Source organism: Canis lupus, chromosome 3 (genome assembly GCF_011100685.1).
Source record: "Canis lupus familiaris isolate Mischka breed German Shepherd chromosome 3, alternate assembly UU_Cfam_GSD_1.0, whole genome shotgun sequence".
Taxonomy (NCBI): Eukaryota; Metazoa; Chordata; class Mammalia; order Carnivora; family Canidae; genus Canis; species Canis lupus.
Window position 1 is genome coordinate 82,645,338 of NC_049224.1, and position 121,076 is coordinate 82,766,413.

The 121,076-nt window shown below is 35.5% G+C and overlaps 2 long non-coding RNA genes and 1 pseudogene across 6 annotated transcripts; 2 read left to right on the plus strand and 1 right to left on the minus strand.

Annotated features, from left to right (window-relative positions):
- Positions 1–14,705: 14,705 nt before the first annotated feature.
- Positions 14,706–15,902, plus strand: LOC119871308 (annotated as a pseudogene).
- A 13,661-nt stretch (positions 15,903–29,563) lies between these two features.
- Positions 29,564–109,177, plus strand: LOC102153629. 5 transcript variants are annotated; one of them, XR_005357325.1, is made up of 13 exons: positions 29,564–29,662; positions 32,618–32,779; positions 34,639–34,716; positions 35,434–35,486; positions 38,648–38,731; positions 39,284–39,532; positions 39,771–39,904; positions 47,595–47,789; positions 56,290–56,464; positions 77,479–77,538; positions 90,971–91,112; positions 96,513–96,596; positions 109,042–109,177. It is a non-coding gene; the product is annotated as an uncharacterized LOC102153629 (long non-coding RNA). The 5 variants fall into 5 exon arrangements; XR_005357329.1 differs by having other exon boundaries at positions 96,513–96,582; XR_005357327.1 differs by lacking the exon at positions 56,290–56,464.
- On the minus strand, positions 32,580–35,869 carry LOC111095302. The gene is made up of 2 exons (XR_005357331.1): positions 35,741–35,869; positions 32,580–32,905 (listed from the first exon to the last, which is right to left on the minus strand). It is a non-coding gene; the product is annotated as an uncharacterized LOC111095302 (long non-coding RNA).
- Positions 109,178–121,076: the final 11,899 nt, after the last annotated feature.

The window sequence follows — 121,076 nt, forward strand, 5'->3', positions numbered from 1 at the left end:
CAGGATCAATAAACAGAAGGCATAATGATACTCAAACTTTATATCTGAGAACTTTATGGATGTTTCAGTTAAAGCTATGCTGGGTTGTTGCTGTAAAGACATAAACCCTACCCTTGCAGAGGCTTAACAAAATAGAATTTCATATCCGTTCATATAAAATCCAAACAGGTAGGAAGGGAGCTGGCTTTCTTCTTTGCAGTCATTCAGGGATCTAAAATTCTTCTATTGCATGGCTACTCCAGGCGTTTAGATTTCTCCCCATTCAGCTGGCTGCTGGGAAAGGCACATCTTTTTATCCACTTTGATCTGGAGGTGATACATGCTGAGTCTTTATCAGTTCCCAGGGCCCCGCATAGTTGCAAAGGGGATGCCTCAAATGTAGCTTCTGGCTAAGGTGCTGCTTTGAAGGAACAACTCTACACTATAAAAAGGGTGCATGCCTCCCAGGTGGTGAGCTATTGGTCTCTTCCATAACAATGCCTAAATTAGTCAGAGGGATTTCTAGATGCTTCAGGGTCCATGCATATGTAAAGGATCATCCAGGAAAGAGAGTTCCTCAATCTTCTTAAGGGAATTGATGCGCAAAATGTTCTGCAATTGGGAACGTGAAGGAATTTCTAAGGAATTCAATACATCATTGAAGGAAAGTGTTCACATTAAAAGTTTTTTCCTACCCAAGGAAGCATTTAGGTCAGTGCTTGTGTAACTATTCTTTTCCTGTTCCCTAAACTCCTTTTCTGTTAAATTTCCCTCACCCTCCATCCCAGCCCCCACATGGTTGGAGTTAGAAGAAACTAGAAACAAAATGTAAAAGAGAAAGAAAAAAAGAAAAGAGAAAGAAAAGTGGAGAGAGAAAAGGAACCTACTCCATCCCTTTCTCACCACAGACCTAGAACCTTCTCAGGATAAATTGAGTAGCTTGCAATATACTTTAGGAACTTATTTTATTGCCAGTATATGCTGCACAAGGCAGTAGTTTCTTACCCACAGGGCTTTTGGTTATTTGATAGTAGAAAATTAATTAATTAATTAATTAATTAATTAACAAACAAGACTAACTTTAATTTCAATCAGTAGCATGGGAAAACCCTGCCCCAGAGAGTACATTTAAGGGATAGTGAAAAAAATACCAATTTATGATGATATCCCGTGAATTGGGCTTGTTCAATCAGAGGATGGGATAAATAACAGGTGTAATATTGACCGTATGAGACGAAACATTTTGCAGGTATATAAAATTAAGAGTTCTAGTTGACCAGTTGTTTTGTAAGGTAAGTATTGATTTTCTTACCCTTGATATTTATTAATGGTATGTAACTATTTTGAATACATTTTTCTTACTTTGTACAAAGTTAGCATTGTTTGATCATTGGTGGGCTATGATCTTGGAGAGTTTCCAGGATCACTCTAAAGTAATATTTCAGAGAAGAAATAGGACATATTAGAAAAAAACTAGCTGTGATCTGAAGCCTTTCATAACACCTTTCTTCTTCTTTGTCAGGTAGAATTGATCAATCTTTCTTCCCTTTAACTCTAACTTGCACATCTGTTTCTGCTCTTGGAATTGAGTGTTTTGAAGGCAGTGGTCTTCAAATTCCCTTTGTCTTCAACGATGCCTGATATGTTGAAGGTCTGAAAAATAGACCCAGTGGTTTGAAAAAAGAAGACAAAAAGTTTGGGTTTTATTATAAATCCTTGAAATTATCTCTTTTTCTTTCCTTTAATGAATTAATTTTTCTCCTAAAAGTAGAACACCGAAAAAAATCAGTTAATTGAGGCTTTCAGATTTCAAGATCCTTTTAATCAAAGTTTTAATGAATATAGATATAGAATATAGATGAAAACTTTGACAAGATAACTCTCTTGATATCATAATGAAGGTTGATATGTTAAAAAAAATCCCTATGGTAGATACCAGATGGGAGATCTATCACAAAATTGTTCCCTATGTAATTCAGAATTCTGTGCTTCTTTCTCTCATACACGGCGATTCCAGAGGGATAAGAACATCACTACAGAGTTGAACGATCCTGAGGAAAGAATCTGTACAGTAAGGAGTGATATTTCCAATGGGGCACAGGGCTCGAAAAAGCTCACTTGAAGCTTGGTAGTGATTTTGCCTTGTGCTCACAAGAACTTTCTTGGTATACTTAGACTTCTCTCTCAACCCTTAAAGTCTGTGTTGTCATTGCCTTCAAAATCAAGTTCTGAAAGACATTTCCAACATGAGAAAGTAGGCTCTTTTAATGAATGATGTTGTTATTAACTCATTACCTGTGTCTTTTCGTTAGGTTTTGCATTAAATGAAAATTACTTAAGATTTCTGATACTTTAGAAAGAAGTCAGTATGAAAGACACTCCGCGCTTAACATCTGTTGCCTTTGCCAACCTAATTGATTATCTTAAGGAAGCAGTTTGTACAGGAGTGACAAAGTATGATTTGAAAGTAGAAGTGTATTATCAAGGTGTTAAATTAACTATGAAGCAATCTTAGCGCTTCTAAATGTTCAGAGTCCTTCTGTTACATGTGAAAAGAAAGTGAATGCAATATGCTTAATATTTTTTCTGCATTCTTCCTTTGTCTTTGGAGGTCACCATTTTTTTTTTCCCTGTTTGCTGATTTCCTCCCTATTAGGTAGCACATCAGAATGTAGAATTTCTGCCTTGTAGAATTTCTTTGATACTGGACATTTATGACATGCTGGACTTGTAGGGCTTGAGGCTGTTTCCAGCACATTCTCTAATTATGTTTAAATAGAAACTTACTGTTATAAAATAGCAAATCTGGATTTTTAGAGCAGAACAGTTAAAACAGCAGTGATGCAAATCGAAGAAGAGTGAGATTAAATTTCACCCAATTCAGCCAAGTATAACTCTGTAACAGAAAAGCAATGAATTCTTCCATAATTTCCAGGGGGCATATTTCAGGGTTTCCTTATTTTTGGCCTCCCTTAAATACTTCTTTCCTTTAACATGTGTGCAATTCATCATTGGCCAGTACCCTTTCAAATAGACAACCTCAGCAGTTTAAATGCAAGACTTATTGAGCTTTGTTGTTCTTGTTCAGTGATGTAAGACGCAAAATTTGACATTTGCCATCCTTCTCTTTACAACCAATAGCAAAAACCGGGTTTGTCTGTGACTCCTTATTCTATTGTGGTTTTTTTTTTTTTTTTTTTTTTTTTTCCAGGATCTAAATATGTGGTAAAAATGACCGTAGGAAAATTCTTATCGGGAAACAACATGAGAGAGAGAGAGAGAGAGAGAGTAAGGAGAAAGGAACTTTAGTTTGAATTCTTTCTCTAACTTATGACATGCATTTAGACAAGGCCCTTAAACTTGTTTGAGCCTGAGTTTTACTATTCAGAAAATGAGAACTTTGATTGACTCGTTTGCCCTCCACCCAGATTGACCAATTGTTTTATCGGTGGTAGTAGTAGTAGTAGTAGTAGTAGTAGTAGTAGTAGTACAACCACCATTGGGCTTAATTTATTTTATTGAAGTATAACTTTATACAGTAAAAGTATCCAAATCTTCAGTGTACAGCTCCATGAATTTTTAATATGCATGGACCCCTGTAACTACCACTCAGATCAAAGTATAGATTGTGCCAATCCCAGTGGGTTCCCTAGTTTTCCCACTGAGTCCATATTCCTTACCATTCTCTTAACATCTGACACCACAGCTTAGTTCTACATGCTTTTGAACTTTATGTAAATGGAATCAGTCAGTATGTCCTTTAGTGTGTGTAGGGCTTCTTTTGTTCAACAATATATCTGTGAAAATCATCCAATCTCTGATGAGTGGCAATACTTTGTTCTTGTATACTGCGGTGTTATATCCCATTGTGTGCATACACCATCTGAGTTGTTTTCAGATTTTCCCCATCATAAGATGCTAGTAATATTTTTTAGTATATTTTGGTGAAATAAGAATTTTTTTTTTAAGATTTTATTTATTCATCCATGAGAGACACAGAGAGAGACAGAGGCAGAGAGACAAAGGCAGAGGAAGAAGCAGGCTCCATGCAGGGAGCCCAACATGGGACTCCATCCCGGGTCTCCAGGATCATGCCCTGGGCTGAAGGTGGTGCTAAACCACTGAGCCACCGGGGCTGCCCAGAAATAATTTTTAATAGGATGGACATATATAACTAGAAACAGAAATACTGAATCATAGGATAATCGTATGTTCAACTTTAGCAAATATTTGTTTGTACTGGTACCATTACCAACCTTAGATTTTTATTTAAATTATTGTTTTAAAACCTTACCAAATTTGTGGTTGTATTTTAGTATACCAGTGTGTTTTTAAAAATTATTTAAGCGTTTTTATTTAAACATATATTTAATATCTATGAAATAATAGGTTTGAGGTGGTAATTATATTGTCTTCTAATTTATATTAAGATAAATATAAAATTATTACAATGTAAAACATCTATCTGTATAGAAGTTTATTTTTTTAAAATATTCTATTTATTTATTCATGAGAGACACAGACTGAGAGAGAGAGAGAGAGAGAGAGAGGCAGAGATATAGGCAAGAGGGAGAAGCAGGCTCCATGCAGGGAGCCTGATGTGGGACTTGATCCCGGGACTCCAGGATCACACCCTGGACCAAAGGCAGGTGCCAAACCACTGAACCACCCAGGGATCCCCTGTATAGAGGTTTAAATAGTCTCATGTCAACCACATTTGTTCTAGATCACCTGTTCCTAGGTCACTTCTCTGAGAACTTTTAATTTTACAAGAGATTTCTCCTATTTAGTCAACAGTTCCATTAAAATCAAAGACAAATTTATAATTTTTATAATTGCAATTTTACAGCTAAAGGTTTTTTTTTTTTTTTTTTTTTTTTTTTTTTAAGAATATGTTTCTAGGGATGCCTGGGTAGCTCAGTTGTTAAGTGTCTTCCTTAGGTTCAGGTCACAATCCCAGGGTCCTAAGATCAAGCCCCATATCCAGTAGGGAGCCCTCTGCTGTTCCGCTCACTTGTTGTCTCTGGTTCTCTTTGTCTCTGTCAAATAAATAAATAACATCTTTGAGAAAAAAATAAAGAAAACACTTTTAAAACACATATGCCTAATACTATCATGATATGAGACAGCTAGGTTTTGGATACCTATAATTATAATGTAACAGTTGTGGCAGGTTTTTAGTCTAGTAATAGCTAAAGGCTTTGTCAATCATGTATGACCTCATGGCTACAGTGCAGGACAGGTGGTTACAGAACTGAGGTTCTTAATGCTCATGGAAAAGGTGGACCCTTGAAGGGTAGCTACTTCACATCCAGAAGCCAGGAGGCCACAATTAACCAGCAAGACCAGAGGCACAGGTAAGAGGTCTTGACCCTCAGGAGGTTGAGGAGATGTCATCCCTAGGGACAAATATTTGGGCAATCAATAAAGATAGTGCTTAACACCTATAACAGGAAGGAAGGAAGGAAGGAAGGAAGGAAGGAAGGAAGGAAGGAAGGAAGGAAGGAAGGAAGGAAGGAAGGAAGGAAGGAGGAAGGGAGGGGAGGGAGGGGGAGAGAAGGAGGAAAGGAAGAGGAGAGGGAAGGGGGAAAGAGGGGGAATGAGGAGGGAGGGAAGGAAGGAAGGGAGGGAAGGAAGTGGGGGGAGAGGATGGGAGCAAAGGAAATGGGAAGGTATAAGACGTAGCGCTGTGTGATGCATGTCCTAGCACTGACAAGCCAGCATGGCATGTGTTAGGCCTTCATTGGTTCTGAAGAAATCACATTTCACTTCTCTGTCAACCTTGCCAAAACATTTTCAGAACCACACGGCTTTCAAAGATCTTCTTTTCTTCCTTTATCCCTCTTTCTTAAGAGGAAAAACAAAACAAAACAAAACAAAACTGGATCATAGTCTGAAGATTCTCCCATTTTCCACAGAAACTCTCCTCATTGGCCTTCACAGGCTGTTCCCTTAATAAATCTCTGGTGTATCTAACGTCCTTTTGGAATCAGCTTCTTGGAGGACACAGACTAATTAATGTGTGTTTTCAAGCACATCCTCAGCTATTACATATAATTTTGTGGAAAACTTTATATTCATCATTACATACGAGTTTATTAGCTTTAATTTTTTGGATGTTTTTGTTTTAGACATACAATATTTTAAAAGCCAAAGAGTAGATCCTAAACCAGCCAAGATACTATGGAGAGAAGAGGGCAGAGGGGATATAAAAAAGATGCATTAATTCTTTTTTAACTATTTTAGGCTATATTATTGGGAGAATATTACAATTTTAATAAGGTAATTTTTTTAAAGCTTTGTTTAGTAGTGCAGCATTCTTGAGGGCAAACAATTTGCTTCTTTTAAATGATAGATCAAAGTGGATGTAAAATGAATTATCTTGAAACATATCTACAGACTTTTATTTAGTTTTTTTTTTTTTTTTTTTCCTTGTCATTCACTTACCTTTGTCTGGTTCCTGAGATGCTATGTAACTTTCCATTTTGTTCTCACTTTGACTCAGATTCAATATTTTCAAGGCAGCTAGTTTGGTTTTGAGGGTTAGCCTTTTGTCACAAATAAAAAAAAAAAAAAAACAAAAAAAACAAGACTGCTTATTTATAGTTTCAAGCTCCAAACCCTTTTCTCATTGATTCGGGTAATTTTGTCATCAGTGCAGTCTTTTGTGTCATAATTCAGAGTATATAATAGGTATTTGTGGGATCTGCTATTTAATGATAGGTAAATGATAGATTAGAGAGATACATAGATAGATAATACATGAATGTATAGAACCTCCTCTGAAAATACCCAAAATTCAGAGAACATCACAAAGAGGTTTGTAATAAGCTCAAAGTGTCAAATGCTTTTTCTTCAGTTCAGATTCAGTGTTATTTTGGTTACAGATGACCATACCATGCCTAGGTTCAGCTACTTTTTAGTCTTCACCTCATGATATTTCTACTCTTCCTATAATGCAGATAAAAAGACTTTAAATCCACTTCAAATAAAGGTGGATATCTACTCTCTCTTTTGTCCCAGGACTCTATAGAAAATTCTCTTGGTTTTTGGCCAGTGTAGAGACAGCTTACAACCTCTTCGTACTTCTTGCACCCCTTTCCAAGAAAGGAAGAGAGATTGAGAAAAATGAACATGTGTAGCCTAGCCCAGGGGGCATTTATCTTCAGAACAAAGGTTTCCCTTGCTGGTTCAGATGGTAAACATACCACAGTACAGTCTGTCCTTGAAAGGGAGGCCTTCCAAAGTCTAGCTGGGCTGGTCACGGCGCATGTTTGTGTATCTAATTGAACAAGTGCTTTCTAGAGAATCGTTCTGTCACAGTGTTGAGCCGTGTCACCAAGTGAGGAGTTTCAGAAACAAAGATGAAATTTTAAACTCTGATTTCTGCAACTATCTCTGCAGTGTTTCCAGAGTGGAGAAAGAGACAGACAGAAGAACTATGTATTGATAATTTTAAGCCCCCCTCTAAAAGCCTGATAGTTCAGCAGCTGAGCCATGATAATGAGGCAACAAGAATGGGAACAAATCAAAAACAGTAAGGCTGGTAAAGGTAAAAGACACAAGGACCCTGGATGACAGATGAAACAGTGAGTAGCTGAAACAAGGACAGTAATTTCCTCACTTCAATTTTCCTATTTTATGACAATAGTAAATACTTTCTTTCCTATTAGTTAGGTTTTCTATTATTTTTTTTTCATTTTCTATTACTTTAAGTGGAAAGCAATAGATGTGTGTTTGGACTTTCAAGACAAGTTTGCATTCATTCATTCACTCTTCCATTCATTCAACAATTTTACATATTTTACATTACTTTATTCTACTCTATATAATTTACTTTGGAATATACTTATTGATTTTGTGTCTCTTTTTACTTAAATGGAATGTTATTTTTCACTGTGTCTCAGTGCTTATAACATTGTCTAGTATAAAGTAGGTGCTTGATAAATCATTAGTGAGTGAATAGATAATATATTATGAAGTAAATTATCTGTGGGGCACCTGGGTAGCTCAGTTGGTTAAGGTCTGCCTTCCATTCAGGTCACCCAGGGTCCTGGGATTGAGCCCCATGTTGGGCTCCCTGCTCAGTGGGGAGTCTGCTTCTCTCTTTGCCCCTTCCCCAGTCATGCTCTGTCTGTTTGTCTGTCTGCCTCTCTCTCTTAAATTAATAAATAAAATTAAAAAATCCTAAAAAAAAAAAGTAAATTATCTGCTATCAACGAGGTGTACAGGGAAATCATGAGGAAGATATAGGAAAACTCATAAATATAATCCAGAGTTATAGGTATGATGATTTTAGTTGTGGATGAAAAATATGAATCTGGTACAATAAAAGGAACAGAGTTTCCTCTCCATGATTCACTGATTAGAAAATACTCTTACGTCATCATCATGGGTATCAGACTTCTCTATTTTAATGACCTTCTAAAAGATAATTGAAATACAGCAGATAATTAATAACAATTGGTCAGTTGGGGAAGATGTATATGCTTGCGAAGCCATCACAGCATCACATCAGGAAAGCAAACATTTCTATCACCCCAAAAAAGTTCTTTTTTTATTATTTTATTTTATTTATTTATTCATGAGAGACACAGAAAGAGGCAGAGACACAGGCAGAGAGAGAAACAGGCTCCCTATGTGATGCCCAATGTGGGACTCGATCCCAGGACTCTGGGATCATGCCTAGAGCCGAAGGCAGACATTCAACCACTAGCTCACCCAGGATTCCCCTCAGGAAAATTCTTAATGCTTTTCTTGAATCCCTTCCATTCCTCCATCTGTGTCTGCATATAATAACTAAATTGCTTTTGGTCATTCTAAATGAGTTTGCCTTTTCTCTAAATTTATATAATGGTTTATATAGCATGTTTTCTTTTTTTCTTGACTTCTTTTCATCAGCAAAATAATTTTAAGACTCTTCTATGTTGATGTGTATCAACAGTTATTTGCTAAATAGTATCCCATTGTAAGAATATATTATAATTTGTGGACAATTGGATTATTTATACCTTTGATCTATGGCCAATGAAGTGGCTATAAATTTTTTTGTATAGCCTTTGTTTTGATACATGCTTTTGTTTCTCTTGGCTAAATATCTGTAAGTCAATTGCCCCAGTCATATGATAGGATGTATTCAAGTTTTGAGAAACTGCCAAAGGTTTTCCAATGTGATTTTACACTTTCATCTTCCCTTTAGCAGGGAACACTTGCAATGTTCCAGATTTTTAACTTTTGAGGCATTTCAATAGATACATAGCAGTATCTCACTGTGGTTTGACTTTGCATGTCCTTGATGACCAATGCTTTCAAATCATCTTTTCATGTTCTTGTTGGCTATTTATATTTGTCTTTTATGAAGATTCTGATAAAATATTTTGTTTGTGGGTAGCGCTGGTGGCACAGCTGTTAGGTGCCACCTGCAGCTGGGGTGTGATCCTGGAGACCCAGGGTCAACTCCTCTGTCGGGATCCCTGCAGGGAGCCTGCTTCTCCCTCTGCCTGTGTCTCTGCCTCTCTCTCTGTGTCTCTATGAATGAATAAATAAAATCTTTAAAAAATATATTTTGCTTGTTTTTACTACATGGTATGTCTTCTCATTGAATTATGAGAGCTATTTATATATTTTGTATGTAAGTTCGTGTATATACGTGTCATGAAAATTTCTGCCATATTCTGCTTATCATCTTTATTTTCTTAGTGACGTGTTTTGAAGGGCAAAAGATTTTAATTTTGGTGGCAATCAATTTGCCTTTTTTTCTTGTATGATTTTTATTTTTTCACTCAAAGAAATATTTGCCTACCTTAAGGTTACAAAGATTCTTTTGTTGTAGAATTTAATGCCTTAGATATTAGGTTTTATATTTAGGTCTGTGATACATTTTGAGTTAATTATTTTGCATAGTATGATGTAATAATTGATGTTATGTTTTCTTTTTTTTCATATATATGCCATCCAATCTAGTTATAATAATAAAATAGATCTTCTTTTCCTCCTGTTAATTGTCTTTAAATCATCGTCAGAAATTTCTTTTCTGATCCGGTAATCTATACTATTTCTATGCTTTTGCCAATGCCTGTCTTAATTGTGGTCGCTTTATAGTATGTCATGATATCAAGTACTATAAGTCCAACAACATTATTCTTTTTAAATTTACCTTGGCAAATCTAAGTGTTTTCTAAATTTTTGAATCATCTTATCAATTTCCACACACACAAAAAAAAACCCTTGATGTAATTTTGATTGGTATGAATAGAATTTGTAGTAGATCAGTTTGGAAGAATTGTTATCCTAACAGTAAGTCTTCTGCCCAATGAACTTGATATACATTGCCATTTATCTATTCTTTAATTTCTTTTAAAAATATTTATAATTTTCAGAAAAATGACCTTGGATTTGTTTTTTGTGGAATTTTTTCTTAGGTATTTTATATTTTTGATATTACCAAAATAAAATTTTTGAAAATATCATTTACCAATTGTTTCATGTGTGTATATTAAAAGGTAATTGATCATTTTTTATTAACCTTGTATATTTGGGTCTTGTTAAATTCAATATTGAGTTCAATATTAAATTCAACCATTATGCCTTGTTTTCCATTTCAGAAAAACAATTCATATTCAATTTATATAAATTTAACAAATTCAGAAAAATCATTGATGTGTGCATTGGAAAGTACATACAAGAATTATTTATAGTGAACTGTTTTTAATGAGAAAAATATTTAAATGGCTCAAATATAATCAACCAGATAATAGATACATATAATGCATATTTATCAATTAAATTGAACTGAATTTAACCATATGAATCAAGTAGACGAATTCACAAAAGGAAGGATGAATGGGGAAAAAGGCAAGTCACAGAAGACTACCTTAGCATGATATCATTTACATAAAGATCAAAAGTATGTGAAACTGAACAAGCAAAATTTTAGGGGCTAGGTATAAAATGGCAAAACCTTTTTTTTTTTTTTTTTTAATCAAAGGAATGATAAACATAGAATTAAGGGCAGTGGTACACCTGAGAGGTACAAAGCAATATTTGATGAGGAAAATATACAAGGATTTTTTTTTAAGATTTTTTTTAAAGTAATCTCTACATCTGACAAGGGGCTCCAATGCACAACTCCAAGATCAAGAGTTGCATGCTCTACTGACTGAGCCAACCAGGTGCCCCTACATAGAAATTTTAATTATCAATAGTGTTTTATCTAGTAAGTTTGAGAGTGGGTACATGTGTAGTTTTTTTTTTTTTTTAATGTTACTATTTGTGATTAACAGTTTATCTAAAAAAAAAAAAAATAGTTGTTAACCATTTGGTGAGTAGTCAAAGGTAACTTCCATATCTGATACCCAAAGGGTGTCTTTGATAGTATTTATACATCATGAAAACCAATTAATTCATGATCAGGATGCCTGCGTGGCTCAGGGGTTGAGCGTTTGCCTTCAGCTTAGGGCGTGATCCCAGTTCAGGATCTAGTGCTCCCAACCCTTCCCCCCACCTCCCTCTTACATAGGGTTCACAGTGGACAGCCTGCTTCCCTCTCTTTCTGTGTCTCTCATGAATAAATAAAATCTTTTAAAAAATGTTCATGTTCAAATAACTTCTGAGAATATAGTACTATTAACTTAGTTATAATTGGGTGATAAAACAAATAATGACTGAAAGTATAAAAGAGGTACCTTTTTTCAAAGTGAATGGATGAGTTCTGGGCTTCATATTATGATTTACATGCTTGTGAATAAATCTTTGAAGTTGAACAATAGCAAAATACAAAGTCACATTAATCTGTACATGTTATGAAAATCGAATGTAGCAACTTTAATCCTCTAACATAGAGTCATTATAAAATGTATTTTAAATGCAAAGTTTCTCACATCTTACAGGTGTGGATCTCCTGTGTACTACTTTTGGCAGCTATGATACTGAAGTTTAATGGTGCAAACAAATTATTTGATTTTGAGTTTGAAAAAAAATCAGTTATTTTAGAGTCTATATTTTCAATGGAATAAAATTAACAACTGCCTTAAAATGGAAGAGATAGAAAACAAAGATTGAGTTAACTTAGTTGATTACTGGCAAGGTACTGAGTCTTTTGGGTACTATACCTGGTCAGATTGCCATCCCCACAGGCCCAGGCCTACTAGCAGTCCAACATGTCCTAGATATCCAATCCCTAGTTCTCTCCATTCCTGTGTGGTTCCTATACTTGTCTAGAAGATTCTCCACATTCACAAAACTTGACCTGTGTGTCTCTTATGAGGCCTCATGTCTAAGCCAATAGACGCTTTAACATGAGGAATGAAGACCTCCAAATGAAAAGCATAAATTTTCAAGAATATGTTCCTCAAGATGATTTGGTGAAATAGTGATTGCCAACTTCCAATAAGAAAGATAGAGTGTCCAGGTATATTGATTTGAGTACCAGATTATTTAAAATTGTTGTTATGTAACTGTTTTCTCCTCTAAGAGATTAATTTACAACTACTGAATTTGGATGAAAAGTTATATTTACTCAAAGCAAACAAAAATATAAATTCCATATGATATCAGAGGGAACGGAAATATATAATCAGCTAGTCCCACATCCATTCTCATCCCACATAGGAGAAAGCTGATTCTATGTGTTTAGTGATGTACCAAAGGTTCAAAACAAATTGAGAACCTAGCTATGGGCATTATGCCTCTTACATAAACCCTTTTAATTTACAATATAAAAAGAAAGAAATTATGGAAGAAAAAGATAGCTAGAAATACAGAAATACCTCTTACCACCTTTTGCCTTATGCTTTTCTTCCCTTTAAACATAGTTTCTAAAATTGTTACACCTTGCCATTTCTATTCACATAAAAATCAGTTATCCCATCCAATATAGTCTTTTATAATAACTTTGTGAAAAAAAAATCCATACCCATACAATTATTTCTAATGTCCTAGGGAATTTTATTTTTAAAACTTATTTTAAATGATAAAAAAGGAAAAGCACTTATATTTCTGCCGTATATAGTAGATTAGAAAATAGGTTTGTACTTTGGAGAATTAAAAATATAAGTACACATACAGAGACAATAATTCAAAATTGGCTATTGTTTCAGTAAAGATTTGACAGCTCATTTTCTTAGTATTTTCGTTTGTAATGAACCTTACCGAAGGGACAATGGTGGGGGGAAAGCATCTCAGAAATGGTATTTGCCTTTCCACAATTATCTCTTTGAAAAGTAACATTGTGCCTTAAGCGAAGGATTTGACAAATTAAAATTTTTGACTCTACTTTCATAGAACAATGTAGAGCTTTGACAGGTTCTCAAATTGCAATTACTATAACAATTATTTGATTTAACAATAATCATGGTTTTTTTTATATAAAAAGGACAAAAATTTGCCTCAACAGTGTTTGGGATAAAGAAAAATGCATGAAATGTTTTAAGCATTTATTGCTTAAATCCTCCAATAGTCTCATCAATAAGGAGTTTATCACTTTGTCAGTATAGACTATTTAAAGTTTTCACTGTGTCCTGGGAATTCTATTTAAAAAGCTGCATAGTGGGGATACCTGGGTGACTCAGCGGTTTAGCGCCTGCCTTTGGCCCAGGGCGCGATCCTGGAGACCCGGGATGGAGTCCCACATCGGGCTCCCGGCATGAAGCCTGCTTCTCCCTCCTCCTGTGTCTCTGCACCCCCCCCCCCGTCTCTCTCTCTCTATGTGTATCATAAATAAATAAATAAATCTTAAAAAATAAAATAAAAAAGCTGCATATTGAAATCCATATTATATCTATTTGTTTTAGTACCATAGTAACATATAATATTATTTGTCATATTATCTGATATATTTTCTTATATAAATAATTTATGTGATTCCTTGTCATCTGCAGCTTTCCCAAATTTATTGAAGGAATTCTTCATTTCAATTTTATCCTCTTCCATACTCTTCTGAATCTGAACTTACAATACTTGACATTATTGTTCTACATATTTACTATACTTACTTATTTAATTCCTGCTTTCCCACCTAAAAAGCTTATTGCTTTACTGTCATTTTGTGTCCTGGGTTAATATTTTCATTCTGATATCAGGTAGGGTTTTAAATATCCATTGAGTTACAAATTAACAGAAGTTAACTCTCAACTCTATTTTCTGATTTCTATAGGTCAAATATGATATTACTGTACTATTTTTTTTCCTGTAAAATATATGTCTTAGACTGGGTTAGTTGCCACTGTCTATCAAAATCTGAGCTAGGGACGCCTGGGTGGTTCAGTGGTTGAGCATCTGGTTTGGCTCAGGGTGTGATCCCAGGATCTGGGATTGAGTCCCACATTGGGCTCCCTGCAGAGAGCCTGCTTCCCCCTCTGCCTGTATCTCTGCCTCTCTCTGTGTGTCTCTCATGAATAAATAAAATCTTTTAAAAAAATCTGAGTGAAGGGTTTATTTGGTAGGTGTCCTAGAAACAGAATTTGGAGATGGGGAGTAGTAAAACAGGAATGAGGAAAGGCCAATACTGTGGTGTAATCTCCAGTTGGTTAAACAGAGACTACTGAGGCTCAATCTTACTGGACCTTTTTAGGATCTGTCTAGAACATGCCTTAGAATGCTTTACAGAGGAATGGAAGAGGAGAGGATTTGCATTCAAGGATTGCTATAAAGAATGTCTCAGACTTCTAAGACAAACATGACTGAATGCTGGACAGGTTAGGACAGAAGTCCAGGGAATGAGGGGAAAGATGTTTGGAGTACTGAGTCAAGGTACTGTCAGTTACAACTGTGAGGAGCTGCTTGCTGAACAAGAGATGATGTCAAGTGTGAGCTGAGATGATGTGACATGGGACACAAGGGATATCTGAGTCCAGAGGTATAAATAATTCATATTGCTATGTAATAAATATAACTAAATGTATAATCAAAACAATGCCACACTAAAACAGACATAAAAAGTCTATGAAGGAGGGAGAGGAGAAGACAGATGGCTCAATTTCCTAAAAGAGCAGCTGGAAATATTTGTCTGTTCGTATGGTTTCTAGGTTGCTCATTTCCTGGTCTTTAAACTTTGTGTACTTTAATTCGCCTATGCTCTTAAATCTCCATTGCTTTTTGGCCGGTAGGGATTAAAGGCCCGATTTTCTGATGCAGAATTCCTTCCCGGCAGATGCTGGAGCAGGTGCATGAGAGAAAGATAAAGAAATCTTAAAATATCAGAAATATTAGTAGGGCAGAAAAAAAGAACATTATAGACAAAAGTAGGGGTACGTAGAATAGATTTTCTTTTTCTCAGGTTTTATAAATTACATTTCACATCGAAGCAAAAATTATGACACTGATGTGGTTCTAGGTGCTCTTTGGGCTCCAAGGAGAGGACATGGGGGTGAAATAGGTGGCAGGGGATGTGGTGTTTCGGAGGATCCAGTGAGATTTGAGAAACATTTTGATCTTGAAAGTGTAAATGCACATTTTAACAGGAGGAAATTGACACTTTCCTAATAAACTTAAATTGAGAGTAGATAAGCTTGAGAAGCAGGAGACACTTGTAAATGATGAGGATAAAGGAGATTCAGAAGTTGATACCCAAAACAGTGAAGGAAATACTGAAGATGAAAGGGATCCACTTGGACCTAACTGCTATTTTGACAAAACCAAATCCTTTTTTGATACTATTTCTTATGATGATAAGAGTAAACAGAGACCAATTGGTGCTGAAGAAAGAAGATTAAATGCCAAAACATTTAGAATCACGCTTCGTCCAAACCATGCTTGTGTGGGGCATAGAGGCAGAGGAGGTCTGGATTTCTGGGGTGTTACCTTCACCACCCCTCCAGGATTTCTAGTTGGGTTCAGAGGAGTTCCTGGGGGAGGGGAGAGAATTTGCAGATTTTGATACAGGAAAGACAACAACGTTGCTGCATAGTCTACTAACAAGTCCTTGAAAATAGGTGAATTTCTAGCTCTTCATGGTCCTGAGAATTGGTTTCAGTCTTGAGAAGAATAAAGAAGTGGATCCCCTGTATATGTGTCACCAGCACTGGGTTTTTGTTTATTGCTTTTTCTGCTTAATTACAAAGATATAATGCAGTTATTTTTTGGGGAGGGAGTAGTTAGGCTCATATTAAAAAATGGGCATATATATTCCAAATATATTTGGAATAGCAGGTTAAGTAATTTCTTACGTATAGTTAAACTACAGCAGTATTTCAGTGGGACTTAGAAATATCTTTTCTTCACTGAAACAATTTTTCTTATCACTAAATTGTATTTGACAATTATTGTAAGTTGCCTGCAGATAGGATCATGATACTGTGTTTTGAGCCATAGAAGGTTGTGTGTGTATCTCTCTCTCTCTCTTGCTTTCTTTCTTTTTGGAAATCCTGAAATCTTCCTGTTGAAATAACTTATTTTGTCAATTAATTACAATGCTGGATAATAGAGAATTTTGTCAGTCAACTATGTACACACAGTAAAGTACTGTTTCTTGGGCAAAGGCAATTTTTATATAGTTGGAAAATTCCATTATATTCATTGACAAAGAAACATTAAGAACTTTGGATAACTGTATAAAAAGTGACTAATTCTTTAAAGAATAAACATTTTAAAGTCAGCAAACATACTGTGTCCTTGCAGAACTTGATGTCTGAAGAGCAGAGCTATGGGTGGTGGGTCTTTATTCATGGTTTACCAGACTTAAGATTTTTAAAATTTTTATTTTCTTTTTTAATGTTTGCAATGCAAATGAAGATTTGATATGTACTTCCATTACCTGAAAAGGATAAATTACTCATACTTATTGTAAGAACTTCATTTTATAGCAAGTGGGATAGCACAGGATTGGTCCAAGTAATAAATATTTTCAGTATATGAAATAAGTAATCATAGATAAGAATGTACTTGGCTGTATTTTCACATAAGTGCTCTCCCCTTTTTTAAAGACAATAAAACTGGGCATAAATTAAACTGTTAAAAAAATCCACAGATAAATCAAAGTAGAATTCTAATAATAAATTTTCAAATAACTCACAAGAATGTAGGCAAAACAAAAAAGAGGAACAAACAAAAAAACAAATTGAAAAAAAAATAAATTCTAGACTTTAGCTATGTATTATTTTTGTATTGTTGCTATTCCAAATTACCACAAGTAAGTGGCTTAAAACAAGACAATTTTTTTTTTTTTTTATCCTATAAGTCTGCTGGTTAGAGATCCAAAGTCATTCTCACTGGGTTAAAGTCAAGGTGTCAGCTTGGCTGGCTCCTTCCAGAAGCTCCAAAAGAGAATCTATTCCCTTGTCTTTCCAGCTTTTAAATACTTCCTGCATTTCTTGGCTTCTGGCCCCATCCTTGCCATGGCATCATCACATCTCCTTCTTACCCTGACCATCCTAACTCCATGTGTTAAAGATCCTTTTGACTTTACCGAGTAATGCAGGGTAAGTTTGTCACCTCAATATCCTTAACTTAATCATACTGCATAATTCTCCTTGCTACTTAAGTTAGTATATCCATAGGTTCTAGTCATTGGAGTGTGGATATCTTTGGATGGGCATTTTTTTTCTACTATAAACCTTAACATATCAATAATCACATTAATAGAAATCTTCAGAATAATTCAGTTAATAGAGAATGCCAGAGTCAATTAAAAAATAAATAAATAAAAGCAAGCATGGCCTAACTGAATGTAACTCATTTCAAGTAGAACAACATAGGTAGTTTGGAAATGAAAGTTGAAAAAATAGGTTTTAAACAAAAATTAAAGGAAACAGGAGTGGTTACATATGATAGAGTAGATTTCGGAGTAAAGGCAATCACCAGAGACATTTTGCAATAGCAGAGGATGTAAAGCCAAAACTGATGGAACTGAAGGAGAAACAGGAAAACTCACAGCTAAATTTGGAAAACTTGACATCCCTCTATAATAATTGATAGAATAACTAGCCAAAATCAGCTATGATATAGGGGAATATAAGAGTACCAACAATTTCTGTGATATAATCAAGAACACTCTGCCTAACAACAACAGAATATAAATTATCTTCAACTGCCCCTAGGTAATGTAGCAAAATAAACCTAATATTGTGCCATAAAACAAACCTGAAAAAAAAAATAAAGGATTTGTATCAGACAGCGTGTTCAACCACAGTGATATCAAACTGGAAAGCAATAGTGGGAAAAGAAGGAAAAATATCCAAATACTTGGAAACAAAACCACACGCTACTAAATAATCTGCATGGTAAAGAAGAAATCTTAAAGGGAAATTAAAAAATGCACACTAATACTAAAGAAAATAAACATACATCATATCATAATACAGCTAAGTGAGTGCCAAGAGAGAAGTTTATAGCATTAAAGCATGCATTAAAAATAAGGCAAAATCTCAGGCCAATAGTCTAAACTCTTACTTCAGGAACTAGAAAAAGAGAAAAATAAACTCAAACCAAACAGAATAAAGAAAATAATAAAGAACAGAAATTACTAAAATTGAAAACATAACAAAACAAAACAAAAAAACAATTCAGAAAGCTATTAACTACATTCTCATGTATATTAAACAAATAAGTTGAGAAACTCTTAGACTGTTTAGAGAATAAGTTCATAATTTGAATACCTTCTCCAAAACAAACAAACAAACAAATCCATCCAGGCATAGCTAATTTCACTGGAGTTTTCTATAATAAAGTCCTACATACTCTTTCCCAATCTCTTCCAGAAAACTGAAGTGGATAGAACATTTAATTAATTTTTTAAAGATTTTATTTATTTATTCCTGAGAGATACAGAGAGAGAGAGAGAGAGGCAGAGGGAGAAGCAGGCTCCATGCAGGGAGCCCCGACATGGGATTCCATCCTCCGTCTCCAGGATCAGGCCCTTGGCTGAAGGTAGCGCTAAACCGCTGAGCCACCTGGGCTGCCCCATTTAATTAATTTTATGAGGCTAGTATTACCCTAATAATGAAATGAGATAAGGGTAATACAAACTCAAATAAAAAAAAAAAAAAGGAAACTATAGGCTAATATCTCTCATATACATAGACACAAAACTTTAAAAATCTTAGCAAGTGAAATTCAACAACATACAAAAGGAATTATACAAATGATAAAGTGAAGTTCATTTCTAGTATGTTAGAGGGTGTTGAGATTTGTTCAATATTTGAAAATCAGTCATTGTAATTCATCAAATTAACAGGCAAAAAGGAAAAATTGTATGATTCTATCAATGTGGAAAAAGCATTTGAAACATTTAATATCCATTGATAATTAGAACTCTCAGAAAAATTGAGATAAAGAGGAAATTTCTCAAATTGATAAAGATTATGCATAAAAGAATCCACAACTAACATTATCCTCAACCATGAATGCTTTCTCCCTAAGATCCGAAATAGGGGAAGGATATCTGTCTGTCTTATCACTACTATTTTGCACAGCAATAAATGTTCTATTCAGATTAATAAGGCAAGGAAAAAAAGGAAAGACATACGTATCATTAAAGAAGAAATAAGACAGTCATTTGCAGATGGCATAATTATCTAGGTAGGCTTACCCTAAGAATCTGTAGAAACCCTGTAGAAGTAATAAGTGGGTTCTGGAGGTTTGACACAAGATCAACATACAAAAGTCAGTTGTATTTCAAGATACTAGCAATATGCATCTAGACCTTAAAATTAAAACTGCAATATCATATACAATTGCTGCACAAGATGGAACACTTAGTGGAAATCCAACAAAATATATTAGGACTTTTATGCTAAAAACTACAGAACAGGGCACCCCGGGTGGCTCAGCAGTTTAGCGCCGCCTTCAGCCCAGGGCCTGATCCTGAAGACCTGGGATCAGCTCCCATGTCAGGCTCCCTGCACGGAGCCTGCTTCTCCCTTTCCCTGTATCTCTGCCTTTCTCTCTGTCTGTGTGTCTCATGAGTAAATAAATACAATCTTTAAAAAAATAAAAAAATAAAAATAAAAACTACAAAACACTAACAAAAGAAATAAAAGACATAAGCAAATGGGTACATATGCCAAGCGTTAGAGATTTTGTCCATCAGTTCCCTATGGAAAATATCCCATAAGTTATTTAACTTCCATAATTAATTATTTTAGTTTATAATTCTGTTTATTTCTTATTGTTCACCAATTTCATTATATAAAATACATTTTAATTTTTAAAAATTAAGAATACAAAATATACATTCTCTCTTTTCTTTTTAGGTCATCAGTAAATGTACATTCTTGTTTCAAATAGTAGAAATGATAGAAAAGTATATGTAGCCAACTTGATTTTTCCCATTTCATTCTTTCTCACAATCCAGTATCCCTCCTGAAATGTAACAAGTCTTAAAATACAGTGTTTATCTTTCTGTTTTTTTTGTTTGTTTGTTTTGTTTGTTTGTTTGTTTTATATTACATAAACCCTCAGGTTGTCGGTTTTGAAAACAAATGCTATCTTTCATTGCCAAGATGACATTCAGAATTGTTAACAATATACTATAGTATAGCATGGAGATCCAATAAAAGGGCAGATCATAAACAACACTTATGGGCTAAATGTAGGTTCCATTATATTATCATTTTGAACATTTTCAAATACTGTGGATATCAGATCTTCTTTGTGTATTGCATATTCCTCCATTTTTATGTTAGCCCTAAAAATTCCCTCTAACCTCTTGTGATTAAAACGCAATTTCCAGGGCGCCTCTGTGGCTCAGTAGGTAGAGCAGTTGCTCTCTGTTTAGGCTCAGGTGGTGGTTGAGCTCTGCAGGGAATCTGCTTGAGAATTTCTCTCCCTCTGCCTCTCTCCCTGCTCTCTCCCTCTCAAATAAATAAATAATTAAAATAAATTTAAAATAATAAAACATAACTCCCCCCAAATTTATATTCGTCACAACTGGATTGACTAATTTGTATGTTTGTGGTGCCATGTGCACCATTGTCGTGCCATGTTTGGTTCAGCTAATCAACTTTTCATCACAGGCACCATCCACAACAAAGGGAGAGCTCTGATTTTATTTTATTTTTTTTCTTTCCCTATTGATATGGCTTTCTCAGCAGGTCCCATTTAATTCCAATACTATTTTCCCATTGCTTCTGAGATGCTTCAGTTCTTCAATAAATTAGATTCTCCTAAAATCTTCTGGAAAAAAAAGAACAAAGGAAAGGCTACTTAGGACCAGACTAGACTTCATAGTCCTAACCTCTCTTAAATGTCCTCTCAAGTTGACCAGAAGCCTAGCGTGACTTTCAGTAAAAGGGTTTATCCTGTGATTAAGTTGGCAGTGATCAAAATATCGGATCTATTTTGCAGAGGCAATCCTCAGACCCATTAAAATAGCCTTCAGGGCCTGGATTAAACTAGTCCTATAACGCGTTCTATTTAAATAAATAGCTTGCTTAATCAAATAATAGCTCCCCTAAAGAGCTCACTCATTGAATGAACCTTTTCCTCTTAGGATTCTTTTCAATACACCCAGATGTAATTTCTTTGCAAACTGCCTCTGGCAATATTTTTTTTTGTCTTAATGTACAGATTTGATTTTTTTTTTTTTTTATATATTCAGTCTTCATAGTCTTCAGTGATTCCTAACTGAAGGGGTTTTCATTGAGAAATATTTTACACTATGGGAATCAATTGTCCTCTCTCCCTGACCTAATCTATCTGAGCCATCATTGAACTAAAATAGAATCATGGCATACCCGGGTCCAGTCCACAGCCAACAGTTGATCACATATCTCCCTTTCCTTAAATTATTTTTGATTGACTATTAACTATTTCAGGCTAGGGGATACTCTACTAAGCATCCTAGCAGAGCAAACCTACCAAATAGTGCTATTAGCCACTACACTGCTACTTGCCTAAAAAGCCGGTTAAGTCAAACCTCCCTAGAGGTTTGATCCCAAGACCCCAGGATCATGACCTGAGCTGAAGGAAGATGCTTTATGGATTAAGCCACTCAGGAGCCCCTGTCATTCTCTTTTCAAGAACTTATTCATGAATTTAGCTTACATTTGCCACAATATTTGATAAATTATTAATGAGTGTTCTATTTGTTTACCATTATTGCTACTATCATTGGAAATAATAATTTAAGTGCATTTCTTATATTTTTTTGATAATATGTTCTAGGAATTATACTAGGAACATTGCGTATACTATTATATTTAATTCCTTAAGTCTCATTAAAATAGAAGCTATAACCTAAAGAGGTTAAATATTTTATCTAAAATTACATACTTTATGAGTAGCAAAGCAGAATTCCCCACCCAGTCCTGTCATCCTCCACTAATCCTTTTAATGACTCTATGACATTATATTTTAGTACCTACAGTAAAGGGTATTGTCATTTAACCCATTTGCCTCCTTCAACTACCAATTCTCTTTATCCTTTTTTTTTTCATATTAGATATACGAAGCAATGTATTTAACATATGAATCTTATCATGTCGTTTCTTTTTTTATCTCCTAAAGTCCATCCATAGTTCCTAAATTTTCCAGGATAAAGTTCAGTCTCCAAATTGATGCTGTGTCTCTTTGTGAAATGTTCTCGATTTACCATCTGCATGTGCCAAATTAAACTATTTGCAGTTTCTTCCCAAAAAATCATGATTCCTCAAGCTGGCTGACATTTGTATTTGTTCCCTCCGTCTGGGTTTCTTTTCTATCTCTTATTCCCTACTCATCTTTCAAGACTAAGCCTGTCTATCATCCACTCACAGAAGTTTTCTTAGATTCATCCAAGCTGAGTGAGATGTCCCATAATTGGTTGCTCTCAGAACACTTTGTGCCAATTTCATTCTATATTATATTTTGTATATTATAGATTATGGCATAAACTCTGTTGTATTCTAAGACTTGGTGTATTTGTGTTTTATATAACAGGATATGATCTGCTTCAAGGCAGAATTGTGTCTTATCCTTTTAGGACAATGTCTAAGAATTAGTGTTTACAAAACAATCAGTTGATTAGAATTGGATTAAATAAAATGTCTACTGGAAAAATACACCACCAAATCAGAATTGTCAATCACATACTGATGCCACACAAAAGAGTGCTGAGGGACTTGCTCTCTGTGATTTCTCTGTAAGACTGGAGCCACGCTGATGCTATGATGTGTGGAGGAAGGTTCTGCCTCCATTGATGGCTAGGAGTTTGATGTTCCTAACTCAGGATTGTCAAGGGGAAATGAAAAAAAAAAAAGTGATATTAAGCTGCAAAATTTTCAGACACAATGAGCCATGACACTGACACATCAAGAAGACCAGAGGCATAAAAAAAAACCCTTATAATATCTGATTTTGTCATATAGAACTCAGAAACTACTGAGTAAATTGAACAGTATCAGAAAAGATACAGACTTAAATACTTTGTGATGTATTCTCTAAATCTATTGTTTTTCAGTCTGAAACCATTCACTCTGTATACATCAGGAATGTAACCCTAAAACCAGTTACAATTGTCACATGTTTTGCATATAGTTAAATTAGCTTTCTTATCAAGCAAAATCATCTGGAGGTTGTAATCACTGAAGTTCCCACTTCAATTTCTATCCTTTCAGCTGAAGTAGAATGCACCTGTCAGTTGATATGGGTGTTGGACGTAATTGCGTACAAGTCTACTATAGCAGAAGAATGTCAGATTTTCCCCTAATAATTCTCGTTATTCTGTTCTGGAGCCTGTCCAAGTCTCTTAGGATAATTTTGAGGGGAGTCCAAAAGTGGACATCACATTTCTTTTTAATAGGAAGATGATTTCTCTGACTGAGGTTTACTCTCCCTTCTGTCACTAGGACTTTAATCTGTTTGCAAGGGATGGTGAAGGAGATATTTATAACCTCCCACTTTCTGAGTTTCTACATTCAGCGTTTCCATTATAGAGCAGATAGCAAGCATACTGTACTCTATGCAACTGCCGTGAAGCCCTGTTTAACTCACCATATTAGTTTGCATTAATTAATGCAGGAGTAAGAAGGATTGGAAAGTTGGCAGCCAGCATTTCTGAAGCTTGAAATTCCTTAGTCAGTAAATGCATATCTCAAGTTGGTATATTAGGTTATCAAAGAAGGTTTAAAAACCTAGGGACTGAGAGTTAGCAGAATCCATACCTTGCAAGATTTATACTTGCATGCTAATGTATTCATAGAGGGATTTTGTTCACAAGTTGCTATAGATAATGTTCTCTAGACAGGCTATTATTATTATTATTTTCTTGAAACCATGGTAGATGATTTGTTTAGTTTTGACGTAAGTTGGATTATTTGGATTCCACGATCCTACATTTCATATGCAGTACTGCATCTTCTTAAAACAAACTCAGTAAAGACAGATTTAATACGGATTTGCACCTAGCAGTCTGTCAGCATTCTTGAATATTTTATTATCGGAACTAACAATAATAATGTTCCAAGTCCCAAGTTTATGCCAGCAGCCGAGCTGAAATCACATTTAAGAATGATCCATTCCTTTTTAGGTCAACATTTAAATGAGAAGAAAGAGAAAAAAAAAAAAAAAAAAAAACCAAAGCATGGTTCTTCAGACCATGAAATTTGCCAGCCAGTGATTATACAACCTTTCATCTCTTATGGCTTGACAGGCACATGCCTGTTCTAATAGGTTTTAGGAAAATGTTTATGAGACATTGAGGTTTTGAACATGAATAGTTTTAAAAAATTCACAACCAGTGCCTCTAGAAAGAGTAACTTCCTACTGAAATTAAATATTGCAGTCTACAGCAGTGGTTAGGAATAGAATGCACTACGGTGAATTCAGGAGAACAAATATAATTATTTTATTTTAATTTCATTGTACTGCATGCATACATAGTTTGATCATTGTAACCAAATTCAAACCAAAGACAGAGACTCTTGTCTTACAAACTCTTGAGAGACTCATTCTTCAGTTATAATTATCAGTCTCAATCTTCAATAAAACACTGTTGGCACTGGATGGGGATTACAGGAAGGCACAATATTTCGGCCTTTGAGAAAACTGAGAAGACACAAATAAGATAGCAATACCATGGAAATGATAGAATGTAGAAAAGTAACATTTTCTAACTGCCACATCTCTTTTCCTGTCTCTTTGGCTGCACACTGATTAGTCATGTCTTCAAATAATTTTACAATATTGTTTTGTTTTTCATATTTAGAATGTAAAGACCATGTAGATTTTTCTTTTCAGAATTGATCAAAATTTGTTTTTGTTTGACATAAAAAGGAGTGGTGAAGTTCTTACTGGCTTTGTAACTCTACTCTTAAGAGAGAGGTACACTTTTAAAGATTATTTATTTGAGGGGTGGGGAGGGAGAATAAGCAAGAAGGAGAGGCAGAGGCAGAGAGAGAGAGAAGCAGACTTCCCTGCTGAGCAGGGAGACCGATATGGGGCTCAATCCCAAGACCGAAAGATCATGACCTAAGCCAAAGGCAGCTGCTTAACCAACTGAGCCATCCACGCACCCCCAGACTTACACTTTAAAAAATGTTAGCCAATTGGGAAAACCTGTATCAAAAAGATAACTTTTGTACTGGGGATTTGTGTGGCTCAGTCAGTTAAGCAACTGACTTTTTTTTTGTTTTTTTTTTTTTTTTTTTAAGCAACTGACTCTTAATCAGGTCTTGATCTCAGGGTCGTGAGAGAACTTCTGTACCAATTGGACACCTTTGGAACTGAATTTTTCACTTGTTATTTCACATGCATGATGATTAGAATAATTTTCTGGAGTTTCTGCCTCTGGACATTTCCGACCTGTCTCCTCTATCAGCCATGAGATTTTGGATGCTATCACAATTACACTTCAGCTTTTGAATCCTGATATAGGGTGAATTGGACAGATCAAGATATAAATATTCTTAAGAGCCATACCTATACTGGAATGGCTGACTATTCATACATGGATCACATAAATGTATCCCATTAAATTTAAATTAAATGTATCTCTAATTCAATATCTCTTTACCTGAATCAAGGAAAAAAGTCCTAAGGCCACTCTGACAACAGATAATAAGGTCAACTTGAAGTAGAAGAAGACTGTATTCTTAACTTCTTAACTGACTTCAGTGAAAATACTATATCTTGAAGAGTTTGTAAGTAAACACAACCAACTCATTACTAGAGTCTTTTGACGGTATTGGAAGGGGTTTATTTAAGTGAGAGCCCTGAAATATATGTTTCATTAATTTCACAGCAAACCTATTTCTCATGCTATGTTTTATTCAGTAATTATACTGTAGGGTTAAAAGAAAAACAGAGAAATACATTTATTGTTTATAGAGACCTAACATTAAAACCAAAATGAAATAAGCCCTTTAGGCAAGCTAATATATTATGGAATTCTTTGACAATTTCCATCCATCACTATGAATTTAAAACCAGAATGCTTTGAAAAGGGGCACCTAGATGGTTCAGTCGGTTAAGCATCTAACCCCTCCCCCACTCATGATCTCATTTCCTTTTGATCTTTCTTATAGTCTAATTCAGAGATTGACAAACTTTCTGTAAAGTCCAAATAATAAGTATTTCAGGTTTTGCAGGCCAGGTGGTCTCCGCTGTAACTACTTAAGTCATAGATGAAATGGCTCTGATCCAATAAAACTTTATTAAAACAAACAGAGGACTGACAGGATTTGGCTCATGGGCTGTAGTTGCTGATCCCTGCTGTAGTCCATTGAATCTGAAATTTTAAACATGACTTTTAAGAAGAGCGGATAATACCTATAGGTTATGTGTTATGTGTTATGCAATTTAAGTGTTTTTCATGGGAAATTTTTTACTATTATGTTATCAGGCCAGGCAGCAATTTCCGATTCTAATGTTAGCATACATTACAACTCCAAGTCTATGGATTATTTAGAATCCTTTGAAGATAGTTAAGTTCTCCAAAAATATTTTGTAGAATTGAAGTGACCCTAAGAAGATATGAAGTGGTATAAAAATCACCAAGATACCTAATGATTATATTCATAAAGCAAAGGTTTGAGAATAAGCCAAAAGTAGAACCACTTACCTAAGCAATCCTCCTTTCTCTAAAGATAGTGCAAATTGCATGTACTCAAATTTCTTTCTCACATAAGAAAATGCCATGCAGAAAAAGTTTTGTTTGCGTCTTGTTTTTTGAACTAACAGGCCTCAGGATAAAGAGGCTTTGGTATTTAGTTAATGCTTTGCATAACTTCAATTGCCTAAAGCATGTATCCCGTCTACAGCTTTGTTTCTCTGCTTTCTGTTTGTTTGTTTTATTTTGTTTGTTATTCAGTAATGGGATTAGAGTGAGGATATAGCTGTGCTATCTGATCAATTTAATAAACAGTGAAGTGAATAAACAAACTTTTTTTAAATAAAAAGTTTGTGATTTTTTTCCTATTGCTATAATAATTAAAGTATATGCAAGGTACACATTCCTCTACAGCCTGTAATTATTAAAGAGAAAAAAATGCTTAAAGTTTATAAAATCTTAAATCTTCTGGAAGACAAATAAAATGGAAATTTTAGAAAAAGAAATCTTACTTTACATAGCACAGGAAAAAATTCCCTATTGCTGATTTCTGTACCTAGAACCACCAGCATAGGATTAAAACAATTATAATAATAATTATGACACTATTCACTCTTCTTCTGTATGTATGCATGTAATCTCTACACCCAACATGGGGCTCAAGCTCACCACCCTGAGATGCAGTGTCACATTCTCTACCACTTGAATCAGCCAGGTGACTTGCTATTCACTCTGATATTACTATGATTTCAACATTGCAAATGCTTACTGGAAAACTGTCTCTCAAATGCTGAATAGCAGATAAAGACAAAACCCAACACCCCTTTAGCTGTATCAGTGATATTTTTACAGTTAAAGAACTCTACTGGGATCCCTGGGTGGCGCAGCGGTTTGGCGCCTGCCTTTGGCCCAGGGCGCGATCCTGGAGACCCTGGATCGAATCCCACGTCAGGCTCCCGGTGCATGGAGCCTGCTTCTCCCTCTGCCTGTGTCTCTGCCTCTCTCTCTCTCTCTGTGACTATCATAAATAAATAAAAATTAAAAAAATAAGATCTTTAAAAAAAAAAAAAAAGAACTCTACTAGTAATTGGATACACATGAAAATGCTGCATAGCTTATAGTTTTAGCTTGTGATTTTAAAACAAAGTGCCACTTCTTCGAGCATATTTTTGAAGATTTTTTTAAGAAGTAATACTGGGGTAAAAAAAAATTACTGTTGAGACTATTAACCTTCACATATGTGTTAGTCAAGACTGCAGACACTTAAGTGTCATGAGCTCCTTTTACCTTTGAGACAAACAGCTTAAAATATCTATATGGAGCAATTTACCTGGCAAATGAGGAATGCATGCCTTTTACAAACATAACAGAGTGCTAGACTCAAGGGGCAAGGTTATCAAAGTGCTGTTTCTCTTGAATTAAAATTCTGGATTAATTCAACAGGCTAGGTACAATGTCTATATTTATAGAGACACTTATGGGTAACTTATGGTGTAACATCTTGCTGGGCAAATATATATAACTGCTTTATATTGTGTTTCTCATAATAAAAGTATAAAGGTAGGTAATGGTATCTAAAGGTAATTGAAATTGCAAAACCCCTAGTGAAAGACATTGGTGGCTGGTGTCTCGCTTGTGGATTAAAATTATGAAGGGATCTCTGGAAATCCCCTTCTCACACTTCCCACTATATTCCTTCCAAGTAGGCTTTATTACTGGTTTTAGTGTTTTCTTGTTGTTATCATTGTACTGCTAAAAATGTCAGTTCCCAAAGTGTAGAATTAAGTGGAGAGTGGCTTCCAGAAATGACATTTCAAAAGGGCTGATATATTAGTATTGAGTTTGGATTTTTTTTTCTTTTTTAAAGAAAAATATCTAAGCTACAATATTCCACAAAATATACTCGAAATCAACTCGACAATAAAAAATTAATAGGAAAATTCCCTCCTCCCTGCTAAAAAGAAGTTCTCCTTTCCCCAGTACTCAGATGTGTGGACTCTAAAGCCAGGACCATTCCATGTTCAGAAGACGAAAAAGAAGAATAAATCAATCTGAAGAGAAAGACCCCTGGTGCTTACATGCTATCTAACCACTGAAACTCAGAACCTAAAACATCACTCCACATTGCTATGTGTTACTAGTTTTTATTCTGAAACATTAAAGATATAATCCGGGATCCCTGGGTGGCTTAGTGGTTGAGTGTCTGCCTTTGGCTCAGGTCGTAATCCTGGGGCCCTGATATTGAGTCCTGCATTGGGCTCCCCGGACGGAGCCTGCTTCTCCCCCTGCCTATGTGTCTGCGTCTCTCTGTGTATCTCTCATGAATAGATAAAAATAAAATCTTTAAAAGAAGGATATAATTCACTTTAGAAAACACTTTCCATATAATATCCATATAATGTTACAGAAATTGGTAAAATGTGTACAGTTCTTCAGGCTCACCTGAAATTGTTAACCAGCAGGCCCCCAAACTCCCATTGTTCAACACTTTGGAACAGAATAGCGTTAGGCCACCGAGAATTCAGAGCAGAGAACATATAATTCCTCCTCCCCCAACAGAACAAGTGATAGAATGCCAACAACAATAAAACCCCTGGAACCATGGCGCCATCACAAATGAGCCATCACAGGTAGATTCTAACTCATGTGGGCAGGCATAGACATACAGCCAGTAACAGTAGCTACTGTGAAACATCAAAATTTTCCTCCACCACTTTTAACCAGGTATAGAAATCAAGGCAGCATAATTTCAGTAAACTTTATATTTTAATTTTTCATTAACTTATTTAATTACAGGTTCTCTGCCAGAGCCACTAAATAAATAATAATAAATGCCTTTATACTAAATGTGGTCTGGAAGATCAAAAGGAATCAGGACCACTAGTAAGTCAACGAGGTAATAAGTGGCAGCGCTAAAGGTGCTAATATAATGATAAACATTTAAGGTTAATATTTAAATTTAGCTTGTTGGTAAAACTGCTGAAAATCTTAAGCAGATGAAGCTTCTCTTATTTCGAGTAGTAAGAAAAATATGAGATAATAGGAGAAAGAGGCTAAAAGAAGTCTCTTGCAGCAACACTTTAACTTCAGAAGTTTATAGGCTTTGTAGTACATTTAAGATGAATAAATTTAAAGTGTGTAGGGAATAGGGGACAAGGATATATTGAAACAATACAAAGGAATACAAACAAAGATGCTATAAAGAATATTTATACAGGTTTTTGCACAGAATACATTGCAATGTAATGCCTCATAGATACATTTCCAAACGTAAAAGTCAAACTAACAACAGCAGAAACTACTAATGGAGAACATTAAGGAGCAGGTCACACTGAATTTCCATTAACTGCTGAAATTAATGTTTTCTTACCATTTATAAGACTGCAATGTTTTTGATCTGTCTTTATTGTATTAACCTCCAAAACACAAAGTAAAAAATAACAACAGCAAAAGGATGAGAACCTGAAGATGATTTTTTTTTAAATAATGGCATTTGTGTGTGTGTTCCCAAATGTAGTGACTTCAGTTCAGATTGTACTTATTACCATTATAAAGAATTATTATTTCAGTGATCCTACCATGCATGGAATGGAGTTCTAAGAAAGCACTACACTACTAAAGCTTTTTCTTATTTTCTCTATTCTTATCACACTCTTATGTGTTTAAAAAAGCTATCAATTCCTTAATAAATGGAATATACAAGTAGTAAGGACTCATTTCTAGCTTTGATTTTATTATAAATCTGTAGGTAATAAGCAAGGTTGACTAAAGTTTTATTTTCTCGCGTTTCACCTACTAGAGAAAGTGCTTAAATGAGGAAAAAAAAAATAGTGACAAGGCAACAAAATCAATAAAAGCAGAATGTTTGGAAATCATGAGTAGTCAAGATGACCATATTGGTCAATCCAGGATCATTTTTTTCTTTCTTTTTAAACACTCTCTTTAATGAAGCCAAAGCCATACTTTTGAATTTTTTTTTTGAACAAAACTTCTGTTAAAATGTCTTAATTCATTCCCAAATTGAGAATTGCACAGCACAGCTACTAATATTTCATTTCTAATTAAAATCCCAGTATATTATTTGTATAACCATGACCTAAATTTCAATATAGTCTTTAAATTTTTAATGAAGAACATACTTTTAGTGTCTGCCTCAGAATCATTTCTGATTTCATTTAAAGCAACTCAGAATGTTTTTGGAAACAACAACCACCATTTACAGAGTTTACTATGTGTAAAACTAAAATTCAAACCCACATAGTGTAGATTCAGAGTGGCGTTCGAATGGAATGACGAAGAGTAAGGAGTTGGTTGTCTCCAACTCAGGATTCTGATATATTTGCAATGTGTGAAAACAAATATTGTACTTCAGTGGGTTTCAGAGGTAGCTATTTGTCTACGAGCACCAATGCATGTTCAATTATGTTTAGAAGGTGTATACTGAGCAGTAGCCAGGGAATATAATGAGTAATTATAAGGAATAAAGAGGAGATTGTTGATTGCATTTCAGGACTCCGTGGGTACCTTAGTCTGATCATGCTGCTATAAAGATACTATAAACTAGGGGAACTTATAAACAGCAAATATTTATTTCTCACAGTTTCAGAGACTGGAAACTCTAAGGGCAAGGTTCTGGCAAATTTGCTTTCTGATAAGAGTCCATTCTGTCGTTCACAGACAGTGCCTTCCCCTTGTGTCCTCCTCACATGGTGGAAGGGCAAAGGGGTACTCTGGGGACTCTTTGATAAGGACATTAATCTTGTTTGTGAGGGCTCTGCCCTAATGAACTAATCACCTCTCAAAGGCCACACCTCCTAATACCACATTGGGCATAAGATTTCAATACCTGAATTTTAGAGGGACACAAATATTCAGTCCATAGCCATGGGCAGACTGAAATAGATCAACTCGGAGATAGAGGATGAGGGTTGAGTCTGTAGAGAGATATACAAACTATATAGTTATGAGATCAGAGATACTACTTGAAGAAAGCTTTCTATGGCAGTGATTGAGTTAAATAGAAATGTGAGAAATTATGTATTGTTTTTTTTGTTTGTTTGTTTGTTTGTTTGTTGTTGCTGTTGTTGTTTTTTACCAATGTCTTGGCAGTATTAAGCATTAAAGCCTAGAGCCTAGAACATGAAACCCTCCAGTGTTACTTAAGAACAATTTGGCAGAAGGCCTGCATCTGGCTTTACAGGGCAATTTGGCTATGTTTAGAGAAAAAAAAAAAAAAGATAACTAGATCCAGTAAACATTGTAAACAATAGCTGAGGAAACTAAATAAGCATGATAAATAGTAGATTCATTACCCAATGTGTCTAAACTTGCATTCATTCTTTACAAAATAATGTAGAGAGCCTGTAAACAACACTCTTTCTCCATCTAATTATTTTTAAATGCTATGGATTTTGGAGTCAACATATGCTACATTTGGCTGCCCTGCTTTTCCTCATTATTGTATTGACTCTGAACGTTTCCAGTCTTGAGTGGAGTGCACAGCAAGAGAAGGTGTATAGGTTGAGCCACTTTCCAAAAATCATTAACTCTTCTAGTAAGAGCTTATAGGTTATTAGTTTCCATGAAGCTCCAAGTATCCATTACAGTTTATGCCATACAGAACCTACAATAAGCCTCAGAATTAGAGTGGACCTCGCCATGGTTTTATTCTCCTTTTAGGAAATAGCTCTTGATTAACAAGTGAGCCCTGATAGAAATAGAACATCTGACCATGGGAGCCAAGCTGCCATTGATGGTTGATATGTCTTTCGCTGACCCATCAATTGACCAACCAACAAGATTCCATCTTCAAGGAAGAATACGAAGACTGGGTCTGAGCAGGTACTGGATTCATATGCATATTTCATGATCAGAGAACTTATACTGTCATCTGGCTTACACTGCCACAGTGTTAATGTTCCTTCAATGTACCTTCATGACTTCATGGAGAGTGTCTTTTCATAATTTCTATAAAGGATAGGAAAACAGTACAAGTTGTGGTTAGTAAATGGCCTCACAGGACACCTGGGTGACTGAGGTAAGAGCCTGGCTTTGGCTTAGGTCATGATCCTAGAGTCCTGGCATTGAGTCCCACATTGGGATCCCTGCTCAGTGAGGAGTCTGCTTCTCCTTCTGCCTCTGCCCCTCCCCCTGCTTGTTCTCTCTCTCTCTCTCTCTCTCTCTCTCTCAAATATATAGATAAAATCTTTAAAAATTAAATAAATAAATAAATAAATAAATAAATAAATAAATAAATAAATAACATCACATTGCAGCACAGACACTAGTCCCCTGTGTGGCTAGTGCATTGCATTAGTGTTCAGAGATATCCTAAAAAGAAATTAGAAATTCAAAACTTCTCATGGGTTGGACATCAAGAAGTTCATCTTGTTTTTTTGTTTGTTTGTTTTTGTTTTTTACTTTGCCAGGAAGAAAATTAGCATATTAGAATCTAAAGCAATTCATAGACCATTTGCAAAAATGATCAAGGACTTGTAAGAGTAAGACTGCATAATTGGTAATAAGAAGTTTGGGAAAGGATTTTTAAAGATCTTTCAGAAAGGGCCCAGAGTGTGAAAACACATATAGTTTGTAAATATGAGCTCTAACCACCACAGAAACTTACATAGAAAAGCAGCCGGTTAAACTTCCCTGAGAATGTGAGTCAGTAAACCTAATATTCTCCAATGAAATTAATAGCAAAAAAGACCATTATAGGAGGTGGGAGTATCTATAGCTTCAATGATAGTTCTCTCTGTAGCGAGGCTACCCTGACTCCTGTTTGCTAAAGTACAAAATTGATGCAAGTGTCCGCCTTCAGCAACACACTTCACTCCCCAGTATGATCCCGAGGCTGTATAAGAGAAATGAGAACAATCCTTACTGAATAGGGTATAGTGCCTGCCACACGTATAAATATTACCCTTTGTGATCCTCGCAACTAAAGGTGCATATGCATTATACCAGACCTCTTCTGAGATGGAAGAGAAGTAATTTATCCTTTGTGGAATAAATGCTTAATGTTCATTTTACTTGACATTTCTTTACAAATATCACCATCCATGGACCCAGAAAACAAAACAAAACAAAACTTGTATTATTTTTGTAATTTTTAAAATATTTTGTTTATTTATTTGAGAAAGAGAGAGCACAAGCTGAGGGAGGTGTAATGGGGGAACGAGAGGGACATCCATGTTGAGCATGGAGTCCAATGCAGGACTCAATCCCAGGACCCTGAGACCATGACCTGAGTCAAAAGCAGATATTTAACCGACTGAGCCATCCATGGCCCCCTAACCCTGCATTGTTAAGGTGACATATAGACTATGCTGTAAATCAGAGATGTGTGTATTAATGAACCTACTTGGTGCTTCTTGATACCTCCACACTGAGTGAGAGGAGCTGATGGATGACCTAAGCACACATTTAGGCAGGATCTCAAAAGTCACATATTCCTTGAGAATACAGATTTTGAAAATGAAGTCCATTAAAGAATCTCTCATCCAGTTGCAATGATGGCTGGAGGAAAAAGCAATGTGGAATGGATAGCAGAGTAGGAACATTACAATGCAGACCTTGGCTAATTGACTAGTTATAAAATGAAGGTAGCCTCCAACCAATTTCCTTTTTTTCTTCCTTTTTTCTCCAACATTAACTGTGAAAATTGTTGGTGGTATTAACCTTTAAGATTTTGATCATAGATTGCCATATAGAGGAAAAGTTTCGGACTTGGATGCAGTTGTTGATGGAAACATTTTGTGCTCCTCTTTGGGAAGAAGGTAAGTCCAGGACCCATTACCCCAGAGTTAGTTAGATAACAGCATATTTGGGGAATATAAGAGTAAGAATTATGTATATGAGTATTTATAGTTCAAAATAATGAAGTGCAGAATTTATTTGTATTTTTTTTTTTGTGAGAGCCTCAACTACCTTTTTACTTGTAACAATTCCCAACTACAAAAATTTGGAGAAACAGAAAGCTCTGCCTTCTACTCTAAAAGCTAAATGGGGCCAGAACTCGGTCTCCTGAGCTACTGTAAACTGGTATGCTGGACTGTGGCCATGTCTCAATTAACCAGAGGATGCTATGTTAACTTTGGATCTTGTATGAATGACATAAAGTCTTAGGACATTTCAGAGATGAGGTCCAGCAAGGTGTCAGTGTCCCTGGAATAATGGACTACCTAAGTGACACACACCCATCACAGAATCCCCTTCAGACTGTTCCTGTGGTTGTAAAGATGGGTGCTTGGCCTTACTTGGTTTCTTTCCATATTCTGACCCTGGTTCCCCAGGTTTCCTTTGCTGATTCTTTGAGTTACTTTCCATCACTACATTAAGTTTACTTGCTAATCCACCAAAGTCAGTCTTGTTTGTTACTAATCCTTCTAAATAAAGATATGGTATGTAATATAATCAGTGAAGAGTCTGGCGTCCGGCAGCGTATCATTTATGCTATAAATGATAGCTCTTGTTTCATTTTTTTTATTTCATAGTGTCAGGGTGGATTGCCGGGAATACAGCCCCACTGATCCCATATTCAGCTAAGGTAACACTACCTATTCTAACAATAACAGAAAACATACAATATACAGATAATGGGTGATAGAGATATTTTATTTTTTTAACTCAGATATAACCCAAAATGGGTGCTTTTGATCTATTATTTTTCTTTCTAATTGGTGCTTGAGGGACACCAAATTCTTCTCTCTCATGGTTCTGCCAATTTCTACAGATAGATTAAAGGGTGCTGAGCTTGTCTACATAAGCTGATGGAATAAGAAAGAGCATAGAGAGTCTTACATGGGAATTTTCCATGGGACAGACCAGCAAGTAATACTTGTCACTTTAGTTCACATTCCATTTGCCATACCTCTGTGACATGATCACATCATCATGCAAAGAATCTGGAAAGTACCATCTATCTGTTTCCTAAAAGGAATAAAAATAAATTTGACATATATATAATCTAACTCATTAAATTGTCACAACAAAAAGTAGACTTTTTTAAACTTTTTCCATGGTATAATTTAGATCTCTATAATTTCATTTGTCTAAATTTAAAGCTTTGCATTGGGACTGGAGTATATCTACAGATGGTTCTGCCTGAAAATGGATGATTGTTACATCAGAATATATGGTATCTGTTCCAGTTTCATCAAAGCTATTACTTTGATAACATCAAGCATATTTAAAAACAAGACCATAGATGAATCAGCATTATTGCTGAACTAAATCTTTTTACCAGTAGTCACATGGCCAAAAGCTCAAATGATATATTTCTTCCTGAGCTTTACAGAAAACAATGATTTGGACCGGAAATACATAAACTGTCAGAATGCTTGCCTGGATGCACATCTTCTATGCTTGACATCTTTTTTTTCTTTTAACATTTTATTTCCTTATTTGACAGAGAGAAAGCAAGCAAGCATGGGACAGGGGGTGGAGGGGGAGGGGCAGAGGGAGAGGGAGAAAAAAATCTTAAGCAGACTGCATGCTGAGTGCAGAGCCCATCGCAAGGCTTGATCCCACTATTCTGAGGTCATGACCTGAGCCAATCCAAGAGTTGAATGCTCAAACAACTGTGCCATCCAGATGCCTCTTCTATGTTTGATATTTTCAATATTTGAGTTATTCTATAGTAGAAGTCACTCAATGCATACCCCTTAATAATTTTATTTTATTTTATTTATTTTTTTTTAAGATTTTAGATTTTTTTGAATTTTTTTATTTATTTATGATAGTCACGGAGAGAGAGAGAGAGAGGCAGAGACATAGGCAGAGGGAGAAGCAGGCTCCATGCACCTGGAGCCCGACGTGGGACTCGACCCCGGGTCTCCAGGATCGCGCCCTGGGCCAAAGGCAGGCACTAAACCGCTGCGCCACCCAGAGATCCCCCCTTAATAATTTTAAATTTAGTTTGAGCACTAAAGAATCATTATGGAATACTTCATGTTTCCTTTATATGGCAAATTGAGGATTTCCCTGATGTTTGAAGATATGATATTTCATGAAGTAAATGTATAGGTACAAAGATATATACACTTCTTTGTAATCTCCCACCAAGATTGCATAATCATGATGTCATTTGCTTAGGAAAGCCACTTCTCTTCTGAAATTATTTAACAGGGTGCTCAAGTCAATTCCTTTATTATATAAGAAATAAAATTATTTTTGACCTTTTCTGGATGGTTGTAACTTTGATTTTCTTGCTGTTTCTACAAGGAAAGATGAGTACACTTTTTTTTTTTATCCACAAGTGAAAAATATAGTAAAATGAATAAGAAGCCAAAAATATAATTATTTTTCATAAAATATATTGCTCATTTTGTGAAAGGAAAGAAAGTCTACAGAGGTGCAGCCCAGTGAGGACATCTTAAATGAATTTTTATTCAGAAACAAGGGCTGTTGAAAGAACACATTTTCTCAATGGCAATTGAAACTTACATGGCATAAGTGTAAACTGTCTTTCTCTGAAAGGAGTATCTGATAAAGGAATAAGTCTTATTATCCATGAAGCAGAAAGTATAACCCATTCCCAAAGTCTTCAATTTTAAATAATAGATTTTCACAGACTTCTTCAAACAATAGCTCACAAAGTAATGGACTCCTCTTAAATAAAGATATTATAAAAATCATTTTGTGAGAGGAGAACATTTTTTGAGGAGTAAAGTTTTCTACTCGATTTCTTTCTATTCCTAGTTTACTTTGCAAACTCTGAGATCTTATAAGTTAAAAGAAATTCATTTGCAAATATCACAGGTCTTTGCAGCCAGACTTTAAAAAAAAATATGAATGATATGATTTTCTTTCTCATTCAGTCAGAATGGTTATGTACTTTCTTTTTCCATATAATTAATAGAGAAAATTATAGATATCATTTTATTTACTATATTCAAATGACTTTCACACTTGTACAACTATCTGTATGTGGGTGGATGTGTATGTGTGTATGGCTATCTATAGTCTTTAGAGGAAAAACTAATCAGAAACAGAAAAGAGAAACTAGGGTGATAGTTTCCATCAATCCACATTTTTTTAAAGATTTTATTTATTTATTTATTTATTTATTTATTTATTTATTTATTTATTTATGAGAGAGAGAGAGAGAGAGAGAGAGGCAGAGACACAGGAGGAGGGAGAAGCAGGCTCCATGCCGGGAGACCGATGTGGGACTCGATCCCGGGACTCCAGGATCGCGCCCTGGGCCAAAGGCAGGTGCTAAACCGCTGAGCCACCCAAGGATCCCCCAATCCACATTTTTTATTCCATTTTTCTTCTTATGAAAGAGCTGAATTATTTTTCTTTTGGAGCCAAAATTCCCACCTCAATGAATAGAGTTTCCTGGTTAATTTGAACACCTTTATGTGGTAAGACTCTCATCTTCTTCTTCTTTTTTCTTTTTTTTTATTTGTTTTAGAGAAAGACAATACCCCAGAAATAGATTTGACGACCTTTTTCCTAACATGAGTCTACGTTTGACATACACACACACGCACACACATGAGCACACACACATGCACACATACCACACACATACCACATCCATAGATTATGATCTCAGATGTAGAAGGGGTTGACATTTCTATGACTGTGATCTACAGAAAGGGCTGGTCCCCTCATCTATAAAGCATCTTGTTACTCCCTTGCTTTGCTTCTGAGTTTGGATAAAAAAAAATAAAGATTATATCTTTATATCTGCAACTGTAGAGTGGAACAAAGGAAGTTACCTCAGCATTTTAGTGATTACACTGTGGGTCCTGGTGCTCCATAATAGCTACAATTCTTTCTAAGGTAAGTACAGAACTTGCAAATATAACTACTCAAATAGATACTGTAAACCCCAGAAGTAGAGAATGAATTTTCACTGCTCTTTATTTGAGGGCTGAGCAAACTGCTTGAACAATGTCAGCTTTGGAAGGGTCAATATAAAAGCAAGAGGCATTGTTTAAGACTATCTTTAAAGAATGAACCTTGCAGTTACAAAAACAAACAAAAACAAAATCAAAAACAAAACAAAACTCATTCCATGAAGGGCCACTTTGCATCTGGCACACTTTCTGTGGCCTTCATCCAATTAGATATTGACAGAAATTTTGAATGAGAAATGATGTCTAGGACTTCATTAGTCAGTAACAAAGGAGCTTTTGCAAAATGCCAATATGTCATTAACACCTTAACAAAAATTAGTTTATTGGATTTATCACGTTACCCACTAATTTCCACTTTCAAAACTCCCAAGAGGTCAATAATTAGGTAGTTTGTGCTTCTTAGAAAATGTAATGCTCCAGGTTAACAGGCTCCTGATAGGGACACTTGATCATTTTTACTCTTATGTCTGCACAGGCAGCTCCAAAATATAGCCTTCAAGGATTATCCACGACATACAGCACTGTGGTCAATATCCACAGCCCCTGAGAAACGAGTCCCAGGAGACTAAGCAAAGACAAATGGCCAGTGTGGTTCCTGCGCTCTAGGGCATGCCAAACATAACTTCAAGAATTGTTCCATATAAAATCTTTAAGCTCTTTGTGCAAAACCATGCTTGTGATGCCTCAAGTGATGAACTTCCCCACTTCCAGCTTCTTCCAGCAGGTAGAGGACCTGACAGGGTGTTCGATCATATTTCCCCTTATTTTTTTGCCCATCCTCATTCCAGTCTCTTTTTCTTCAATATATCAGTGACAGAATGGAGGAAGTTAGTTAGCACCATTGTTATCAAGATAGCTGTGTGAATTCACACTGAGCAGAGCATGTTCTGTAGACTTTTATGTATTAGCAGGAGGCCTTCTTTGGTTTTATGTATGCAATTAAAAATCCTTGTGATCTTCAGATCTGTTCCATCTAGTTCATCATTCAGGACCCATTTATGGAATGAAAAGAAAAAAAAAAAATCAACCAGAGGAGGCAATGGTGAAGGCATCACAAAGAAGTACTCCGCATGTTTGTGTACAAGCCTTTAGATAGGTTTGTATTTTCTTGGTTTGATACCTAGGATTGAAATGACTGAGTCATTGAGTAGATGTATGATCAAATAAACTGTCCAACTTGGGAATTATGTTTGAACATTTTCATATTTCATTAAGCAATATTTTATTGCACACTATCATTGTTGTTTTGGGTATTATGCCTTGTGGTTGTGCCATTGTTTATTAAAATATTCCCCAAGGACTGGGTATAAAAATTATTGCCATATTTTAACCTATTAAAATATATCAGTAAAGATTTTTTATTCATAAGCCTTTGTCTCTGATTACTTTTTTAAAAAAATTAAATTTAATTAAAAAAATTTTTAGGTAGCCTTTACACCTGATATGGGGCCCAAATTCACAACCCTGAGATCGAGAGTCCCATGCTGTACCCACTAAGCCAGCCAGGTGTCCCCACTATAATTACTTCTTAAAATATACTCTCATAAGTAGAAGTATTAAAATTATTATATCAATACTGTTATATCTTTATTTTTTAATATTTTATTTATTTATTCATGAGAGACACAGAGAGAGGCAGAGACACAGAGAGAGAGAGAGAGAAGCAGGCTCTGTGCAGGGAGCCCGATGTGGGACTCAATCTTGGGACTCCAGGATCATGCCCTGGGCTGAAGGCAGATGCTCAACTGTTGAGCCACCCAGGCGTCCCCACAGTTATATCTTTAGAGACTATCTAAAGAGCACTTCTAGGTATACAATAAAATAGAGAGGAAAGTACAGAGATTTCCCATATATACTCACTGTCCCACACATGTGAAACCTCCCTCATCATCAACATCAACCATCAGAATGGCATATGTTTTACAAAGTATGATCCTATATTGACACGTCATAATCACTCAAAGTCCATAGTTTAACATAGTATAACTTAGGAGTTATATTTTTAAGCCTCCTCCTATATAGTATCAAATGTATTTTTTGAAAGGTTGCAAAATTATATACTTCCAAAGAATGACAGAAAATATCTGAGTTAAACTTTTATTACAGCCCCAATTTTTTCCTACATTTTATAGGGTTTCAGAATGAAAAGGAACCATAGTTTTCTTCTAGCCCAATATTTTACCTGGTCCTTGAGTATTCTCTGTGACATCCCTAAATAGTGCTTTTCTGGGCCCTCCTTGGAGGAAAGAAAAGTGTATACATTTTGTCTATTGTTGGGCTGCATTACTGAAAAATATTTTCAACTGATAAGCACTGATCTGCTTCATTTTAACATCTGCCATGTTTTAATAAGTTTCAGATATGCAGAAACCAAGTTGAGCTACAGTTCTGGGCTAAATCTATGCACTTCATGCAGCGTAGAAATGAAGACATGGGAGTTGGCTCTTCCTCCAAAAATGTTCAGCTCTGACTGTCCTTCACTATTTCCCTGATTGCATATGTGTTTCTCTGAGTAGCAAGAATGGGTTCCTAATTCTTAGTGCATATAAAGTAGCTAGCTCAACGTTTGGCACATTTCAAACACTGAATGAATATTGGATGCTACTTTTATTTTAATCCCTCAATGATTTGTATGTGTAGAATATGTATTTATAATTTCTGCTTCTAATTTTGAAAAAAAATAGATGAGATAAGCTTAGTTGCTAATTGTTCTGTCCCCGTTTTTCCGATCCTTTTAACTGGTAATTTTCTATGAGGCAAGGGAGAAAAATCCCATTCCTGATGTGATGGCTAATTTTACATGTCAACTTGACAGAGCCAAGGGGTGCCCAGAAATTTGGTCAAAAGTTATTCTGGGTAATTTTGTGAGGGTGTTTTGGATGATACGAACATTTAAATTGGTAGACTGAGTAAAGCAGATTGCCCTCCCTAATGTGGATAGGCCTTATCTAGTCAGTTGAAAACCTAAATAAAAATTTAAAAAGCTGACTCTTCCTTCAGTGAGATAATTCATCCTGCATGGCTGCCTTTGAATAGGGCCATTGGTTTTTTCTTGGCTTTGGACTCACATGAACTAAAATATCATCAGCACCTCTTGGGTCTCTAGACTTTCAGTCTTGGATTGGAATGATACCATCAGCTCTCCTGGGTCACCAGGGTGGTAACTCACCCTGCAGATCTCAGGAATTGCCAGACTCCATAATCATGTGAGTCAATTCCTTATAATGATTCTATTAATCTTGTCTCTGGAGATCTCTGATTAATATGCCTTAATATGCCTAGTTTATAAAATTCAGCAGAATGAATTAAGCACTGTATTTGGAAATGTGGAAAACAGCGACTTTGAACAATGAGCCAGCTTGCTTAGGATTAGTCAAGTCCAAAACCTAAAGATTAAGTTCTTTGTTTTTTAATCAACAACCAAATTTGGAGGAAGGCTATAACATATTCGCACAAGCATACACACACACACACACACACACACACACACACACACCCATACTCAAACTAAAAGCAATTTATCTGAGAAAATAATGTGGATACACCTGAGAAGAAAGCCCTAGGCTCTTTTCTCAACCCTAGAAGTCATTCTGTTCTCCTTCTGTCTATTTTGACTGAGAGCTTTAATGCTAGTTGTAAGTCAGGCTAAGTGTAACTAGCAAAAAAAGGTCTTTAGAACTGATATGAAATCCATGGTTTGAAGAGTAATAAAAATTACTAGCTAGTGAGAAAAGAACTCATTTCTCTGCAATTACTCGCCTGAAGAAACCAACTGGAAATCTGAAGGATAAAATAGAGCTTCACTCAACCTTGGTGTCACCCCCTCTCCCACTCCCTCCAAGGGAAAGCTTATCTAACTTTACAGAAGGAAAATTGACAATCTCTCCAGGTTGACCTTTATCTTTAGACAAGTTTCTTTGTAGTGGTGGGGTATTCCTCCAAGGTCTCAAGAGGTTGTTTTCAAGGAGATATTAGTTTATTTTGGAGAGCACAGAGCTTTACTTTCTAACATTTGTGCTGGATTAAATGTATTCAAATGCATTATCTCCTTTGCAATATGTTTTGAAATGCTTTGCAGCCACCTTGCATTCATCTGTTCTGAAGTAGAAATTAAGTACACACTTCTCTGTGCATTCAGAATATCTGTATATATCCTTCTTATAAGTTCTTTGTATTATTATATTTCAAAGAATATATCTGAGTGGCTTCGCTGAGATATGTTAAAAATGATTATTCAGTTATGTTATTTAAGTAGATGGTATTTTATTGAAACTTTATATTGGAGTTTTAAATGAATTTCATAGTACTTTAAAATACCTTCCCACATTTGAGATAATCCTTGTTCAAGACAGAAAGCAGGGAAGAAAAAATACCTTATTGTGATGTTCCATTTCTTGCAAATAAACAGGGCCTTTGCTGTGTGCAGTTCCCAGGAAGTTCTTGGAACTGTTTATTCATCAATAATTCAATAAACATCTATTAAATGGCTTCTATGTACAAAGCATCTATCACTATTTTACTATGCTTCTCCCTTAGAATACAGGGCCTATTTAGGTGACTTGGTATTATATATTTTATGTCAGTTGTGTTGGTCAGAAATCATTGAATTTTGGAGCTTTACTTATTCCAACAGCTTAAACCCCCTAATTTTCAGGAACTCTTTTTAAAATAAATGATTCCTTCATGTCATTTTACGACTGAGGAAAAAAATAAAAGTGGTTTTCTATTATATTCAAGTAAAGGCCATGTTCCTTACTATAACTAAAATTTACTTCAGAATCCTATCATTTCAGTCTCATGTCATTTTCCTTCCCAAATATATGTATATACAAACTATATATGTGTATATATATATATATGAACTATATAGTACACACATTCACATACGTATACATATACATACACATTATACATATACATGTATATATAGTAGCAAGTCAGACTGTATATATATATGCACACACTACACACATGCATATATATACACACACACACACAAGGTGTGTATATACATGTATGAATGTTAATGTGTGGATAGATAGATAGATAATCCACCCCTGTTCTTTAGCTTTATCTTGTTTGTATAACTACTCATCAGTTGGACATTACTTCTCTGGAAAGACCATATTTCCTTTCTTGGAAAATAGAATTAGTCACTTAATCCATTATTCTCCTGTATCAAATCCTTATTAGAGGGCACGTTGCATCATTTTGTACATTTGTATGTATTGTTTAATGGTGTATTATTTTGTGTTGCTCATCAAGTTCTTAGATACAGACATTCTGCCTGGGGCTATTTGTAGACAGATCAGAGCCTGGTATGCAGTTACCTTTCCATACGTACCTGAATGATTGAAAAAAAATGATGAAATGAATAGACAAACTAAGACCTTGAAAAATTAAGTGATTTACTCAAAGTCGGTAGCAAAATCAGAACTAGCAAAATTCAAGTTTTTGTCTTTTTTTGTTTTGTTTGAAGAAAGAGAAAGAGTGAGGGAGGGAGTGGGATGAAGGAAGGAGAGGGGGAGAGAGCATCTCAAGCAGACTCCAGACCCAGCACAGAGCCAAATGTGTGGGCCTGATCTCGGGACCCTGAGATCATGACCTGAGCCAAAATCAAGAGTCAGATACTTAACCAACTGAGCCACTCAGGTGCTGCAGGATTTAAGTTTTTATATTCCTTGTACAGGGTTCATATTTTTATTTCCTCCTTTGTTGGTAACGATGGGTGACATTTTCTAGATTCATACAGAGTAGAAAACAATATAATAGCCATTACTTTAGGCCAGTAGCTTAAAAACAAAGATAAAGATAAGACAAATAATAAAAATGGCAACAATTTTTACTCCCAGCAGTAATTTGACTGAGAGCCACTTACCTGCTTTTGAGGCCATTCACATACACACTCTAGGTTCTCCCCTGTGGAGGAGAAGTTGGCTTTGCCTGGGAAGAGCTCCTGAGGGTGGCCCATTGCCTGTCTGAGAATGCAGTGCAACTTTATAGAAAATTGTGAATCGGGGTGGTGGGGGGGATACTTTCCTGGGGTTATGGTAGTAGTATGGGAAGGTATGGCACCAGTTACTTTGAAATAAAATACCCCACTAGACCTCCTGTGACCTGTTTTCGCTGTATAAGTGATTGTACGCCCATAGTTCCCAAGGCTCTAGTGCTAAGCTGAAGTTTGAGCAGTAAATCAGACCTGAAAAAAAGAGCAGGAAGGAGGCAGGCAGGGAGGAAGGCAGGAAGGCAGGGACACAGAGAAGAAAAAGAAAAGACAGAATGAAGGAGGGAGAGAGAAAGGAGGGAGGGAGAGAAGGAGGGAGGAAAAGACTATTCCCTTTCTTTTTCTGAGAGCATAATCCTATACCGTCTGGACAGACAGGGAAGAATTGGACAACAAATAATCAGAGCAGGGTGTCTGTCAATATTTCATCAATCTGACAAACTTATCTTGAGTAATTACTGGTCTGTGCTTAGGATTTGGGAATATACACCTTTGTTGAATGAAATAATCCTCATTGGAGAGGGAAGGGGTCAGAAGTCAGAAGGCCGTGAACAAAGGTATGAAAGTGTGCTACAGACTAGATACAGTCTGGGGCTAACAGTATCACTCAATACTTATTTAATTAATAAGGAATGATCAAGGCAAGACTGCCAAGGTGGTGGGGCGGCTGTGAAGGGTGGAGAGGCGTCAGGGGTCGGGGGCTTGGGTGGCTAGGACACTAGCGGTGCATCCACATTGTGCTCTGGTTCCAGGGGCGAAAAAAGGAAAGATCTAAATTTGAATTTTACTTTAAACTGCCGTAGCCTCAAAGTGAAGAAATAATGAGACAATTTTGTTCTGGTCTCTCTGGCATAATCTTTTCTCAGTCAACACAGTAGGTTTATTGAACAGATCAAATTATGTAATATTACCTAGTTTGGGGGTGCAGGGAGTCCAACATTAAATCCCTACATGCAAGAAATATATTAAACATTTTTTTGTCTTTGGGGTTTTCAAAACACATCTTCTGATATTATTATAATTGCAAATCTTGGGGATGATATTTGTTTGCAACTAGCAGAATTATTTTTTAATCAATAGATTTAAAAAAAAAAAAAAAAAAGCTTCTTAACAGTATTGAATACTTAGAGGCCAGACTTTAGTCTGAGCAATTTGCACCCGTTACTTAAACTTTGAAACAAGCTTAAAATGGATACCATTATTTTCAATTTGCAGATTTGAAAACTGAGACATGAGGACATGTTCTCAGGGTCACAAAGTGTGCCCTCAGCGTTTTCTAGACAGGCAGATGCCAGAAGCTGGGCTCACTACACACCATTATACTACAACATCTTTTATCTAATACGGTCATTGAAGACATTTCAAATGAGCTGTGCATATCTTTTGAGATTATCATTGTTGAGACTTTACACCTATATAAATAGCTTTTGAAAAATTAAGAATTCTTGAATTATGCTTTGCTCCCAACAGAAAACTTTAAACAAAGAAATCCAGAAATCTGGAATTATTAGATATTATTCCATTCAACTCCATGCCAACTATTATCTACGCAGTCAGTGATATGACATATTAGGGAGACTGGTGTAAAAACACAGTGACTTTAAATATCATTTACTAACCACACAAGCTAAAGCAAAATGCTATACCTTTTTGAGCCTTCAATATTCTAATAATTTATCCCGTAGGGTTATTCTGAAGTCCAAGTGGGATAACTTTTTTTTTTTTTTTCAAAACAGTGAAATGTGTTTATATTAATTTTGAAGGTGGCAAAATTCTTTGAGTTTATTTAACAAAACTGTTTAGTGATAACAATATATTCCTTAAGTCGTGGCCACGGTAAATGCAAAGTGAGGCAAAGAAAACTAAATTTCTCTGCGTAATAAAAGATGCATTTATAACATTTGCTTGTCACAAACGAGAGGTGAGGGAAATGGCCTGGCAAGGAAAGGAGCTGGATGAGGATGAGCATCATTAAGAACAGGGAAGGAGGGAGGAATGAATAACTATGTAGGATGAGCTTTTGTGGAGGGAAGAGCATTCCAGTTGTGAAAGCGGCAGGTTTATTTTAGGTCAAGATTGTCTAATACTCAACTTTATTTCTTTTTGTAATAAGCTATACAGAAAAGGCCTCTGGCACTCCTCGAATCTAGGCAAAGGTTTCTATACACACAGTCCCATCTTCCTCATATTTTGGAAACCCCCCACCAGGGAAAACAGGCACAGAGTGCAGGTAATATTCTCAGAAGGTGAGACCCAGAGTGAGATGGAACATTTCCTAGAAGCTGAATTCTGGTTCCGAATTTCCAAGCTGAAATGAATGTTCCTGTTCCCTTCCCCAGACAACTCGATGCTAAGTTTCCTCAGCCTACGTGGGACCCAGAGTAAAGGGACATGTGAAGTCTTTGGGATGTCCTGCCCTCAGCATCACATTTTATATGGGTTTTCTGTGGTCCCTACATAGAATGGATACCTAAGAGACACAGTCCATTTTTCTTCTTTTTCACCAGGATAAGGGAAGCAAACATTCAACTATGCATCTATCCTTTTCTCTTGTTTTTTTGTTTGTTTGTTTGTTTGTGTTTGTTGTTGTTGTTGACATTAAGTGCTAGCCAAAGCTGACAGAAAAAAAGATTTCTTGTTTTTTTTTTTAAAGATTTCTTTTTCTTGGTGAACACTAGATGTTTAATCCCAGGGTCAGGAAAGTGCCTAAGCTGTCATTTTTCTGTGTCCTGGAATTTCCAAAGTTGACCATCATCTCCTCCTCTCCACTTTAAATCTTTAGGCAAGAAACACTGCTGAAGAATAAGTCAGCTGCAGATCCCACTGCACAGTTCTTCAAAAATTGATCTTCACTCACTGAAGCAGTGTGCCTGAGTTCTCAGCCAGAGTTCAGTCATGGCTTCTGGATGCATAAGAAAGAGCTGGAACAAGGTCCTTGGTTTCGCCAGGATCATAGACCTACTGGGGTGGGGGGCAGGTAAGAGTAGAAACAACATATTCAGGATGGGGGGTTTTCTCTTGTTTTATGTTATACTACATGATTTTATCTGCTATATAATTTATATACTAGTACTACAAGGACAGATTCCCCACTATTATGTCATTTATTCATTCAAGAAATATTTGTTGAGTGATCTTCATAGTCCAGGTAGTGTCATAGAAGTTGGCAGTGTGACACACACACATACACGTGCACACACACGCACACATCTGCAGAATTCCTGCCTTCATGGAGGTTACATTGTAGTTGAAGGATAATAAATATAAAAGTAAGTGATGGTGATAAGGTTAGGTAGGTAGGTAGGTAGACAGGAAGATGAGTAGATAGATAATCTCAGGTGGTTTTTAGTTCATAAAGCAATTTATGCAAAATATATAGAGAGTGACAGAAATTAGGTCAGGATGAGAAACTCAGGAAGCTCTCCTAAGAAGGTAATGCTTCAGCTGAAAACTAAGACTTGTGCTGTTGGCTTTGGTATCTGTCAAAAGAGGGAGCAGGCTCTGGGACCCTGGGTGGCTCAGTCTGTTTAAACATCTGAATTTGGCTCAGGTCATGATATCAGGGTCCTGGGATGGAGCCCCTTGAGGCAACCTGGCCAGTGAAGATGCCCCCAACCATTGGCACTCAGCGGCGAGTCTGTCTCTCCCTCTGCTCCTCCCCCTGCTCCTGCTCTCTTTGTCTCTCTTAAATAAGTAAATCAATCATCAATCAATCAATCAATCAATCAAATCTTAAAAAAAAAAGGATCAGACTTTGCAGTGTCCATATTCCTCTTATTTCTTGATGTATGTGTAAACTTATGTGCATAATTTGTGCCTAAGCACATATGTATGTTTAGGATACATGTTTATGTATGTTATAGAAACACATATAGAAACACATACATCTATATCTGTGTGTGTAAAATTTAAAATTGTAAACTCTCCATAAGCCTCTAACTGTTAATAGATTCATAATCATTTCCAACGTGAAGACTAATGACTAATTCATGTTTGAGATGGATATAAAATGCAAGATGACATATTGCCTTTAATCTTAACAAACAGCATATTTCATCAATTAAAACAGTTAAATTATTATAAGTTAATCAATGCAAATTAACGTAATATGCATCAAAACTTATATTAACAACGAATTTAAAACCAGATGAAGTTGCAATGGTTGAACGCAAAATTCCAAGTGACTATTACATTGATGTGTCTTTGTTTGGAAACTGGTATTTATTTCATTAAAACTTCTTCAAATTGGGCTTGTTTTTATTTTCTAAAAATCATGGTATCTCTCCACTGATAAAATTAACATGTATGATCTTTGTAACAGAATTACAGAAATTAACCCATTAAACTAATTGCCTAAAATTACATTGAATACATTGTGCTTATAAGCTGTATGTATGTAACAACAGCAATAGGTCATCAAATGAGAAAGAATTCTCATATATAGCGTAGTTTGTATAGAAAAGAGTATAAAACAGATAAAGCATCTGAAAATGTGGACTCTGAGAGTCTCAAGAAAGAAAAACCTTTGAGATAACTAATGTCAGTCTGATATAAACCGTGGGAATATTCTGTGCATATAATTCATAGAAAGCATTACAGAATTTTTCATCTTCTGGGTGAAGATGATATTGAGGGAAGGATGGGTAAGTACTGATTTAGCTTTGGTCGAGATGTTTGTCTGCCTCGATATATTAGTACATGTGAGATTTACATCTTACTCTTTTAAAAAATGAGTGAGGAGAAACTTTTGAAACAAATCTACTCCAGAAATTTCATTAGCACATACAAAAAAATTGGTATCATCAATATAAAGATTGGATATTATCTAAAAGCTCATTTCCACCCAGAAATGGTTCTCCAGGGGAAACATTAACTTTTATATAAGAGGGACATTTATAAACTTCCAGAGACAATTGTTCAGGTAAAGTTAAATTAACTTCATTTCTTCAATCACAAAATCTATTAATTGTGGTTTCTCCAGTGAAATAGTAGCTATAATATCAAAATATATATTTATCATAATGAGCATAAAGGATTTTAGTCATTTAACTATATTGAAATATCTTTTATAAAATTTATTTGAAAGTCTATTACTTTCTTTATTTAAGAAAAAAGAAATGTTTAACCCAAAGACTGGTAAAGCTTATAACAAAGTCCTAATCTTATTTATTTTTTAAAAGATTTTATTTATTTATTCAGGAGAGACACAGAGAGAGAGGCAGAGACATAGGCAGAGAGAGAAGCAGGCTTCCCGGGGGGAGCCTAATATGGGGGCTCCATCCCAGGGCCCCAGGATCACGACCTGAGCCAAAGGCAGACCCTTAACCGCTGAGCCACCCAGGTGTCCCAAAGTCCTAGTCTTATACACGAGTAAACAGATGTAAATAATTCTGTTAATTGAATATGTCTTTGGATAATTTTTTTAATATAGACAAAGACACTTAAACACATACACACAATTTATTTCATTTTAAGTCATATAGTTTTATACAATCTAAAATGTTCCAAATGATTATTGAGGTTCTTTCTGTAGTTAAAATATTTAAATTTTCCCATCTACCCACCTTTTTTGACCTAAAATGCAAATATAAGGCTTTTGGTTCTGTAGTGTTAAAGTGTATTTTCAATAAGACATAATTTAATTCATAATATATAACTGTTCATTGGAGAGGAGTTAATACTTGGCTATTCCTTTGTAATTTCTTTCAATTTTTGATGTAGACCCATCCATTAGGCCTACGTAGCATCACAAAATACTACCTGCAAGATGCCAGGGAGTCAAGGCAAACTTTTGAATATAAGAACTTCTGGGGCTCCTGAGGGGTCAGTAGGTTTAGTATCTGCCTTCGGCTCAGGTCATGATGTTAAGGTCCTGGGATCAAGCCCCACCCACACTGGGCACCCTGGTCAGAGGGGAGTCTGCTTCTCCATCTGCCCCTCTCCCCACTTGTACTCTCTCACTCTCTGTCTCTCAAATAAATAAATAGAACCTAAAAAAATAAAAATAAAAAAAACTTCTGAAAATGTGTTGGAAAGAATTAAAAGATTCAAAACATGATCAAACAAGCGGAGCTCAGACACTAGAAACACTTAGAGCAGGCCAAACTCTAAAACAATATAGGTAGGAATCTCACAGTGGTTTACTACTCATATTCTGAGAAGTACCACCCAAAATACATTCTCTAATGTCAAATAATTAACACATACATATTCACAAAGTTTCTTTCGAGTATGTTAAAATTCCAATAGTAGAATAGTATAATCTCTGATGAAACTGTGAAAACTCTTTAAATTTATTTTTTTAATGCATTTGCCTTTGAAGAGGCTAATTAAATCAGTTAGAAATTAAAAATTGGAGCATTAAGGCACAAGAAAAATAATTTTTCTTAAACTCTACTGAAAAATATGTGTCTCTCATAAGCTTTGGAGAAATAATAATTAGCATCTCCCTTAGGGCTCATACAAAAGCTTCTTGGCTAGAAAAAAATGTATTTTGAAAATATGAGAATTTTTATTGGATTAAATTGATTTAGTATGAATGTCAATCTATACCTCTTACTTATTCTTACACTTAAAACATACATAACATTGAGGATAAAAATGTTAGTGAGTTTGTCTGTTTCCATCATTTGGGGAGAGGATTTTGTGTTGTATTTCATTAATCCAAATTTGTTTTAATTTGTTAAGCCTGTGATCTACAATATCTTCCTCCAGGTGTGTTTTAGTGTGTGGTGTCTTCTAGGTTTCTGGAGCCCCATTCCATGAATGTTAGGGAGGCATAATGTTCAAAATTATGCTCTGGTGATTCAAAAAAAATTAAGTTTCTAAAACTACCAATTTCATTCTATGAAAATTTAAAAGGTTATAAATTGATATTTCAGGTTTGTTTTTGTTTTTACACATAAATAGCTTTTCGTTCCAGCTTTGCAAGGAAAAATCCTATTGTACAGCTGGGGGGCCCTGGGTGGGTGAGGCATTCTCCAAAGGACAAAGGACAGGGAGGATTAGGACAAGAGGAGCACCAATTCTCCTTGAAAGGAGCTTGGGACTCCTCTGGCTCCCTCCTCCTGACTTCCAAGGAGCTATAAACTACTGGACCATGGAGCCCTTGTCCCCCTTCTCTTTCTCACCATCCATAAGAATCTCTTAAGCAAGGGGGCCCAGGTTCCAAAATAATTTAAAATAATAAGGTAGAAAGGCATCCAGAGCCTTGAGCTCCTTCAGCAATTCCAGGGAAGAGTGATCATCCTTGGTGGGGAATGACCTTCCTCCCATTCAGGCTGAAGGCTCAGTAACTGTATCTTTCCCGCTTGTTTTGTTTTGCTTTGTTTTGGGTTTTGTTTTTGTAAAACAAGAAACTGATAAAATGACCATGCAGTGCAAATCTGTGGGTACCCTGGAGGGGAGTTCCCAGTAGAGGAGGGAGAGGAACAGGGCTGTTCCAGCTCATACAAAGCCTCATACATTGTGAAATTGATCCAACTCTCTTTGGGCCTCTTCCAAGATCGGCATGAGCATATTGGGCAGGTTGCACATAGGGTATTGATTGTGGCTTTTGGTAACAGGGGGTCCCTCTTCCTGCTGCCTCAGAGCCTATAGCTGGGCATGTTTCCCAGCCTGTTCCCAATCCTTTATCCCTCACCTCCCCACCTTAGGCTGGAGAGGGAAACTACTGGATCTCTAGTACTCCAGAGGGGCTCTGAGATATTTCTGGCAACCACAGGTCTTTGGGATGGACATCTGTGTCCACCGCTGCTTCAGCTCTTCTTTATGCAAGCTGCTGGCCAGCTCGTCAAAGGTAGACTCAACTTCTTGTTGAAGGCCATTATATCTACATGGTCCTTGCCCAGAGCAGTCACTGTCAGGAATGAGATCTCATGGGAGATGCCCCTCTGTAGATGTGGGCTCAAGGGAAGCACCCCTAGAGTTTCCAGCAGGAGCCCTACAGTCTTGTGCACCTCATGGTGATCAACATGGCACAGTATCAACTCCAGCAACTTCAGACTAAGGGATGCAGGTACTGGGCCTGACCACACATCCTCCTGGGAGACCGGATTGTGGACCCTCTAGATCACATAGAGGGGTCTGGATATCCCACAGCAGCTGCATCTGCACAGACTCTGGATCAGGTGTCAGTCAAGGAGATGGGACCTGAGGGGGCAGGGGCCCTTTGCAGGGGTCCAGCACTAGGCATGTCAAAATACCAGGAAGGTGCAGGTGCAGGAAAAACCACAGAAGGTTCCAGAAGATGAGGGGTGGGTAGCAGGCAGCTCAGGTGACACCAGCAACTCACTGTTCTGGTTCTCTACCAGCAACTCCTGGTCCTTACATGGCACCAGGGACTCAAGCATATCCAGGCTCCCCTCCCCAACCTGCCAGGAGGTGCCCTGCATGTGCCCACTGCAGAGCTGGAAGTCACTATGGGTAAGAAAGAGCATGGGGGTCTGGGCCCCCAGGATCAGGAGCATCTTTGCTGACCCTGTCACTAGCAGGCAGGTTTGGAGTTAGGGGCTTTGGGTTAGGAATCAAGAGTCTGGACACTGACCCCGGAGCACAGAGGCGCAGGCACAGAAAGGGAGACAGACATTTCTTAGATCTTTAAAGAAGTATCTATATGGATACATTTAGATTTGAATCAGATTTGATTGTGTTTTGGAGAAAGCAAAATATTTGTTTTATTTGGAACTGGGCAAATTATGTAAACTTAAATTCACTGAAAAGAATAATAAAATGAGATATTAATGGCGCTATTAAGATCACTCTGGGCTAAAGGAGCCAGGAAACTTCTAATTATCCTTCAATCCAACCACATTTCTTTTCCTGACATTTCAGGGAGATGTCTGTGCAAAGAGGCACAAGAAATAAAGGAAATTGTGCTCTCTTAATGGGGTCACAGCTCTGGTTAACTAGACTGGACCAAAGTGAAAGCGGCTTTGCCTAAACTAAAGATTCTAACTCTAAAGAGTAATTAAAAGCGACACATGCAGTGCAGGGAAATTATTAACCAGAGAGCGAGGAGGAGGATGCATAGATGCATAATGCCATGCACCAACCTGGCCAGATAGTGCTTTCTCTTCCTCTCCATGTGGTCTTCTCAGGCTGGGGCCTTTGGGGCCTTCCAAAGAGGAAGGATGAGGAGGATGCATAGATGCATAATGCCATGCACCAACCTGGCCAGATAGTACTTTCTCTTCCTCTCCATGTGGTCTCCTCAGGCTGAGGCCTTTGGGGCCTTCCAAAGAGGAAGACAAAGATGGCTGATTTGACTTCAAGCATCAGGAACTTACTTCATCTTATTTCTCCAACTTTATGGCCAGGACAGAAGATGAGGTACAGAGCCTCACGCATTGTGAAGTTGTTAGGAATTGTCTAGATGACAACCACAACCAAAAAAAAATAGTTATAGAAAGCCATCTATTTAAGCTAGTGGTGGACAAGCAAGAGTCACAAAAGATGTAATGAAACCTTGTCTTCTGTCAAATCCAATGCGGCGGGCTTCTCATGCTGTTCACCACATAAATTTAAGCTTGAAATTAAGAAAACCTGAATAAAAGGGAAGGTCATCAATGATATTGTAATCGCGCCATAGGATGACGGATGAGAGCAGTGCTTGTGGTGAGCACAGTACGAAGGAGAGAGTTGTTAAATCACTCTGTTGTGCAGCTCAAAGGAATGTAGCATTGGGCATCAGCTGTGCTCAAATAAATAAAATTAGAAGGGAAAAGAAAAGAAATCTAAATAAACAGAATAGAATTTTTGTCTATCACTTGCTATGAGAGTGTTACACTGAATTAACTTTAAATCATCATTTGAATTGCATATATCCTACTTGAATTTTACTGATTCCCATATTTTGCTCTCGAGAATATCATCTTCAATAGTAGACAATCTTTGATGGCCCGATTATGTAGTTTATTCAGTTAAATTAACATTTACTGTGTGCAATGAAGAAAACAATGGTATTAATGCTGTTTTGGTGCAGTTTATAATGTGAGGAAATAATGACTCATGAACATATATAGATACCAATATATCTATATAACTGAAATTAAAGTAAAAATGAAAGAGTTGTCAAATTTGACATCTCTCTTTCTCTCTCTTTTTCTCTCTTTCTTTCTTTAATCTGACCTGCCTTCGCACAGTAGGACCTGGAATGCTAGAAGAGTAGTGGGAATGGGAGCGAGTCCCGGGCAGGTGTTCTTGCCCACAGCAATGAAAAAAAGATTGGTCCTGTCTTCCTGATTAAGGATACCTGGGACCTAAGAGACACTAAAATATAAAGGACACTTCCTACTTTTCTTATTGTTCTTTTCTTAGCAGGGTTTTTTAGTAAATCCAGGAAACTTTCTGCCATATATTTCACCTGGTCTTTTGCTCTTACGTGCAATATGTTGCCAGTAAAAATCCCTGATATTTGGTATAAATATCCTGAATATGACCCTTTTTGGCTTAGATCTACCATTCATGATTGCTCTTTCATCAGGAATTGATCCCTGTTGGTAAAACACGAACTAAGGTTTTCTGGAACTTTTAACTACTAGCCTTATTGAGAATAAACCTGTACAACTTGACTCCAGAGCCTACCATCCTCATAGAAGCCCTATTCTACAGGCTCCTTAATCTTCCTGGGAAAGTTACCCAGTGCTTAGATTTGGCTTCATGTCAATATGCAAGTGGTTTGCTCCCCACACAAGTGGACTCAATTCTAGTTTAAGTTCATCAGGACAGACCAAATCCTACCCAAATTTTCTGTCATCTGTTTTATTTATATCTAATCAATCAGAGTCAGGTTCTTAAGCCCTGAATATCTCATTTTTTTAAAAAAAACATGTTCCATATCCTGTTTCCATAAACAACTGAAAAGACAACTTTCTATTTAGTTCTTCAAATTGTTTTTTTCAAAGTTTGTAGACATTTCAGATAATTTTTTTTAATTTTTGTGTTTCTTCTAATTGTTTCCAATACTCTTTCCCTGAGCATATATGAATCATATTCATTACTTTATTTGGAATAAAGCACTAACAGATACTAAATGGTCATATTTTAACATTCCTATTCTAACCTCTTTTCCTAATGACTAATGACTGCACTCTCATGTCCTGTATCTGAGATGGGTATTGTCCACCAATATTTAGTAACTTCTTCTATAGTACAGATTTATGACTCAAATATAGCTTTCCAGCCACACAGTATATTTCTTAGCCCCTACTCCAACTTGGTTTAACCACGTGACTAGGTGCCAAATGAATGTACGTAGGTATCCCAGTTCTGGCTCAAGGCTTTGAAACATAAATTTACCCCCTCCATGCTTTCTTCTTATTTTTACCAGGTGTGTGCAAATATTAAAAAAAAAAAAAATAAGGGATGGTGGTACTCTTGCCCCAAAATGGAAGAATATTGGGTCACTGAATTATTATAGGGAAGAAAGACACGCTACAACCAAGAGTAACAGACTAGAATTTTTCTTTTTCTTTAAGGTTGTATTTATTTATTTGAAAGCAAAATCAAGAGAGCTCCTGTGCTGGAGCAGGGTGGAAGGGCAGAGAGAAGCAGACTCTCTGCTGAGCAGGGAGCAGGAGGCAGAGCTGATCCCTGGACCCTGAGATCAAGACCTGAACTGAAGGCAGACGCTTAACAGACTGAGCCACCCAGGTACCCCTAGAATTATTTTGTAAATGATAAATAAGATTATTTTTCAGATATTCTGTATTTTAGATAATTTTGTTATCACCACACACTTGCCTTGAAAAACAACCCAAACTCTTTTAACTCGAATCATTTTGATGGTTTTCCTTGGGAAATCTTTTGGAGACTTTCCTATAGAGGTTAGGTGTTCACATTGTGTCCCCCTGTCCATGTAACATCATGTGTCACATTCTTCATTATTTGATTCTTCCTTGTTTTATTTTAACTTCTGCAAGGAGGCTGTATTTGTATTTGCTCACAGAATAGGAGTAGTTAGTTTCTGCTTTATTTTTGGGAACATCCCCAGCACCTAAGCCTTGCAACTTGGAACATATGGAGTACTAAATAAATATGTACTCAAATGACATGATTGAACACAATGATCAGAAGGCCACATTGATTTAAGACTCAAAATCTCCAGCGACACCTTAGGAAGGCAACAGATACACTAATCTGTAAAATGCTTTCTCCTTTTTTATTTAATTTCCTTTAAAATAAAGTCTTATAATTTCATAAAAATATATCCATTTGCAAGCCTGTGTAAGCTGGTTTTAATTCAATGTTAGATTTTTAGAATTGGAATATAGTCAATAATATCCACAACACTATGTGAGAGTTAAAAGGAAAAAAAAAAGTAATAAATGACTGTGCTAACTTTTCTTATTTGCTGCAAAATGGTAGTCAATATTTGTGTCATGCTCATCAATATGCCTCACACACTTACTTAACATTGATATATGTTAAATATAAATCAATATTAAAAGTGTTAGTAGCTGTGCGTATCTGCATTCAGTATGATTAATTTCCAAAAGAAAAAAAAATTATCAGCAGCCAAAACACTTCAAAAATGTAGTTCAGAAATGCAAAGAAGCTTTAACTAGATTAACCAACCATGTGAAAATAGCATCTTTGAACTATAGATATTTTTGCTTAATATGACAGCTAACTAAGCTTTCTTTAAGTACAATTTTTTCTACAGAAACTGAAAAGCTTTTCCAATTCATTTATATATTGGACATTTTTATATATTCACAGAGAGATGATGCTTGCTTCCTTACCTCTTCAATTTTAGGTACTTGGACTCCTAAATAAAATGGATTTTATTCAGGTTAATCGCCTTTAGCCAGAATCTGAACTGTTTTTTTGTTGAGTTCTTTTGCTCTAAGGCTTAAACTACTTCTTAGATGTCCCCTTTCATAATTAAGATAAAATCCTCAATTAAAATCCTCTCTGAAAGAGTTCTGGCATATTGTTACAGTGCCAAGACTATGGAATGTAACCTAATTCGCTACTAGATCTCTAGACTTTATAGTGTAACTGAAATGTCCAGTAATTCACGTTCATCTGAGTACATTTACCAATTACAAGTTGAACATTTCTTTGAGGCTTAATAAGTGTGTCTTTTCTTTTAAGACTCTTCCTTCAGAGTTACTATTCACTTCCTAGTCTCCCTTGCCTATCAATTCTAAACGCATCACCAATTAACTATTAATTCTCTCGAGGTCTTTATTTTTGAATTATTCTTAAAAAGACAGAGACATTTGGCATATTTTGTGTCTGAGACTTATCTGAAATATCTAGTCAGTATTTGGAATGAATTATATCACTTATGATTGTTACTGTTTCATATAACCACTAAGTATGAATACAGAACTCTAAATATCACTCTTCTAATCAAATGCTTATTGATTTTTTCTCATGCTTCCACATATGTATCTGAATTTATCCTATTATCAATGAACACTTTCTTTTTATGGCAAGTTGTTTGTTGAGCTTTGAAAGCAGGGCATAGGGATCTATAGCTGTAATTCAGGGAGATCTAAACAAGTAAATCTTTGTAAATTGAATTATAGCATGGCCCTTACTATTATGTTTGTCGCTTAGTACTTCAGAACATCTAAAAGCTTTAGAAAAGTGCACAAAGTGTTGATACTATAAATACAATGATGAAAAAAATATAATGATGAAACCAGACAATACATAATTCTATGAGTAAGAGTAAATCAAAATGAAATAAAAGAAAATTTTCATTAGCAAAAAGTAATCTGAACTTGTAAAAGCTCAGGGAGTCCATTACCATACTTTTCTTTGCATATTTCCTTCATAATGGAAATAACAATGTTTAAATTTTATTCCTTTGGAACATCGTATTGTGTCTGCAATCACCATGCATGAAGTGATTAAAAGTGTTTTTGAACAAAAGGAAAAAGTATACAGGTCTGCATACGGTGTTAAAGTGTTATTCACTCTATATAATCATGTTTAGATTACATAGATCTAATCATGTTAATCATGTTTAGATGGTTTCTCACCATCTTATCTCTTCTTTCTTGCTTAACTCGTTTTGGTCTTTTCTAATATCTTGAGAATTAACATGGTGTTTTTCATTGTTTCACTTTTCCGGTACAGTGAATCTGTTTTGTTTTTTTTTTTTTTCTCTAAGGATCTTTTCAGTTCTGTGCATGAAGATAAAATAGATTCCATATAAATTGGTTTAATAAATAAACTGCATATCCAACAGTACTCTATGGAATATCGTATAATAAAATATGGTAAAGGAAGACCATTGTAACAGATCAGGTTTCCTGGGAAACAGACTTGGAAATGGAGTATGAAGGAGCTCTCTCTCTTCAGTGCCCCAAGCCACAGGGATCAATTGGCTTGTGATAGTCACAAAAGAGACTTTAACTGATCCACTGGGATACGTTAAAGAGGAAATGACCCTTCAGAGTTTTTCTAAATTGGCAAAAAAGACTTGTTTTTATACTCCAGAATCTATCTGCCTTTCCAGGAACCAGAGTTTGTCTTTCATAAGGCGATTGTCTTCGGTAGACGCAGTTTCCAAAGTGAGCAGTTAGCCAAGAACTGTCAGCCAACAGGGCTTCCCAGGAGCTGAGAAAATAAATCCTCTGGAACTGAAGGTGGTTTTGGGGTAGCATGGCATCCACAATGGGCAGTATGCATAAAATGTTCACCTTTTTTTAAAGATTTTATTGATTTATTTTAGATTGAGACAGAGATAGTGAGAGAGAGCACAAGTGGGGAGGATGTGGAGAAGCAGTCTCCTTGTGGAGCAGGGAGCTGGATGACGGACTCAATCCCAGGACTCTTAGATCATGACCTGAGCCAACAGCAGATGCCTACCTGACTGAGCCACCCAGGTGCTCCTAAAATGGTCATCTTGACATGAAATTAAATGTATTTCAACTTCATATATTATTAAAATCATAAAGTCAAAGTTTATGGTTACTCATCTTTAAAAATTCGAAGCAAACAGTATTATCACCTAACAGGGTTTATGTTTCACCCATTCTCCCATTTTTTTTTTCTGGACCCTACTGTCCTTTATTAGTAAACTGTCTTTCTCTTGCTCTCTCTCTCCCTCTTTCTGATAAATATCCACTTTCCTCATATTCTCTCTCTGAATTCATAATCTCTCCTCCTTCACACCCTCAAATATCTTTCCTTCAAGGTCTTGATATCAATTAGCAGCCTTGATGTAAATAATTCTGTAGAAGTAAGGTAGGTATGTAATATAATGCATATAGCTTCCACAACATTAAATGGAAAATAACTCTGCAAAACAGTTTCTGTAAAATGAATGTGTTCTACCTCATTTATGTCACCTGAACCCTTCGGTCTATCTTATCCTTTACAACCTGTGATTGAAAAGGCACCCCAGTAGTGATTATTTTCCTAATCTCACATGTATCTCATAACCTCTGATTTTACAGATATAAGGGATGAAAGAGCTTACATCACTTTTTCAAGGCTGCAAAACTAGTTACTGATCTTCCCATTGTATCTTGATTTTTTGTTCATGGGTGCATGGCTCTCACGGTGCCTAGAGCATAAGCAGTATTTGAGAGATATTTGTTGTTGAAAAGAGAAAGAGAAAATAAACAGCAGCAAAAAATGACTTTGAATAAGGCCAACAAAGCCAGCAGAGAAGGGGGCTTAAGATGGTAGAACACATATGCTATTATAAAATCACAAAGTACAAAAATTTATATTAAAGTTTGTTCAAGGGTTAGAGGGTAGTCCCCACTTACCTGCAGTTTGGGTTACTGTGGTCAGTCCTGGTCAGAAGCAGATGATCCTCTTTCTGCCATATTGGCGGAAGGTCGATGGTAGCCTAGTGCAACACCAAGACATGTAGGTCATTCACCTCGCTTCATCTCATCCCCTAGGCATGTTATCCTCTCACATCATCACAAAAGGAAGGGTGAGTACAGTCCAATAAGACATTTTTAGAGAGAGAGAGAGACCATATTCTCATGACTTTTATTACAGTATGGTGTTATAATTGACTGCTATTATTTATTGTTAACGGTTACTCTGTCTTATTTATAAATTAAGCTTTTAAACCTATGAATTAAATATACATAGGGTTGTATGTGCAGGAAAGAAGCATAGCATATACAGTGTTTGGTACCATTCTCATTTTTAGGCCGTCACTGGAGGTCTTAGAACGTATCCCACGTGAGTACGATATATTCAGATCATAAGTACCCTTAGCAGCAAACGAGAATTTGCAAGGAGCTTAACTGGGCTCCTGGTCATCACAATATTAAATTCCCATCGATTTTAGGACAAATAAAGTAAGTAAATTAGATAGGAACCGTAGGAACCGGGAAACATTTACTGATTTTATCTTTCCCTTTAGAGGTATTATTCTAAGACAGCAAGAAATAGAGCGTGTCTCTGGTCATGGAAACAGCCTAGGTAATTTTAATAATGACCCTGGTAATCTCACGACATCGTTTTGCCTTAGGACTATATCAGTTAAGTCTTTTAATACCTCTGAGGTTCAGTTTCCCCCAGCAGAAAAATGAAGGGCTTTCTCTATGGCCTCAGAGGCTTCCCTAAGTGCTAAATCTCTAGATTTAGATTTCTCTAAATCTAAGTTTATTTCTCATCTCTATGTGTGTCACTTCTGCTATGTGTGTCTTACTTCCTTTATACATGCTTTTAAGCTCCCTGGTTTATCATATAGTTTTTTTTTTTTCAAGCTTACAGATTTCTTTGGGCACATTTGCACATATGTGAAACACATTCATGAGTAAGACATCAGAATTATCTTTTCGAGAACATCTATATGTTTAGCTTCTGAAACATCACTGTACTTGATCATGAGATGCTAAGTCAAACCCTACAAATGATGTCATGTAACTCTCTCAATAATAATAATAATAACTCTCAATAATAATAACTCTCAATAATAACTCTCAATAATAATAACTCTCAATACTAATACTAATAATAATTATTAATTCTTAATAATAATAATAATAACAACAATCCTGAACTCTTCTAAATATCAAAACACTCTGGCTGTAAGGAATTCACATAAATATTATGCACCCAGATACATATTTTACAAAACAGATAAAGACTTTGCTGTTCTTGTGACATAGATATGGACTTTTAAGTAGAAAGGCTTTTACTGATTTTCAATTTGCCAGTATCAGACTTTCAAGGAGCAAGAAATGTTATTGCTCTATGGGCCAAATTATTACTTTTATAATCCCATCTCCCTGTTACTCTTTGTCTTTAATTCTTTGCTAGCTAATCAGAGATCCCCACTTATTATTCTTCCAATATTGTTAAAGCAAACATTTATCTTCCACTTGCCCAACATATTTTACATTTAATTCTTGATTTAAAAGTAAACGCTAGGATAAATACAGTTTGCAAAGCTTTTCTAATAGCTTAAGTCATGGGTTTCAGTCTTTGGATATTTTTCCCTTGTTGCTATGATCCTTCAGATTTTTTTCTACTGCTCGAGTCCATTGAGGTTCCTACTTTGAGCACCGATGTAAATTTCTGGAACCAGATCCTACAGAGTGCAAAAAGGCCATTTATTGTTACAGAGCAACAAAGCCTTTAAATAGTCCCTAGCCCTACATGCTTGCTACAAATTTTCATCTTCCAGAGTTCACATTTTGGCATAGTTGTGCTCAAAATATGAAGTGCTTCTGCATAAATCTACAATATATTTTTCAAAAATAGTTCTCCCAAAGTAGCCCATGGGGAGAAATACGGCAAGCAAACAAGACACTCACTGAAAAGGATGGTCTGAAACATAATTGGAAATTGTTTCACTGCAGAGAATTTCATAATTAATTCTCCAGATTACTGCTATGATTATTCAAGCTTTAACATGTTCTAGCAAAAGTCCTCCCAGTGTAAGTATGATATTTTAAAGTAAGTGTCTATTGTATTTTTAAACTCCAAAATTTTGTTACATTCTGAGGTATGAAACCAGGCAAATGATATTACCATTTATTGCATAGGTTCCTACTGCTTTCCAAACTTAAATACTTTCAAATCTCTCAACCTTTACAAGTCTGTCATCTCTTTCTCTCTTTTGTAGAAGGACTGAAGGTAAAGAAAAAGAATATAGAAACTTCTATAGACTTGAATATTGTCTTATTACAGATGGAGGTCTTTTCTCAGTTACAATGTTTGTCTTCCTCTTTTGGATTTGTAGATTAGAAAAGATATCCAAACTTTGAAGCCAGATTGACTTCGTTTTAAATCTCAAATCCTAGATGTGTAACTTCAGAAAAAGTGTCCTTTTCCTCATATATAGAACGGGGAATACTTGACCAATACACAAATCCATACTTGGGAGCACACTTGATTGTTGGCACATCTCAGGAAATATTGTTTTTCTCTTTCATTAAGTGGAAAAAGAAGCTCTAGCTGAGCTTTGTGATATAAGCTCTGAGATTTGTGAATTTTTTTTACCTCTGCCAAATAATTCAGACACAAGTTTTGAAATTCTTTAAGTAATAATAATAAGCAGCAGCATATATTGAAAACTTATGTTTTCCAAGCACTACAGAATCAGACAAGAATCGAAAGCCTTTTTTCTTAAGTATTCCAGACTATATTAAAGATGATTATATATGTATATTTAATATGTATTATAGGATATAATATATATCAGATATTTGTTATATGAGAGGTAAACTCTAATTAAAATAAACTTTATTGGGGCACCTGGGTAGTTCATTTGGTGAAGCAACTGACTCTTGATTTTGGCTTAGGTCATGATTTCAGGATCCTGAGATCAAGTCCTGCATCAGGCTCCGTGCTAAGCATGGACCCAGCTTAAGATTGTCTCTCCCTTTCTCTCTGCTTCTCCCTGCCCCCACTTGTGTACATTCTCTATAAATTAAAATAATTTTTTTAAATTAATTAAAATAAACTTTATTTTTCAGATTCATAGGCTAATATTAGGTTTATTAGTAATGAGAGGTATCTTATACCCCATGTATCATCTTCTTGATGATTAATGATTTTCCATCTTTGGTCACCTCAGAGTGTTCACAAAAGACCTGATGTGCAGACCATGTACCTATGACAGGTGGGGCAGAAGGTTATATAGACACTGATTTCCTCATTACTGCAATTTTATTTTTTTTAGTAAGTGGAGTAGTATTTTTTTTCCAAAGGAAAATATGTAAATTTTTGAGATATTTTCTATTTAATATCTTCCAGCTCAACCTAATCTCATCCCTGGACAACACAATTCATTTCCTTTAGTTGCTACTTTTACTGTTACAACTTATTTTCAAATGACATCTATGCTTCTATATTTTGATTCATCTATTTTAGATATTCTTATGTATTTATTTCATCACCTGTTTCCTACTAAGTATGACTTAGCTATCTTATCACTCTCTTCTTTTGTCATTTCTTCAAATATTGACATATCACAATTTGAATTTAATATGCATTCATTCTTACCATGCTGTGATTATGTAATTTTGGTCACTGCAAGTTCAAGTAATCTTTGATGATTATTTTTCCACTATATAACATTTTCTATGTCTATAGTGATAAAATTTGCCTTTTTAAAATTATTTACTTGAATTCAAAAGAACTATCCCTTATTTATTTTGGTAAACCAATTCAGATATCAGTCATCTATCAATAATTAATTTTCAGTTCTCAACTATATGAGATAATCTATCAATTTATTTATTCATTTATTCATGTTTGTTTTGTTTTCCTATGGATTCAATCCAAACTATTTGCGCTTTGGTCCTTACAGCAAGTTTTACACCCTGAACTTCTTTGCTTTCTAATATAGGAAATCTTGGTGCCTAGATACTATTTTTTTTATTTTTCTTGGTTTCCTAAGAATCTGTGTGTATTAGATAATTTGTAAGCCCTTCTGTATTTGAAAATGCTTTTCCCTCTGAATTTGTGTTTAAGAGTTTGGCTAGGGCGAGTACCTGGGTGGCTCAGTGGTTGAGTGTCTGCCTTGGGCTCAGGTCGTGATCCTGGGATCATAGGATTGAGTCCCTCATCGGGCTCCCCTCAGGGAGCCTGCTTCTCTCTCTGCCTATGTCTCTACCTCTACCTCTCTCTGTGCCTCTCATGAATAAATAAATAAAATATTTTTTTTTTAAAGAGTTTGGTTAGGTGTAGAATGCTAACATGTCTTTCTCTTCTTCCATCACTTCCTAGATTCACTGTTGCTATTGAGTGATCTAATTTCTGCTTTCCCATTTTTGCTATAGAATCCATTTATGCTTAACCATTTATGCTTGGTCTTCTATGTATCACTTGTCTTCTGAAATCTTGCAATCCAATAAATGGGCTTGGGCTTTGATTTTTTGTCAATTTGTCTAGCTCCATGAAGGAAGAAGGCATGTTAGTTAATTAGTATTAGACTGCATCAATTAGATGATAAATAGCTTGCTTGTGTTAATAGTTACAGCAAATCTCAGGATCAGAGTCATGAGCATTATTAACTTCTGTCAAGTGATACTGGCTTTCTCTTTGTGATGGTAGCATCGTTTCCTTTTTAGATGCCTTTATATAAGTCAGAAAAGAGGTCTGTCAAAAATATTCAGGATGTAAAAAAGGTATTGAGCACATATAACCGAAATGACAAGGTGCTATGCAGATTTAGCAAAATGCACAAAACGCGTATCATAACAAGGCAAAGTGAGAAGGCGGCGTTCCACTCTGTTGCATCTGTCCCTTTGTGCATAGGCCTAATATTTCCAGTGCTTAAGAGCCATAAGTTTCCCAAAATAACTTTTACTTTGTGTAACAAGTGCATCATGTTTCAGTCTCCGTATTCTTGTTTGAGTCCTTAGCTTCATACGGAGGCTGCAATAGGGCTCAGCCTCATTTTACAGCAATGACACCATGACTTTGAGGATATCCTCTGGTTAGTTCTGTTTGTTTCTATTACCAAGCTAAACGGCCCTAAAGAGAAGGCTTTTATTTGATATTATCTGACCAAATATTTATAAAATAGTGACCTAAGTTGTACTTTTATTGCTCTTAATATCATGTTCTCAGCGTACAGATTTTGATTGCAGTGATTTACTCAAGGCTTTTCTCATGGAAGGGAGAGATCATGATGACATGAGCAAGTGGCTAATGATTCATCATCTGCTCTCCGGCAGGGCTCTCCATTATTTCTCTTTATAGGAACATGGACCTGAGATTGATTTTATTTGAGCGTTGATCGCCCATCAGAGATTTTCCATGCCTGTATGCTTTCAAAAGGAAAATTGCAGTCATCTGTTTCTCAAACTCCCTGTTTTCTTGGTTCAACAAGTTGAATTAGTGATATACCACCAAATCCCACTTTCAGGACCAACAATCTACTTTTTCTATTGTACTTATATCAAGGTTTTAGGCTGTGAATTACAAGTCTTAAGATCTTTAACAACCTCATAGTTGTACCATACAAGATTCCATAATTTGAAATTTAGCTCCTAAGCTGCCATTCTATACCTCATAGAGGCTCCTGTAGATGTATCATAAAGAATGAAGGAGTCTCAGCTTCAATGGGGGAAAAATTGGAATGTGCATGAAAACATAATTGTGTGTCCCTACACATGTAGGAGACAAATCCTATGGAAATAGTGAGCATTGAAAGATAAACTTCCTGTAATAAATCTCAGTAATCCATACAATTTTAAAGAAGAACATTTCCAGAATTGTAATGGATAGTAGAAACTTTGAATTTTAAAAAGTTACAAAAATTGGTTTATTTGTTTTGCAATAGTTTTATTTATTTTTTAAAATATTTTATTTATTGATCCATGAGACACACAGAGAGAGGCAGAGACACAGGCAGAGGGAGAAGCGGGCTACCCCCGGGGATCCTAATGCAGGACTCGATCCCAGAATCTTGGAATCAAGCCCTGAGCCAAAGGCAGATGCTCAACCACTGAGTCATCCAGGCCTCCCTTTGCAACAGTTTTAAATAATAGTTTATAATTGGAATTTCTGGTTTAGATACACACTTTGATCATTACTAGAGGGTCACATTCTGGTCCCGTACAACTTAATATCCATCACTGTTTCCCCATAAGCCTGGGACCACATATGTTTCAAAAGGCTCAATGTAAACTTTGATCTTGGCTGTATTTTGTTTTAATAATCATTTTCACTTAGGAAAGAGTGAGAAAACACATATTCTTCCTAAATTGCCCTAAAATTAAATTATTTTAGGAAAATAATTTGTATCTGTTTCTCTTTATCAAATATATTTTGGCTTGCTTTTAAACACAGAACATTTAAGAGTGAGCTTATCATATTTATCATAATTGTTTTTATCTTTTTGAACTAATTTTGAATGTTCTTTGTTATACCTCTAAAAACAAAGTCTCCAATCAGTATCTTCCAGATATTGAATGCTTCCTCTGTTTCTCATTTTACTAATCTCTGAGTTTAAGAATAATAAGTTTTAACTGGAGATCAGAGGAAACAATTAACCTTGAGAAGAAGTATATAGCACTCTAGTTAATGGAAATATTTTTCACATTTTATTCACATGAATAAGATGACCTTAAAACACATCCTGGTTACCACTCTGCAATAATAAGAGTTCTGTTAAATGACTTTAGGCCACACACACAAAAAAATCAATTAAATGATCAAAACCTTGTTAGTGGAGAAGTTCCTAATACTAGATTATGCACATTGTCACACTGATGTATGTGGCTTGTGTAAGTTGAAAGACAATAATGATTTTTTTAATACAGTGTTTAATCCTCTGTGGGACACAGGATGGTGTTATTAGAGGAAATGAAATACATAGCATTAAACACTTAGTATTTTAAAGGCTGACAGTTTCTGAATAAAAAAAAATGTTGCTTTTTAAAAAAATTCCATGTTATTTTATTTCATCTATACATGCTCCTATTTTTTTCTGTTTGCTTATTTTATTTTGTTTTGGCTTTTTTTTTTCACTGTAATAATAATAGTATCAAATTTCAAGAAGTTTAGCACACACACAAATTGCTTATTAAAATATTATTTATTCTTGACCTGGGGATAGCACAGTCATTCATCATTATAAGGAATATCACCCCTAAATCCTCACCAGTCAAACTAGTTGTTCTCAAACTTTAGCATAAGAATCACATGGAGGATGGGGCACCCTGGGCAGCTTAGTGCAGAAGGTCTACCTTTGGCTCAGGTCATGATCCCAGGATCCTGGGATGGAGACCTGCATTGGACTCCTTGCTCATCAAAAAAGTCTGCTCCTCCTTCTCCCTCTGGCCCTGCTCATGTTCTCTCCCTCTCGCTCACTTTTTTTTCAAATAAATAAATAAGAATCTTTAAAAATGAAATTAAAAAAAAAAAGAATCATATAGAGGACTTGTTAAAACAAAAACTGCTGGGTCCACCCCCAGAGTTTGATTCAATAAATCTTGGCTATCTGTATTCATTTGAGTCCCCACATGATACTTACGTTACTAGTTGAGCCACACTTTGAAAAACAGTAACTTAACCATCTTCTTATTCTAACTACCTTTACCTCTGCCTAAAACCCCATCCATCTCCCCTTTATCTATCCTCCTAGCTAGTATCTACTCAATATCCAAAACTCAGCTGAGAAGTTACTTCTTATGGGAAAACTTCCCAAATGCCCCCAGCTTAGATTTGAGGCCTGTACCTGTCAGATACCAACTACACAGTAATCTGAAAATAAGAAGTTTAATATAAAGAATAGTACTTATAATAAGGGATTGGAGAGTAATGAGGGCTTGTCAGTAAGAGTTAAAGAGAACTCTAAACAACAGATACAAAGACCAGGCACTGCCCCAGGGTCTGTGATCTAGACCTCCCTACAGAGGAAATAAGCATGGTCACTGAATGATAGAGAAGTCCCTCTGGTGCTACACCTGTGGAACTTGCTGGAAATCTGCCTTCTTAGGTATCAGGAGAAGTAGTCCATGGGAAGGGTGTTCACCTCTGTGTGCCATAGAATCTGGGTGGTGCAGGAGGCACACATCCTGGGAGAGCCCGGTGCTGAAGAATAACCCCCGCCCCCCGCCCCTGCAAGACTGCACCCTGGGTGTACTAAAAGAATCTGCTAAAAGGAGCACAGTGAAATAAATAGGGGAAACCCTTTTATCTTGAGCATGTCTCTAACACCAACTCTTGACAAAGACTGATGTTATGCCATCTGGGAAAGGTTAAAAAAAAAAAATGTTTTAAAGGTCCAAGTGAATTTTCCCAGAAAAGTCAGTGAAGAATGGATCTGAGAGATCCAGATCCAATAAATTGGTAATTGTGATCCTCCTATTTGGAGGGATACACAGTGTACTACTCAAAAAATACACATTGAACTAAACTCCCATGGTGACTATGCCTACTTCATTGATACATTTGGTTTATTCAGTAGGCATTATTAAATATATAACAGCACTGGCCATATTACATTATTATTTTAATCCCCATACTCACGAAGTACCTGGAACATTTTAAGAGTTCAACAAATATTTATAGAATGCATGACTACAACATAACAAAAGTAAGTTGCCAAATGAAATATGTTGAAATGACTTCAGATGTTTATATTCTTTTTCAGAGAGAGGTAATAAATAAAAGTATAAATAGGTTAAAAACTTGCGTAGGTAGATGTCTGTTGGGACTTTTGTGCTGTAAAATTTAGTTACTGAAATTACTCTAAAAACCATTCTATAAAAATAAATAAATAAATAAAAAATAAAAACCATTCTATAAAAATACTAATTCAGGGGATCCCTGGGTGGCTCAGTGGTTTGGCTCCTGCCTTTGGCCCAGGGCGTGATCCTGAGTCCCTGGACCAAGTCCCACATCGAGCTCCCTGCATGTAGCTTGCTTCTCCCTCTCTTCTCTCTCTCTCTCTCTCTCATGAATAAATAAATAAAACCTTTAAAGAATACTAATTCATGAAAAAAAATCAATAAGTTGACATTTGAATCCTTCAACTGGAAAAAAAAAATCAGCTATTTATCCAAAACAAACAAACAAACAAACACCAAAACCCAACCCAGTGCTCTAAGATGAAATGAATATTGTACCATTTTGACAATTCTTAAATGTTACTGTTATGTCTTATACATGAAATACGACATGATTATGGTATTCCAAGGAATGAGAAGGACTTTGTAATTCAATATTCAGGGGGAAAAAAGTTGGCCTTAAAAAGAGGACAGCTGCTGTATTTTTTTATTGCAGACAAAATCAGAGAGTGAGAGAAAATCTTCTATATCATTAATAGAATAAAATAAGAAAAGATAGAGTAATAATATTTGCACTCTATAGGATTATGCATTTCATACATTTGCACATACATATCACTTTCTAGTTCCACATAGTGGCCCATATATTAACACTAAGAGGAATAGACAATCTTATTACCTAATCACTACCATTTTGCAGATGACACAACTGAGGAATTTAGAGATTAATCCCTTGCTCAGAGTCCCAGCACTAGTACGGCTTAGGGCTAGGCTTTAAACCTAGGCAGGCTGCTTTCATAGCCTTTTCTCTTAAAACACAACATCTCTATACCAGGCCATATGCTACATAGAAATGCTATGGCCCTGCTTAGGTAGGTAGTGTATCGTTTCCAAACAGGCTAAGTTTATTACTATTTTTTGGTGTTCTAGAGCATTTCAAATCCAGTGCAACCGTCCTTTCCTTCCTTCCTTCCCTGTACCCTTCTATAAACTCCATGCTTCTGCCGACCTTGGCATTTTCTCAGCACATTTTGTCCTTTCTTTTAAACAGATCATTACTGATACTCCATGTCCAATGCTTCCATCACAAATGTTTTTCCCCCCATTTTGGGGGCACCTGGGTAGTTCAGATGGTTAAGCGTCCAACTAATGATTGTTACTCAGGTCATGAGCTCAGGGATCGTGAGATTGAGCCTCATGTCTGGGTTTCTCTCAGCATGGGATGTGCTTGAAGGTTCTCTCCCTCTGCTCCTCCCTGCTCATACTTTCTCTCTCTCTCTCTCTCTCTCTCTCTCTCTCTGTCAAATAAATAAATCTTTAAAAAATTTTTTTTCTAGCTACCAAAAGCTTTCCCAAACTTCACACTGGCTCATTCTCACATCCAATTGCCTAATAGATGTGGAATAGCTGTGTCAGGGCCAACCCATATAATGGACTAAATTTAAACTCATGGTCTCTCCCTCCCTTTAGCCCAATGGCCCACAACCCCTTCTCCTTCTATTATATTCTTTCCTTATGCTACTCAGGGTCCCTCATCCGCTTCGTCATTAAAAGTACTGTATAGAATGTGAGAGAAGGATTAATCAAGAATTGAAGTAATTAGTCTGGTTCTTATATGCTAATCCCACTGTGACGACTGTTTTAATTTAGTCTCTTTTCTTTTCCCACCATGGTTTCTGCCACAGTCTTAACACTCTTAACCTGCTTCAGTCTTACAGTCCTCAATCCAGAGAGAAATTCCAATGGCATTAAAATATACAAAGGTTCCTTAATATTTCAGTGAAATTTATAATTCTTAATAACTCACACAAAACCCTGGGCATAATTTTAGTTTCATCTTACACTAATCCTTCTCAATATTCTTTGCTCTGAATTATGAAACCATTTGCAAGTCTGCAAAAGATGCTCTGCCCTTTCTCCTTGATGCCTGCGCATGAACTATTCAATTTACTTCAGTGTCCTCTTTCTCTCTTTTCTTCCTAACTCTTTCAAATTCACTCAGAGTCAGCTAATTTGGAAAGCTTGTCTTCAGTATTTGCAAAAATGAGATATAGGCCTATCCTTTCTATTCTATATCTCTTTAGATTTACATTCATTAATGTGCATCCAGTTTTTAAAATGCATTTAAAACTGATTCATTAAAAATGACATTTTTTTCAAATTAACTTTCATCTTCTTGACCTTACAAAGTAATCCATATTAAATTGTTGCATTTTGAAATTACAGAAACTGTAAGAAAAATATTTTATACCATCAATACAATGAAGCACAGCTGTTCTCATTCTGGTGACATAATTATTCAAAACTATTTTATTTGAAGTCTGTTAGAACGATCTCATGAGTGTATTATGCCCATATTGTTGAGTCTAGATTCTCTATTTTTTAAGATTAATTAATAACAATAAGAGAAATTTTTGTTGAGCATTTATCCACGTAACTGTAGGGAAAATACTATAGGAATAATCTTATTTAATTCCCACAATAATCCTATGAGGCTAGTACTATGTTTTCACACATTTTCTGAAGAAGAAGTTAATATCAGACAGACTAAATGACATAAGCAAGGTCACAGACCAGCAAGTGGGATGCCAGGAGTGAACTTTTTTTATTCCAGAGAAGAGGTGTCTTTTTAACATGAAGACCACAGAAGCTTTTGCTTCTTTCTCCCCAATAGGCTCTGCAAAATGCTGATTATCTGCTTTACTTGTTAGTCTTGGGAATATGTTTGGTTTGTGTGCTTAGCCCTGCAGCTTTTCCTGACCTGTATGCCCTGTCCTTTTCTTTTTTTCTCTCTTCTGTCTAGAATCTTCCCTTACACTGCAGTGATGAAAAACACGATATATTTAACTGCCTCTAGGGAAAAGAGATACTGTGGATTAGTCTTCAAAGGGAAAACACAAACAAATAAACAAAATAAAGTAAAAGCAATCACGCTTTGTGAAGTTATATGAAGTTATATGACAGTTCCTTGGCTGAAGAAATATCATTACTTCTAAATTATGAAATAACCAATTACTTCTAAACAGCACATTATTATACTCTATTTTTAATTTTTTTTTCTTACTCTACTAAGTTGTTGCCCTTTTGAGTCATTATTGTATTTTCAGAACTGACAAGATACTAAGTATATAGAATAGTCAAGAATTGCTTCCATTAATCAAGCAATAAATGAACAAATACGTGGGCCATATTTTGCAAGAAAGCACATCCCATAGCTCCTGGGGACCACTAGTCTTGCACTCTCAAACACAGACAGTACACAAGAGGAATCTCCTCTTGTGCAAAGTCTCCAAATTTCAATGCTCAGGATAAATGTTTCTTTTTCAACCATTACTATATAAAAGGAAATCCTTCCTGAAATGAAAGACTATAGTAACCAACTATTCCACATGTCAAGTTTTGTTCTTGAAAACAGTAGTCAAGAGCCTTGACCAAACATGTCTCCAATAATTGAGTCCACCTACTCACTAATTCAAAAGACATTACAGAGACTCAGGCTGCAAATCACACAATAATCTTTAACATGTAGACACACTTGGCTTATAGAAGTGTATGAGATATACTTCTCACCTGTTTTGGGTCTACCTAAATAGGTGACATTGATAGAAAAAAAAACTGTTAGTATTAGAGGTCCCTATTCATTTATCTAAAGCGAGGCTTCTCGATTTCAGCAATACTGATATCTTGGGCTGGGTAGTTTTTTGTTGGTAATTATTTGCTGTTGTTGTCCTGGGTGTTGTGGGATGGTTAGCAGCACGCCTGGCCTTTCTCTACTAAATGCCAGGAGCGACCCTTCTGTAGTTGTGACAAACAAAAATGTTTCTAGACATTGCCAATGTTCCTGGAGACATAAACCCTTAAACTTTAGGTCATCGAAATCACCCAAAGTACTTGCAAAAAAAACAGACTGCTAGGTCCCATTTTCAGAAGTTCCGAGTCAGCAGATTTGTGGTGGAGCCCAAATATTTGCATTTATAACAACTTCTCATTTGATCTTGATGATGCAACTGCTATTTAAAGGACCTCACTTTGAGGGCCACCACTCTAAAAAGCAATTCATTTTTGCAAGATAATTTTTTAACTCAAAGAAAGATTTGCTGATTTTCTGGCATGATTATTTATATGTGTTTGATTTGGTTTGGTCTTTACAAAATAGAAACGATTTTAAATCTCAATCATTGTAAGTCAGTCTTGAAAATTAAACCACTGAGAATCCCATGCTCCATTAGCTTATGATACCTTTTACATCTATAATAAGTGAAGTGAATGCATAGGGATGAAACTGAACTAACCCATACCCTTTTCTCAACTTAAGTCAAATAAAATTGTGATTCTGCTACAACCATTCAACAATTGTATCTTTAGCTCTTAATTTAAACTAAACATAACCAAAAATAAATAAATAAAAAATAAATAAACTAAACATAACCAAGTATGTGTCACGGTTACCAAGTGAGCATTGAGAAATAATGCAAAAGGGTATTCCTTAAACAAGCTATTCTGAGCATATATAAAGCCGTACTTATATTGTTTGAATAATTGAAATATAATGACTCTAGAGTATAAATTATTCTACAACACATGAAAAGTACAAGGGAAGCAAACATCTGAATAATTTAGGTTAATTGGAGGTATAGAGAATGTTTCTAACAGATTTCAGCTATCCATTTAAGTGCTCTGATTCACTTTTTCAATCTGTCTTTGTAATCTCAAATTAAAATTTAGAATAAAAAAAGTTAGAATAGAGTCACTATTACATTTGTAAGGGGAAAGAAATTTAAGGTAGTTTTATTTTATCTTTTGACTAGTTATATCTGGTGCTAAGTATTCATAAAGTTTGATATATCTTTACATTTGGTAGCCTAAAGGTGAGAAATGCATATATGTAACCAATTGTTTTATTTTTTTCTCATCCAAATAATATAATACCATATGTCAATATAGTATATATGCCAAAATTATATATAATTGTAATGATTTCATTTTTCCATTTTCCTTCTTTCTTAGAAATCTGATTCAATATGTTCCATGTATAAAAGTACAAACTAATGTTATATTATCTCAAACAGTAGTTTTACTGTATTTTACTAATATATATATAAAAAAAAAAGTTTCCATGATTCAAAGAGCTTCGCAAAGCCCTGTGTTAAATACAAGCAAATAGTTTTCCTGAAGGCATGGCCTATCTGAATTTTAATATATGACATTGTTTGTATATCTCTCATGATAATTTAGATTACAAAACATTTGACCAAAGTTCTCTTTTTTTAGGACTATCTTCTGGGACCAAAAGCCTTAGGATACTATTTGACAAAGAGAACTTTATAATTTTAAAACCGTGTCACATAATTACCTTCTAGTCTAAGTGAGAGCTACTGTCCCTCTTAGTAAATATAAGGACACTGAAGTTTGAAATTTCAACACATGCAAAGCCACTAAGTAGAAATTTCTGCTATCAGTGTTAGAATTCAAGCTGTTCCACACAGTTCTAGTCTTCCTATCATGCTCTTGATTGTTCAGCAAGCCTCCCATGCTGATGAGCACTCGGAGAGCATAACCCCTACACACCCATGGGGCAGTAATAAGTGCATGAAGATAGTCTGAGTAAGTAAGACAATTGTATACTTGGAAGATGCAAGTTCTAAACGGGTAGTAAGGAGGGCTAGTCGGGCCATATTACTTGATAGGAGTATATTTTTATTAAGAGCTAAAGGAAATGGACTCCATTTAACTTGATTAATAACAATTGAAAAATATATCTACTAACTACATGATAGGTAGGGCTGAGTCAGTTCCAGTACCTAAATCTAAAAAGATTTACTTTTGCCTTGAAGACAGTTTTTTTGTTTGTTTGTTTCTGTTTTTTCTTAAATACAGGGAACTAACCCATCTTCATTTCATACTGAGGAATATTAAATAGTATTATCTGCTTATTTGACATTGTCATTCTGAGGTGAAATATTTAATAATACAAAATCATTAGGAAGCATGGATGTCTTTCTAAATACACTGTGAGCACTTTGTGGGAATGTGCTGTCTTTCTCTTATTTATTATTTGTTGAATGAGTATTACATAACAACCCAAATTTAGGAATTTAATTATGGAAGATATAAAATGTGCTTGGTGAACTGAATTAAAATTTTTCCAGTCCCTCTGGAACCATGGGAGGCATCATTAATAAAGTGTTTTCTTTATCTTCATCCATTAAACTCATAATTATTAACAGCACCCACGATGTGTGACAGCAAATAAAGGCAAAGTCTTTCTCATAGAACTTGCTTTTTTGTGCATGTGTTAGTAAAACAATTGAACTAACAAACATTTGGAAAGGGTTGGCATAGTCAACAAACTGAATGGTTAATGTGATTAGAGCCCCCCCCAGAGATCAAAGGGTAGAGTGAGGCACAAAACACTCAAGCTACGCAAGATTGTCTGCAAGGATGTTGCTCTTTAATCTGAAGACTCTGGGGTGGCCACGGAAATATTTTAGCAAAGTGAATGTCATGAGGAGATTTGAATTTCGAAGACAACTCTTACTGCAATACAAGGGAGGAGTTGGAGGATGCTGGAATGTTTTCTGAGAGATCAGTTGGAGGTTGCTCTTTTAGAGTTGGTTGAGTGGTGACTGGGAGGATGGAAAAAAAACACTATCTGAGGAATAAAATTAACAGGACACGGTATGTGATAGAGTATGGGCACTGAGGAAGAAGAAAGGTGTCAAGGATGCTTTAGCTTTTTAGCCTATTGAATGTTTTTCTTGCCTATGACATTATTTCAGAAAGGCGCAATCATTTGTGTGTTTAATTAAAACCATGTTACAGTTTTCTGGTTTTTTAATGGCAAAAATCTAGGATTTTTGCAATGTGAAGGATACTCCAATTAGTGGAACTACATGATACGTAGGGCTGAGTCAGTTGCAGTAGTAGAAGGTCCTGGGGTTAAAATGCACCATGTTAAGTAATGTTATGCCAAGGACAAACCTACACACTATATTCAGGCATTTTTTGGTCCTTTTCGGCTATCCTGGCTTCCCTTTGGCAGTCATACTCTGCCCTGTAAGTGAAGAGGTATTTTCCGAACAATGAAGATGAGTTTATGGTAACCGGGGTTAAACTAATGGAGAGCATTGAATTGATCAGCAGGAAATTCGAGAAAGGTTAAAATAGCCTCCATTTTTATGTTGCTGTACAGTAGTGAGTAATGTTAATTGAATTCCCCTTGTGAGATTCTAAGAGATTTTTCCACAGGATCCTGTGCTGTATAAAAAGGAAACAATGGCTTGTGGTAAAGTTAATTCAAGCTGAGATACATTAACTGCACCACATTATCGGTTGCTAAGAGTGCTATTAACACACATCACCCACTGTGTATATTTGTGAATTAGGAGGTTTCCTTGTTAATGGAAATGAGACACTTTCCTTGAAAATATCAAGCACTGTGAATGTTGAGATTGTTTTTAAGAAGCACAAAAAGGGAAGAATACATGCATTCTGTACATGATGTGGCCCCTCTCCCTTTCGACCCAGCACCATTTTCACTCCTGCTTTGTTTCTCTTTGGACTGCTTGCTGTTGTTGTTTGTATATTTATTTTTCTGTTCTATGTGTGTGTGTGTGTGTGTGTGTGTGCGTGTGTGTGTGTGTGTGTGTGTCAGTGGTGGGGAATCATTTTGAATAGACTCGCACCATGAAAACACTTGCATTCAAGTGTACCCACCCATTCTGAATTTTCTAAAATAACAACTGCTTGTTACTAAACTTAAACAGAAAACATACTAGCTAAGGAATCCAGAAATTCAAGTTCGATCCTGGCTCTGGCTCTGCCCATATATGTGCCTGTGATAGTGGAAAAGGGCAAAGAAGCAGTATTTATGGAAAGCCTGTAAAATGCCAGGCAGAGGGCTGAGCTTTACTTATGTCCTTTCCTTTAAATTAATTCTCTTTTAGCCTTGGGACCAATATACTATTTTTCCCTTCTCTTTAGGGCTGAAGAATCTGTGACTCAGAAAAAGATAGTTCCTGGGGCCTTGGGTGGCTCAGTTGGGTAAGCATCAGCCTTGGGCTCAGGTCATGATCCCAGGGTCCTTGGGTGGAGCCAGGCATTGGGCTCCTGGCTCCATGGGGGGTGGGGAGTCTGCTTCTCCCTTTCCTCTGCCTGCCACTCCCCCTCCTTACGTTCTCTCTCTCTCTCCCTCTGTCAAATAAATAAAATCTAAAAAAAAAAAAAAAAAAAAAAGTCAGTTCCCTAATTAATCTATAAAATCAGTGTTATAGGCTGGGTGAATTCCATGGCCTCTCTAACATAGAATACTCGTATATTTACCCCTTCACTCGCTGCTCTCTACACACAAACACACAGACACCTGCACTCAAATAGCTGCTGTTTTTTTTTTTTTTTTAAACGAATCATTTCATATTTTTGGTCATTGTCTTATTGCAGTGACCTTACATGAAATAAATACTTCGGTATTTTTGTTTGTTTAATTAATCTCCTACTTATAAACTCAGGTTACGCATCAATGTTATCCTACCACATATTCCTTACACTTCACCAAACACCAAAAAGTAAAGCACTTAAAAGCAATAATTCAAAAGTATGTTACTGACATTTTCACACTACATTTGCTTTATTCCAAAAGTGGACCCAGGGTATGAATATAAATGCAATTCTTCACCAATTACATGGAAACAAATGACAGTACAATTACATGATTAAAAATGAATTTTATTTATGCTTTTCCATGCATGAAATCTACATACTTCCTGTCTGGTTTGTCAATAGGCTCAAAAATACTCTTACAGGGCAGCCCCAGTGGCTCAGCAGTTAAGCATCTGCCTTCAGCCCGGGGCCTGATCCTAGAGACCTGGGATCGAGTCCCACGTCGGGCTCCCTGCATGGAGCCTGCTTCTCCCTCTGCCTGTGTCTCTGCCTCTCTCTCCCTCTCTGTGAGTGTCTCTCATGAATAAATAAATAAAATCTTTTAAAAAACACTCTTACAAATGTATAATTACTTTCACCGGTGAATTTCTTATAAAATTTCAATTCTGTGTGGAAAAATTAGCTTCTAGTAGTCTAAGTTAGAAATGGAGAGGAAAAAAAAAAAGAAATGGAGAGGAAGCAACATGAAAGAAATTCAGAAGATGTGTTTTAAACTCTGTAAATGGTTATCTCTACTACATAGATTATGAAGCCAGTGATATGATGGGAATATAATTTAGTTTATTCATTGACTAAAAAAAAAATGATAGAGTGAATCCTGGTTCACAGATATACCACTGAGAATACTTTCCATTACTATTTACTATTACTTAAACATGTAGAATATATTAAAATATAAAAACCTTTCTGTTGTGTGCATAAACATTTTCCCTAAAGGAAATGCTTTTTGGTAGATAAAGAGAAATAAGCAAAAACTTATCTGGGAGATTTTGTCAGGGGGAAATAATCGTAATAATAGTTTTAAAATAAGAAGTGATCAAACCGAGGCTAAAGCCAGACTACATAGATTTCTGAGCATTCCATGGTATTTTATCCCAGTGGCCCACTTCCTGTGCCAAAGGAGAACCTGCTCACTAGAACCTGTTTTTTTTTTTTTTTTTTTTTTTTCTTGGGCAGAGATAGAACACATTTTTTTTCAGTTTCTCTCGGAGTTAGGTTTGAGCACATTATAGTTGATAGAATGTGAGCAGAGTAACATGTGCTCTCTGAAGCCTTCGGGACTGGTTCTTAATCACTTACAATTCCCCACTGTCTCTGCCCCACCTTCACCTTCTCTTCTGTGATGCGTCCTCCTGACTATTCTCCTTTTTCTTTTTTATTTTCTTTCTTTATTTTTAAAGATTGTGAGAGAGAGGCATAGACACAGGCAGAGGGAGAAGCAGGCTCCATTCAGGGGACCCTGATGCAGCACTTGATCCCAGGATCCTAGGATCACACCCTGAGCCAAAGGCAGATGCTCAACCAATGAGCCACCCAGATGCTCCTCCTTTTTCATTTTTACTGGCTGGACATCTGGACCTCCTAGTTTGGGTAGGATTAGAAGCCATGAATTCAAGAAGGCAGACCTGTATCACCTGGCTTTCTAAATAATACAGCTTAGAAGAGCCAGACATTAACTGATCTAGAGTTATCTCGGATTGCCTTTGTGAGAAATAGCCTTCTATTTCACTTAAGTCGTTATGATTTGGGGGTTCTAATTTCAAGTAGTTAGCCAAGCCTAATAATTAGTATATTTCACTGTTTCTTAATCATAATCCAGAGGATACACATAAAAAGCATAGTCTAACATCAGAACATCAGAAGAAAACAATGGACAAACTAGACATATACACACACAATGCATAAATGGATATGATTTTTGCTAATATAATTAAAAATACATGCACAATTCATAAATGAATATAATTTTGGTTAATAGAATTAGAAAATACATACAGTATCTATACGTGTTCCCCTAGGTTGCTACCAGATGACCAAATCTAAAAGAACTAGCAAAAAGATGTTAGACTGCTTAAAAAGGACAGTACATGGATGTTCGATGTTCATGAATCACCCAGTCAGAAAACTCATTAAATGAGCAATGTCACTCTCATCCACTTCGGCCTTTCATGGACATTTATGGAAGAGCAGGCTATCCCAAAGCAACCCATTCTGCAAGGGCGTTGCTTCAAAACTAGGTGTTTGGCCCACACTGTGTGATTCAAGAGAAAATAACACAGCAAGCAATGTGTTGTGGGTTTTTTTTTTTCTTTCTTTCTTACTTTTGACTATGTTTTGTCTCTTTCAGTGCTTATTAGCACTTCCACCAAAATTGGTCAAGGAGGGGAATCTGAAAATCAGCACTTACCGATATTGATCCACGAAACTGTTATTAGTCCCATCACCTTTACTACCTTGCCTGAATGGCCACTCAATGTCAGTCATGTTTTGACTACACCACTCCAGGGCATGGATTCTAATTTGAAAAATGGAGTGAGCATTGGCAGCGGCAAACACGAGACCGCATTTACTGAGCACTGGCAACAGAGAAAAGCCAGAAGATGGTATTTTCAAGGCAACAGTCAATCCATTTGTTGCTATGAAGAAAATGTCTCCAGTATTAAGAACCTCGTATAGCAAAAAGCTGAAAAACATTCATTAACTAAAATCAATGCTTTCCTTTTCTTCCAAACAGCACTGTTTGCTTTTGGGAAGTGCTGAAATTTTCTGCTGCTCAAGAGAATGTGTCTCTACCCTTTGTCAATTATAAACAGTTTATGAAAGGGCTTGCTTTGGTTATTTTCATTGCTGCTTCCTAAGAGACTCACAAATCTTATACAAAAATTTATTTTTATGTTCCGTTATAACTATTTACTTTTACTGGCTACTATTAGACTCTGCTGTTTTAGTGGACCAGAATTTTATAGTATTGCTGTTTATTTTTGTTATGATTGTATTGCTAGCATAATTGTTTGCATATAGCATTTGTTTAACATTTTTTGAGCACCTACTATGTGCAAGACACTGTAATGGGTGCTGGGGGTATAAAGATAATATGATACAAACCAGTTTCTTATATGAAAGTAAACATGAAGGACACAAACATGAACAAAAGGTCAGTGTCTAAGTGACAATGTCACTTAGGGCAGGGTCTTGTACATGACAGCTACTTTCAGGTTTAAAAAAGAGGGTCACTATGTGATAGATTGTGATGTGTTTATGTCCTAGAGGTCTGCTTGGACATTGAGTATCTCATCTGACTCTAGAAAAGGTATAAATAAAGAAATGGAAGATGATTAATATTAAGACAACATTTTCAATTGTTTTATGTAAAATTTTAGTCACTCATGAAATATTTTCATTTTAATTTGTTAGGTTGACTAACAAATTAGGATTTCATCATATGTCATCGATTTCTCTTATAATTACATACTTGTGTTTTGATCGTGGTTGATAATCCAAGGCCAAGATATTCTTTCATTGTCCCAAATAATCAAAAATGTATTTTTTGATGCAGGTTAAAGATGATGAATCTGCAAATTTATTCTTAGGGCTTCTAAACTTCCTTCAAAGATATTTGTGATATCATTTGTAAATTAGATATCTGCATTGTATATGGCCAAATCTTTATAAAAGTTGATATTCTTTTCATTATTTATATATAAAACACAAAATAATAAATAAAAAGCAAACAATATTGTATAAATGGAAAACTCTTAGATAATTAATCTCCTTGTTTAAAGGATAAGAAAATCTATGGGATTTAGTCTTAGATAATTAATCTCTTTGTTTAAGGGATAAGAAAATCTATGGGATTTACAACAACCCTGGATTCCACCACTCCTGGATTCTGATCCTATGTCTGTCACTATCACTTTAGACTTGTTGGGAAGGTTATCAAGGCATTTAAAAATGTCCACATTGGTAAATGAAGGAGTTAGTTTTATTCTTTGGTTATTTCCAATTACAAACTTCTGTGACTCAAAATACCTTCCTGAGGGGGTTCTTAGATTATTTAGTGCCAGTTTGAACTTGAGTCTGCTTCTCAGATTCAGCATCCAGCTTTCCCTTTGCAAATGCAATTCCAGGGGGTGGAATGAAAGGTATGACCATGATTCTATATCTTCAGAAACTGAAGGAAAGATTCCTGTTCCTTTTGTGTGTTAAAGCTTGTCTGTCTCTAACACACTATTTCCAGGACTTTTTTTTTTTTTCTGACAGTTCCAGAAAGCAGGTGAGAACTATTTCTCTTCTCCAGATCCTAAAGAGTCAGAATTGATTGTGGAATCACATCCTTTTCTTTAGATGCCATGCAAAGTTTTCTTTTAACAGTAAACTGGAAACAGTCTCATGATAAATTTTGGACTTGGCAATGAAACTAGAGTTAAAGGGCCTGCTTGCTGAAGAAACATGATTATTGGAAAGAACATGGGTTTGGAGTAAAACAGATGTAGGTTCAGATTTTAATTATTTATTTATTTATTTTTGCTACTTACTGAACGTCGGTTTAAATGATCTGAGGTCTGATCATTGGAAATGGGTTTGATAGGGATATTGTAAGAATTAATAAGGGAAAATATTTCAAAGTACCTGAGATAAATGCTAGTGCCTCCTTTATCCTGATTGTTTCTCTTTTGTCCTTCTCTGTGTTTTCACTCTACCCATTTCCAGGAGGGGAAAAAAAAAAAAAAAAAAAAAAAAAATATATATATATATATATATATATATAGTGTGTGTGTGTGTGCATGCTATTTGTTATGTAAATGTTATTGGTTGCTAGAAAGTGGGGTTATGATAATTCAAGTTCTCATCAGTCTTCCTTTCTGAATGTTATGTCTAAGGAAGAATATATGCTAAGAAAAATGGCCACTTAATGAAAATAAATCCAAGTAACTAAATATGGGGAAGGTTTTCATACCTCACAATGAGAGGATTGGTTAGTAAATGTACTGAAGCACCCTGAGTAGTTGAAGGATCAGAAAGTTTTTGCTGTAGCTGTTCTATATGTTAAGGAAACATACCCAATGACTGTTTCATTTCCTGCTCCTTTACATTAATAACATGGGCTTTGGATAGGATTTCAGGAGGAAAATAATTGCATCTCTATTCTTTCCAAAGTAAGAATTTAGAGAGGAAAAGTATTAGGGAAAATTATCCACTAACTCTCTGTATCCATTCCCTTTTTAAAGCGTCCAACACTGATAATTGTTCCCTGTATCCCAGGAGTCAAGAAAGTATAAGATACACTTCAGTTATAGCAAAGTTTATTGCAAAGAGATTCTGAGGGAGGATCCGATCATAGAAATTTGAATTTTGTAATTCGACAAGCTAAAATGAAACAGGGCCAAGATTTTAAATTTTGTAGTGCTTAATCAGTAGGGAAGAAGCAAACTGAACCCCTTTAGGAAAGAGAGATAATTCACTCTTCTAAACCCATATCACCTGCATTCATACATGGTTGGTCACATGTCACCTTGATGTGTTTTTCTATAATCATGAGAGTCATGACTCTTATTTATGAAATTAAGCAATTAATATCAGGTAACATTTTAGTGTATTTGCTATAGAATTTTATTTACTGAAACGAGTTAAAAAGCGAAAAACTTGGTTTCATATTTAATAACTTCAAGTTATTTTAATATGGATGAGAATTGGAGAGAGAGATAGAGCCCTAAGTCATCTACTATATAACACCTGCTATGATTGCATTAATAGAGTAAGGTTCTCAAGGAGTTTGCCTGTGGTACATGGAAATAACTTGGACATTCTGAACTCCTTCTTCAGTTTTATTTTATTTTATTTTATTTTATTTTATTTTATTTATTTTATTAACTAATTTGTTTTTTTGCAACAAGACAGACTGATTTAGTAATTAAGAGTCAGGCTCTTAAACCAGAATATCAGAGGTCCTCAAATTTTGCTGTATTCTGACTTTGTGATAATGGTCAAGTTACTTCACCCTGTATTACCTGATGATTTTCACCTTAAAATGTGATACGAAGAGTATAAATGTGATAATCTTGTGAGGATCAAATATGTATATTTGCATATGTATAGGACTAATACCTGGGAATATAATGCACTATGAAGTATGGTGATTCTATTATTAACGAAATCACGTTGAAATTCACTTTTAATGAATCCCATTGATACGTGTTTTTTTTTTTTCTCACCAGTAGATAATAAATGTTAAAAGGGCAAAATTCTTGTCTGTGATGCTATATCATCAGAATTTAGAAGTCCCTGACACATGTATTAAACAAATATATGTTAAATAAGATAAATGTGTGAGTGAATTAAATTTTTAAAAGCATGGGGGCATTATTGCTTATATAAAAATAATTTAATAATCATAACACAATTGCTTATTGATCAATTATTATGTTCCAGTCTTTGACTACATTGTTTAATAGAAATCCCACAGGAAACTTGGAGGTGGTTATTATTATTATTATTATTATTATTATTATTATTATTTTAGAAATGAGGAATCTGATGTTCAAAAAGATGGAGTATAAGCTCTTCAAGATTGTTTACTAATTATTAGAACCAGTATTTATATCCAAATCAAGTATGACAAATATAGACAAAATATGATTTTGCTCTCATTAACAGAGAATATTACCATTTTCAGATTTCTACAGAAATTTCTGTGCTATAAATTATAATAGCTAAACTGAATTTAGAAATTAGATGTCATTTTAAAGTATAATGTACTTTAAACATGTAAAATTTTTTAGTTTTCAGAAATGAATCTGTCAGTTATATCTCAGCATGCCTAACAAAGGGGAGTCAAAATGGCATCACAGGAACAAGCAACTCCTTAAACTTTAAAAAAGGAAGTTTCATTGATTTTTGTCCTGGCTGAAGGCCGTTTTGAAATAAGTTGGAATGTAGCTCATAACACATATAATAAAAAACAACCAAACAATCAGAAGGCCAAGTTGAAATTATTCAGCAGTCAAAATTTTCAAGAAGAAAAATACACTGTCTGCCATCAAATATAGGGTAGAATTTAAGCATTTTGTGCCTGATTAAAAAAACTAGTCGAATAATATCCATCTATTTACAGATAAAATTGATGATTATATATTAAAACAAAGAAGGAAAAAATGAAACGTTCAGCCCTAAATAAAATATGTGAGATTCTGGAGTTAAATTTATAATAATATATTCATTGAACGTTTTTATTTCCTTAGTCCTACTTAGGGGGCACCTGGGTGGCTCAATTGATTAAGTGACGGATTCTTATTTCAGCTCGGGTCATGATCTCAGGGTCGTGAGACTGAGTCCCAGGTCAGCCTCTGTGCTGAGTGAGAAGTCTGCTTAAGATTCTCTCTCCCTCTCTCTCTCACTCTCTCTCTCTCTCTTCTGACCCTCCCCCAGCCCATCCCATCTCACCACACTTCCACACACATGCATCTACATACCTACTCTCTCTCTCCCTCTTCCCTTCCCTCTGCTCTCTCTTCTCTTGCTCTCTTTCAAATAAATACATCTAAAAGAAAAAAAAATAGGAAAAGCCTTTGTAAGATGATAAAAATTAGACAAGAAGGACAGGAAGGGTTAAAACAATGAAAAGCAGCTATGGTCAGATGAGCCTATGTAAGCAGACTGCTCCCTAAACATCTTTTAGTGACCTTTAGATTGCCAAGCATTATCTGTAACAGAAACTTTAGAAATTATACAGTAGGAGGATGTTAAACATTTTTGAATCAATTACATGATGACATTAAAAATAACAGTAAATATTTCATGAAGTCTTAGAGATTTATGAAAAGATATAAGACAAATGGTGAGAGAATAAAAAATGCTGTTCACTCAGCATCCAACAGCATTTATTGACTACCGTGTACCAGCCAGCATGCTACGGTAGGATTTATAATGACTTCCCTCCTAGAGTTTATAATTCAGTCAAGATTAGATGACTTTGTCAATGATTCAAGATAAGGAGGAGAGAGGTCACAGAGCAACAATGATAGTTAAGTTTAATAGTGGGAACAAAATTCAGAAATTTTTTGTGATCTTTTGTTTATTTTCCTTGCATATTTATTTTCATTTGGATTACAGGTATCCGTTCAAGACTATAAGGCAAATCTGGGTGAAAAAAATTGGACTAATCCATAAACTATATTATATAAATTTTAAATGACAAGGAGTCAACAATTTAACCAAAACTACTTAAAGTGTAACACTATCCACAAATTAAAGTGAATTCAAGCAGAGCTCTGAGCAACAGTTTCAAAAATTATTTTAGGCACAAAACACTCCAAAATCCCATCTGTTGTAAATATTGGTAGAATGCAACTATTTCTATGAGTTCCCTTCAAAACAAAATGATGACTTATTATATTCTAGTAATTAAACTAGCGGTATCTAGAAATACAATGAGGAATAAAAGATAGTCTTGCCCAGCCCATCCTCATATTTCATTCAGAGCATTAAAATTACATAGATGACAGATATAGATAAATAGATGATAGATTGATAATAGAGACAGACAGATACAATACAATTAAGTATACAGGACTCAAGAGAGAAACAAATTTTAACTTGAGCTTGGAAAGAATGGGGAAGATTTCTTTTAAAATTACTTCTTTTTTTTTTTTTTTCCTGAGTTTCAAAGGATAGGAGACTTTTCAGACAAGTGCAGTAAGAAAGGTGGACTTTCCAGCAAAAGGAACAGTATATAAAAATGTATATCAAGTTTAAGGATTATAAATGGGTTCAGAGAAGCAGGAACTCTGGAACATATGGGAAATTTATAGTAACTGAATTTAGAAAATTGGAAGTGTCAGGTCTTAGAGAGCTTTGTTCTCACATTTATGGTGTTTAGGTGAGAGGGAACTTGCCTGGTTGAGACTGGATTTTATAGAAAGGTCACTTTAGCATCAATGTATAGAGTCATGTGCAAGCAAGAAGAAACTAGAGCCAGAGAAGTCATAACAAGGCCATTAAAATGGTTCAAGAGAAAATTAATAGTGGGATGAAATAAGGCAGTGACAGGATAGGTGAAGGGGGGGGATTAAAACAATTCATTTAAGAAGTTGGACAGGGAAGTATCTTTTTGTCCAATTAGATGTGGGGGCTAATTAAAAACGAAGAATCTACACAGGTGACTCTGAAATCCTCTCCCTCCCCATTAAATGTCAGATAGTGTTCCTAGATGCCCTGAAACTCAAACCCAGGTTATCAGTCAGGGTTCAACCAGAAAAGCAAAACCAGTGGGAGATTATTTCTATCCGTATCAACTATGTCTAACTCTATATCCGTATCCCTATCTATATCCATCTGTATCAATCTATTGCAAGGAGTGAGCTCACGGAATTCCATATATCAGCTGCCAGGAAGGGCCAACTAAAACTCTCAGTTATTGCTGAAGCTGCAGATTATGACAATCTCTCTTACTTGATGTCATATGATTATTGATTTTAATCACATCTACGAAATAGCTTCGCGGCAACACTAGATTAATATTAGGTGAAGGAACTAGGGACTTCAGCCCATTTGAGTTGTCAAAAAAGACCATTACATGCAAATACAGACTTCAACTGAAAAAAAAAAATTCTTCTCAAAGGACTCTTACATTTCTTGGTTAGAAAATTAAAATGCTTGCTGTGTAATTAATTGAAAGAAAGAAAGAAAGAAAGAAAGAAAGAAAGAAAGAGAAAGAAGAAAGAAAGAAAGAAAGAAAGAGAAAGAAAGAAAGAAAGAAAGAAAGAAAGAAAGAAAGAAAGAGAAAAAGAAAGAAAGAAAGAAAAAGAAGAAAGAAAGAAAGAAAGAAAGAAAGAAAGAAAGAAAGAAAGAGAAAGAAAGAAAGAAAGAAAGAAAGAAAGAAAGAAAGAAAGAAAGAAAGAAAGAAAGAAAGAAAGAAAGTTAGTTGATCCTGGGGGAAGAGGAAGAGTTGTATTTTGGACTGCTGGTTTGAAGTCACCATGGAGGACCAAAGGACTAAAATAGGTCTAATATTTTAAATGAGTTTAAAAGTTTATGACATATTTTTACAACATACTAATAATATATGAGAAAGAACTTAGCACACATTCCTTAAAGTAGTGTTGTATGGTAGAGAGTGCAGGCAGGTGATAATGGGAAACCAGAATTTTAGTCTTTGATATGAAACAATGTGTTTGGGAAAGATATGTAACCTCTCTGGACTTCCCTGTCTTTGGGAATTAAGAGATGAAACAGAATAGATTGTTATATCTTCTATTGTGTTTGATGATGAATGCTTTAACTCAAATTTCCTAAGTGTAATGATAATCAAAATAATTCTCTTCAGATTTGTTATTAACCAATTCTTTACAAAGAGCCCACAATCGGTAGTGGATAAAATATGGATAAAATAAAAGGATGCATGTGAGAAAGTCAGAGAGGACTGAATGGGAAGGGCTTTCTCTGACTACACCTAATTATTCACCAGCTTTTTTCTTTCTTGTTTTTAAATTTTGCATTCATTGAAGAAGACTGGATCTCAATAGACTCAAAATTTCAAAACCTTTTGCTTCTAGGAATACTCCCTAGTGGTCTCATTTTTTTTTTTTTCCAAATTGTATTGAATTGAAAAAAAAAAAAAAAAAAGGAAGGGAGGGTAAAAAAAGGAGATAGGAGGGAAGGAGAGAGAGAAGGAGAATGAGGACAAGGAAAACGTGAATGAAAGTAAAGAAGAGTAGCTGAGTTACTCCTAAAGGCATAATCAACACTGGTTAGGTGAGCTGTGCCTTTGACATGCAAGACCAAATAGAACGAAACATTTTAAGTTACTGTTGTAATTGAACATTGTATCTCATTTAAATCTTCCTGTATAAATTTCTTAGATCAATGGATTATTGTTTGACTAAATGCATGTTGTGTCTGAGCTGCTGAGTTCCTGTTCCATTCTGTAATGCTACCCCTAAGGAGGTAGTTTGCTACAACTTCTGGTGATGTTGGTGCATAAAATATTTTGCCCCCATAAAATACTGGAAGTCTTTAAGTATTGATAATTTCCAAGTCATCATCTGCTGAGACCTGTCCTTGTCAGGCATGCCACAATAGGTCAGCATCACATTTGAAGTAAAATAAGCTAAAGGGCTATTACTGAGCAAGTATATTTTCTCTGTGGCTCTCTCTGAAAAGTTTGTGTCATTTCTCACTGTGATTCCTCATCATATCCTAGCAATACTTATGGACATTTACAATGACGTTCAGTAGGTTCAAAGAAAATTTTCATATGGTACAAGGAACGAAAGTGAGCTAAAATTTCTAGGCTCAGTTTTTCTCAGGAATGGACAAACTCCTTAGACATTAACTTAGTTATCTTCAATGTACATTGTAGTGATAACTACTGAATTGTTTTCCAAGTGGCCCAAGCTCCTCATATTTTGTATGACAATAATCAGAATGCTTTTTGCAAACATAATTCACATAACTGATCCTTTATGCACCTGCTCTTTCTTCTCACAATCATAGTAAGTCACTCAATCACAGCGGGTATTAGGAGCAGGATCAAGTAGAAAATCACTTTGAATTCTATTAAGATATTTACTTGTTTATATTGGCTTTTTATCTAGGCTTACTTTTTTTTTAATTTAAAACTATGGCCTATGAATTGCCATTTTTTTTTAAAGGAGACATTTTCTTTTTTTTGAGGATTTCATTTCTTTATTTGAAAGAAGAGAGAGAAAGAAAGAGAACACAAGACAGGGGGGTTTGCGAGGGACAGAGGGAGAGGAGAAGCAGACTCCCCACTGAGTGGACATCCCAGTGGGGGGTTGATCTCAGTACCTTAGGATCACACCCTGAGGTGAAGGCAGAGTCTTACACCACTGAGTCACCCAGGCGCCCCTGGCATGAATTTTTTACTGCTACTTCAGTTTCTTTGCTTGATGAAGTAAATCAAAGATTGGAATGGTTCGAAATGATGCAAAATGATGTAAAAATGATGTTAATTTCATTATGGAACGTATTTCTGTTTTCATATATTACCATCATTACCTAAATGGATGGGCACTCATTTACAACCTTTAAAATAATGAGGCCTCTTGGTACTCCATCTCCCATTCGCTCTAGGCTGTCATTCAGATTAATTGTAAACAGAATTAGTGATGATATTATCAAAGATTTTACTTGCTCTTAGGGACTGATAATTTCTCTGTGATCATCTTTTTTTGAGGCTATTTAAGGCTTAAGTGCTTTATCACATTGGCACCTTCATCATATATAAGGCACTTTAAGATTTAAAATGACTAAACTTATCTTAAAGATGAACTTGAAATCAGATTTGTTTCCTGAAATAATATTAAACTGGACCACATCATCTATGCGTTATCTACTTATTTTACCACTACCTATGCTCCCACCTTAAACATTAATTTTCACATAGTTAATATTCACCTTATTCTTTTGGGGGCAAAGCTTAAGTCAAGTTACAAAAATATGAAAACAAAATAATGAATTAGAAAACTTGTTGTTTACAATGATACCCACACAGTCACATAAATACTTGATACAGGCAGTTCTGAAATCACAGAGAGTGAGTGACCTATGATTCAAATACAGGATAGAAAAGGCAACTTTATATCACATGATTAGGAACTGTAGTGGAGACACCTACTGATTAAGAATCTATCAATAAATCGAGATACCTAAAATTTTTTCCTTGTTTTCTTTTAATTAAGACATGACACCATCCACTGTATACTGTATTGCTTATGGAAGATAAAAGCTATTTAATATGCCAGCCTCAATTAATTTACTTGATGAGTTACAAAGCAATTTAATAATTTTATATGATGATCATTGTTTATATGGTTGCATTTCCTTATTCTCCTGCACCTTATACCACACGTTCTGTTTCATAATAGATACAAACCAAGATAAATATCTGCAAATGTAGAAATAGAACTTCTGACATAAAGATGTCCTATTTTCTCCCCGTGAAAGGTGAAGTGGGCACTTTGACAATTTGAGCTCCATTTAATCTATTTTTTTTTCTCTTTTTCTCTCTCATTCTCAGCATTCCACAGCCAATATTTGGACCTTGGGTCACATGGAGTCCATTTGGCCACAGATGATAACTAAATAAGTTACAAATGTGCAATATTATAAAATAAAGTAAAATCACTGGCTGAGAGTCTTCATCACAAGAGGTGAAAGAGGTGGGTTAGTATTTTGGAGATGGTAGTAGTGTAGAGGGCTGTATGTCCTCACATAATTGAATTCCTAAAAATTATCAAAATAAATCTATGGCATATGAATGTTTATTGAGTGTATGCCTATCTATATATGTCTGTCCTGATTTCTTTCTATATTTCTATATATCATCTATTATCTGTCTATCTCTCCATCCAACCTCTATCATCTATTCATCCATCCATCCATCCATTTGCTTACCTAACTTCTATCTACCTAAAATTAGTTTAGACATACTTTGCCAGAGTACAGCATGCACAGTGTGGCTCTCATGTTCACCCAATGTAGGTTGGCCATGTTTTTTACATTAATGCTTCAGCCAAAGGATACACATGTTGTAGTGTAAAGCCCTGACAGGTTTGTTTTTCCTTTGTTGTAAGGAAGTGCCTCACTCAAGCTTTCATTGCCAAGGCAACCATTTTAAAGATACATCCAACGTTAACAGCCACAGGAGTAGACAAAAGAGCCAGGCTATCCTTGCCCACAGAGGCCCTCTGTTTTAGAGATCTTACTTGATCTCAATAACTGACCATTTGAGCCACTTGCATTTTCTCTCCCCATGTTTTAAATTCTGGCTCTTATGTTTTAAATCAACCAATGAAGAGTGAGCACACAAAACGCTAGGCTTCCACACTTGACCCAAATAAAAGCAGAACCCTGGACCCATGCTCTCTCTCCCTACCTGGGACCTCACTGTATGGCCCAAGGTGTGCTATGTAATTCCCAAGTCTTTTTTTTTTTTTTTTTTTTTTTTTTTAATTCCCAAGTCTTATAAGGGGAAAAAACAAAAAACAAACAAACAAAAAAAAAACTTTATATTTCCAAAGTTTTTTGATGGTTGTTGCTGAGAAACATCTTTCAATCATAAGATGCACAAGGGCTGGTCCAAATACAACATTGCCCATTGATGGGCTGAGACCATCACAAAAAACATATTCAGAGCCCCGTAGACAAGGACCTTCCACAGATTCTCCAGGTCAGGGCTTCTCAAAGGTTTGTTTAGAGCTCCATACTTTGAAAATAATAAAGTTTACTTGGCGCAATGGGGTGGACTGGATTTAGGAACATTTAATTACAAGAGGCTTGCAGAAAAGATTCATTTCATTTTCTAATAAAACAAATCCAGTTGTAATAAATACATTAAATATTTAATTTGTTGCAAGTTTTTAAATAAAATACTCCTAAATTTTTAATGAGAAAAATTGTGCTTACATCAGTGAATATGACCTTTTTATCCTTGAAGTAGTTATTCACAACACCTGCTTAAGATTCTTAATGACAATCTCTTGAAAATTTTCAATGATATTGTTAACAATAACAACCACAGCAAAAACAGAAAACAAAAAAAAATGGATTACAAAGTTGATGACAATTTTAAAACAGGTCTTCAAAATCATTTAGAAGTTTATACTACAGAATTTTTGCTTGAATAATCTAATAATTCCTTTGCTTTCATTGACAGATGTAATGTTAGCATTTCTATAGCTCTTGCAAAAGTAGATTGGAAACAGATTTGGCATTTCGATGGAAGGGAGAAGCTTGACATCCAGAATAGGACTAAGTTGTTAGAGTAGTCACTAGGCCATAGCATGGCTGTCACTAAAAGAGCCTTAGAGACAAGGAGACAGAAACAGCTAATAAATGTGAATTCAGTCATGTAGGTGAGCTAGCTCGAGTTCTGTCTGCCAGAGTCACATCATAGCCTCTCAGTCCCAGACTCTAGTTGGGTGTTCTTTATCCTGCAGAGCTTCCCCTCTAGTACCTAGAACAAGGGAATGTCCAGCAGTTCCTTAGAGACCTTGTCCACTGGTGGGCAGAGGCACAAAACAAGGCTAGCTCCTAAAGTAGACAGATCTCTAGCACATCACAGTGGACTCAATGTTGCTTATCATTCTCCCTACCTGTGGGGACAGCATGGAGTGCCCTTAGACCCCTGCCAGCTAGGGCCACCCTGAGGAGTACCAAGGAAGTCAAAACCTAGAATTATGCTTATAATGCTTTTAGAACAAACTTGAGTTGCAATATTGTACTCAGTTGGAAGCACTACCTTATCAATTAACTCTCATGGGAAGATACATCCTGGAAAAAAAATCAACTAGAGCCTTGTTAGCATAGGCTACATTGTAAAATGCCAGACATGAGCCCCTCCCCCTCCCCACACACACACTAAAAGAACATTCTACCTTGGAGAAGTGGGGTACAAAGTTATCATGGAGGTGGGGAGTGGTCAGACAAATTTCAGATGATTTCAGAAATTGTTTAGTAGAAGGTAGTTCCTGGATAAAAAAATAAATGTTTTTGTGGATTAGCAGCTAGAGTTATGGCAATTTGGATTTTATTGAGTAGTGTGGGAAGAAGATGTAGGAGGTAAAGTCATGCGTGTAAGAAGGGATGGAGAAAAACTGGTGTGGGGGAATTGGACATGTGAGAGTCACCATGGGAAATTCATAGGCCTTCAAGTTTCTTAGAATACCACTGTGAGTATGTGAAAACCTATGTCCAAAGTCTTCACTTTTCTAGCTCTCTTAAATGTATAATATTAGTGAAAATAATTCAGTCTTTAGAGTCAACTGAATTTTAATGCTGAATTTTAATTCTGTCTCCATCACTGTTTAAAATATATTATTAGCCGAGTTAAGCTTCAGGGATCTCATTTTAAAAATTGTTCCTATAAACCATTGCAAAGGAAAACAACTGTTTTTCCTTTTCTGGGTAGGGAAAGAAAATATTGTTTTCCTACCATATTTTTTTCCCCTGTGTGTCTCCTTTACTTTTCACACAAAACATTTCATTTCTGGTCACCAAATGTGTGCAGGTTCTCTCCCACACCAAGAGGTTCTCCACAACATTAGCGCGGTGTCTTATAATTTAACACAGGTCTGATGCTATCTATGAGAGAGAGCATCAAATCCCATAGGTTAAGAGCTCAGTCCCATAAGACAGTTGCTCACTATACTTCAGATGCCAATTGCAGGTACTAAGTCTCAAGGTTACCCACAACTTCTACCTGCTATAGTCTATAAACCAGAGATTCTCACAATCCCCTCCTCAGGTTTGACTAATTTGCTAGAACAGCTCACAGAACTCACAGAAACACTAGGTCATTGAAGGATATGATAAATAATATGAACAAACAGATGAAGACACATATAGGCAAGATCTAGGAGGGTTCTGAGCATAGAAGCTTCTGTACTCATGGAGTTGCGGTGTGTCATCATCCCTTTATTGATGTGTCTGTCCACCTAGTTCTCTGAATCCTCTACTATTGGGATTTTATGGCGGCTTCCTCATATATGATTGATCAATCATTAACTCCATGTCCAGCCCCCATTCCCTCTCTGGAGGATGTGAGATGGGGCTAAAAATTCTAAACTTCTAGTCATGGCTTGGTGTTTCTGGCGACCCACCCCCATCCAGGAGCCATCTTGGAGTGCTCAAAGTCACCTCAATAAAACAATGTTCCTAGGCTCTTATCACTTAGGAGTTACAAGGGTTTTAGGAGCCCTGTGTTAAGAAAGAGGTCAAAGTTAAGAATTAAGTCAAAGACAAATATTTGAACAAGAGATGTTCCTATGTTGTTGTCACTTAAGATTAAAGATTTCAGAAGCTCTGTGCCAAGAACTGGAAGCAGAGACCAATACATATTTTCAATCATTTCACAGCCACTCTGCAGATTGAAAGAGTAATATGCCTAAAACACACATGTTTGATGCTGCTTTAGAATAGGCATCCCAAAATATAAATTTACTTCTCTCTGGTTTCACTACTTTTCTCTTCCTTTTCTTTCACTAGACTAAGATCTTACCAGGTATTAAAAAATACTAATTTGGAGAATTCAAAAAAAGCACAAAACACTTGCCCTCAAAGCATGGCCATACCAGTACCTTTAAATTTTTCATATTTTCTTGCCTTTAACTCTAGTAAATTACACATATTTTTTTGTTTTTTGTATTTTTTTTACAAATTATAAATCTGAAGGGTACAGATTTGTTTTTAGTGTGTGAGATTTAATTGGGAAGGAGGGATCCATTCATCTATTCAATGGTTACATATTAACCACCTGCTACATTCTAGGCAGTGTCCTAGTAGTTGGAGCTAATATATGAACCTAAGCCTGTACTTTTGCAACTCGCATTTTAGAAGGAGAAGCCTACCATAAACACATACGTGTATCATATAATAACATATAGTGATAAGTGATATGGACGAAAATGGATTAGTGCAATGGGTAGAGAGTGATAGATTTGAAGAGAATGGGACTATGGTCTTAGAGGAAGTGGACCAGAAAGAGGTCTTTGGATGGTATTTGAGCCTCAACCTGATGATTTGAGGGGAGACAGGTACAATGAGGTCAGAGAGGTAGCAGTGAATAAAAAACACTATTTTTCTTTCTACTCATCTCAGGTTCATTAGTTAGGGCCTTTGAATCAAACTAAGAGACAGATTAACAAGAGAGAAAAAAAAGAATGGTGTTAATCACATAAAATTGCAATTCACAAATTAAAATATGGCTCAAGGAGGTGGTCAGATAATTAAAGCTAATATACCAACTTAGGATAAACAAAGGGAAAGAGATTTGAGGATTCTGGGCAGAGGAGGCAAGTTATTGGAATGTGATGGTGAAAAATATGGTAAACAAGAATTACTTAGTAAAGTTTGTTAAGTCATGTTACTTTATGTTACGTTACCTTATGTTAAGTTATATCATGTTAGGTTTTGCTATTTTATGTTATGTCGAAGTTTTAAGTCAGTGCCTTGGCATTAATAAGAATTATCCACAGCTTTCCTCTTAGAATGGGAGAAGGACATACCTTTATAAGTAGAAATTTCCTTTATAAATGTAAATTCTCTCTACAAAAGGAAAGTTTGTGTCATATTTTTAGGGATTTCCCTAGTCTTCTGGTTATCAATGGTGTTTGGCTTAAAATAATCTATATACCAAAGAGGTATATTTGGAGGTGACACACTCTGGTATACTTCATTGTAATACTAAAGCAAAGACTCCTATTCAAGATTTGTTCATATTTTGGGTAATACATGCTACCAGTAAAATTCAGTAATATAGCTGCTATTCAATATGCAAATAGATCAAATGTTATTATTTTCAGGTAAGATTTCTCCAAAATAATGAGCCAATCTTATAAATTGAATTTACTAATTTTTATTTAATATAAAATGAACCAAAATAAGAAAACAAAAACCTAAAATAATTGATGGAATAACAGAAATCTTCAGAATGATGGTGAGAAAAAATGGATTAGTCAGTAAAGAGCAAAAATGTCTTGCTACGAGATAATATGAAATATTTTAGGATAAAGCAGCTGACCATTTTTCTTACTTCTCACTTTATCTCTCCAATCATCTAGTACTCAAATGTCCTGAATATGTGAAAGCATCAATTCCTCCCAGATGTCTTTCCATTGTGCAGCTCAGCAGGTATCTTTTTAAAGGTAAAATGTTCATAGCTATCATTAACAATAGTAGAGATCTGTGACCAGGGTGAGTGCTTCCTTTGTTCCCTCTGGAACTTTCTCTGACAGATTTTCAATTCTCACTAGTAAAATTGAATCTATCTTTTCCAACTGTTCATCATTGTGTAATTGCATTCCTATTTGGGTAATTATCTCCTTAATGAGAAAATTACAATTCTTCTCAATTTCTGCTATATTTCTGAGAACCAATCTATTTAGTTCAGTAATAGTAAAGGTCAACTACCTAGAAATATTTACCCTTTTTAAATCTTAGAATAGTTTCAGACTAATTCACCTGATTTTTTAACTAATCTCCTCATTCTAGGAACACTTGGTGTGATATCACCAATCAAATGTTTATTGTCTTTACTTTTAAATTCTGGGGAAATATTCTTTGGAGGGTCATCAAACAAGTAATATATTACTTATATTTCTTAGTTTTAAAGAAGAGTTCCTGTTTTGACCCAGAAATTAAGCATTCTTTTTTAGTAATTTGGTAACCTTAAGGGCTAGAAATTAGACATAGAACTATTGTATTCCTGCATGGCTTTATTGACAAGAGCAGGTCCTAACCATTTTTCAAGTAGGTGAATTGCAAGGAGCATAGGATATAATTTTACAAGCTCGCAGAATTTCAAAAAGATTTATATAGTTCTGAACATATTAAATGTATTTATGTTAATACTAAAAATATTTACTGAAATAGGGAAGATGTTAGGGTTCAATGGCTAAGGAAGAATTCTTGAGATGTCTTTGGTGCAAAAAGGTGATTTTATTAAAGCATGGGGACAGGACCCATGGGCAGAAAGAGCTGCACTGGGATCATGAGGAGTGGCCCATTATATATTTTTTAATTGGGAGAGGGTTAAGGAGAGTGTAAGTCCCTAAGGAATTTTGGAAGCCAGGTTTCCAGGATTTTGAGGGGGGTAGCTATTGTTTGTAAAAGGTCATTTATTACCATCTAATAAAACCTTAGTCATGAAACCCTTCAGATGTATATCAGTGGGCCATATGCTTGGGGTATGATTGCCAACACATATCTTGGGGGGTTTAAGGATAAAATTTCTAAAGGAATTTTTATATGTTAAAGTAGACTTACAGGATCCTGGGGGTCAGGCTAAGATTGCCTTTTGCCCATGGGAAAGTATTAACATTGAGGCAGTTAAGTCCCTAGAGGAATGTCACTCTGCCTGTTTCAAGGACTTCGCAATGGGCTATAGGGAGTAAGGAAATTTAATAGCTTTTTCTTCTGCCTTTGTTTCCCATATCATTTACTACATACCACAGTAATAAATTTTGAGTGATGGTATGTGCCTCTTCATTAGAGTAATTAATTAAAACTAGTCAATTCCTTTGGAGACATGATTTAAAAGTTTTCAGATAAATACAAAATGTCTTTAAACATTTTTTAAAGATGACACAACACTAAAACACAACTTTTAATTTCAAATATTATCCAGGATAAATATTAATGTCTAGATGTAAAGTATATGTCATCTTAATTTCTTTGCAGCATAAAATCATAAAATTAACTTGATATGTTATTTAGAGTAATAAAGTTGTCAGTCTGAGTCCAATTCCTATCAATTTCTAGCTTCATAATTTTGTACAAATTATATAACTTCCCTAAGGTTTGAGTTTTACTTTTTTTAAAGATTATTTTATTTTAGAAAGGAGGGAGGGGTGGAGGGAGAGGAAAAGAGAGAATCTCAATGCAGACTCCCAAGTGAGCGCAGAGCCCTACACTGAGCATGGAGCCCTACACAGGGCTTGATCTCATCACCCTGAGATCATGACCCAAGTCCAAATCAAGAATTGAACGCTCAACTGACTGACCTACCCAGGTACCCCTGGATTTTACATTTGGAAAACAGAGGTTATAATATCTGCTTAATGGGATTATTATAAAAACAAAATGTGATAAATACATGCATGTTGAACACACTGCCTGAGAAAAAATGAACATGCAATACATTATATTTTTGTTCATTCACCTATCCAACATATTGAGTATTTTCACCTTTCGCTAGGTTTAAGGAAGAAATAGTGAATATATGCATGATAGTAACAAGTTCATCTAAGAGATGAGGCTGAAGGAAATGGAAGGGCTATTATAGGGTTGGAAATTTAACTTTAAATATGGTGGACATGGAAGCCTCACTAAGAATATGAAATTTGGGCAAAGACCAAAAACAGATGAGGATAGAAGTCATGAGAATATATGGGGGCTGTGAAACCCAAGCCAAAGGAAAAGACAGTGTAAGGGCTTTAAGGTGAGAATATACTCATCATATTTAAGGAGCAAGAAGAGGTCCTGCATAGTAGAAACTGAGCAAAGAAGGAAAGCCATAGAAAGCAATATATTTATTGAATACTGGCAATGTGTCAGGAATGTTCTAGGAGCTTTGTATTTAACTTATTTACTTATATTAAAAAAAAAAAAACACCATGCTAAAAAATAATGTAGATATTATTACCCCAAAAGAAGACAGTGAGGTATACAGAGATTAAATGATATCTGGTAAGTGATGGGGCCACCATTTGAACCTAAGAAGTGGGGCCCCTGAGACCATGCTCTGAACCCCTGCATGGTAAGAGATGGAACCAGAATGGTGGGGTGAAGGAAGGCCATTACATGGACTTCAGACTTTGGTTTGAGATGCAAAGCCATTTGAAGACTTTGTGTACAAGAGCATCATATTTGCCTTTAGTTGTAACAGGATCTCTATGCCCATCTTGTGAAGAACAATTGTGAAGGCAAAGGTAGAAGCAAGGAGAATAACTAAGAAGCATTTGTAGTAATGAAATGCATAATGGTGGTAGCTTAAGCCAGAGTGATGATGATGGTGAAAAACATAGTGAAAAATATTTAGAATCTGCATATCTTGTGAAATTAAAGTCAGTACTCTTTGCTGAAAGGATAAATGTGAGGAATGATGTATTCAAAAATTATTATTTTCCATCCCAACATGTAGGACAATGGAGTTTCCATGAGTTGAGATAGGGGAACAATACCTAGGGGTGCAGGTATAGAGGTTAGTTTTGAACACACTATATTTCAGGTATTTTTAAATATTTTATTTATTTATTTATTCATGAGACACATACACAGAGAGAGAGAGAGAGAGAGAGAGAGACAGGCAGAGGGAGAAGCAGGCTCCATGCAGGGACTCAATCCCGGGTCTCCAGGATCACGCCCTGGGCAGAAAGTAGGAGCCAAACCACTGAGCCACCCAGGGATCCCCGTCAGTTACTTATTAGACATCTAAAGGGGAATTTTTGAGTGTACTGTAGGATACACTGTCTGGATTCTTTAGCATATAGATAGTATTAAAAGCCATGAAATGAATGAAATTACTACAAGAGTGAATGTGGATCAAAAAACCCTAAGAGGTCCCAGGATAGTTCTGTAAGGGTTGAGAGCAGTCCACCCTACGACCACTTTGTCACGAAGATTATTTTGTGCTAAAAGCGATTAAGCTCCCACAGACTCAAGAAAGACTTTTGTCCCTTCATTAACTACATAGAAGGATCTAAATTGAGGATCTTTCCCAAAATAAGGGTTACTCTCAGAGATAAATTTTATCTGAGTGACCTCTTTGTGTCTCAGGGCAAATGTCTAATCTCCCAAGATCTGCTCTTCCTCTCAGTGCTGTGAATTGCATCCCTTCCCTCTGCAGTCCCAAAGCCCATCCTCCTTTCCCTAGTTCAGGATGGCATATCTACATCATCCTGCCTGACTGCCTCTGGAATGTCCATGTCTGTGTGGATTCCCTGAATGTACACCAGATTTTTTGCCCTGTTAATGCATCTCATGTCAATTTGATTCTTAATCTGTCTAGAAAGACTTTGAAGGGGACAGGGTATTCTTGTTCCCTGACATTTGCAAACTTTAATAGGAAGGAGATAAAGAGGATATGGAAAAGGGAATGAAAAAGAAGAGCTAGCAAAATAGAGGAAAATGAGATTGTGATATTGTGCATACCCAATGTAGTGTTCTTAGCTAGAGTGATTGTGTTAGGAACAGGAATTAGGAACAGGAATAGTGCAGCTAGTGTCACTTGATTCCATTCCATAATATGGAATCAAGAGGAGTTTTCCATTTTAAAGATGACATGTATAAATATATTTTATATATTACATATTTTAATATATATTTGTACTAAATATATTTATGGTGATGTTGAGGGTCCAACAGAAAGCAGGGAAGTGATAATGTAGGAGGAGAAAGGGAAAATTCTTGGAGAGATAGCCTTAGGTGGGCAAAATCAGATCCATGGTTCTCTGCCAAACTGGACCTCTTTGTGTCTCAGGGCAAATGCCTAATCATCCAAGATCTGCTCTTCCTCTTTAGTTGAGAAAGACAATAAACTTCTATCTTGTTTAAGTCTTTTATTTTAGGGGTCTCTGGGTTTTGTTTTTCCTTTACTTAACTAACAGTCAAGCAAAGATGCAAGTTAAAACAAGAGTTCCGTTTTAATCAGACTTGGGGTCTTGCTAAGACATTACAACAAAGCAAGAGCAGTGAGAGTTAAAGGTGTGTGCTTGGGAAGGATTATAATGATTAACTTTGAGATTTTCGTAGTACGAAGAGGAAAATAAGGTAGCATTGGAGGGTTTTGAATGGTAGTAAAGTCAGATGATCCTGGATCAGAGAGCATTGTGAGAGTTAGGTTTCAGAGACAGCCTGGAGGGAAGGAGATGGTGTGGAGAATGGAATATCTAAAATTGAAATTATGGAAAGGTTCAGTTATTTGTAATGACACAGTTTAGATCAGAACCGTAGTGCTACTTAAGTTGAGGTAGAGTGAATGATACAGAAAGAAATTGAGAGACAATAGTATTAAAATGACCATCAATCTAGATATTGAAAACAGACAGAATTATAACAGATATAGTGTCAGAGACAGGAACAGTAATCCAGGCGATAAATTTTCAGAGAGTAAAATAGGAGTAACCCAGCAATTGCTGAATAATTTCAACAAGGTGGGAATAATTATTACTGTATTACGTGTTTTAAGTTTCAGGGAGAAGTTGATTTGCCACTTCAAACTTCAGAAACCATGGTGTTCTTGATAACATGTCTTTGACTTCATTCCAGAAGTTGAGCAGTAAGGATATTCCACAGCAGAGAGATAGGCCACACTTGTTCATATTATTACAACTGTGGATAATGACAAATGTTGAATTTTGGAGATGTGGCAATTTGTTGAAATAACAAATATTTTTCTAGCTGGTGTTCTGAGTGGTTTTTTTAGCCCAAAGCAAATGCCACTGTCAGCAAGCAAAAGGGAATCATTTGTATCACAGCAGGAAACAGAGAAGATAACAAAAGAACAGTGTGAGCCAACTACAACCTCCTTTGCTGTGATCACTCTCCTTTCATAACTAAGCTCAGTAATTAAAGAGAACTTGGCTTATATTGGATGCCTTGAAAAAGCAATCCAAGAAAAAAATGTAGCTGAAGGGAAAAAATAGACTTTTTAACCTAAAATATTAGATACTGGAAACAACATTGTAATTGAATAATTTTAGAGAGGTACGCAGCATCATTTGTATGGCAGCTTTCTGGTAACTGTTTTTCAGAAAAATGCTAGTATTTTTTTCATTGTGAAACAACTAAAATAGCAATGTGTCTGATTGTCCTCTGGAGACCTGGGAACAATCTCATTAACAAATCAGAAGAGGGAAGATTTGAAATATGAATGTCGACCTGGTTTGAGGGAAAGTCTGGAAATTAATAAATCTTAGGTAAATCTAAATACACATGACTGGGGTTCAGACAGATGGTTCTCCCATTCCTTTTGTTTCTAACAAGTATTGTACTTGACAACAGTCTCTCAAATCATCTTTGTGGAACTCCTGGCCTTCCAGGTATCGCATCTTCTGTAGTCTAAAAAATGGGTGTCAGTTTAGGCTACCATATGTCTAAGAACACCATACATATTGAGGAGTGCCTGAGTGGCTCAGTCAGTTGAGCATTCAACTCTTGATTTTGTCTCAGGTTATGATCTCAGGGTCGTGAGATGGAGGCCCACATGGTGCTATATGCTCAGCAAGGAGTCTGCTTAAGATTCTCTCCCTCCCTCTCCCTCTGCTCCCCGACCCTGCATTCTTTTTCTCTCACTCAAATAAATAAACAAGTCTTTTAAAAAAATGAAAATTTGATATTGAACAAAGGAAACATATAATTTGAAGAGGGAAATAGGTAATTTATTTATTTTTTGAACAAATAAGTAGAAATACAGGAAGAAAGGAAGAAGCATGCAGTAAATATATGTCTATAAGAAAAGTAGACCTAAGTGATGCTATATACCCAAAGGCAGTCGATCGTACTTGACTAAAATTCCATGTAAAATTTTTATGTAAAATTAATTCTAAAATTATGGAAATAAAAGCAGATTCATTTGAGATTGAGTTTGAAAAAGCTCCCAGTAAGGGGTGGGGGGATAGGAAATAGTTGTATAATTGTAGGATAAACAAAAGGTTTATTTGTTGGAAAGTCCAATCAGCTATCAAATAAACAATGTTGTAAGAGCAAACATTAGGATGATTTATAATGTGACAGGAAATGAAAGTCTTTTATAATCTAGCAACTTCACACCACCCTCCATGTCCAGAGCTAAACAGAGTTAGCAGTTTAGTGTGTGCTTTTCTAAAATTGTACTTGGAAAATAAATTTTTAATTTTAAATTAGTTATTACATGTAAAATGTGCAAGATAAATGAAGCATAGCAATAACATCAACAAAGGGACAATTGTGAAATTATATAAACTTGTAAAATTCCCTGTCTGTCCATTTTAATACTGATGTAAGCATATTTAAAAAATAATTCTCTTGCTTTTCTTTACATTTTTGCTGGATATGTATGTATCCACAAACAATATATTTTTAAATTTTGCTTGTTTTCCTGTAACTTGCTTTTTTTAAACTCATAATTTTTCTAATAGTTATATCTGTTGGTGTGTGTAGTTATTGTTTATTCATTTAAAATACTGAGTAATTTTCAATTTTTTGAATATACTAGAGTACATTTATCCATTATTTTACTGGATGTTAGTTTTTTATTTGTTTTGTTATTTCAAACATCCCACCGTAATTATTCTTGTGTTTGTCTTCTGGTACACATGGGAAAGAGTTTCTGTAAAGTATGTACCTCTTATAAAGTGGATTGATGGGTTATATGATCTGGAATGTAGAACTTTAAGAAGATTCCAATTAAGCTGACGAATTATTTTTAATTTCACTCCTACCGATATTGATATCATGGTTCCCATTATATCACATCTTTTAAAATATTTTATTTTATTCATATCATTTTATTTTTAAGTTTTTATTTGAGTTGCAGTTACCTCACATATGGTGTTATGTTAGTTTCGGGTGTACAATATAGTGTTTCAACGCTTCAATATGATACCCAGTGCTCATCACAACATGTGTACTCCTTAATCCCCAACACCTATCTAATTTTGGCCTCCACCCATTTCCTCTTTGGTAGCCACCAGTTGTTCTTGAGGATGTGGAGAAAAAAGAACATTTGTGCACTGTTTGTGGGAATGCAAACTGGTGCAGCCACTGTGGAAAACATATGGAGATTCTTCAAAAAGCTAAAAAATAGAGCTACCCTATGACCCAGCAATTGCACTATTAGACATTTACCCAAAGGATACAAGACTAATTAAAAAAGATACATGTACCATGATGTTTATAGCAGCATCATCCACAATAGTCAAACTATGGAGGGAGCCCAAATGCCCATTGACATATGAATGGTTATAGAGGATGTAATATATATATATATATATATATATATATATATATATATATATATATACAAGAGATAGATGATAGGTAGATAGGTAGGTAGATAGATAGATATCAAACTCAAAGAAAGATAAATACCATAGGACTTCAGTTACATGTGGGATTTATATCACATCTTTGAAAAGATCTAGTATCATCAGACATTTTAAATTTGTATCATTCTATTAGATTTAAGATTGTGTCTCATTTTAACTTTCATTTCCCTGATTCTTATTGAAATTATTTTAATATATTCTGTTATCGATGATGTTTCCTCTTCTCTGCAATGGCTACTGTTATTACCATTTTTTTTTTATTGGCTTGTCATTTTTTTTCTTAAGAATTTTAGGAGTTATTTCTCAAAAAAAAAAAGAATTATAGGAGTTATTTCTCAATTCCAATCCTTTTTGAAATGTACAGGAAATATTTTTTCTAAGGAGTGATTTGTTTTAATTTGGATTGAAAAACGTATAATATATGGGCACCTATGTTATAAAAATAAAAATGGCTACCAAAATTTTACTAGTGACCAGGGTAATATTTAAAAAATAATAAATACATAAGCTCAAATCCTAGCAAAAAAAAAAATTTTTTTAAACAAATTACTTAAATATTAAACCAGAATGTAAAACCAAATAAAAAGAAAATTGGTAAACCAGTTTTTAAATCTAAAGAGAGTACATAGAATATAGTACAGAGATGGGGAATAATAAAGAAAACAAGAGACATGGGAGATTAGCTAAAAGTCGCAACCTTACAGTCATTATAGTTTTAGAAGAAAGGAAATAGCATGGTTAGGAGGTAATTTTTTTTTTTTTTTTTTTTTTTAGGAGGTAATTTTCAAAGGAATGGTGCCTGAGCCTTTTCCAGAATTAAAGAAATGAATCCTTAAAATCTGGGTTAACCCTTTTGCTGAGAGATCTTACTAACATCGTGAAGTGCCAAAGAAACATGATTTTAGAACTGCATGGAAGCTTAGAGTTATTAGAGTTCTAAATCCTTACTCTATAGTGACTCTTAGAGGCGTGGAGGCGTATGGCCAGGTCCATGCAAATACAGCTTTTAGAACGAGGACTGCTTCATCTCAGGAGTTCTATTTACGTGACTACAGCAGCACCTGTGTCCCTCAGAACTATTCAATGCATCGGCTGATTGACCGCACAAGAGGAATGTCCAAGGGCATATCCTCAGGATTTAAAAGCAGAGCCAGAGATATAACTCACATTGTTATCTCACTCCACTGAAACAAAAGCGTCCTTTTCTTAAAAGCTACATGTGTTCAATGAACACACTTGTTAAGGGTACATGAATGAAAATCTTACATTTGGTACAACAAGAAATAATTTTGAAAGACAAGAATCATGATTTATCTCCATCCTTCTTACTCTTACCTTCTGTCAATGGAAGCCTTATTTGAAACAGACTTTGCACCACAGATTTATTAAGGCTCTAGGTGCCAGGTGGGAAAAATCAAGCTTCTATGTGGAGAAACTATCAGTGCTATTGATTGGGTCATCTAGCCCCAGAGAATGGGGCTAAATGTGTTATTTCTACTAAATGTGTTATTTCTCAGCTTTGTCTCCAGGACCTGTCCCATGGAGGGGTCTCCTTTCCTTCAGAAAAGGAAGTTCTGCTGAGTTTTAGCAGACATGATATTTTGTTGTTTTTTTTCAATAACTGAGAAATCAAAGAGACAAATTACTAACTCAAAAAAAAAGGAGCAATTTAATTCTGAAACTGGTGGCAGAGGTTAGAAAGGCATGGGGAAATGAACATTTTTCTTCTGACTTTGTCTGATATATCTCCATGATTGCTTTGTATAAGGTTTTGGATCTCTACTTTGCTATAGATCTTGTTCACAAGATAAAAAGATAAAGCATTTTTTGTCTCCATTGTAGATCTCTGTAATGCTATGTCTCTCAAAAGTTTCTTAGACCTGGTTTTTCTTCTCTAGATGTACAATAGACAATTATATAAAAGGAGACATCAATTTTATGATTTAAGGCCTCAGCTTTAGCCACGAAATACGGGTGTTTTTGTTCATTTTTTGCTATTATTGATGGGAGAGGAGGAGGAGATCTTACTCCCATCCTTAAGCTAGTTATCTGCTACAAATTCCTTATGCAACTGGAATAACCCGAGTGTTTTGTGAAGTCCTCCAGACACACTTCTTTGCTACTCAACCATTGTATTGAAGTTCAAATTAAAACTAGTCAAATAAGAAGGGAGGGCAGAGTTTCTTTATCCTTTGTACTCTGTAACTTTGAACTTGAAACCAAATGCAGTTGCCTAGTGTATGCTTGCTGTGAGGGAACCTCAAAGGCAAAGTCGTTCAAATGACTGGTTTTCCAGGTTACTTCTTAATGGTACTGCCTAACCTCTTATACCCACGCTGTATGGCCTTTGTACAATTGGTTTAATGAGTATATCCTCTAATTGCCCCCCAAAGTGACTTTTCATCTGGAACATTAAGGATTTTAAGAGGTTAGTCAACCTTTTGAACTAAGATCTGTCCTTGAATTAAAAATGTGTGTATCCTACTCTGTGTATTATTTCTTCACTTCTAATGGGGCATTTCCTGATAGGAGCCTTTGAAAAATCATTTTCATTATTGAAGACTAAAACATGATATTTCTTCTAGGCTGTAAATGTGCTTTCTCCCTTCATTTCTTTATACTATTTCGCCTTTATGATTCTCACCTCTTGGCTCTACAGAACAAATAAGCAGGCAGGCAGATAGTTAGTGAAAAATATTCAGTTGCCACCTGAATCCTGGCACTATTACACAGGAAGGACTCAGATGATGATCCCATACATTAATAAGAATATTTAAAATCCAGAACAGCAACAAAGAAAACAAATAGAATCAAAACACAGTGATGAGAGTGAGGGAGCTCTACTTTAGGTAGGGAATTCATTGAAGGGTTTTCTGAGAAAATTGATGTTTCAAGAAAGTCCTAACTGATGAGAAAGAGACTGACATATGAAAAGCTGAGGATGAGAAGGAACAAGGTAGAGGAAGAATCAGAGAGGTTCAGATAATGTTGTACGTTGAAGACTTATGGTGAAGAATCCAGATTTCATTCTAGTTCATTGGGAAATAATAAAAGGTTTAACTAAAAGGTGACTCATGTTTTAGAAAGTTGTAAAGGAAGGTGGCAACTGTCAAAGAAAAAATTGGATACTAGTTAAAGTGGTAAAGACAGATTTTATTCAACAACTACTGCAACTAGACAAAGAGACTTCTGGAGTAAGAAAAGATAGCTGGGGGTTTATAGCCAACAAGCCCAGGGATAGGGTCAGTGGGTAGAAAGGTACTAAGAGGAGACATCAAAAATAGGGAGATTCTTGCTAAAGTGTCCTAATTGGGTTCTTGCCAAAGACAAACCATGGTCTCAGGTATCAAGGTGGAGAACAAAGAACCTATCAGGTATCAAGAGTGATCAGATATCAAGATGGGGAGTCTTGTCAAGCTGACTTAGTAGGATCCTTTGCTAAAATTGGCCTTAGCAGGGGACCAAGGATAAGACCCAGTCCAAAATGGAGCTTAGGGGAGACTATATAAAGTTTGGTCAAAGAGACAGTCTCTAATGCTATCCTTATATGAATGATGTACCCTAAAGGGACTAGATAGTTAAGGCAGGGAAACCTATCAGAAACCTATAATGTTAGTGTAGATAACAGATAACAGTAGCCTTAGCAAAGAAAATGGGAAGAAACAGTTGTTCAGGGATACAATGTTAGAGGTAAACTTGACTGACCTTACCATCAGAAATGAGTGAGTTCAAGGAGATCATGCAGCCTCCTTTGCTTTTAGGCTGCACAACTGGCTAGAAATAGTGTCAATTGCAGAGATGGATAGATTTCCTGAGGAATGGCAAATGTAGGGTATGCAGGTTAATCAATAGTCCTTATTGTCCAGGTTATGCCTGAGATACTGTCCAACAACTCAATTAGATGTTAAATGAGTAGTTACTTTTGGAGCGGAAAGGTTAGAGCAGGAAAAGGGACACAGAGAGAGGAGCCCTCAACAGAGATGGGGTTTAAAGTCATGGGACAAGTGGGATCAATTGAGTAACACACAGAAAGTGATGCCATTTCCTCTGCCTCTTACTCACAAAGGATGGAGAAAGTACTTGCAAGCCACTGTAGTAAATATTTTCACGTGATCACCATGTAAGAAATGTATATACTATGATTATCCAGTGGTAATTAGATATTCTATCATGACCTGCGATATATTTTTCTCAAAATTGTTTCATTTGCCTACATGAAGTAGTTATAATTTTAATTTTATAGAGTAGTAAACCAAGCCGTAAAAAGAAATATGACAACTTTTTGTTTTTTGAAATATGATAACTCTCTGACAATAACACGGCCCGGATTTGAATCCACATTAGTCTGGTTAAGAAGCTTGTGCATAGCTCATTAAAGAAAAAGCTCTCAGATCCTGTAGAGATGGGCATAATTTAATCCCATCTCCAGAACATAAAATTAAAATTCTTACAGTGATTTGTCCCCTGGATTATAAATAGCTAAAACTAACATTCGTAAAACAGGAACTGGCTGTAAGGTGCTTTTAATTTGAGTGAACCCCTTTAAAACACTCTCTCTTCCCAGGTTCCTCAATGTGGCCACTGAAATCAGGGGAATTGAATGGAAGGTGATATTGAAAAACAGGAAGTCTAACTGTAGACCTCACATTCATCCAGATCAATGATGACTCTTGTAATTAAAATAAAATATATTATTCCACTGTTCTGTGGCTTATTATTTTGTACATTCAAGAAATATATTTGGACATTTATCAGAGTTTATGAGACCCTTGGCTAGCCAACATGTTATTTTATATTTCAGCATCCTTTTCTCAGAGGTATGTAACAGGCCTGACATTTACTTTGGATTCATAATCAATTGATAGTTTATATAATTGACTTCTATTCCCCAGAACCATCTTTCCTATTGAAAGTGTCTGACCTTGCTGTGTCTTTGTCATTCTACTGGAAGAGTCAATAAACATTTCTTCAAATAACAGCTTGAGGAATATGTGCATGTGAAGGGATGGGAAGCTAACTAAATCATATATTTAAATTTTTGTCTTCAACCAATTCATTAGTTGCTTTGATATTTTTTTATCCCGTGATGAAATTTTCATTTTGAATTCTTAAACAGTCTGCTATTTGGGAGATGCAATGGGGTGGGTGGTGGTGGTGAGAACATTTAAGTTCTACTCTCTTAGGAAAATTTAAATATATAATACAGTGTTATTAACTATAGGCATCATGTTTTACATTAGATCCTCAGACCTTATTCATCTTAGACCTGAAAGTTTTTACCCTTTACCAACCTTTTCCTTACAGCCTCATCCCTTCCAACTACTTTTCTACTCCCTGTTTCTTTGAGTGTGATTTTTTTTTTATTTCACATATAAGTGATACCATGCAGTGCTTATTATTCTCAGTGTTCTTAACCCATAGCACCAAACAGATAATAACTTACTCAAGAATAACATAATTTTAAAAAGATAATTCATTTCAAGTGTTTAGAAGAGTATTTGGTATGTGCTCAATAAACGTGAAGACAAAATGACTTTGAGGGTGCACATGTGAAAACTGGCTATAGGGCACAAGACAAGAAGCAGTAAGTACAAAAGCCCTAAGGCAAAAGTATACTTTGGTGTCTTAAAGCAGTGGCTAAAGCCATTGTATGGGTGGGGCTGATTTAGATATAGGAAAGTAATATTTAGTAATATTTAGAGTGGTATTCAGGGGCCAGGTGTTTAGTCCACATGGTAAATCCCTTGGATTTCCTTCTAAGTATAATAAGTTATTGGAGCGTTTTGATCAGGGGAGTGACATGATTGTCCTATGGCTTATTTAAATGATTACTACTTAACTACTAAACTATTAACACGTACATATACATACTGGATGTATACACACATTATCTATCATCCATCTATCTATCTATCTATCTATCTATCTATCTATCTATCTATCCCTAATGGGAAACACATTGTGTGTTCAAGTCCAAAGACATATGCAAGAATACGAAATTGTCCTGAATTCTAAGACATCTATAATCTTTTTTTAAAAAGATTTTATTTATTTATCCATGAGAGACACACAGAGAGAGGCAGAGACACAGGCAGAGGAAGAAACAAGCTCCATGCGGGGAATGCAGTGAGGGACTAGATCCCAGGACCCCAGGATCACCACCTGAGCCAAAAGCAGATGCTCAGCTACTGAGCCACCCAGGTGTCACTTAAAGTATTGTGTGTGTGTTGTTTTTTTTTTTTTTAATTAAATGCATGCTAAATTTGTCATCACTTATAAATGTAGAATAATAATAGCAGATAGTGCTTCTGAAGTGCCACACATTATTCTAAGCATTTTATACATATTAAGTCAGGTTCATCCTCAAAACTGCTGTATGTGATAAGTATTATATCACTTTCCACTTTACAGAAAGGAAAATCAAGACATATATTTTAGTTGACTTCACCAAGGTCATACAGCACATGACCTGTGGGCAGCAATGTAACAACAGAACAATATTAACAAAGTTTAGAGTCGAATTATACTGCATCCAAATGCCAACTCTACTAAGAACTCTCTAAACTTCTGCTTCCTCTTCTTCAATATGTGGATTTTAATAATGATCTTGTGATTACACAAGGGACTGTAGCAAAACATCCTAGTGCTTGAAAATTGGTAATTTCCTATCCTCAGTTAATAATTCATCAAATAATGTATATTGCTTAATATGTATTATACATTCAATATTTTTCTAATTTTCATTCATTAAGCTTATCTTATGAGTACTCTGCTGGTATATTTGGAATGGAAATTTATAATAAATTATTCAAAAATATTATAGTTTCCAAAATAATACCTATAATCTTAATGAGAATGAGAAAAATACAACTCCTTCCTTCCCTGGGTCTGTTGGCATTGTCTGTGGGCCAATTATTCCCCTGAAATAATCTTATTTAACTAACCTATTAAACAATACTTCATCTTTTTCATTTAAAATACTATAAAATGACAGTAGCTCATCAAACATATGTTCCAAGAGCATAGCCAACCTAAGTAGCATGATCTTAGATTCTGATCTTACTAATTCAGTTGATTTAAAGGAATTTATTATTTCCACAAAGCACTTTATTAAGTACGCAACTCATGCTTACATTTTATATCACCGTAAGTCAGTATAGCTAATGAATTTTATTTAAATAAAATAAATATAACGTGTGTGTTTTTGTTTCGTTTTGTTTTTTAACCAAAATGGTGAAGAAAGCTGTGGGCTGGTAATGGAGGGAATGGCAGTCAGAGGATTAGCAAACATGTGAGGATTAGCAAATACCCTTTTCTAGTTACTCACACCATCACTTCACCTCTATCATGAAGCTGTTGTGTATTAAGTGCTCTAGCATATGGGGTTTCTCCCTTACATGAATTGCTGATGTTTGTTTTCTTTGTTCATCTTTGTTTTGTTTTGTTTCCTTTTGTAGGCGATATGAGTTATCCCCAGGATTCAGGATTCTCTGGGAATTTGTCAGTAGATATATTCACTATGAGTCTCACTACATATATAATGAATTATTTTTCAGGGGAATTATGCATAGTTTTTGAACTACACACATTTTATTGGAAAATAATAGGCTAAAATGATTAGTGAAAATTTCTAGGACTGTCTAATAATTAATTTGATGACGGTACAAAGAGTCCTATTCAGATCACATTTAGGCACATCACCCTTTGATTGAGTCTTAAGATGACAGGATAGAAAGCTTTTAATTGGAAACAATTATGTTTTGCGATAAGGCCCTTGGGATAATGAGAATTTTATGTGTTAAGAGTTAGTCATTTTGTTGTTAAATATTCCTGTAAGAATAGAAGGGATTTGTGTACAAGTCATGATGGATATAAACACTTGGATGCTCAGTATTTCTGATGGACAGTCAGAAAGCCAATATCAGCTGACTTGCAAAGGCAACTAATTAACTTGGTTGTCATCAATAGACACCAAGAGGGGCATCACCCCCATTGGTCACTAGCATCAAAGTGATAACTTTGTTTCTGACAGAGATCAAAGCTACTGAAAATAGAAGGGATAGGAAAAGTTTCCTATGCACATTGTACAAATAAGATTCTTTAGTAGGTTTCCCAAACTTCTGGACAAATTTCGTGATAAATTCCCATAGAAGGCAGAAATAGAGACAATGGATTTGTATTTGTGAATATTACTATTTATATTTGATCATACAAAAGTATAGTCTGGAAAATTCAAATGACTTCAGTGTGGCTAAGGCCATCGAACTCAGTACCAAGTATAATACATGAAGGACACTAGGAGTAGGGCATCTATCCCCTACACAGTTGAAAATCTGTATAACTCCCCAAAAACTTAACCACTAGTAGTCCACTGTTTTTAAGATTTTATTTATTTATTTATGAGAGATACAGAGAGAGGCAGAGACATAGGCAGGGTAAGAGAGACACAGAGAGAGGCAGAGACATAGGCAGAGTAAGAAGCGGAACTTGATCCCAGGACCCCAGGCTCATGTCTGAGCTACAGGCAGATCTTCAACCATAGAGCCACCCAGATGTCCCCCATTGTTTCTTTTGTTTTAAGATTTTATTTATTTATTTATTTATTTATTTATTTATTTATTTATCTATCTACCTATTTGAGAGACAACAGGAGGAGGAGAAGACATACATATATGCATATACATAAACACATACAAACATCACCTAGACATTACAGTTGGAAATTTCCTTGATCTTTGAGATTCTCAAAAGCACTTGCTCCAAACCAAATTTTGTACTCTGTAGGAAACAAAATCACCTCTCCAAATCCCTGGGAATTCTGTTGGAGCTTTAATTCCTGTTACCTCCTATGTCTCTGAATTTCTATTCCTACTAAACAACTTTATAGAACTCACCCTGCCATGCATAGCATACCTTTCTGGCAGTTCGGTAACCCAGAAATCAAACACCAAAAATCCCCTTCCTTTCCAAATGAAGCAAAGCAAGCCTTATCATCAAGTTTATTCAATATCAGGAATACCTAAGGACAAAAGTGACTTGCAATAACTAAAAAATGTGAATATTATCCTTTCTAGTTCTTAAAAAAAAGTTCTCTATAATTTCCATAATTAGAAATCTAGGTCCATTTTTGGTTCATGGTCTCTATCTTTTCTTTACTCCATCCTCTCCTAAGACCCTACTCATCTTTTTCTCATGTCTTCAAATTTATTTCTATCCTCAACTTGATCTCACAACTGGATCTCTTTTTGTAAGTTTAAGAAACTGCAAAATTCATGTTTATAAAGCCCCATCTAATTAAATTCTTAGCCATGGACTTTTAATCTCTTAATATCAATCATAAAAGAAAGGAGTTTTAATTTCTTCTATTTTTTATGTAGTATTTCAGGTAATCTTATTTTGTATAATGAGGTACAATGAGAAAAAAACCCACAAATTTTGATGACAAAGACACAAGGTGGACTCAAATTAGAATCTTGATTTTGTTATTTAATTGCTCCTTTATCTGGACAACTTATTTAATATTTCTCTTAATCCATTTCAATGAAATAAGCATAAAACAACTATTCAAATGGGTATTATGAGCAACAAAAAAGGTGACATGGAAGCTAGAAAATAAATGCTAATTCCCCATCTAATTCCCTTTCTTCCTCAAATGTGTAAACTCAATTTCAATGCAGTTCTGTAACTTGCTGGGGGCCATTAAAATTTTGCTTCCCATCTTTGAATTCTTTGCCTTAACAAAAAAGAAAGAAAAAAGAACATAAAGAAGGAAAAGAAAGAAAGAAAAGAAAAAAGAAAAGGAAAGGAAAGAAAAGAAAAGAAGAAAAGAAAAGAAAAGAAAAGAAAAGAAAAGAAAAGAAAAGAAAAGAAAACTAAAGAAAAGAAACAAAAGGAAAAAAATCTGGCAAACTTCTGGCTAAGCTGAGCTCCTATCTCATTACATCTCACCAGGATATTAGATTTGTGGTACGTGGTGTCAAAAAGCCATGAGAGGACAAGTCACTCTTGTGGGAAATTCCAGTCTTGATTAGCCTAGGGAAAATCAGCCCAAACTATATAGGATTACCTAGATAAATAAGGAAAATCAGCTAACTAAACATGTGAAAAAGTAAATAAGACAAATAAATACATAATTCTAGGGTAATTTCTAGATGGGTCTGTGGAGAATTTCACATGCTTTTACTCAACTTTTTCTTTACTACTAGGGTGACATGCAGAGTCTTTGAAGCAAAGGGTAAAAATAATCACAGAACGAAGATCGTATTCTTCTTGGAATGGCAGGATTTATTCCTCATCTGCTTCCTGAATAGGCAAGGAACATTCAAACAATGTTGAGCTCCTAAAAGTTAATAATAAATGTTGCTTTAGTCAATCTACTCTGCATGCTGAGAAAAATTATATATTTTACTATTTATTTCATGTAGGATATATCTACAATCCAAACACATAGACTTGGCAGCCATCAATTACCAAGCAGAGCTCCTGAGGATAGTTTCATCCTTGCTATTTGCATCCTCTCTTATTTGTTAATTTCCCAGAATTTATGGGTATTTAATGACCAGGAACATTCACTTTTAACCTATTATTAAAAGAGTTCAATTTATTCATTGGGAAAAAGAAGAAAAAAATGAAGAAAAGAACAAAAGGAAGGAAGGAGGAAAGGAGAGGGGGAAGAGGGAGAGACGAAGAAAGAGAAAAGAAGGAAATTGAAATTAAGGTGATTTTTTAAAGAATTCAGATATTTTGAATTTGCAAAGATAGGAAAATATTACAAGTGTCATGAATTATATCTGAAATGCCTCTATTTTCAATTTCTGTTTTAATCAATTCATGAATCACTAAAAACAAAAGCAAAAACAAAACAAAAAAAAACTAGTGTGAGGGATCCCTGGGTGGTGCAGCGGTTTAGCGCCTGCCTTTGGCCCAGGGCACGATCCTGGAGACCCGGGATCGAATCCCATGTCGGGCTCCCGGTGCATGGAGCCTGCTTCTCCCTCTGCCTGTGTCTCTGCCTCTCTCTCTCTCTGTGACTATCATAAATAAAAAAAAAAAAAAAAAAAAAACTAGTGTGTGTTCATTTGCATACTAATTTGCACTCCTTACCAGAACAATTTCTGCTTTTCCTCTGATAGTAAAAAAAAAAAAAAAAAAAAAAAAAAAGGAGGGAAGAGAGGGTTATCTAGTATTTTATTTTCACTTCTTTTTGGGAAATAATACAGATGTAATTTACCTCTAAAAAAGTTCTCACAATTTTGTGATAGCCACAGTGAAAATTTGTTTTCTCCTCCAAAAAAAAAGCAACATTCTTTTTCTTCTACTAAATCCTTTGAAATTTGAACATATTTTTTACTCCTGGGCAAGAATACCAGATATTGCCTCATCTTTTGGGCAAAGTGGTCAGATATTGCCTCACCTTTTGTGGTGATGTGGAACCGTAGCAATTGTATGCAAGTGACTTAGAGTTAGTGTGAAATCTTATGGTTATCATATAATTAGATATGCAGTAAAATTATGGAGCTGGTAGGGATAAGTTCTTTTGGAAAAGTAGGAAAAGTTGATGTGGGTTCAAGAATGTTATGAAATCAAGGTCATAAAACTTTATTATTTTTTTAAAGATTTATTTATTTATTCATGAGAGACACAAACTGAGAGAGAGAGAGAGGCAGAGACACAGGCAGAGGGAGAAGCAGGCTCCATGCAGGGAGCCCGATGTGGCATGTGATTCTGGATCCCGAGATCAGGATATGAGCCGAAGGCAGCCATCCAACCACTGAGCCACCCAGGCATCCCAAGGTCGTAACACTTTAGAACTTTAAAACTTTACTATTTTATTTTACAAATACAATCATAGATTTTTTCAAACTGTGTCTGAGTGGATTTACAAAAGAGAATTCCAGTTTACCTTTGTCTATCAAAAATCATGTAAGTGATAAAACTCCACGTCTGTATACTCAGTGGGGAGTAGGGTCAGAGATGAACCATGGCAGATAAAACTGAAGCAATTTTACGTTCCACTTTAATTCTCCAACAAATGTGTAGAAACAGGGAATGCATGGCCCGAGGGCATCCCTATGGTCTAGGCCAGTGGTAAATCGCAACGTGGACTCAACCTTTCCCTTACAGGATGTTTATACACTGACAAAATCAGGTTAATGTGAACATCAAGGTGAACCACAAAAAGAAAAGACTTTCACGAAAGGGCAGCCCAAGGTTGATGGATATTTAATAGTAGTAAACAACAGTTGCTGGCCAATTCCACACATGTGCAACCCCGAGTTCCTTAACATCGTTTGGCAGAAGCCACATCTAACCCTCACCTCCAAAGCGTTATCCATTGTCTCTAACTCACTAAGAATAGCTTTGAAAATCAGCAGTGAAAAAATGACACTTTGGTAAAAATCTTTCTTACTCTTCAAAAAGAAAGATGAATTATAAACATAATATTGATACACCTTCAGTGTTGACATGACAGCAAACTCTATGTTGTGGTGTTAATTCTGATACGAGATTCTGGCAAGTATCTGAAGAAATATTTGCCCAAATCATCTCAGATTTATTTTCCCTTGGAGGATAAAATGTACAGGGAAAACAGTTTTTTTTCAAACAAGAAAATGGAATGCTGTGAAGATTTTTGTTACGTGTATGAAGCTTTAGCTTGCCTTATATCGTTGTCTATTACTATTTTAAAGGAATAATAGTAGAAGGAATGTCTTGAGATCAAAGAAACTGTTTTAAGTATTTGTAAAACTGTCATAGCAGATCTCCTTGTATGAAATGTAGAACAATTTAATATCATGGCCAGTTGTATTAATCAGTGTTGCTAGAAACCTTAGCTCTCTTGGCTAGTCAGAATGCAGCAAATGTCACATCTCCTTGCCTGTGCTTGCTCCTCACTCCCCAGGAAGGAAGAAGATAATTGTAAATCTCGCAGAATATTCAGCCCAAAGCATTGCAGCAAGCTGCTCTAAGAGATTATGTCTCTGAAGTTGTCGCTTCCAAGATTTTTCTATGGAATGACCTCCAGGAGCAAATGCCATTGTAATCACTTACTTTATACAAGAAGGTATGTGAGGTGAAAGGTGGCTCGAGCCTACTGTTCTGCAGTTACACTGAGGCCAAAGTAAGAAAGAACCGGCTTACACTGCTCCAGGTGCGAAGGAGGTGGGAGAAAAGAAAGCATTTCCTGAAAGTGGGTAAAGTTTTACCAATGAAAGCTGTTCGGGGAAACCTTTAGATAGAATTCTCTACACACAGGAGCGATTCTTACAGTTAGCACCCTTACCGGGTAAGGATATGTCTAATTTCCAAACAGGTCAAGAATGGCAAACTAAGTGTAGAGGTGAATCTTCTTTCATCAGCTCTCACAAATACAGAAAAGTAAAGAAAAGGAAGAAAATGCAGTTCGGGGAAATCCACAAGGATTCTCACAGCTGGCCAGCAGCATCAACTACTCTGCAGTCCTCTGAACAGCTGAACAGAAAAATGTAAATGCATAATTTTTAAAAGGCGGTCCAAGGAGAAGTGTACAGGTGCATGAGTGGATATCTATATACACATGATTAGACGTATATATATATATATTTTTTTTTATATTTGCACTAGATGTTAACATAAATCTTTAAGGAAACATCACCATTAAAAGTGAAAGACTAAGAGGCTGGCTTCAGCTGGTCACAATTTATGTAAATAGTTTACAAACCTTGTTGACTCACCTCGTTCCTGACCAGGAACTCCCTTGCTGTTCCAAATTGGGCTTCTTGTTAACTGAGCGAACAGGTATTTCTGCTGAATTGGACATACTGTGTGGTGGCTTTGTGATTTGAACCAATTTCCATTAGCTTCTAGGAAGAAATCACAAAATTGATTTTCATCTGTGAACTGAGACAGGACATGAAAAATTCCCCAGAGAGAGTAGGAAAGGAAGAAAGATTGTAGGTTGTGCACCTAATATATAAAATTATTTCAGGATTTTTAACATGGAACATGATTTAATCAGCCCTAATGAAAGCCATGAAGGCTCTAATGCATGCAATATGTTTCTTACAGATTTTTGTATTGTATTTAATACCTGCCCTTAAACAGTGATAAAAGAGGATGAGCAGCACCAAAGGTGTATTTAGGTTGAAGCTGGGGTGTCTGAAGTACATTTAAATGTTTCTTCAAGTGAGATTTCAATCCTCCCAAACCAATCTTCCAACACAAGTTTCGTGAGCATAAAAACACTTAATAAGTACCATTGAATGATGATTAACTTCCTAAATTACCAGCTAATTAATCTGCTGTGAATTTAATTGGTGAATTCAGCCCTCCAAGTCAGAAGCTAGTAGGGTGGGCAGTCTCAAATTAATTCCTCTTGAAAAACTAGAAAGCTAGAAAAATCCTATTAATTCACGCTAAATATAGCTGATTAGAGGAAAACATTTTTATAATGAACATGCTGTTTTGTCTTGTCCTTCCTCTTCCTTTAGTACTAAATAGTCAAGATGCCAGGTTGCTTCTACTTTTAATGAAATTTTACACACAAAGCTCATTTTTAAGTAAGTACTATGGGCTTAAAGATTCCACATGAAAGTTTTTCAGTTTGGCCGTGCAAAATGTTTTTTTTTTTTTTTTAATAAAAATTTGTTCTGCTAGAAGAGCCTGTGATATGATCTGCTGGAAAAATCAGTGTGAAAAAGTAATTGTTCAAGATTGCACATATGAGGAAGGGCCAAATTATCCTTAATAATATGTATCAATTTGAATGAACAGTCTGTCTACTGTCAAGAAAAACTGTAATTAATAAAAAATAAAAAAAACAATGATTACTATTTCTTGAATCTATACCATGTATGAGACAATGCATATTATTTGTAACTTATAAAACTATTTATATATTATTGAAAACATTTTAGAAACAAAGAAATTAATAGCCCAGAATAGTAGTACTAGAATTTAAAGGCAGATGCATGTAACAGCAAAACCTAATATTTTTAAACTCTTTTACTCCCTTAAAAAAAATGGAACAGAACAAAACAAAGTAAAGCAAAAATAAATACATAAATAAAAATGCACAGTCCTCTGTAAACACTAGAGAAAGTTTATGTCTACTAGATTCTAGCTTCTGCTACTGTTAACATCAACAAAATGTAACTCTTTTTAAGTTATTCACAGTTTTTTGTCAGTGATGGTATTTCAAAATGTTAAAGGAGGTAAGTGAAGCAGAGTCAAGAGTCATAAGAAAATCACTGTTGAAAACATATTTCATTTTATGATTGGCTTTCTGGAGAACACATGGATTTGATTGAAAAAGAAAATTTTTTCTGTTAATTATTGGAATCAATAAGACCCATAGAGAAGAAATTATTTTCTCTGCCCTAGATTTGTAAATTTCTAAAGAGTCACTTTCTGTGGTTTGGAAATTCCTATGGTATCCTATGGCCAAGCTATGAGCAGGCTTAGTTAGCTAGTGTTTGGGGAAGAAATAGACTTTTCCTTAATCACTCTAAAAAGAGACTAACACACTGTTTGGCACATGCTCTAATAATATGTATCTAATAATATGTATCTAATAATATGTATCTGACAAAACCTCATTTTCTTCCTGTCTTAGAACAACTTTGCTATGTCAAATTAAGCTTCTCTTGAACTGAGGTGAACTGAGGGAGGTTTTTCCATTTTGTCAAATAGTGTGCTAGAATCATTTCCTTATTTTTCTTTTGAAATTCATCGTCAGTATTTTATTGTATACTTCACTAAACATTTGCTTAATTCACTAAAGGTGAATTCTATTTTTAAAGGAAGTGGCAAAGCAGCCTGAACATAAGTGTATGTGTGTGTATATGTGTGTGTGAATGTGTGTTTAAGACATTTATTTTAGAGAGGGAGAGGAGGAGAGCAGTGGGGAGGAGCATAGGGAGAGGGAATAGAGAGAGAATCTTAAGCAGACTCTCTGTTGAGTGTGGGGCCTGACAGGGGGACCCTGAGATCATGACCTGAGCTGAAACCAAGAGTCGGTTGCTTAACCAACTGAGCCATCTAGGCACCCCCTGAGTTTTTATTATATAGTCAGGATGGATTGAAAAAGCTTTTCACTTATGCCATGTATGGTTATAGATATCAGTGATAACCAAGACAAATGTGAGAAAATGTTAATCTAAAACTGTTGGTTATTGTCTCCATCATTTACATGTCTGCCTTCCTGGAGTTCTTGTTTGTATGTCATACCTGCCAGTGTATAACTAGGAAAGCTAACCTCCCTCTGGTCCACCAGCAAAGCATGAGTACCCTAAGTTTAAGCCAATTGCCTTGGTTCCATTTGATTTACTGGTAATGAGTATTTGATCCAGTTGTGGCTAATGTAACTTGGAGGACTTCAGGAGGGAAACTTCTAGAATATTTTTAGCATTTCCCCATAAAGGCAGAAATGAAAGAAGAGAGGAAGGAGAAGAAAAAGAAAAGGAGGAATTAAGGAAAGGAAGAGCGATGTCACTAATTTTTTCCTGTCTTAATGTGACACATTTTTACACATCCTCTTCCAGAAATACTAAAGGAGGTGAATCGCTATACAGTTCATCTAAATTCTATACTGATTCACTACTTTTCATAACAAGTGATCAG